This window comes from Podarcis cretensis, assembly GCF_951804945.1.
Source record: "Podarcis cretensis genome assembly, chromosome: 1".
NCBI classification, from domain to species: Eukaryota; Metazoa; Chordata; class Lepidosauria; order Squamata; family Lacertidae; genus Podarcis; species Podarcis cretensis.
This window is the reverse complement of record NC_137170.1, coordinates 93,513,473-93,657,651: the sequence shown is the minus strand read 5'-3', so window position 1 is coordinate 93,657,651 and position 144,179 is coordinate 93,513,473. Positions and strand designations below refer to the sequence as shown.

At 42.9% G+C, this 144,179-nt stretch overlaps 2 protein-coding genes and 3 long non-coding RNA genes across 9 annotated transcripts in view; 2 read left to right on the top strand and 3 right to left on the bottom strand.

Annotated features, from left to right (window-relative positions):
• The window catches only part of LOC307226612, a 21,034-nt gene extending 17,010 nt beyond the window's left edge, over positions 1–4,024 (bottom strand). Inside the window, exons 1-3 of the long non-coding RNA XR_013843522.1 lie at positions 3,950–4,024; positions 2,770–2,842; positions 62–120 (exon numbers count right to left, since the gene is read on the bottom strand). This is a non-coding gene — a long non-coding RNA (uncharacterized lncRNA). The remainder of the gene's footprint in view (positions 1–61; positions 121–2,769; positions 2,843–3,949) is intronic.
• A 25,177-nt stretch (positions 4,025–29,201) lies between these two features.
• On the top strand, positions 29,202–49,572 carry LOC307203198. The gene is made up of 4 exons (XR_013833146.1): positions 29,202–29,848; positions 30,321–30,504; positions 46,927–47,035; positions 49,160–49,572. It is a non-coding gene; the product is annotated as an uncharacterized lncRNA (long non-coding RNA).
• SLC15A2 (solute carrier family 15 member 2) lies at positions 36,444–109,672 on the bottom strand. 3 transcript variants are annotated; one of them, XM_079953811.1, is made up of 23 exons: positions 109,337–109,672; positions 100,908–100,954; positions 96,320–96,407; positions 94,264–94,405; positions 92,393–92,485; positions 88,552–88,651; positions 77,941–78,031; positions 73,514–73,591; positions 71,548–71,630; positions 69,477–69,563; positions 68,431–68,520; positions 65,800–65,844; positions 64,353–64,385; positions 64,036–64,124; positions 63,089–63,170; positions 60,273–60,398; positions 57,243–57,407; positions 52,668–52,714; positions 48,034–48,144; positions 46,547–46,643; positions 42,686–42,832; positions 40,503–40,607; positions 36,444–37,577 (listed from the first exon to the last, which is right to left on the bottom strand). In XM_079953811.1, exons 1-23 carry the CDS (start codon positions 109,383–109,385, stop codon positions 37,401–37,403), a joined length of 2,172 nt encoding a protein of 723 aa, XP_079809937.1. In that variant the 5' UTR covers positions 109,386–109,672; the 3' UTR covers positions 36,444–37,400. The 3 variants fall into 3 exon arrangements, with proteins under 3 accessions (XP_079809937.1, XP_079809938.1, XP_079809936.1); XM_079953812.1 differs by lacking the exon at positions 109,337–109,672 and adding an exon at positions 101,265–101,337; XM_079953810.1 differs by lacking the exon at positions 109,337–109,672 and having other exon boundaries at positions 100,908–101,258.
• A 6,438-nt stretch (positions 109,673–116,110) lies between these two features.
• Positions 116,111–126,948, bottom strand: LOC307211803 (dnaJ homolog subfamily B member 2-like). Of its 3 annotated transcripts, none has more exons than XM_079968848.1 (9): positions 126,741–126,946; positions 126,375–126,485; positions 125,270–125,413; positions 124,622–124,731; positions 123,022–123,075; positions 121,786–121,869; positions 120,717–120,810; positions 119,715–119,785; positions 116,111–117,912 (listed from the first exon to the last, which is right to left on the bottom strand). In XM_079968848.1, exons 3-9 carry the CDS (start codon positions 125,341–125,343, stop codon positions 116,315–116,317), a joined length of 2,085 nt encoding a protein of 694 aa, XP_079824974.1. In that variant the 5' UTR covers positions 125,344–125,413; positions 126,375–126,485; positions 126,741–126,946; the 3' UTR covers positions 116,111–116,314. The 3 variants fall into 3 exon arrangements, with proteins under 3 accessions (XP_079824974.1, XP_079824975.1, XP_079824976.1); XM_079968849.1 differs by having other exon boundaries at positions 125,270–125,371; XM_079968850.1 differs by having other exon boundaries at positions 117,433–117,912; positions 119,734–119,785; positions 126,741–126,948.
• Positions 126,949–126,975: 27 nt separating this feature from the next.
• On the top strand, positions 126,976–130,420 carry LOC307212449. The gene is made up of 2 exons (XR_013836998.1): positions 126,976–127,065; positions 129,663–130,420. It is a non-coding gene; the product is annotated as an uncharacterized lncRNA (long non-coding RNA).
• The last annotated feature ends 13,759 nt before the right edge of the window (positions 130,421–144,179 follow it).

The window sequence follows — 144,179 nt, the reverse complement described above, 5'->3', positions numbered from 1 at the left end:
AGGAGTGGCTCACTGCAACAGGTCGGTTTTCCCTGAGCTGCAAAGTGATTTTGAGGATTACCTGATGTTGTAGCAGAGCCAACACTGTCTGTGCTTGAAGGAGCCGTGTGTATGTTTAGCCTGGAAAAAGAGGAGACAGAGGAGATATGATAGCCATCTTCAAATATCTAAAGGGCTGTCACATGGAAGATGGCTTCAAATTAGAAGAAAAGATTTCAACTAAACATCAGGAATAACTTTCTGACAGTAAGAGCTATTTGACAGTGGAATGGTCTCCTGGGTCCTGGTTGCTTCAGCTGTGGATCATCCTGGCTCAGATTGGATCTTCTTTATGGGCTTCCCACAGGCATCTGAATGGCCACTGTGAGAACAGAATGATGGACTAAATGGGTCATTGGCTTGATCCAGCAGGCCCTTCTTATATTCTGAACTAGCTAAGTCTCAGTCTGATTTAGGGTGGGTGGTCCTGGGATAAAAAGAGGTGTAGAATTTCACCAACAGTGAGGCTTTAATTGTTAGTTATTGTTGCATTCTAGAGGTTATTTTGTTACAGCATTTGGGAATGCTACAATATGCCTTTGCAATATTAATGTTTTAATGGATTGTTTTACAGGATACTTTAATCTGTATTTTAACAATGCAGTTCAATTGGTTTTATGATTTGCAAACCACTTAGAAGAACATTAAGTGGTAGATGAATAAATAATACTGATATGGATAAAAATCTGAATAAATACATAGATTGTATATTACTACTAGGGCAGTGTACCAGATCCAACCAAATCTCAGAACCTGAACTAAATTGGGCCAATTTGCTTAGATTGGGTTGAGGCAGCCTTGGATCACTTCAGGTTGGATTGGGTCAACCCAGGGCTGTCAGAGGGGGTTAAATCCTGATTAAACATATGATTGGGAACGAGAAAGGGAGAGGCATATGCCATGACTGTACAAGGCTCTAAATAAATTTTGCACTCTGCCAAGACCATCCAGGTTGGATTGGAGCCACTACAAATCGCCATATTTACTCCTGAATTGGATTGCATAGATCTTATAAGATAAGCTGGTTGTGAATGCCCTCTCTGCAATAAAGCATTTAGTCCAAGGATGGGGAATCTCAGGCCTAGGGATGGAATGAGGCTTCCAGGCCTGCCTACCTTGCCCTTGGGGCTCTCCAAACACCACACACCTACCTCCCCACCACATGCTTCACACCTTGAGTGTTTTTGCCTTGCTAGACAGTGTCTGGTAACTCTGGAAAAGTAGCTCTGTGAGGGGAATAAGAATCTCCTAACAACGGGATGTAGGTGGAACTAGGGAAGCGGGTGGTGCTGTGGTCCAAACCACAGAGCCTAGGGCTTGCTGATCAGAAGGTCGGCGGTTCGAATCCCCGTGAGGGAGTGAGCTCCCGTTGCTCAGTCCCAGCTCCTGCCAACCTAGCAGTTCGAAAGCACTCAAAGTGCAAGTGCATAAATAGGTACCGCTCTGGCAGGAAGGTAAACGGTGTTTCCATGTGCTGCTCTGGTTCGCCAGAAGCGGCCTAGTCATGCTGGCCACATGACCCGGAAGCTGCACGCCGGCTCCCTCGGCCAATAAAGCGAGATAAACGCCACAACCCCAGAGTCAGCCACGACTAGACCTAATGGTCAGGGGTACCTTTACCTTTACCTGTTAACAACGCTCAGCACCTTTAGCAAATTACAGTCCCCAGGATTCTTTGGGGAAAGTGGTATGATACTACTTTAAATGTATAGTGCAGATGTGGCCTTACCCATGCCCTTCCCCCACCCACCTCCCACTTCACTGTGTTTGTTTGCTATGGAAGTCTCCTCCATTGAGCATGCTGTCACAGCTCTGATTTTAAGTGCTGGTAAAAGGTCACTGAAATAAGTCCACCCATAACCAAGCGAGCTAAAGGATATAGCCATTAAAACCAATCATCAAATCACTCCTAGTCCACCCCTGACCCAGCAAGGGGAGCTACTGATTTATAGTCGTTTCTGAAATGCTGTGTTATTTTGTGATAGGTGTATATATCATGTTTTTGCTAGTTGTTCCTCCGATGTCAGCAATCCACTTGCAAATCTCACTTTCCAAAGGTTTATTACCTGCTCATAAAAATATTCTTTATGCCACAATGAAATTTGGCAGCCGTGCTAGTGAATTGTATAATTTCTTTTTCAGAATAAACAATTATACAGCCAAGCATTCAGATGAAGCCGATTTCTAACACAGACCAATTTCTTTTATCCATTAAATTCAAAGGCAAACTCTTTAGTGTATGGGAGCGTGTGTGCAGTTATCAAACTGTAGCATTCAAAAAAGGATGCCATTGTTCAAGCTGTTTGTTTTTGCTTTATGAGAAAGGATGGTAGTGGTTGTCAAATCATTTTTATAGTATAATAGAAATGTCTAGCCTCAGTTGTGTTTAAGTGTTGACTGAAGGTCGGCAGGTACCAATTTTCAGAAACTACTAAAATGGCATCTTCTGCCTAATTATTAAAACCTAAGGCAGAGGAGGGCAACCTTTTTCTGTTGAGAGCTACATTCCCTCAAGGATAATTGGGGGGCTGTATACCAGTGACGGGTGGCAATGGAACCAAAAGCAAGGGGGACCAGAGTTGGGTGGGTGGGGTCACCTCTATTTCACTCTTTTTGCCATTCCCCTCTCTTTCCTACCCCTTCTGCTCACCCTTCCCCCTTTTTGTTGTCCCACATGAAGCTCGGCCCTTGTGACCTAAGATATAGGAGCTATATTGTTGAAAGACTGACCATTCCTGTAGAACAGCAGCTGCTCCTTTGTATTCCTCAGGATTCAGAGAGACTCAAAAGAGTGATAGTGACGCTGGAAGATATAGCAGAGAACTCACATAGTAAGAGGATCCCAACAGAATCTGCATGTAGCTGATTGTAAACCATGTTTGCCACACAACCATTCATTTAATCATGGTGTCAAATCTAGAAATGAGGGGAAGGCTTGGAAAGGGAATTTCACCAGTCTGACCCCCCTCTGAATCAGTCCTAGATCCCTCAGAAGTTTGGCTCATAGGTGCTCAATTCTCTGCTACCACTCTTCCCAGCCACTAGTTCTGGATGCATCTTTCCAAATTCAAACCTTATTGAGGGAAGAAGCTTTGCAAGTAACCTAACTTTCAGGCTTAAAGACTATGAGGAATGGAGCTCCAAAGGTGTCCTCAAGCGTGAGCAGCAGTATCCACTGATACTGCTTCCCAGTGCCAACTGGCTATGGCTATGCTTGCTTGTGATGGCATGCAGGAATGCCTAGGGTTGCTGAGAGACTTCCTTGACAGCAGTCCCCTTCAGTAATGTAGTGTGCTTGTTAAGAGTGCCAGACTGGAGACCAGCGTTCAAATCCCCACTAGGTAACATCCAACTAATCACTGTCTCTCAGCCTAATCAGAATCACAGGGGAGAACCATTATTTGTGTGCCACCTTGGGCTCCTTGGAGGGAAGGTGTGATCTAAATGTAATTATTAAGTTAATAATAATAATAAACAAGGCAAGCTGGAAAAGGCGAGGCAGCAGTGGAGAGGGCTGACTTGGTGTGGATTGGTGGCAATGAGGTGATGTGGCTCTAGCTTCAGATAAAAATACATAATAAAAAGACCCAAAATATGAAAATAATACCGTAATGAACTCTAGGAACTTCAGGAAAACTCTAAGAATGCCTTCCAGAGAGAAACAGAATAAATACCACTTTCATGAAACATAATCTATTATAGCTGTGAGTATGCTTTCTCATGTGACTAATCCTTAATTATCATAAACAGATGTTAAAGCAACATAGATAATCCAAGTTTGCTGTTGAGTCCATTAAGACTCAGTGTGAAGATCCAAAATGTCTAATATATCTCTAATGTTCGACTTGGATCTTGCCCTTTATACAGAGGCATGTGTGTCTGTTCCATAGATAAGTAAATAAACAAGCACCTCAGCAGTAGGTTTACATTCTGCAAAATGTGAAGTCTGTGGATGTTCCAAAGCATCGGTATGAATTTTACTCTTATGTACACCAGTAAAAGTTGCTAAAGCTCTTCTGGCTTGTCCTACATACCTTGTGCCCTTGCCGCTTAACATAAATGCACTGTTATGATGTCAGCCTGTGCCAAAGTCTGCACTGATTGACTCAATCCACATCTTCAACTCACCAGTTTGGATGTTCCTAAAGTTGAGATTGAATCAAAATCTCAAAGGAATTCAATTCTTAACCTGGCAGAATCTCTCCTTTCATTTTTTTACTATTACCCCACTTCAGGAAACAGGCCACCTTGCGTGACAATTATTTTACTAACCTATGTCTCCCAGGAGCCTGCCTTGTCTAGACTTTCCTATTTTCCACAGCTCTGTAAGTGAAGACTAGTCCATTAAAAGCATTCAATTTACAACTGTAACACTCAAATTTGGCATTTTGGTGACATATTGGACAAGTCATCTAGGGATGACAAATTAATTTCACTTTAAAATCCAAGCAGAAAGGTCCTGAATTAGTGCTTCTATGCATTACTTTATCCAGCACCATTGACTTGTGAATCTATATGCATGGAGTTATAATATACAATATATAGTAATAGATTTTAATTGCATTGGGCCATGGTGAAAATTGGATTGCTGGCAGATCATCACTGCTGACCTTGTGCAGCTGTGCAGGAGAATGCTAATGCAAGGCCTGCTCATTCAGCAAATCAACAACATGGAGGTTGTATCAAATATCACGAAGCCAGATCAAAATCACATTCTGTGTCCGAATGGCCTTTGTGAGGAACAAAGCCATGTAAATGAAAGCAAGTTCTTAGTTTCTTCATTTTCCTGGTCATGAAGGACCTTTTAGCACATTATGCATTATTCCCCTGTTGTTGTGGTTGCATTTTCAAAAACAGCTCTCCCCTCGCCCCACTACCATAGGAGAAAGTTGCCAACAGGAAGTTAACAAGAGAGCAAGAATATAGTCTCTTTCCCCTACCCTGGGACAAGAGGAATGGCCTGTAAAATATGAAGACAACCTCTGGGTTCAACAGGGCATTGGATTCCAGCTGCTGGGGATAAAGCAGTAAGGAAGGGCAAGGACACTGCTTTCGTTCAGACCACAAAACAACTCAGGCTGTAAACCTATGAACACTGACCCCACTGGGCGCAATGGGACTTGCTTCTAAGCATGCATAAGATCAAGGCAGTGAATATAATTGTGGACTAGTGACTACCCAATTTAAGAATAATGTCTTCAAACTCAAAATCCCCTGGAAGCTGCCATTACCTATAGTGGAATTCTTTGCACAATTTAGCGCTCACAAGTTGTACATCTTTTGGCCACACTCACATGTTACCACCGGGCAATTCTCAGGAACTATGTGCTCCACCCACCTCTGCGTGGCATGGTTTTGCAATTTATTGCTACAGGTTTCTTGACGTTGAAACACATAGTGGAAATATAGATTTACTTGAAGTGCTCTGTTTCCCTGGCACAACACAACACATGCACACACAGTCTTTTAGCAGTAAGGAAAGTAAAGGGGAAATGCATTGAAGAGTGTAGAACAAACAAATGATGGGATGTATAAAAAAACCCCACAAGCAAATCTGCTTGATTGCTCATTGTTGTATAATCTCCTCCTGCAAATAAATCACAATGAATCCTCAAGACCAGACATAGTCTAAACTCCTCAAAAGACTTGTGCAAGCCAACCAATAAAAAGGTCTGGAGGAGCCCCCATTGTCACCTCTCACATTCATACTGCTTTTAACACTGATTCAAGAGATAATTGTGATGGGTCTATCACAATTTACTTAGCCTTTTCTATAGAACACCCTTGATGTGATTCCCCCTCCCACCCACCATACACAGAGTATGGCAAAATATCACTTTAAAAAACAGGCAACGCAGCCATCACAGGGACAAAAATACCCCTACTACTACATGTGCTGCATCTTCATTTTGTCAGCATCCCTCCACAGAGAGATTTGTAGAAGTCTCCATCCGTGCATTGCCATCCATAACTTCTCCATAGTTCATTGGCCTCAAACATTTTATCGACTTTCACCACTATGTGAATCCCTGGATATTTATTCTGTAAGCCCCCAGGGATCCATTGAAAATAAAATTTATTTTATGGAGCTTTATGACAAAGGTACTTCTGCAGATAAAATCTTTCCGTTACTGCTCAGCTTTTGTTCTCTGTATAGTATGCTTTGCCAACTCACCACCTAAAACCCATTTTAGATTAAGACAGTGGCCATAAAGATACCTGCAGGATGTAAGCACTCATGATTAAATAGGAGGGTGTCTGCTTATTGCCTATCATTTGCTCAAGGGGAAATGTTAGGACAAATTGGGACGGTAGGAAAGATAATGTACAGATGTGGACTTGAAGCTTGAACTCTTTTCTGCACAAGGCATTCTAGTTCCAAAACACTCCTCCCAGCTCTCCTTTGTAGACTGCACTAAACACCAGGTTTTTCTGATGTTAAAGCTGTTGTAAATTTATCCTAGACTTCCTTGCAGTCACATCACTTATTCATTTCCTTCAGACATATGTCGAAACTGGTGATCACACATTCAAGGGGAACTTTAAAAAAATGCTTAAAATATCATGTAAAAAAAAAAAATCAGAGGCGTACCTCTTGGGAATTATATCGACTGACATTCCTGCCGCTAGGAAAAAGTTTTCTTATATGCAACCACTGCGGCCAGAATGATTATAGCAAAAAAATGGAAGGGAGAAAAAACCCCCTCAATAAGAGAATGGCAAATAAGATTTTGTGAATATATAGAATCAGCAAGACTTACAGCAGTGGTAAGAGGCCAGTCAGACCCAAAACTGATAGAGGAGTGGAGTTGCGTGAAGGAATACATCAAAAAACATTGTTCTAGTATTAATATATCAATATTCAATGAATGAAACTTATAGAGTAAAAAATTAAGAAGTATAAGGGTATAAGATGAGAAAGTCAAAAATGATACTGATAACACAGTGAAAAGAAGAAAAGAAACAAAGGAAGCCACATATAGGTGGAGGGAAGTCAAAATTTATGTTTAGTTTATATGTTTGTTTTCTTTTTTTGCAATCTAAGTTGAGAGGTGTATGTATCTATGTATAATAAGTTTGTTTAGTGTTCTGCTTTGTGTTTGTAAGTACAATGGTACCTCAGGTTAAGTACTTAATTTGTTCCGGAGGTCTGTTCTTAACCTGAAACTGTTCTTAACCTGAAGCACCATTTTAGCTAATGGGGCCTCCTGCTGCTGCCGCGCCCCCAGAGCACAATTTCTGTTCTCATCCTGAAGCAAAGTTCTTAACCTGAAGCACTATTTCTGGGTTAGTGGTGTCTGTAACCTGAAGCGTATGTAACCCGAGGTACCACTGTATTGCATTTATCAATAAAAGTTTAAAAACAAACAAACTGGTGATCACAAGCAAAACGAGAATACCATACAGAGTGAACATTTGCTAACTGTCCACACACTGTAGCTTCTGGGCTGGAGGGTAAGGGAGAGGGGAACTCAGCAGATAGTTACCACCTTCATGTGCTCTGGTTATATGTTAATGCCACAGTAAGAGACAGGGAGGCATTTCCTCTCCAGCTCATGGCGGCTGGCAGCTGTGGAAGCTCAGGCTCGGTGACCCGGGTCTTCACGAAGAGACAACACACCATAATCTTTTCAGTGCATAGGGCCTCTAAAGGTCTTAATCCAGCCCTGGAAGGAAAACTTCCACCAAGGTGAGGTGGGCAGTAGGACAGCTGGCATATCCTATTCCAGCATTCCCTTCTGGCACATTGTACTTCCCTTTCCTTTGTGACGGCTATGACAGTTTCCAGTCAGAGCAGAGAATTATACCTATTGGTACCACTGGTGATATTAACAGTCAGGAAGCCTGCTTAAGCTTGAAGAAAATTAGTAATATTAAGAACAAATTAATCAAGAGGGCAGACAGGTATGTCACTGGAGCCATTTATCTGCTGGTCTCTTTGCTCCGAAAGCCCATAATTCATGTCCTCCTGACTTATTACTTGGGCAAGTTTCTAGACGCTGGCACTCTGTGGCTATTTGCTTTAGGGGAGACAAGAGGCTGAGTAAAAAGACAGTGATGAGAAAACCACTTTAGGAACCTGCCATTTGCCAGAAAAGAAGAATTGTCCACAAAGATCCTCTGTGATTTGTCGGAAGAGCTAGGCAACCAGAGGGACTCGGCAGTCATTGATCAAGTCTGCTTTTAACAGTTCCTAGTGTATTTATGGCCCACAGCAAGACATCGGAGTGGATGGGGGAGACTCTTCCAACTGCATGCAATTGCTGCCGCTGGGCACAACATATGTTTCAAAGGGTGAACAGACAATCTGTACTGAGGTTCATTTTTGGTACAGTGTACTGAGGAATGGAGCAAAACCTCCTGATCTGAGCAGGGTCGGCTCAAGACATTTTGCTGCCTGAGGTTAAGGACAAGATGGCACCTCACTTCCATTGCATGAAGAGATAGATAAATAGATAGATAAATTTTTTATTGTCATTGTCCGTATATACACAGTATACACAACAACGAAAATCAAACACCCAAGACCGGATTCACATACACATTTGCACGTATCTCCAACACTCTCATCCTATTCAGACATAATCTATTAAAACATACATAATCCAGAATATAACACAACCTATTAGAAGCATAGCATAACCTAAAACCTATCTCATTCCTTACTACTCACTGCTTGCTATTTCTTACAACTGGCCCTGAGATCATTGTTTAGTGCAATCAGAGCTCTTGGATAGAAACTATTCAGAAGGCATGTGGTTCGTGTTTTCATTGTCCTATATCTTCTGCCCGAAGGCAACAATTCAAAGAGGTTGTGAGCAGGATGAGTGGGATCTCTCAGGATATTGTGTGCCTTCTTCAAGCTGCGAGACGTGAAGATCTCATCCAGGGTTGGTAGTTGGAGCCCAATAACATTCTGGGCAATTTTAATTATTCTCTGTAAGGCTTTTTTATCCATTCCAGAGCTGCTCCCATACCACGATAATATACTATAGGTTAAGACACTCTCAATGGTACTATGATAATAGGACAGAAGTAGGTGCTGAGATAGATTCAATCCTCTGAGCATTCTCAGGAAATACAACCTCCCCTGTACCTTCCTCACAACCATATTAATATTTGCAGTCCATGAGAGGTCCTCAGAGATGTAAGTGCCCAGGTATTTAAAACTACCAACCCTCTCCACCTCCTCGCCATTTATGTGCAATGGTAAAAATACACTTTTCTTTCGCCTAAAATCAATTATGAGTTCTTTGGTTTTTTTGGTGTTAAGCATAAGATTATTTTCTTTACACCATTGAATTAACCCCTGTACTTCTTTCCTATAAGCAGCCTCATCATTCTCACTAATGAGCCCCACCACTGTTGTATCATCCGCAAATTTGATGATTTTGTTGGACTTATACAGTGGGGTGCAGTCAAATGTGTACAGGGAATAGAGGAAGGGGCTTAACACACACCCCTGAGGGGCTCCTGTGCTTAATACTAGAGTAGAAGAGTGGTAAGGTCCCATTCTCACTGTCTGCGGCCTATCGGTCAGGAAATTCCTTACCCACAAGCAGATCTTCTGATGTATACCCAAATTGGTCATTTTAAGGAATAACCTGTCTGGTAGAATTGTATTAAAGGCAGAACTGTAGTCCACAAACAACAGCCTTGCGTAGGTTCCCTGTCGTTCTAGATGACTCAGTACAGTATGGACAGCGATGGAAATAGCATCATCAGTAGATCTATTCCTTCTGTATGCAAACTGGAACGGATCTAGAGTGGATGGAAGACCAGCCTTAATATAATCTAGCACCAATCTCTCAAAGCATTTCATAACGACAGATGTTAGGGCTATTGGTCTGTAGTCATTGAGAGATACCACCACTGACTGTTTAGGGACTGGCACTATAATCAATGTCTTCAGGCAGGTAGGGACAGAACCCTGCAACAGGGATAGATTAAAAATGTCCGTAAATACACCAGCTAATTCTGCAGCACAGTCCCTAATAACTCGTCCCATAATTCCATCCGGTCCAGCTGCCTTCCTAATATTAATGCTCCGAAAAGCACGTTGTACGTCGGAGGTCTGTAATAAAAGTGGTTTTGCCCTGTAATTTGTCGCAGGCCTTGCCATACACGACGAGGGTCGGAGCTCTCAAAATGCTTTTCGATCCTCCGGCAGTACATGGCTTACCATCCCTGATGCCCTTTTTCAGTTTGGCTCTAGCTTCTCTATACTGTTGCGCATCGCCAGAGTGAAAGAGACTGGCAGCTGAAAACCTGACTTGAATTCTGGCCAGGTAGCAGCTTCTTCCATCACACCTGAGCAGGAGGGGGAGGGAAGGAATTTGACTCAGTTCACCTTTAAAGGCAAACCTACCTAAATTGCACTTTCTGAAACTACTTGCAAACTGAAACACAACCATCCTTTGAAATTCTCATGTCCTTGACTTTGTCAGTGTAGTTCTCTAGCCATGTAATATGCACAAAATGCATATACTAGGTGAAATATACTCAGAGTCGCAAAGTGATTTCATGCTCTTTATTCAGCTCATAGTGGTGAGGAGGAATGAATGAAAGTCCCCTCACAGTATCTGCTTTATATACATTATTTACACAATGGGCTGCACATGATTGGCTAATTCCAGAATTCTACTGTAAGCCAATCAGGTTGTGGATTAACTTCTATCTGGAGCACGATTGGGTGGTTCCTGCCAACTAATCATACTGCTGCATTGTTCTAGGACCAATCATACTGCTGCATTCCGAATCCTATTTTTCTTGGACCAATCAGACTGCTGCATTTTGGATCCTATTGTTCTAGGACCAATCAGACTGCTGCAGTTTGGATCCTATTCAACTCAGTACATAACACCCCTCCCCTCTAAGTTCCAGTCCTGCCTGGTAGGTCGCATTCATAGTCCTCAAGGTACGCCGGCGGCCTACGTGTGCGTTGCAGCCTGGGGTGTTCCCTGGTCCGGGGTTCAGGTTCTGGCTCATGTTCCAAGGATGCTGGCTGTGATGGGGCTGTTTGGTCTGGTGCAACCAGCTCGCTCAGTCGTGGTTCTGGTTCCAGTGTCCTTTCGGCCTCGCGGGTCCTCTCTGTATTTACTGATTCTGCCTCTCCTGCTGGCCCCTCCTGCTCTATGGGCCTCACTGCCCCACTGTTCCCTTGGGACTCCTCTAACCTGTCGTCCTCCTGGTTTTCTCCCGGGAATCGTCGCCGTATCCGGAATTCTACTGTAAGCCAATCAGGTTGTGGATTCACTTCTATCTGGAGCATGATTGGGTGGTTCCTGCCAACCAATCATACTGCTGCATTGTTCTAGGACCAATCATACTGCTGCATTCTGAATCCTATTGTTCTAGGACCAATCAGACTGCTGCAGTTTGGATCCTATTCAACTCAGTACATAACACTAGGATAAACTCTGTGTGTGTGTGTGTGTGTGTGTGTGTGTGTGTGTGTGTGTAAAGAGAGAGAGGGGTGGGGAATTAACTAATGCATTGGCAGAAAATTGCTTTGCCAAAAAAGTGTATATAGGGCAATATTTCATGCAAACACGTGCATAAGAAGAAATTGGCATGAAAATGCTGGCAAATTTTAATTAGGTTTTTAAAATTGTAAACTGATATGGAGAACTGAACTTAAGAATGAAGAAAAAGAGAATCTGAGAGAAACCCTAACAGAGAGGTTTGCCCACCCCTACCTGAGTGCAGCAAGTTTCCTTGAAGAACAAAGGGCAGCCTGCAAGGCAGCCTGGCAGCAGTGCTGCCCCCCCCCCCACCTCCCAGCATCCACTGCCTGAGGTAGCTGACACATGCTGCCTAATCATTAGGCCACCCCTGCATCCATACCACACGCCAAGCAGAGGGTGCTGCTGATTATATCCATGGAGCAAATTCATGGTTCATGGAAGCCAATGTGATCCACTAGTCATTAGGCAAAGTCATTGGAAGAGAAGTAGGGAGACATGCTTAGGGAGGGCCTAAACCTATGCCTGTTGAACATGGAGAGAAATGACTGAGCTAGTTAGGTTATTGGTCTGAACCAATATAACTAGTCTGGAGTAATTTTGAGATGGAGCTTAGAAAGAAAGAAAGAAAGAAAGAAAGAAAGAAAGAAAGAAAGAAAGAAATTGTACTAGTGTGAACTCACACGTTTTAGTAACACGGTGCAGGTATTCCTGAATGGAGAAAAGGGGTCAATAATACATTGCACTCTTCTGCCTAATTGATTTCCCAATGCTATGCAGTGCAACATGGCTATCAGTTGATTATGCCATTAAAAAATATGATCAAAAGCTAACTAATATTATAGCCCCTAAATATGCTTTAGAACGATACAATATCTTCTCAAAGCAGAGGATTAAGCAGTGTAAGTAGGCAATTTAAATTGACTAGAACTAAAAATTGGGTCCATTTACATTTACAGTTTCAGTAATTAAATGATAACGCAAACCATTACTGCCTTTGATATGAAAAGGGAACTCAATTTCTCCCCTCTCCCTGCAAAGTGCCCATTTAGAACTGCATTCCATGGAGGGCTGCTACTCGGAAACCATACGAAGCTATCTCAAAGCCCTGATGCCTTTACGAAGATTTCCCTCTCACAGTGGTTTTCTGAAAACTGGGCCTCGAGTAATGCTGAGTAAATCCACGGGAAATGTGCTCCACTCTCACACATCTGGATGCCTCTATGAGGCAATGATGCTTTTTCGCTTGGTCTCTCTGACAGGAGCTGTTTGAGGCAAGCTGCAAGGCACATTAACCAGAAGGCGTTATTGAGTGGAGGCAAGGAGTGAACTGGGGCAGCCCAGTGTAGCTGCTGTACCTGGAGAATACAGTATATGGTGCCATTGGTTTGTGTGGCAGGCATTCTCTAGATATGGCACCTGTTCAGGCACAGCACACACACCTACTGTCTTCACTGCTACCAAGGTATGCACACTGGGCCCCTTCCCTCCATCTCAGCCACCAGCCAACAGCATCAGTGCTGCTACCAGCATCAGCATCCACCCCTCCACATGAACACATTCGATATCTCAGAGGCAACATAGCTCTGAAATGTCAGACACAGATAAAATCTGTCAGACAGAGATAGAGGACCTCAGGGATGGGGGCCAAATGTGGCTCTCCAGGTCTCTCTATCTGGCCCTTGGGACTTTCCCCCATACTCGTCCCCAGCCACATCCTCTGCCCCCCAGGCCACACACATTACCAGCCCTACTTTGTACCCTGCCAGCCAGTTGAGTGTTTTCACTTGGCTTGACTGTGCCGATAATGACCGCTCCCCACTTAAAACGGGGGGCGCCCTTTGCGGGGACGCGTGCAGCCCTGGATCTGGAGTGGCCCCATCAGCATAGGCTTTGCCTTCCCTCAGGTGGGATACCTGGAGGTCCCCGCCTACCCCAGTGAGTTGTCCAATCCCACCTGGGGGAAGCGTTGCCAGGGAAACCAGGCCAGGTAGGGGGAGGGATTACCTGCCCACACAATAGAGGGTGGATCTTAATTGTTAATCCTCACTTGGCTCCAGAGCTTCTCCCACCCTACCCACCCTCAGTTAATGCCTTCTTTTGCAGGTTATCTTTTCTTCATAGGTTTTGCAGGTTAACCTTTCTCCACAGGTATGCGGGCGCTGCTACGATAAGGTCGCTGTTAAAGGGCCGGAAAGGAATTTCCCTGCATTGGCAGGTTTCGCCTTTCCCGTAGCAAAACGTCACAACTTTGGCGGTATCAGGCCTTGGGCGGAATCCTTTAGTCCATCTTCCTCTTTGCGGCGGCGATACCAGGGTTCCCCGTTAAAGGGGTTTTTGAAGGGAGGCTTTGGCCGTACGCCGAAAGGTCGTCATTGCTCTCCCCTGCGGCGGCGTAACGGGGGCGGCTATCTCTGCTTGAACATATGTTCTCCAGAGCCGGCCCATCCCCCCCCCACACACTGGATAACCCTGATGCTCCCTAGGTCCCCGGCTGGGGACTAGGGAGGGAGAACGCCCAATGCCTGAGCCAAGGTCTACCCACATTTGAAATTTAATAAAGTTGTGGCCAATTTAATCCCATAGCGCGTTGTCTAGAGTCGTTATTCCACATGACGGGGGGGACCACTCGGGATCTGGGGACTCTGCCTGTCCACGCAAACTCTGACGGCACTTCTTGTTTGCCCAGACAGAGGATAAATGGATGGAGGTCTGCACATGCACATAGAAGGCAACCTACAGTACCAAAGGTGAATTTCTCATTTGTTGCTCTGTCCACTTTGCCTTTGGTTCTGCCCATCACTAGCATTTGGCCCCTGGAAGAATATCCAGAAGGAAACATGGCCCTTGGGTTGAAAAAGCTTCTCCCACCCCATATTTGATAACAACAGAAGAGCCTGTGCAAAAGTTTCAAATGTCAGTTTCATGACCCTATTTGATTTCATTAGGAAAAGAAGTTCAGTCTTGAAAGACCGTCAAAGTCATAGTTTTGAATGCGGTCCAGGAAACAAATGGCTGTGCGTTTCTGCAAATCCTGGTGGAGGTAACTTTAGCTTGAGTAACAGCGCCGAGCAAATCAGAGACAGTGGGATGGAACTACAAAAACAGCAGAAGGGTCAGAGGGAAACTGGCTGAGGAAGATGACTCGTTTTTCAAGCAGGAATATTGAAATGCATGAAAATGATTGAGAAGGCAAGGGCAGCGGTTTGCAATCCCCCTAGCTATTCAATAAAACATTGGCTAAGCCCCTTCTTTTTTTCTTCTTTTTGTTGTTGAGGGTGATAAAAGAAAATCATTATGACTTTGTTCATGATGAACACTGAAGGGTTTTCTGTGGTGCTTGGAGTGCCATGGAAGCTGTCGGATGGGGCATCTCCATCCAGAACTGAAAAGTGGTGATTCAAGGCAGCTGGATTAGAATGGTGTGTCTTTTCTCTTTATCTGGATTGCATACTCCAGCAGCTTTCCAAAGCCTTAGGCAGAGGTGTTTTCATAAACTGCTACTTGATCCTTTTAACTGCTGTTAGCAGCTAAACTAAGGACTCTCTTTTTTAAGGCCTATAGCAGGAGTCAGAAACCTATGATCCTCTAGATGCTGTTGGACTAAGGTTACCAGATTTTTTTCAATGAATCCGGGGACACTTTTCAACTTCAATGGATTTTGTATGGGGACTGATGTGTAAATCTGGGGACTGTCCCTGGAAAACGGGGACATCTGGTAACCTTATATTGGACCCAACTCCCATCAGCCCAAGCCAACGTGGTGGAAACAATGGCAACAATACCTGGAGAGCCACAGGTTCCCGATCCCTGGCCTTTGCTACCTTAGTGCCTGAAGGGTTATTAATAATTATGCATTCTTGAATGATTCAACATCAGGGAGTGTGAGAGCCTTCTGATATAATATTACAGATCTGCATGTGAAGGGATGTGGATGCCAAAATAACCTTTAGAGCAGGATGCCAAACAATCTAGATCTAAATATGAAATACAGTCGGTTTACGGGCAGGTCCTTTTTTTCCAGCAGGTTCTTGAGGGAACTCAGTTCTGGCACCTCTCAAGTGGGTGCTATTGCTATTCTAAGAGAATGAGGGAGGTGTTCATGGTGAGTTCCGGCAGCTCTTTTTTTAGGAAAATAGCACTGACTACAGGGATTAAGACCTAAACACTGGCATTCTTTCTTTTAAACATTTATTAAACTGGCCAAAATGAGCCTGCATTGCAACTTTATTATAAAAGGAAACCATTTTTGCAACACAGAAATTGATGTCGTAGCTCCATTACTTCTCTGTATATGCTGTCAATCAGTTTGTCAATCTTGGCCATCTCCAATGCCTTATTCAGCTATTCCTTAACAGACAGAATGGAAACAGCATTCCAGTGTATAGCTAAGAAACAATGGTGGGTGGTGCCCATTGGGACTGGTAGGGCAGAATTTAGGGAGACCCACAGCAGGTGGAGCTACAGCCAATGACAGGCAGAGCCAACTAATTCCAGTTTTATCCCCATCCTTCTCCCTGTTGAGTTCTACATGAGCAACACTGGTCTCATCCACAGTCCCTTTATCCAGACACTTCCCCTGGGAAAATCTGTTGAATCGCAACAAACATCAGTTCGGTTACTTTGCTGATTTATTTCAGCAATAAACAGTAGGCTTTCCCAAGGAAAGCGGTGGGATGAAAGAAAAACCTCTCAGACCTGTGCCCAGAAATCGTGGGACAAACAGAAGAAATTATAGGACTAATGGAAGTATAGATGAGCCCACTGAGGTCAAGGAGGAAGAAGCTGACAGGCAGTTCCACCCCGTAAACTGATTGTAATTAAGAGGACAGGCAAGTGGGGGCTGGCTGAGGGCAGACTAGAGCTGGTGGGACAGTGCCCCACTTCCCCCAATGGACCACCCTCAAAAGGCCAAGGCAGTCTTCGCTGCAGCCAAGAGACAGTAGTTTTATAGAAATCTAAAACCCCACATTAAAAAATAAAATACTGCAAGAGGCCAAATGTAATATTAATTCAAACAAATTACCAAAGGGCACAACCATTTGTTTCAACCGCTGACCCCAAAATACATCTGGTGAAAGTGGCTGCCCATACATACGAAGCAATCCTGCAGGAGTCAAGAGCACCATATTAAAACAAAGTGAAAATAAGGAAAGGGGATGGCAGAAATAATGTTGCCACCAAATTCGCTTTTGCAAACATCAATGCAAAAGATGAAAAATATTTATAGAAGAAGCAATTAACTTCCAAATGAAGGGGAAAATAGAAACAAACAAGGAGTGTTTGCCTGTTGGCCTACTGTGGAAATCTGCGCTTTGCTAACAAGGAGACGCCAGTGTTTGCGTTCTGATTAGGAGCATGGATTGAGAGCAAGCCAAGAAGATGGAAAGTAAACAGTCCATAAAAGCTGACCTCCCATGTTGCATGCAGCCTGTAATTTGTTTCAGTCACTATGGGAAAACAGATGTGCCTTCATTAGCATGCCCCCCCCACCTCCACAAGTTCTTTGTATTGATTGCAAATAGGAGAACAGATTGGTGGGATTTGGGAACTGTTCTAGACAAACAAAGGACCCCTAGTCCAACTGGATAAGGTGGAGAGAAAAGAAAGGTAGAAAGCAAACGTAACACGTTTATTTGAACTAATAATAAGACACATCAGCGTATTTTTCTGCACCAGTCAGAGGAGAGAAGAAATGGAAATGAATGCAGAATGTGACATTTTTTTAAACCCCAGAATTCAGAAGCTTTAGACCTTGGAATTAAGAATTGTGATTCAGCTCACAATTGCACGTGCTCAAGACCCCCAAAAAGCATCGCCATAAATTAAGTGTGTCTAACTGCACAATGAATAGCAGCTATTATGTTTATTTTAAGTAATAAAGCACCATTTTCCTGTGGCATACCTCCAAAGGTGGGTGGCCTTGGTTAAGTTCAGACAAACTGGGGAAATGAGGATAATACACCAATACTACTGAACAGACCACACATGCGCACAGAGAAAGAGAAAAAGTGTGCAGTAGTTCCCAACTGAAGACAAATTGCCTCTATACAGTGGTTACTTTTACTTAGACCCAAGGCTATGTCCTGAACCCCTGACCTACCTTGCAGCAAGTCAGTACGCCAAGTCTCCAGTCCTGGCTCAATCCACATGTCGAGCGTCCAAAGCCCCTCAGAGATCCTGGAGCATCCAAGCTGCAGTCCATCAACATGGGCAGTTGAGCAGACACAGCACCTCAGCTCTGATGCTGATTGCAGCATCTGGGCTTGATGAGGCATGTGATCCTCACCTGTTCCAATCCTACTCTACCTCCTCCCAGAGCTAGCAAGCCCCACCTGGCTAGCTAGGGAGCTCAGTTATGGGCCCTTGCCTGCTTCAGCTTCCTAGAGCGCCACTCCCACTGCTCCCTACACCTCAGAACCCGCCATTTTTGTGGAGACAGGGGCCCCTCTGGCTCTGGTGATGGGTCTTGCTGCTCTGGTTCCTGTGCACTGACCCCCTTCCCCTCATCATTTTCCATCAACGCATGAGTACTTCCTACACCAACCTCTCCTTCCCCATCTCCAGCTTGTCCTGGTGTGACTCAGTCCTGGCTACAACCCTTGCCCGGATCCTCTTCCTCCTCCCCATTGTCCTGCCAGTTCATGACAGGCTCCTTCTGCTTCAGAGAACAGCTAGAAAGATTGACTTGCAGTGCAATCCTGGGGAAGGGTCAAAGCTCATTAAAGAGCATCTGCTTAGCCACTAGATGGTCCCAGATTCAATCCCTGACATCTCCAGGTAGGGCTGGAAGAGAATCCTGTCTGAGAACCAGTAACAGCTGCTGCCAGCCAGTGTAGACAATACCAAGCTAGGTGGACTAATGGTCTGACTTGGCATAAGGCAGCTTCCTATGTTCCTATAGTTGTTTTCTCATAAGACCCACTGGGACTACTCACTAGCAAGTGTGCTTAGGATTGCACCCTTAACATGATTGCAACCAGTTTTAAGATGCTGGCCACTTGCCACTGTGCAAGACAATAATGGATTAGTGTGTCCCAAGCAGTGGATAGAGGCAAAGGTGCCCACCCCTGCAAATATGGGAACAGCATTTGAGTGGCACGCGGGCCACTTCTGAGAGTGCAGCAGTGTAGTGCTCTGTTGGCTTCATCACCTGGCAAAATCCTGATTTTGCAACATGGCCTTTTTGCCATCTCCCTACAAAGGGAACGAAACAATGAACAAGCATGTCCATGAAATGTTTTCTGTTTTTGGGCATATATTCCCAAATATGAGCAAACAAGTGGCTATTCTACCCTACTCACTACCAGATTTGACTGGATTTCTTTCTAAACAACAAATAACCACAACCCTAGAAGTAAGTCCCTTTGTGTCAAATGGGGCTTACTCCCAAGTAAACGCACACAGGATTGCAGCCTATGCAAAGCAAACCCCTTATTTCTGTTATTTTGCCTATTGGATCAGTTTGCATGCACAGTTAAACATCTGCTAAGAATTTCATCCCTAGTGGCAGTACAGATGCCATTTATATCCCTAAGTCTGCCCAGTCTCCTTTAATGCCATTAATCACATTATTTCAATTAATGGAGCTGAACTAGCTGGCCTGGGCTAATGGGTTATTAATGAGATCATGTTAGATTTGGACGATCCCAAGCATCAGCTATATGAGTCTTCATCATTTCTGCACTGTGCCTCTTTCATTCCTTGAATCTCCTCAAGAATCGCAAAGGTTCCATTATGCCTTCCCATCACACCAGTCCTCTCAGTGATGCGCAGCTGTGCCTGGTATCAATTACAGACGGACTGGAGTCATATTTTATTTGTGATACTGTATGTTCTAAAGCAGGGGAGGGAATCAATGGTTGTTTATATTGCCATTCCTCAATCCCCTGCTTTAAAGTAATTCATGACAAGGCTGAAGCCATTCATTTTATTAAGCTGTTATTAGTGGCCAGAAATTATTCTGCTTCATTGATCCTGAGGTGAATGAATTGCTACTCATTAATTTAGGGCCATATGTTTCAGATTTCAATTTTCCTTTGGAGACCAAATCCTTGTTGCTGTTGTTTCCTTAAAAAATAAGTACTGGAACAGACATTTTGCTTTGCTAAGGATTGGGTCCATTGTTATTTTCTTTCCTTTCATTTTAAAGATAACATGGTTGAGAAATTGAGAAAGAAGGGATTTTTCTAAATATAGAACAGGTTTGCCTGTTCTGGCAAATCTGAACATTCTGCTATTGCAAAAGTTTGCGTTGGTAGCAATTTTCTCTTTTACTTGCATCAGGCCTGGTTGCTTTTTGTTGTTGTCTTTGGTTTTCAACAATTATTTACAGTGATCCCTTTTAAAAGAATTCAAGATACAAAATTCTTTGAAACGTCATAGCAGGGTGTGATGATGATCAAAGTGGCTGGATCGTCTTGGGGCAGTGAATTCTATAGTCTTGGACCCTTATTTCCAATATTAGCACTCTGGTGCTTAGTGGGATCTGTAAAGAGCACCTGGGGTGGGGAGGGTTTGCTCTCCTATTTTAGCACAAAATTCCAGCACTGGAGTGATGCGGGGGCTGGGAATGCTGCCTTCTACTCTTAAAGAGCAAGCAGGTGGCTTTACCACCAGTATAAGATGCTTATGTGCTATGATGCCTTCTACTTAGAGAGGATCTATCTCTGATTGGGAGAGATAGTGCTCTGCCAGTTCTTTAGATCTCTCACTAAAGAGCAGGCAGGATGCTTTATTTTTTGGGTGGCTAACTAAAGCTAATAAAGAAGTGTTAAGCTAAAGCTTTGGGGCAGGTGGGCCACTTCCTGGGGCTTAGTGGGCTGGATTCAGTTTGGGGAGGCACAGGTTAGCCCAATCTGAGATCACAGAATTGTTGAGTCGGAAGAGATCCCAAGAGCCATCTAGTCCAACCCCCTATGATTCAGGAATCACAGCTGAAGAATATCTGATAGATGGCCATCCAAACCCTGTTTAAAAACTTCCAATGAAGGAGAGTCTGCCACTTTCCAAGGTAGCTCATTCCACTGTCAAACAGCTTTTACCATCAGAAGGTTATTCCTAATGTTTAGTCGGAATTCTCTTCCTTGAATTTGAATCCATTGGTTCTGGTTCTACCCTCTGGAGCAGCAGGAAACAAGTTTGCTCCAACTTCTTTGTGACAGCCGTTCAGATATTTGAAGATGGCTATCATATCATCTTTCAGTCTTCTCTTCTCCAGGGTAAACATATTCAACTCCCTCAACTGTTCCTCATAAGACTTTAATTTTCACATCTATCATCTTGGTTGCCCTCCTCTGCACACATTCTAGCTTCTCAATATCCCATGATGCCTTAACTGGACAAATCTTAAACTGTGATGCCAAGAACTGGACAAAGTACTCCAGGTGGGGTCTGACCAAGGTAGAATAGAGTGGTACTATTACTTCTTTTGATATGGACACTTTATGATACTATATATCTGAAGTGCTTTGAACAATCGAGCTGTATAAATGCTAAACATTATTACTGACCAGGACTGCTTTAGATCTCTTTTTAATTTTGCAAAGTTTAAAAGGCAGTAGCACAAAACTTTATTTCATGGGATAGTGACTTAGTAAACCTTAAAAAACCCTACAGGAGTGACAAAAATAAAAAATGTAGCACATTTGTATAAGCTATACATCATGCAGTGCAACAAATACATTGCACAATAAATTTAATACATTTTGTATTCAAAATGATTCATCGCCTTCCAAATCAAATTTATCACCCCTTCAATTTCACTTCATGTGCTGAATCAGAGTCGCCACCTACTTAATTAAAATCTTCACCTGTGGTTTGGTATCATGCTATAAATCAGGTCAAACCGAAATTAAACATGTTGCATATTAGAACCCATTCATCAGCTCATAAGTTAATTATAAAGCAAAATAAACCTTTATGAAGATGTTCCAAAAGAAAACTAGGCACACTTCCACATGGACAGAATGAGGGCCAAGTGCCCATATCTGCTGAACATGGTGCCATTGAAAAGCTGGATTCATGTTGTGTGTGTGATGCTATAAACACACAGCAAAGACTATTATTGTGTTGGCAGTCACCTGGACTTGTGCAGATTATGACCACCAGCTTTTGACAAGCAAAAGTCCACCTAGAAGTTCTGTTTTGCGTGCCCCACAGAAATGAATGGGTGTTGTGCCAGGACCACAATACTGTAGTGTTTTTGCACAGCAACCTGTGCTCATTTCAACAGGGTTTGCATGGGACCTTCTGGCTGAAGTGTGCTTCTTAAATTTGCTGGTTGATGTGCTTTAGGTATGACTAGTGTCATACATGCCTGTTGTAAACATGCTTCCTCTAGTGAAGCGATGGGGAACCTGTGGCTCTCCAGTTGTTGCTGGACTACAGTTCCCATTGTCCCTGAACATGGATCATGCTTGTTGGGGCTGATGGGAGCTGGAGTTCAACAACAAAAACAGGAGGGGTACAGATTCCCTATCTCTGATCTAGTGTCCCCTTTGACAAAATTCCATCCTCCTAAGGCAGCAGGTCTGGCATTCCCAAGGGCAGCATGTGAAATGGGAACCACTGCTGTGCTGTCAGCCCAGCTGCAGAGGCACTGCTGCTTGGAGGGGCCAGGATAGGAAAGGGCAGAGTGGTGTTAAGGATGGGGGAGCACTGGGTTGGTGGCAGAAGTGAGTGAAGATGTGTGTCCCCCCATCCCTCCTTGTGCTTCCCCCCTCCTTTCCTTCCATTCTGCCCCACCTCATCCCTGTGAGCAGAAATGCTGCTGCAGCCAGGAGAATGGTGCAGCAATGGTGCCTCATCTCATACGCTCTGAGTGAGCATTCCTGAGCACACTCAAGTAGATAGCCTGCTGTTAGGTAGAATGAGGAAGGTGCTGCAGGCTGCTGGTTTTGGGTTGTCATGGAACAGTAGCAAGTTGTTAGCTATTTAGTTAGGTGTCATTGCCCCCCCCCCCATTATTTTTATTATTGCCCGGAGAGGAAGAGACTGTTTTGTGCTTTTCTGCCTCAGGTCTCAAAATAACTTGACCAACCACGACTGGTGTATGTGTCGTATGCTGATTTGCCTCAGATAGCAAAAACACCTTGGGCTGGCTCTGACAATGTACTTGCCAGTTTCTCTCAGTTTCCTCATTTTTTTCATTCTTAAGTTCAATTCTCCACTTTGAGACTGTTTGTTTGCTTGTTTTAAAGTCCTTATGGAAATTCACCAGCATTTTAGCATGATTTTTTTCCTAATATACCCATGCTTATATGCAATTTTGCCTAATCTACACATTTTTGAAAAGCAGTCTTCCCTAATCTGATGAGTTTTTAAAAATGTTATTTTTATGGGATATATTCAGTCTCAAATAGCCAACATGCTTAACTCTAATTCATGCATGAAGAGGTTAAGACCATATAGTAAGATGTCCTGCTAGGCTTAGCTTCTCTCACCTTGGAGAAATGGTTACCAAACTCTTTGTTCTAAGTTTTTCCACCATGTGAACCAGTAAGGATGTCTAAGTTGGATGCTCCAAACTTAGACTGCGTGGCTTTAGCAAGCCATCTAATTTAGAAACATTTACCATTTTGAAACTAAGTTAAACTGCTTGTCTTTTTTTGCTGCTGTATGGAAAAGCATATTAATCTGACCTTTGAATAATTTGTAAGTAAACCATTTATGGTTCTATGCTAAGGGAAGTGGGAATTTTTGAAAGCAACTTAGAAGGGGATGTTTTAAAGGTCTAACAGCCTATATTTCCATGCTTTATATTGCTGCTTGTTTTGTGATTTTAAATCTCTACCGAGGCTCTTTCACCAAAAAATACTTGCCCCAAACCTGGATCTAGGCACCCAGGGATTTTTTTCCTTTTATTATACCACTACTATTTCCCTTTTACCAAAACCAAACATTTTCACAAATATATGCATTTTTATGCACCCTTTCCATCAAGTTATGTAGTTTTGCACACATTACTTGGCTGGGTAACTGTGTTCCAAATTTGGAATGATGGCCGTGTTTTGTTTCTGAAAGTGCAGATTAGCTAGGTTCACCTTGAAATGCAAACTGAATTGAATTTCTCCTCCATCCCTACGTCAGTTTGCATCTGTATGCCAAATTATTATGGGGCCTGGTTTTCCTTCACAAGCCTCTTCCCTTGCTGCACATCTTACAGGGCTTTTAGACTGAATCTGTCAAGTGAGAGGGCATTCACTCTCCTATTCCAAAGAAGAACTTAGAAATAGGATTTTGTAAGCTCTCGCTCTCTCTTTACCTAGCCAAGCCATGCTGCTTTTGTATTATCTGCCTTTTAATCTCACCTCCTCAATTCTAATTCAATTAGATCCTGACAGCTAGCAGATGACATAACTTCTATTTAATTAGCACTCCACCCCACAATGTCCTGTTCATCAATATTTCTCTCACACAGACATGGCTTCTTACAGTTTTCCCTGATGATTCTTTCCATGGTTAGATACAAAGAGCATCCTTCTGACACCACATCCATCAGGGAGGAAAACAGAGACAACAAGAAGAGCCAAAATGAGATCTCACACAAATGGGATTGCAATTTTGTGATTTGATGGAGTGAGGGAAAATCTGGTACAGGTCAGGAGACAGGGACACAGGGGGAAGTATGGGTGAGAGCCAAGGCCCACAGTTGCCAATTGCCACATCACCACACTGCTCTACTACTGTCACCCACATTGTACCAGTGGTACAAGAGGCTTGTTTCTACACACCCTCACACACCCCTCTGCACCATTTATCCAGAGGCATTACCGGAGGACACATTCCAGCCAGGCAAAAACACTCCGGATGTGAAGCAGGGGGCCATGCAGCAGCAGCATAACATCAACAGCCCTGTGCCCCAGTACAGTGGGTATCTATGTAGCAACAGTGGTATATATGTAGGCCCACTGGGCTGGTAAGAAATTGCCCAGAGGCTTAGTTGCTAGTTGTGAGGGGGGTGGATGGAGAAGGAAAGATGCCTTTTCTCCCCTTTCACATGTGTGAATCGCACACTCACGTGAAACTGGCAGAAGTTGTTTATGGAAATTATGCATGTGCCTCGTTTAAAGGACCTAAATTGCTTTTGCTGAGGTACCAAAGTGCACATCAAGCGGTGAGAAGTTACAAGGAGCGGGTGAGGGGATGGCCAGGCACTGTGGTAGGCCACAAAGGCATGGCTAGTGGGTTACATTTAGCTTCGGAGGACACAAATGGGGGAGGCCTGATTTTTTTAGAAAGTATGAACATAGAGCAGTGCTCTTTTTCTAGGAAAAGAGGTGCCAGAACTCACCATGAACGCCTCCCTTGTTCTCTTAGAATGGCAATGGTGCTCACCTGAGAGGTGCCGAAACTGAGTTCCCCCAAGTTCCTGGGCGGAAGAGAGCCCTGACATAGAGACACTGGAAGGTACAGAGCTGTCTAGCCAGTTCTAAGCTGCAGCTTCTGCTCATGGTAAATGAGTTGGGCAAATCCACTGATTACAAGCAGGGAGTGAAGATCAGTGGTTTAGGCGGCGAGTCTGTGTGCAAAGTGCCAAATTCAGTGGCTTTTTATACACCTAAGTCAGGGGAGATTACTGAGGGAAGGGAAGTGGGGACAGAATTTTGCTCTTGCTTTTTGGCAACTGTCTCATAAGCAAGCAAGCAATTAGACAAAAAACCTTAGCCAAATGGAATCTTCCTCCCAGGTTGTTGTTATTGTTATTAATGACCTCCCCTTCACCCTAAGATCCCAGGGCAGGTTACAACCTTAAAACACAATACTGAAAACAGTAATAAGCTGGCTCCTGAAAATATACACCTCAAGTGTCAGAAGTCAGGGTAAATACGTGTGTCTTCCGTAACCAGAAGCTGTATAATTAAGGTGGTAGATGCACGTCTATGATATCTGCAACCTTAGGCCCAACATCATAGCAGTCCAGCACAGCTGTGGGGAACCTTTGGTCCTCCAGATACTGCTCAACTACAATTCCCATCAGCCCCAGCAAGTATCCAGTGATCAGGGCTGATGGGAGTTATAGTTCAGCAACACCCGAAGGGCCAAAGGTTCCACACACCTAGTTTAGTGCTTAGAAGTCTGCTCCAGTAATCCCAGTTCTATATTTTGCATTAGTCTTCAAACTACAAGAAATATTCCAACCTGAGTTTTGCTGTCGCACAGAAAGTCTCCTGACCGGCTTGACCTGGCTGGCAGCCGTGAGAGTTTTCTTGTAGGCATAAATCTGCATTTCTGCTATACTGTTTTCAGTAAAACTAGCCTTTTTACAATGTTTATCTGTGCCTATGAAGCACACCACAGTCGCTTGGTCAGTAGCTATGGCCTGGCTGCCCTTATACTCACTCTTTGTAGCAACTGGAGCATGTTGTCAATTGATATATGACTGAAGACTGACCTCTGCAGACCTAGGAGGAGGCAGCTGTCCTGTTTCTAAGGCTGAAAGTAGCCTGGGCTGATTGGAGGCATTGCTAGTTGTCCCCCTAAGTGAGTTATTTTGCAAGCATTGTTTGCAGTCCTGCCATTAAAATTCATCGAACTACAAAAATCAATTACTCTGGGACATTTCATAGATTATAAACATGAATGATGATATCTTCATAATTAATGATTATAAGAGAGCAGCTTTAATAGTTTTCTTCCTTGTGGTTGGCTTGATTCCTAATCTACAATGGTTGCTGCTGGTGAACTGCAAAAGGTAAATTGGGTTGTTTTACTACAACCCTTGGGGCATCTAGCTGGGGACTGCAATTTCAATCCTCTAATATTGTTTTTCACTTTTTGTGCCCATTTTCCCAGTAAGGCAGGGATAGGGAATCTCTGGCCCTCTAGATGTTGCTGGACTACAACTCCTGTCAGCTCTATCCAGCATGGTCAATGGTCAGGGATGATAGAATAATCCAATAATATCTGGAGGACCTCAGGTTCCCTATCCCTGCAGTAAGGATATGAAATGCATATGCTGCAATGTTCATGGGTCAAAGACATTGAAAGAAAATGGAGGTCCCATTAGGGTAGAATACAGTATGTGTTTTGTGCCAGAAAGTCCCAAACATTTATTGTTTTGTTGTTTAGTTGTTTAGTCGTGTCCGACTCTTCGTGACCCCATGGACCAGAGCATGCCAGGCACTCCTGTCTTCCACTGCCTCCCGCAGTTTGGTCAAACTCATGCTAGTAGCTTCGAGAACACTGTCCAACCATCTCATCCTCTGTCATCCCCTTCTCCTTGTGCCATCAGTCTTTTCCAACATCAGGGTCTTTTCCAGGGAGTCTTCTCTTCTCTTCTCATGATGTGGCCAGAGCTTCAGGATCTGTCCTTCCAGTGAGCACTCAGGGCTGATTTCCTTAAGAATGGATAGGTTTGTTCTTCTTGCAGTCCATGGGACTGCATCATAATTCAAAAGTATCAATTCTTCGGCGATCAGCCTTCTTTATGGTCCAGCTCTCACTTCCATACATCACTACTAGGAAAACCATAGCTTTAACTATACGGACCTTTGTCTGCAAGGTGATGTCTCTGCTTTTTAAGATGCTGTCTAGGTTTGTCACTGCTTTTCTCTCAAGAAGCAGGCGTCTTTTAATTTTGTGACTGCTGTCACCATCTGCAGTGATCATGGAGCCCAAGAAAGTAAAATCTCTCACTGCCTCCATTTCTTCCCCTTCTATTTGCCAGGAAGTGACGGGACCAGTGGCCACGATCTTAATTTTTTTGATGTTGAGCTTCAGACCATATTTTGTGCTCTTCTCTTTCACCCTCATTAAAAGGTTCTTTTATATATATATAAATATTTATTAGATTTTTCCAAATTAATACAAAAAACAAAAATGCACAAAAAGTAACAAAAATACAAAGAAACAAAACAAATGTAGTTTCCATTACTTATTTCCATTAACTTATTTCCCGGACCTCCTCTCACCTCCCCCTTTTGTATTCCAGTTCGAGTTCTTAACTCAGCAAATCCTTATTGTAACTTGTTATAACTTATTTTAACTTATTACTCAACCTTTACATTACAGCTGGTAACCACTTAGTTTCTGTCCAACATCAATCTAACATTAATTAATTTTACAATATTTCTGCAAATAGTCTTTAAATTTCTTCCAATCTTCTTCCGTCGACTCTTTTGCCTGGTCTCGGATTCTGCCGGTCATTTCTGCCAGTCCCATATAGTCGATCATCTTCATCTGCCATTCTTCCAGAGTGGGTAGATCTTGTGTCTTCCAATATTTTGCAATATATCTTCCAATATTTTGCAATCAGTATTCTTGCTGCTGTTGTAGCACATTAAAAGGTTCTTTAATTCCTCCTCACTTTCTGCCATCAAGGTTGTGTCATCTGCATATCTGAGGTTGTTGATATTTCTTCCAGCAATCCTTCATGGATCACTGCCTTGTCGTGACGTAGGGGCTTGAATAACTTAGAGAAGTCATGAGCTATGCCATGCAGGGCCACCCAAGATGGACAGGTCATAGTGGAGAGTTTTGACCAAACGTGATCAACCTGGAGCAGGAACCGGTAAGCCACTCCAGTATCCCTGCCAAGAAAACTCCATGGACAAAGACAACAGGCATATAGAACATTTATACTGGACCTCTAAAGCCCCACACAGACATTTAGGCTTGTAACAAGAAGTTAATACTTCCAAGGCAAAGGCTATAGCTTAGGAGCATGGAAGCCTAGATTTTTGCAGATGACATCTTCAAATCTCACACATGATGCAGTGGGAGAAGTAGACAGATGCAGAAGAAACATGCAGATTGGGCAAATCACACACTCACCTGTATGCAATATTGCTGCTGCCCCACAATATAGTGTTTGAATCATGCTGTTGGTGCTCTGAATCAAAATGTCTGAACCGGTGAATGTGAGTGAATGTCATAAAGTTTTTCAGTGGTGCTCCATACCTATTCTTCCTCTATCCACCTTCACAGCTGCCCCCTCCTGTTAAGTAACAGTCATATCAGTGGGTTGAACATTATTTTCAGCAGAAGGGGGAAATAATAGATGCTGGCATTTTTAATAGAAAGGATTACTTTTTGGTTTTGGAGAGCCACTGGAATTTCATGACTCTGCTGTGTGCAAAACCATAGCTCAGTGCACACGTAGTGCATGTTTTCTGTGCAGAAGATGCAATGTTAAATCCATGGCAGCTCTGGTTAAAAGGTTCAATCTGCACTTAATGGGAAAGATCACTGCCTGGGGCTTTAGAAAATCGCTGCTAATCATTAGACACTACAGCACTCAATACACAAATAATTTAGACCTGGTATAAGGATTGCCATGTTCCAAAACCAAGATGTCTTCCTTAACTTGAGCATGTTCATATATTTGGGCTAGGCATTAACTAGTAAATGTTCCCTGAGGCTCTGAGTGGAGCCCTCTACCTAAACTATGCCTTTTAAAAATTATTTATCATTTGTGTTGCACTCTTCACTGAATATATTTTTTAATCTTCTTTGTTTAGCCTTGCAATAGCTCTGTGAAAAAGGTTAAGAGATAATACTTTGCCCAAGGCACAAGGCCAAAGAGTGAACTGCATAACTGATTGAGTAGAGTTCTGCATTTACCCCTCTCAACTCTATAGCTCTCAAAGAAGCCAGCTTTTCCAAAGAAATAGCAGCTCAGAAAGGGAATTGGAGATTTTTTCCAAAATGGACGTGCTATCTTGGCTATGTCCTGAGGAGGTGTTGGGTGTCCACAGAATGTCACATTTTATTTCCATCGCCTGTCCACAGAGTGTCACTTTGCAACTAGACATGCAGGACTTGACTGCCTATGACAAAATGACATTTTAAGTGAGATCATTGCTAATTGCAGCTGTAGCCGTCAATAAGATTAAAATCCCAAACTCAGGGAGAAGAAAAGGCGAGCCCGTTAATTCATTTTGTACAATGTTTGCAAACTGTCACATCAATAATGCATAATAAGAAAAGCCTGCCCTGAAGTAGTAGGCTCAGTGCACACACAACACAATGAGCCACTATATGGCCCCCTTGCCATTACCAGTGGCACATTTATTATCATAAAGAGCAGAAAAACAAACTTCCTGGCTGAAAAACAAGATCAATTTGTACTCAAGCCACTATGTTGGATTCTAAGTGTTGTAATTAAAATGAAGGGCAGATGTTCCACAAAAGCAACAGCAGACGTATAGCCTTGTCATAATGAGGATGTTCTTGCAAGGCTGGCTGTGCAGCCCAACAGCATTGCCATCACTTCTTACTCATGTGCTGTTTGGACTCTTGGTTCCCCTTTAGGCAGTGAGACAAAGGAGCCAGGTGGCAGATGCTGCTGCAGGGGATTAACAAGTGTGCTTCATCCAGCACCAGCCCACCCATGAGGCAAAGTGAGGTGACTGCCTCAGGCAGCAGGATCCACAGGGGCAGCAGATCTGTTCTGTACTCCCAATCTCTTTTCTTTGTTTGTAATCTCAATCTTGATTCCCCCTTCTCTCTGCAGCTGTTATTGGTGTGTGTATGTGAGGGGGTGGATGAGGAGAACAGGACAATGCACATTATGCTTAGTCATCCATTTAATGTCATGTTAAATTTGACCCTAAGCAAAATCTTACTTGTATGGTTAGGGGAAAGGGGGGGGGGATTAATAAAAGCTTGTGCAGAAGTTTAACTCAGTGGGGGCTTTCTTTTTTTTTAATCCCAATCTTTTTGGAATTGTATAAATACCTTATGTACCAGCCAAATTGGCTCATCAAATCAATTTATCAGGGGAACCTAATTTAATCCTGCTATTCGATGAAAAGGGTGTCTTTGCAGAGCAGCAAGGCTTTTAATGATTTACTCAGCTTATCCTGTTTAAAGCACCATGAATGTAGTTCAACAGAACTCGAGGGAGCCATAATGGAAAACCATGACGGAGAAGATGGAGGTGTCAGCCCGTTGACAGCTTTATCTGGGAGAAGCTGCAGGAGGAGCCCAGAACAACCGAGGAGAGTGGAGAAATGAAATAAACATGGGGGCCAATATCACCATTGGTAACAGACAGGTGAAACTAGCAAATCTACAATACAAACTTTTGTGTAACATGAATACTCAACCAGCAAAACAGTGATTCTAAGTGCTTCTATGTGGTATTAGAGGAATGCAACACAGTACACCTAATGCAACTGTACCAGAGAGACTGACAGGATGCTGTGTGTTCTTTATATTGCAAAGGAGGAATGAAGAAGGATTTGATGAACTGAAGATAAGGATAGGCATGATGCAAACAGCTGTACTAGCACATAGTTCCAAACTGATAGAGAGGGTTGTGTGTGTGTGTTGGTAATATCTAAAGTCTTCCAGTATTTAATTATATTCTCAGCTTTACAATCTCATTTTCTCTCAGTTTGATGCGCCACAGTGAATTTGACCTGCTAACAGCTGGTATACCTCCATTTTCCAGGTCAAGCTGCTCTTCCAAAAATGGAGGTGTATTTGGTGGTTTTCAGCTCATTTCTTTTGTGTTTGTGATCTAAATCCCCCCACACACACACTTCCAACTTATTTCTGCACCTTTAAAGAGCAGCATTCAATGAAAAACTTTTCATTTCTGCACACCTGATCACTAGCAAAGTTGCTTTTAAAAGGCAGACTGACTAGAAACAAAGATGGAACTACTATGTTTATTATATGGTGGTGATGTGTAAAAAAGGACCTTCTCTGTGGCAGTGCCCCTATTATGGAATGTGTCACCTCTCTGAAGTATGGTTGGTGCTGACTTTTTAATTTTTAGTATCAGATTAAAATGCACCTGTTTACTCAGGTATTCATGGAATGTTAGCGGCACATTTATTTTGAAGAATGAAACCTTTCAAACAGACCTACAACCTTCCTTTCAACTTGTTTTACTTGGAATAACAATTGTGCATAAAGAACTTTTAACATTCTTCCTTAGGGTGGCATGTACGGAAATAGCCGTGTGATGGCACACTGCCTTGGGCTTGAACACTGAAGCTTGGTACTCAAAGCATGGACAATAGCCCTGGCTGTAAAGCTGATGTGCCAGATTCATGTGACCAAAGGGAATTCTAACCCCCCACCCCACCCCAATCTTTTCCATAATGTGTGGCAACCATTTTGGGACTATGTATGTCCAAAAGATTTTGTTTATAACCCCTGAGATCTCATGGAAATATGTGGAAAGATTTTTTGAAGTGAACTATAATAATTTGATTTGATATTTTTAAGCAATGTGGCTGATGTCTTTTGAGTTAGGTTGTTTTATGTGTGATGTGAAAAATGTAAATCAATGAAATCTTTTTATTTATTTTAAGAATGAAGCCTGTCTATTCTTTTGAAGTTATTTACTGTGGTTTTTTAAAATCCCTGCTGCTATATACGATGGTTTGGAATTTGATGTATTAATGGTTTGAAGTTCAGCATTTCATTTTGCTCTACCCCTCCCTGGGATAATTCTTTGATGAAAGGTGGGTGGGAAGTATTGAAAAATAAATAAATATTGTGTGGAATAAATGTAAACTGAATCAGATTTCTTCCCCACTCCCACTGAGGCTTTAATCAATGAGTGAATGTGGGGAAAGGATCTGTAAGCTGCAGGTGTTTATTTGCAGGCAGAGTCTGCTTATATTTACTGGATGGAAAGGGAAGAGTAGAAGCCACAGCAATTCTGATTTGAAGTCCCCTGGGGAGACCAAGGGTGGGATTTGCCTAAGGAGTCTGGTCAGTGTGAGCCCTGCATATGAGGGCTTCTGCTTGCAAAATGGAACTGTCCCTTTCATCTCTCCGTGCCTTCTGGCGCCCTGAAATTGGCTCTGGGGGAGGGAGGTCAGGAGAACCCCCAGAACGGTGAATGGAGGGAGAAAAGGGGGGATTGTTGTTCTGTCTGGCAAATTGCAATGCTTGTGTTGTTGGGATGCTCACCACTGAACGACACTGAATTCCACTAATGCTCTAATGCTAACAGGTCTTGCAGGATCTCTAATCCAGATCTTTGACATTTTTGAAGGCGGGGTGGCAGATGACCTCTGACCTTACAAACGTTGCTGGACTCCCATCATCCCTGACCAGTGACTGACCATGCTGGTTGGAGCTGATGGGAATTGGAGTCCAGGAACATTCAGAAGGCCACAGGTTCCTCACTTCTGTATAGCTAACCCTGATGACTTTGAAACAGGGAACATACAGCGATTCGTGGCAGCGATCATGCTGCCTTGTGAAACTGGGCTTTTTAAGGGTTTTGAATTTCATCAATGAGCAGGATAAGATGTTGAGTTGTTGTTTTTAAACCTCTCATTGTCTCTTCTACCACTTTTTGCAGATATCTATTGGCAAAATCTGAGACAGGGGGTATATTTGGCAATATGAATGGAAAATAAAGAGTCATGTTGCATGTAAAATGGCTCTTTTATGATATTGGAACTGGATTACTTTAATTAAAGCTCTGCGTGTGCGACAATCTGTGCTCCCTGACTGATTCTGGCTCCCTCTCCCCCCCCCCCCCCCCGTAATTTGATTGTTGTTGTTGCTTTTAGCAAAGGAAGAGCTTTTGGAAATTATGTGGTTTTAAAGAATATCTCATTGGGCAGTGGCATTGCCTTCTGCAGATAAACCTTTTATTTTACAACAAAATAAAAGTTCCCAATAATTTTCATTCATCAGGTTTCATGTGTGTTCCAAAAGCCAAGTACCCAAATTGAAGGCTTATAAAAATTTAAATGCTCCAGTAATTTAAAATCATGTCTACTAGTGCTAACCAGTGCTGGAATTCATCTGTTCCTTCAGGCATGGGATTTGGAATGAGTGGGTAAGAGGCCTATTTTCTATGTGTGCTTCAATTTGGAAGCAGCTCATGGAAGCATCACACTTGTGCAGTTCAGCTGTTGCAGAGCTAATTTGCAATGTGTCATAAAACAGAATTAGGAAAAGCAAACAAATTTCTTGAAGAGCAAAGAATGTGCTCCAGTAATCCCCAAACATAATGGGCATAAACAGAGAAAATGGAAAACAAGTGAAACTTCACTTGTGGGTAGCCAGAAGCAAACAAGAGCACAGGGCTCCTGAACATTTAATAGTCATGTTGAAAAGGAAATCTCAGCATGTGTAGTTTTCAGTGTGCAATTTATGGGCTAATTCTGTTGGTGTTAAAAGTCAACTTGCCAAGAGGGGGATGCAAGCAAGCAGGTGGAGTGGCATGATCCTTCAGTGAGATAGCATGTATGTTTATTGGCTATATAGTTGTGAGGGAGTTTTCCTCTTAATGCTGTGTTGAATGTCTCTGTTTTGTACACATGAAGTAAGGGAGGACTTGTCCATACTTCCATTTGTCATGTGCCTAGAAAGCAGAGGGTTGCTGTTGCTTTCTAGGCATGGTTTTCTGTTTGCCCCACCACATTCCCTGGGGAAGCCCATTCTGTTGTTGTTGTTATTAAAATTTGCATACCATCCTTCATCTGAAGATCACAGGGCAGTTCACAACACAAAAACATAAAATGAGAACCCAAAATACATAATAAAACAGAAACAGACCAACAAAGGCCTAGTCCTAGAGAAATGTTTTCGCCTGGTGCCTAAGGATATGTCATGAAGGCACCAGGTGAGTCTGCCTGAGAAGAACATTCTGCAAACAGGAAACCAGCATAGGCCCACATTTAAAAGCCCTTTGAGCATTTGGGGTCCCCCCTCAGAGTTTTCCCCATGAAAACCCACTCTTTATTGCACAGTTGGAGCAAACATCAACTCAGGCTTTAAGTGGATTGCCATTTAAAGAAGAAGAAGCTCCGGATTGACCTTAAAGAGAATGGTTTGTTTGTTTGTTTGTTTGTTTGTTTGTTTGTTTGTTTGTTTCAGCCGAAACTCATCAGAACTGAGTTCCGGCACCTCTCTGGTGGGCGCCATTGCCTTTATAAGGGAAAAAGGGAGGTGTTCACGGTGAGTTCCAGCACCTCTATTTCTAGAAAAATAGAGCTAAGAACTTCCATCAGCTGAACTTAACCTCTAGCTGAACAAACTGACTCCTTCTCTTAAGATTCTATTCATCTCAAAGATACAGTCACATACATCATCATGTGGTGTGTGTGAAAAGGGGGCTGAAGAATAGGATTGAGGCAGTGGCATGGAGATGGGGCTGGTCTGGATGCAAGGGAGAGTTGAAAAAAGGAAGGAGGAGGCAGGGAAAAGGGCTGATGGTGAAAATTAGAATTGCAAAAAAGAGGGAGTAGGAAGCATGGAAATAAGGGTGAAGATGAAAGCAAGGGTACAAAAGGGAGTGCTGAATAGGAAGGAATGGTGGTTTCATAGTTGAGTAGGAGATGAAAAGGGTGCTGAGTAGTTGCAATGCATGGGAAGAGGAAGATGCAGGGGGTTTCCATGGTGGTGGTCTGTCTGTAAGTGGGTATTGCACAAAAGAAGGGAGAAGGGTAGGCACGGATACAAGGGTGAAGGTGTAAATGGTGGTGCTGTAGAATAGAAAAGTAGCTTAAAATATATTGGGAAGGTGAAAGGGTGTTTAGTAGTTGCATGGGGTAGGAAGGGGAAGCACTGGGTGGTTAATGTGGGGGGAGTAGTGATGGGGTTAGCAAGTAAAGAGAAGCCAGCAGAGCCCTACCCGCCACCAGTATTTTTCAAAAGGTAGCAGGGAGAGAGCAATTCCTATCCATCTAGGATAGGCATAAGAGCTGGGCCAATAATTATGAGGCTATAACTTTCAAGCACCAAAATATCTCATACTTGTACAAGCTGAGAAATTGGACAATTATATTACAAGCCTCTTGGAAGTTGCACTTCTCGACATTGCAAAGAAATAGATGCATCTCTGATTAATTCTCTTACAAGAGCCAAAAGCATCATTTATGCTCTTATCTGCCTTCCTCTGAGCCTGAAGAACAGTAAGAGATAAGAAGATACATATTTTTTCTTATTTTTTTGCACAAACATGTAAACCTTGGTGCTCTTGTGCCCCAACTTTTAACATATCCTGATCCAGCAATAGTTTATGGGTTTTGAAGCTTGTTAGAGATGCATCCTCCAGATACTTTCATCCTCAATAACTTCTCAATTTAGATCTGTTGTGCACGCTGATCATGTTCCTTCAGTGAAGTGAATGGGGAAGCTTGCAAATGCAAAAGCTTTGTGTATACATCAGAGCAGAAGTGGAATTCTGGAGAGGCTATGCAAGTGTTTCTACTGAAAGCAATTACTATTACTCAACTTCCACATAACCACTACGATCCATATATTTGTGTTGATGGATCTTCATAGCATTATTTGTTATTTGTTTCCTGCCGTGTCTCATAAGACAGCTTACTTGGGGCTTATCACAGCAACCCTATGCGGTAGGATAGACTGAGAGTTTGTGTCTGACCCAAATCTAGCCAATATACTTCACTGACTCACTAGGGATCTGAATTCAGGTCTCTCTAGTCCAAGAGTCACTGTGTGAGTGACAATTTGCTGTAATAAAAGGAACAGATGGATAAAAAGTTACACACGGCTTGCATGCCATTCTCTATGTGGAAATGTTTTCTGCTCAGAAAAATTGTCACATTTTAAAGAGCTTATTACTTGAATAGCGATATTCTTAAGCAACAGTCTATGATCAGTTGATCCACGTACAGTAAAACATACAAAATCAAAGCACTCTTCTGGCCAAGTCATTAGAGCTTAGTGAGCAGAGCATACAAATATCTCAATCCACAGTCTTAGACTATCTGGAAAGTCTTACAGGCATATGCTCCATGAGTGGATAATTCGAAGAAACACAGCTTTGCAAAATGTTGGATTATGAAACAAACCAAACATTACTTTAATATTGTGATAAGGAACCAGATTTGTTTTAACAGCACTAACACCAACACTGAGGTGTAGCGCTTTTTTCTGGGGCTGCTCAAGGGTATGATGTACCAGCACCATTTTTCTCCAGATGTTAAAAGTGTGGCACATACTGTAACAACTTCGTTGTGAGTAATGGCACCTTTTTTTCTTAAAAAAAAAAAAGCACAGCTGAGGTGTATGTGCTGATTTTCATTGGAACTACAGCACTCAGAGTGGTGAGACTCAGTTTAGCATCGTGCCTGGTAGTTAGTATTAGGTGGAGAAAAACAACTTCCCCTTAATGCCAGTTGCCACATTTTGGGGTGGTGTTCTACTGTGTTGTACTCAGAGTAGACCTACTGAAAATAATGAACCTAACTTAGTCATGCACATTAATTTCAGTGGGACTACACACTGAGCAAAACTTAGTTGAAAACCATTCCAGGTCCCAACAGAAACAGCAGTGCCAACACCTCCCACATTAGTGTTAGAACTTTGTTTTGTTTTAAAGATCAGGTTGAAGATTCCATGAGGAGAGCTGCTGAAAGAGGGGCTCTTAGGGGTAGAGTGGGGTTCAGTCAGGGATACATAGGTAAGCAAGCTTCATAAACCACTCTGGATTGTGACCTATTGCTTTTGTCTGCCTGTAATAGCATGTTGGCACAGAAATGGAACTGAGCAGGAAGGGTGAATCATAACATACTTGATCACACACACCCCTTAGATTTTATCCATTGATGCATTTCTTGAATATTTTTTTATGCATTACTTGTGTGCTCTCCAGGTTGTTTTACTCATTCATTTCTTCAGAACTTTGCAAATAAACACGACCTATTGTTTGAGATGATGGTCACTCACCACATTGTGTACATTTGAGAATAACTACTCCAACTGCTTGGTGGGGCTGGAAGGAATGGGCAGATTTGAAACCGCTTTGCATCTATTTTTAATGCTTCGTGTCCAAGGAGTTTGTTCACATTTATTCAGCCGACTTTAAAAGAGCCTATTTTGCCCTTTCCCCTGAATATAATATATTTTGTGAGATGCCATCATGAAAAATAAATCCATTTCCTCCACATCTTGTTAAAAGAGAAAGGCCACAAAATCCCATGCCAGTGTCCACAGCCGCCTTTATAGCTCTGTTTTCTTGGTAACAAGCCCAATCATATTTTTACTGTTTGACGTCCCTTGTTGGTCCTCTCTGGCAAGGAGTTCTTCTGGGTCCATGCTGGTGTAAAAATATCCCATGATGGAGAAAATAATAAACACGATAAAGAGCAGTGCAGCAAAGAGGACAAACTCGAGCCACTGGAGAAAGAAGAGGGTTTTGGAAAAAAACAGAAAATTAATATTTATTTGCCAACAACACTTACATATTGATCTTCTTCCAACTGTACAGAAGCTTAGTCAAACTATTTCACTTCTAGTTACCAGCTGCATATGGCACCTGGAAGTGATAGAGGAGCAGAACTTTGCAAATCACTCTGACAGGGCCAAACTAGATGCAATTTATAGGACACAATTTGGTCTTTTTGCTTTAACCAATAGCTGGTGTGCCTCCTTCCCCCAAACACCAAGCTTCAATGGGACTGTGACATGGGTGATAGGGATGGCGTCATCCCTTTGCATGCGGCCCCATTGCAGTACTGATCTGGATTAGGGGTCCTGCACTGAATACTTACATTGGAGGAAAGCTCCAGTTTGTTCCGGTTTCCAAAATGGCTCAGGAATGTGAGCATGGAAATCCTTTGGAAGACCATATAGCTAAACTGCTGCTCTTTTCAGTGCATGTGTGGCATGGGGGAAAAAACCTGTGTGATAACCCAATTTTTCAAAATCCACATTGTGTTTTATTTGGGGAATATTTAGGGAGGCTAAAAACAGGGATATGCTATCCTGAAGGGCAGAATTTTGGCATTTTGGCCTCTGGGGGGAGTTACTGGAATTACGATAAGTTCACCGGTTCTCATGACCACAGCAAAATGTCGCTGTGTGTATGTGTGTTTGGGAAAGGACTGAGATAACATGAACAGCTGTAGTTGCAGATGTACCATAAGGGGCAGAAGTCCAGGTTCCCACTCAGCAGAATGAGCTGGATGGCCACAAAATGCAGTAGAGCTGGCTCAGCATATTTTGCACTAAGTGCAGTAATACACATTACCAACTAAGTAGCCCCACCCCCAACCCACCATTATGTCCAAAGTTTAAAAACACTTAATTGCACACAGGAGTTCTTCTGTGCAATAAAAGACAGTCATATGCTGGAAAATGAGACTAAATACACACATTTAAAGCATACACACACCACTAAAGGATCCTTGGAACTGTGGTTTCTTAAGGGTGCTGGGAATTATAGCTCTGTGAGGAGTGAACTACAATTCACAGGACTTTTGGGGTGGGGCAAGTGCTTTAAATGAATGGTTTGTAGCCTTAGCGTGCATGAACTTGATATTGTCATATAGAAGCAAGGTCATGCATCATGTGAGCTGACAGGTAGAGTCAAATGAATCTAGTTTAATTAGTTTTCTTATTCCCCCCAATGTCCTTCCTGTGAACATTTTCCAGCAATATACATCTATTGTTACTGGTACAGATTGGAACAACACATGTGCTCAGCTAAATGCCCTGGCATTAATTTTTTTTTGTGTGTGTATGTTATTAATTTGTGAGGGAGGACACTAAATTGGATGGCACACTAATTGCATTCTATTCTCCTTGTTGTGTCAGCTCTATTGCTTTATTAGTTAATTGCTCATTTGCTCAGTGGCCTTTCTCTCCATTATGTAGGTTAATCAGTTATCTTTTGTGATGTATCTCTTCCCCTTTGTACAAGTTACTTATTTCCGCATTCATTACTTCTGGGCTATATACTGGGGCCATTGGTAGGCAAGTGTCCTAATCATACACATTAAACTGTCGGTAACAATCTAGGTTATAAGTCTCTCTGAGCATTTTAGATTAGCACTTGGAAGGAGGATTTGGTTTCCACTGGTTGTACCCAGTGCTTTCTTTGGTTTTTTAAAAACAGTATTGCTGGTAGTCATATCTTGATCATCATGGTTGCAGCACAAAATGCCTATCATGGCAGCCAAAAAAGAAAAAAAGAGATAGTACTCTGTACTGGTGAATATCATCCATTAAGGTACTCCATACCAGGGAGTGCCATCACAAAAAAGAGCACTAGCTGTGCCTATTCTTTTGGATATGCCTGAATCCACACCTTCTCCTGTCCACTGACATATGTGCCACACTAACAGAGAAAATGTTGTCCGTCATACTAAGATGCTGTGTCCTTTACAGAAGTTGAAGTGATAGTTAGGAAGGATGGTCCATTTTAGTACATTCCTCTTCAACACAACATGCATTCTTGCCTCAACGGAAGGATGTCTTTCTTTGCGTGAAGAAAGTCCTGCGTCTTTGGGTATGCATTCATGTTTCACGGATGGAGAATCTGTGGCCCTCCAGATGCTGCTGGAATACAACTCCCATAATACCTGATTGTTCACCGTGGTTGCTAGGCCAAATGGGAACTGGATTCCAATGACATTTGGAGGGACACTGATCCCCATCCCTGGTGTAAACAAATGTAATGTGTGAACTGGACAATCAGGTGCAACTGTCATTAAGCGGATTTCTTCTCACTATATTGGGGATTGCCAGGTTAATCACCAGTAAAACCAAGTCTAGGAAATAAATAGGTGAGTGACTGCCATTTCCATCTTACCCTGTACTCTCTTCTTTAACTCCCTAGGGTCTAATGCAGTGGCGTAGCGTGGGGGGTGCAGGGGGGGCCGGGCGCAACATCTGGGGGTTAGGGAAATCCACGGGTTAGGGGGCGCATATCCACGGGTTAGGGGGCGCAAATCCATGGGTTAGGGGGCGCAAATTACTTGCCTTGCCCCGGGTGCTGATAACCCACGCTATGCCACTGGTCTAATGCAAAGAAAATGCCTTTCCCATCACCCCCTACCTAATCCTTTTTACTGGACAGGACAGGGATTGCTCCTGAGCATAGAAAACATACCTGAGAACTCCAATCATCCCTGCCAATTCACCATGTTGACTGAGGCTGATGGGATTTGGAGTCCCAACAACATATGAAAAGCCACTAGTTTCTCCACCCTTGTTCTGCAAGAATGGCTGCCAAATGTACTGAAAGCAGATCAGAATGTCCTGTGGAGTGTTACTCACAACTCCAGCCTAGTGCCATGGTTAATTTATTCTATCCCATACCTGTTCCATTGGTGCAGCCTGGGCAACAACAAGCACAATCGCATTTCCAAAGGCCACGGTTAACAGCCAGCCAGCCTGCAGCACTGACTTCATGCTGGCAGGAGCCTGAAAAGAAAGGAAGAAAACCAGGAAGATTAGTCCATTCCCAAACACTGAGAAATTTCCTCAGCATCCTCACTGAGTACTATGCTGCAGACTGCACTCAACCACTTTCCTGTTTTGCGATGGAGTAAGCAAATCACCTCATGGCTTTGTGGGCCAGTTATAGATCAGTATGTATTCCTTAGTTACTTGGTTCAACACCTGATGATTCACCAGGACCGGCCTCTACCATCAGGCAGAATGAGGTGGCCGCTTCCAGCAGAAGATGCAGAAAGGGAATGGTGGTGAGGCATTGGAGGACAGGGCTGTGTCCACCATGTGGCCTGACCTTCAGCCCTTAAGTTAGTTTGCTGCCCTCATGTGAAGTAAAGGACATTTAAAGTTAAAGTTAAATTCCCTTAATAATAAATGGTGGTGGTGGTGGTGATATGCCACTCCAATCAGCATCTGTACATGTAATGGTAGAGGGTGGGGATGGCAGCACACCATTTACCTCAGGTACCAAAATGCTTTTGAGTGGCCCAGTGACTTGCAGACAGATGTGTGAACTGACTCAGTTGAATAACACTATATCATTCTGAGGTAATGTGAAGTGATCTGGAAGTCTTTGCTGAGGTGTCTGATATGTAATGGCTCATTCACATCTGACCATCACAATCTGATGCTGCGGCCATCGAGCGATGAGCATTTATGTGTGTATAAATCAATCAACCCTGAGGCATGGCAGAAAATGGCACTCAGGTATATCAAGGGGATTCTGAGAACCAGCACATACTTCCTCTGCCCTCCAGCAGCTCTCATGTAAGCGTCATCCTACCTGCCTGTGTCATGTGTGGGTTATCTCTGTATTCTCCCAGGGGCCCCAAGAAGAGACTTCAGGAATATAGGAGAGTGGAGAAATACCACATAGCCTTTGAAATCAATGTGGCTGTTGAAATGCCCTGTGGTTTTCTTGGATGTTTGAGGGAAGCAGCATAGGACCAGCCTTATACCAGGTTTGCTTATCTTAGAGTTTTTGCTCTGACTGATAGAATCTCTCCAGGGTGTCAGGCAGGGATTTTCCCTTATCACCAGCAATCTGATCCTTTAAAAAAAAATATTGGATAGACCAGGAGGCCTTCTGCATGCAAGGCATGTGCTCTGCTACTGAACAATGGCCCCTCCTCATTGCACACAAATAAGAACTAATCTGTCAGCACAATACAAAAGAAACAAGAGAGAGAGAGAGAGAGAGCACATGACTCAAGCTAACACTGCTCCCAATTATATTCTGTCCCATATTGCTATAAACCTAATATGTTTCTAGACCTTAAGTTTTAAAAGGATTACTCAGGATTACTTTATATACTAGTTTCCCCCCATCACCTAATAAATTTTAAAACACCAATAGTATATTGTGATAGCCAAAGCGAATGTTTCCATTTACTCCTGGAACCTTTAATACAGGAGGGTAATTGCTTCCATAGAATTTGTGTGGGCTGTGGTTTCTACCCACTTGACCTAGTTTATAATAGAATTATGAAATTTGTTATGACGGGATGTAGTGATGGAAACCCACTTGGATGCCTGTTATATGGGACAAGTTCATATGGCTATAGTCAAAATGGCTATATACTACCTTCAGTCTTTGGGGCAGTGTGCCGCTGTATACCAGTGGATGAGGATAATGATCTGTAAAGGGCTATTATGCTCATGTCATGCTTGTGGGCTTCCCACAGACCACTGTGAGAACAGGATGCTGAACTCGATGCACCTTTGGACTAATCCAGCAGGGCACATCTTATGTTCTTATTGTGCCAGATCTTCTGGTCACTGCATTCAATCATCATGTCCACACAAGGAGATGGAGAGCAGAGAGATGTACATATTAATAGATCAGGACTGATGGCACACTTTAGTTGTAAGTAAATTCACAGTAAATTTGGTCAGGATTGTGGTGCAAGTCTACACCAAACTTGCAACTTGTTCTCTGTTCTCTCAGCCTTTGGAAGACCTGGCAAAGTACAGCTTTCTACCCTGCCCTTCTCCTCATTAAGCACATCAGATTTCTGATTTTCTTCTTTGTGCTCTACATACATTACCTGGGAGTAAGAGAAGGCAATGCCTGTAATGGAAAACATCACTTCTCCAGCTGATATTAACAGGTACTGTGGAATCTGCCATGAAATATGGACATTATTGGCTGAGATGTCTTCTGTCTTCCATGCTTGGAGGGACTTTGCAGAAGTCTAAGTTAGGAGGGGGGAAAAGGCACGATGATTAGGTGATGTTAATGCAGAATCTATGTTGGTGTGTGTGTGGAGAGGAAAGGTTTTCTTTTGAAGACTGAAGCAGCATTCTCCTCCTGGGCCCACTAAACAACTGTGAACTCTGCCAGTGGACTGAAATAAAGTCACATTAAAAGCATCGGCAAACTCTGCTTTTACCGGGAAGGTGCTGGAATTGTTTATGAGATGCATTTAATCACCATAAAGGGAAAGACAACAAGAAGGCCTGTTTTAGAAGGCTAAAAGGGGTGAGCAATAATTGTGTGCATTACTCATTGGACTATGGAGAAATGTCACAAACACCTTCAAAAGAAGTTTGATGTTGACAAAAGATTGGGCATAGAAGATAATGATCCTAGCTATTTACATACTGCAGTTCAGCCATATTGCAGCACCATATGCATAATTTAGCTTCTTTATGCATATGCCACAAAGCATAATAGATCTGGAAGCTGAACAAAGCATACTGTTAATTGCAACAGCCAGATTGGAGAAGATCAGTCACTTGGTCAATAATAAGAAGAATAGGTATATAATGAGAAGACATACAGCCAGCAGAAAATTCAAAACAGGCCAGATTGACTTGAGTGCTATCAGTGGCAGTTCTTTACCATCCTGATGCATACTGCTAAACTCTTGATTGTTCATACTGTTATAAATCTAGATCCCACATTATTCTGACTGCAATACATAAATTCACAATACATACTCCTCAGTATAATACAATTACATTTACTTCAGGTCTTTCACATTTACCAACTCTACCAATCCAGAACATAACTACTTGCAGATAAAGACTAATTCACACAATAGAAATGATGAATACATATGTGTATACTTCATTGCTTGGAATGAGTGATAAATTTTACTTGTCTATTTTTGTTCACAGTAGAGATGAAAGAAAGCATTGCTTTCTGTTCCTCTCTGTATTCAAGGCATGCAGCACTGTTTCCATTCTGCTGCAGTTCAACTTCTGTCAAAAACTGTCATTTGTCTCACTCTCTGCTGCAGTAAAATTACATAACCAACGTAATTTACATAATTAAGTTGTATAAGTTATGTTGTCACTATCTTATTCCACCCCATTCTTTTCAATGCGAATAAAATAATAATAATAATAATAATAATAATAATAATAATAATAATAAATTTTATTTATATCCCACCCTCCCCAGCCGAAGCCGGGCTCAGGGCGGCTAACAATAATCAAATAATCAATCAAATAATCACACATTCTAAAAATATTTCATTATAAAAATTAATTAAAATCAAATTAATGGCAACCGATTAAGCAAAATTCTGTGCAGGTTGCCAGAGGAGGGAGTCAGGCTGCGCCCTGACCAAAGGCCTGGTGGAACAACTCTGTCTTGCAGGCCCTGCGGAAAGATGTCGGGTCCCGCAGGGCCCTAGTCTCTTGTGACAGAGTGTTCCACCAGATTGGAGCCGCAGCCGAGAAGGCCCTGGCTCTAGTTGAGGCCAGCCTAACCTCTCTGAGGCCTGGGACCTTGAGGATGTTATTATTTGCAGACCGTAGGTTTCTCTGTGGGGCATACCAGGAGAGGCGGTCCCGTAGGTACGAGGGTCCTAGGCCGTATAGGGCTTTAAAGGTTAAAACCAACACCTTAAACCTGATCCTGTACTCCACCGGGAGCCAGTGCAGCTGGTATAGTACCGGATGAATGTGATCTCGCAGCGAAGACCCCATAAGGAGTCTCACCGCGGCATTCTGCACCCGCTGGAGTTTCTGGGTCAGTCTCAAGGGCAGCCCCACGTAGAGCGAGTTACAATAATCCAGTCTGGAGGTGACCGTCGCATGGATCACAGTGGCTAGGTCAGGGCGAGAGAGATAAGGGGCCAACTGCTTAGCTTGGCAGAGATGAAAAAATGGCGCCTTTGTTATAGCTGTAATCTGCGCCTCCATAGAAAGGGAGGTATCGAAGATTACACCCAAACTCTTAACGGACGGTGCTGGCACTAATTGCACCCCTGCAAGAGATGGGAGTTGCCCCCTCAATCCCATATCGTCCCGCCCCAGCCAGAGGACCTCTGTCTTCGAAGGATTTAACTTCAACCGGCTCCCACGTAACCATCCAGCCACAGCTTCCAGACATCTCGCCAGTGTGTCTGGGGCCGAGTCAGGATGGCCATCCATCAACAGATAGAGTTGGGTGTCATCAGCATACTGATGGCAACCCAGCCCAAAACTCCGGACAAGCTGGGCGAGGGGGCGCATAAAGATGTTAAAAAGCATCGGGGAGAGAATCGCACCCTGAGGCACTCCACACACCAAGGAGTGGCGCGATGACAATTCCCCCCCAAGCGCCACCCTCTGTCCCCGACCAGAGAGAAACGAGCGCAGCCATTGAAGGACTGTGCCCTTGATCCCCACGTCGGCAAGGCGGTGGTCCAGGAGTTCGTGATCGACCATGTCGAAGGCTGCTGACAGATCTAGAAGAATCAGCAGCCCCGACCCGCCTCGATCCAGCTGCCTGCAATCCAATGCAAATGCATGTGTGTGTGTGTGTGTGTGTGTGTGCGTGTTAATCAATAAATCATTTTTGAAATGAAAGCAAGAACAATAGTGGATAAAAATTGTATTTTGCTGGATTGATTTCCATTGTGGACATGGGATGAATAAATGAGTATTGGAAATTCCTGCTCCTGATTGGCCAGTCTCATATTGTGTCCCAAGAAACAGTTGATAGAGCTATGATAACAAACAGTGAAGTATTAAATATTCAGTAACAAAACAAAAACAAAAAACTGGACAATCTATGTCAGACCCTCAAGAATTAAGAGCAAAAATTTAATTTCTGCTGGGCTGTGTCTATCCATTCATATGTCTGTTCATTCATCCATCAGTTCATCAGTGTGTTTATCACAAATTCTATGCATATTTATTCAGAAGGAAGTAACAAAGAGTTCAATGGGGCTTGTTTCTGGGTAGACAAAAGATAATTCTTCTACACTGAGGCAGCTGCCACCATCTTAATTTTCCCAGAATGCCTCTGGGTCCTATGTCATGATCCAGAGGTGTCTGAGGAAATTAAGTAGAGGCTGCAGCTGCCTGATGTGCACAGGGCCTTTTTAAAAAAGTTTTGTTATTGGCATCTGTGGGCAGCATTTGCCAGACCTGCAATTTGCCAGACCTGCCAGACCTGCAACCCATGCATGTCTACTCAGAAGTAAATCTCACTCTGTTCAGTAGGGATTAAAAAGGTAAAGTTAAAGGACCCCTGACAGTTAAGTCCAGTCGGACTCTGGGGTTGCAGCACTCATCTCGCTTTACTGGCTGAGGGAGCCAGCATTTGTCCACAGACAGCTTCCGGATCATGTGGCTAGCATGACTAAGCCGCTTCTGGCAAAACCAGAACAGCACACGGTACCTATTTATCTATTCACACTTTGATGTGCTTTCGAACTGCTAGGTTGGCAGGAGCTGGGACCGAACAATGGGAGCTCACTCCGTCGTGGGGATTCGAACCGCTGACCTTCTGATCGGCAAGCCCTAGGCTCTGTGGTTTAGACCACAGCGCCACCCGCATCCCTAATAAATCCACATAGGATTTCAGCCAGACATCCACTGAGGCCAATGTGGGAGACAAGTACATGGCCTTGACTTCAGTGGCTGAACATTGGCTGGGAATGGCATGCAAGAGTCAACGGGCAACTTACGTTTGTTATAACAACTGTATATGCTGCTCCAAAATCAAGAAGGCCCAGGTGCAGGATGAATTCTTCTGCTCCCACTCTGCATTTGACATTGTTGTATCTTGATATGACAAAGAGGGAACACAATAGTTCCTGGTTAGCCACTCATGACTGAAAAGCACAGGGTGTACCCATTAATAAGATCCTTCAAGCTGATTGAGGGCATTGTATAACCCATGTTTCTGGTTCTGTTAAGTACAGTGTGTTATTAGCATTTTAATATTCACAGCTATTGTTTTAGGGACAGCTGAAGAAGGGCACTGATCAAAAACAATTGTGCATTTATTTTGCATTGTACAGTAAATTGCCAGAATTGTTGAAACTTTTATTTCTTTATTTTCCAGCTCTGGTTTTCTTTAAAGACAGGGAAGAAGAAGAAGAAGAAGAAGAAGAAGAAGAAGAAGAAGAAGAAGAAGAAGAAGATACATCTTAGACCCTGTTCTGCATGTGCAGGTAGGCAAAATTGCAGAGAAGCAGTATGGATTTGCCAGATGCCTGGTTTGGTTTTACTAATTTCAGCAAGGCTTACCAACCATAAGGACTGGAAGAAGAATAACTTTTTGTACTCATACTAATTTACTCAGGAGCAAGATGAGATGCACAATGAACATGCCTTTCTTGAAAAGAGACCACTGCTTAGTGGAAGAGCATCTGTCTTGTAGGCAAAAGGTCACAGGTTCAATCCTGGGAACCTCCTGTTAAAAGATCTCTGAGAGCAAAGCTGTTAAAGACCTGCGTGAGAGCTTGGAGGACTCCTGCTAGCCACACTAGAAGGATTAATACACATCATTTGTTTATCAGGCCCAGTATTGTTCACTCTGACTGGCAATGGCTTTCTATGGTTTCAGGCAGAGGTCCTTCACATTACCTGTTACCTGAACTTCTAAACTGCAAATGCCAGGAGTTGAACCTTGGACTTTCTGCCTGCAGAGCATGAGCTGTACCACATGGTCCTTCCTTGCTGTCAAGAGAGGATCAGAGCTGTCAGTTCTAACAATGCTGAATTTCCTTGTTATGGACTATGTAGGAAACTGTGATGCCTGCCTTGGACTGGTAGTGCTTAATCCCATCATACATCTACATGATCACTTATGGATATTCCATGCAGTCATTTCAGGCTGGGAAAGCTCATTCTTAAACTCAGTGGAGCTTTGTTGTTGTTGTTGTTGTTGTTGTTGTTGTTGTTGTTCTTGTTCTTGTTTGCTTCTTGGAGTGTAGGCTATCCACTGAGTTGCCTAGCCCAGAACATCCCCACTGTGTACTTCTCTTCATCTGATTAACTGGATGGGAAGGTATTTGGAAGATATACATGGGGAAACTAGACCAGAACCATACCTTATAATAACAAGAAAGAGCCAAATTTCTAGTGAACCGACCCAGAGATATCACAGAGAGCCCCCAAAGAGAAATGGGTGCTAGCTCAGAGCATGGAAATGTTGACAGCATCTCACCTTCCCCTTGCTAGGGTCCTGTAGCTTGAAACACCGTAACTTTTGTTAATACTGACAAAATCCTCATTGCCAAGAGTGATGTTGACATCCAGGTCCAAAGAATTAATGAATCTGAAAGGAAACTTGATTTCATCATGACAGAAAGTGAATAAAGCGAAAGAAAGCACCAGATATTTCACTGGAGGCATGCAATCTCTTTTTAAAGGGGGCTTCATCTATCTCTTAATTTTTATGATAGTCTTGCCACCAGAAATACTACCAATTAATCACAGATTACAGTATCCCTATACATTTAACCCCTTGAGACAATGCAATGATGCCCTTTTCCTTTCTAGGAGAAATAAAATGATTTGTGTGGGTAATTCTATCTAAGAAACTCAGTGGGGTGGGATGGCTGAGGGGGGATGGAAACCTTAGTCAAGGGTGCTAAACATTACTCTCCTTCATGATACTACTCCAGAAAGAACAATTTCCTACTGGCTATATTAGGCAAACACTGTTTTTCAGAAGGCACTGGGTAAGTTCCAGAGTTGTATGATTACTTATTTCAGAATGAAAAATAACAAAATCTCAGAGTTCAGGGGCATCACTATGGCTCCATGCAGAGGATGTACAGCAGGGGGTGGGTGGCTAGTAAGCTCTGATGCTTGTGATTCTCAGCAAGGCATCTGCCCAAACATCTGTCCAAAACTGGATGCTGAACAACAATTGTTATGCAACTGTTATGCAACTGTTATGCAACTATATCAGACCTGCACAACTCATGACTGACCAAGCTGAGCATAGCCCACCAGGTCCTTGACAAATCTACTCTGTTTTGCAGTCAACAGAGGTGAACGGGACCTTGAAGGTCACCTGGTGCAACTCCTGCTCAATACAGAACCTTCAGAGCATCTGTGGCAGTGGGCTACCTCCTGCTTAAATACATCCAGTGAAGGGCAGCCTTTTGCATGGTTTGCACAACTCTTACAATTAGCAGAGTTTTCCTAACAGCCAAGAGTGTTGTTTCCCTGCACAATGCCACCCACTGGTTCTAGTGGGGCAATGAGAATATCTTCTGCCTGACATCCCTTCACATTTCTGGAGAGACTGCTACCATATCTTCCCTTAATCTTTTCTTATATAGGCAGGCAGCAGAACAGGAGGTTTGCTGTGACCCTAGTGAGCCACCATACATGGCTGCATTTGGCTTGAGTTACTAACTGTGCAAGCCTGACATCTGCTGATTTGAAAGAGACCTTCCTTCAACAAATCAGAATGGAATTTCTAACATTGGTAGGAAACACAAACCTGCATTATGATTTCCAGTGTCCTCCCTCCTGAAATTCTATCTATTCCTTCTTGTGCTGGCTTAATTTTGCTAGCAATTTAAATAGAATGCTCTATGAACAAGACAGGGTGAATATGTCTTTGGGAGGGTGAAATGGATCCCATTATATCTTAAATATTTCATCTGGGAGGGTAAAGAAACTGTAGGAACATTTTGGATAAATCCCAGCTCAGCACAGTTTATGAACATTTGCTGGTTCCATGGCACAGCACATAAAGGTAAAGGTAAAGGTACCCCTGCCCGTACGGGCCAGTCTTGACAGACTCTGGGGTTGTGCGCCCATCTCACTTAAGAGGCCAGGGGCCAGCGCTGTCCGGAGACACTTCCGGGTCACGTGGCCAGCGTGACATCGCTGCTCTGGCGAGCCAGAGCCGCACACGGAAACGCCGTTTACCTTCCCGCTGGTAAGCGGTCCCTATTTATCTACTTGCACCTGGAGGTGCTTTCGAACTGCTAGGTTGGCAGGCGCTGGGACCGAGCAGCGGGAGCGCACCCCGCCGCAGGGATTCGAACCGCTGACCTTTCGATCGGCAAGTCCTAGGCGCTGAGGCTTTAACCCACAGCGCCACCTGCGTCCCGGCACAGCACATACTTGTATGCTAAAGTTCCCAGGTTTGGTCTCGCTTTGTCAATTAAAGGACTGTGTAGGGTTCCCAACTGTGGGGAGGATTTCCTCTAAACATGGAAATGTTGAGGGTGAAGCCAACAGGGACATTGTGGGTGAGGGTAGCACACCCTCAGCCTCCTCATATTATTCACCCAAACTTTAACAGAACGCCTGAATGGCATATTGTAATTCCTTACATCCTCCTGACCTGGAATCCATTGGTTGTATCCAATCCAGTCCAGTCAAATCCAACTGCACAGCCCCTTTTCCTCCCCTCCTTCTGCACCCCCAAAATCTACTCCACAAGGTTCCCCAGCCCTCTAAAGCAGATTCTGAAGTTGCACAGGTGAGAGGAGGGGAAAGTTTTGAAGTGCAAGTCGAAGTCTGCTATGTGGCTGGAACACCAGCACTGGGTACAGTGCCAGATCTCCAAAGTGGGGTTAAACTCAACAATGAAGATTTAGTTTTCCCATAAACTTTACAGTGTTCCAAGTCCTAAATAAGTTGAATAGATCTGTCCAGTCTCATGCAAAATGGTAAGCTTCTTTCCATATATTTCCCATTTTCCTTGCAGCTAAGGACTAGAACCGAATGAGCATCAGCAACCATGTAAATCAAGTGAGTTGTTCCCTGCTCCTTTTAGGTAATCACAGTGTAGACTGTTTCTACTCCTTGCACAATGCAAAGAAAGAAAAAAACATTACGGTCTAATGGCTACAGATCTGAACTATCCGGGATTCCACCCACCCCACCCACCGCTTTCTGCAGAATGATGGAGGCTCTGATCCCTAGAGGTGGGCAGTGGACTGCAACACAACAATAATTAGGATAAGAGAAAAAAATGGAATTAATTATTGCAATTGATTAATTCATTAATCACAGGCTTTAACAGAGGTTGTAATTTAAAAGACGTATTTTCCCTTCCAAAGAGTGTTCAACAGAAACAACATTTGTAATAAGCAAACTGTGTAGAAGTCTCCACTCAAGTAAGGTTTTACAGATGACTTTCCCAATGAATTATGTGAATTCTTATTCAGATGGAAGGGGTCTCTTTCCTTTATTAATACTCTCAGAATTATCTTCAGTTAATCAGTTTAAAAGCAAGACACATTGCAGGAATAAGAATAAAATAAGGAACGTGCATAAGCAATATGGCAAGCTTGCATTTCCTTCTTTAGAACATTATTTTGGTGGGGTAAGGCAGGGTAAGGCGGGGTGGGGCTGGCTTTCAGATGTTGTTGGAGACTCCAACTCCCACTAGCCCCAACCAAGTTGTCAGGGATGATTGGAGTTAAAACCCAGTAACTTCTGTGTGGAGAGACACAGGTTCCCCTCCCCTGTCAACTCTCATGAGCCTCAGCCAACATGGCCAAAAGTCAAGGATTATGGGAGTTGCAGTTCACTGATACCGAAATGGTTTCCCATCCTTCACATAAGGTCACTCCCCTTCACCCACATTTCAATCTTGGGCCACTCTGAAGGAAGCATTTCTAATGCCATTCAGGCTTGCATGGTGGATTCATGAACTGTATTACTGCTATACTACTACTACTACTACTACTACTACTACTAGTACTACTGATACCCCGCCCATCTGGCTGGGTTTCCCCAGCCACTCTGGGTAGCTTACAAGACTGAACCAGAATACCTGACTAGCGCAGCTGTCTCTCTGAGCCTCTTCACAGTTTGCATGGCAATCATGTTTGCTGCAGCAACATCAAAACTGTGTGTGCCACATGAAACAGGGGGAATCTGGCATGGGAAACATGAATTGCTAAACACTAAACACTTGCTAAACACTTAAGGATGTACCTGACTGGTGGCAGATCTCCATCCCTGAATATTTAGAAATGCATGCATTCTCCCTTTACATATCTGCTATGCGGAACGCTTGTGTAGCCAATTATGGCCAATGACATACTGCAATAGGTAGGAAGGGCTAGGGAAAGGCTTCTACCCCCGAGCAACAACCAAGACATACACCCATGCAGGGACATATTCTGGGGTTGTCATGACTGGGGGCACTTGCCAAGGTTTACACCTCAGCAAGGAGCCCACTGCCAGTCCTCTGGTCCTGCTCCACTTCCCTGTTGATGTCTCTGCCTGTTCACATCTACTCTTCCAAGTTTACACACAGATTGTCAAGAGCTGCAGACTCCCTCTCCTTCTGGACAGCACAATGGATCGGGACCAGAGGGAAATGGCAATTGACTGACCCACTTGGGAAGGTGACCCACTGAAGGCATCTTGTCCAAATGCTTTGCAAAACGTGGAGAAAACACAGCACTCTTTCCCTGGGTGGAGAGAAGCAGCTGCAAGGAGCCAACTGAATTCAGCGTTGTATAGATGTGTGTGATGTGGCTGCTTCAGAGTGCTCAGTGGGAACTGCTGCAGTGGTTCAGCAGATGCATATCTGTACCATTTGACTTCCCTGCCTCCACCATCACCTTGCATTTCCTACTGCTAAAGTTCTCCTCTTCTTTGGTCACTGCTTAGTGGTAATAGACTCTTCCTACTACTTCCTACCTTTACACTCTCACTGGGTGCAGCCATAGCAAGCATAATTGCCATATAGTACAGCTTTCATTTGAAACACACTGATGAGGCCCAAGCTCTGGCTGAGCCTGTGTTAACGGCTTCTGTCAAAGCATGGAATTAGAGCAGCAAAGAAACAGGTCACCCAAATCCAGTTCACACCTCACAGCAGACATGCCTTCTGATGGCTTTTCCCCCATATCTTTAATCTGAAACCAAAGGAAAACAAAATCAGTACATGATTTCTGCATACATGCAGGCTTTCCAACGAGCAAAGAATTTGTAAATAAAAATTTAAAAAACCCATGGGTTCTGAATGTGAACTTATTAAATGGAAGGAGATGTTTGAAATGCTCTTTTTATCAGATCCTAAACGGCTTGATTTCTGGTAGGAAGGTTCCTATCCAATTCATAACCTACCAGGCTTGCACTGGTGCAAATGACAGGCAAGGCAACTTTCTCATCTCGCTAAAGCTAAAGGCTAAAATGGGACCCTGTTTTGCCCAGGCATGCATTGATCTGCTTTGTGACGAAAGGAGGTGCTTCACCAGCTGCACTTAGGGCTCATCCAGATGTTCTTTTGTGCCCAGCGCTTCCCCCCGAAAATCCGTCTCTTTACCGCTGAATTGGAGCAAACAGCAATCAGCAGAAAACCCAAATTACTGTTTGTTACGATTTAGCATTAAACGGTGGATTTTCCTGGGGCAGGGGGCAAAAAATGAAAAAGTGAAACCAAACAGTTGGACACTGAGCTTTAAAGTGCAGGGCAAAAGGTAAGTGTGAACAAGCCCTTAGTTTCCACAAATCATGGAGGAGTGGAGAAGATCACCAGGGTCTGGATCAGCACTGAGTTGAGAAAGAAGTGGTGGAGAAGTACACACTGAAGCATTGCAGTGAGTCCATGTGATACCACATGTCTGGAGGGCCTCTGGAGCAGGACTCTTCAACCTTTCCACCCACCTTTAACCCAAACATGCACTCGGATACCCAGTTCTTAATTTTTAAGCATGCATTTTTTTGGTGGAAGTGCTGCCATTGTGACCCACCTTAGATCAGGCTGTGACCTTGAAGTGGGTGTCCCGACCTACCAGTGAAAACCAGAGGTCTAGACAAGTACGTAGCACCTTATATACATTTCTCAATTCTAAATTGCAGATGAATATTTAATGGACTGTCTGTGACCTTTCTTTCCTACAGAATGGTTAAGGTCTAAGCTTTATCACCGCAGCATAGCAGATCATGTTGCTTAAGAAATTGAATGCATAAAGTTTTTTAACTGTGGGTTAGGGGATGAAAGCTGCAGGAGGGGAATGGTGTGAAATCTCACACAAATCTGAAGAATGGAAGATACTATCCAATTACATCCTTCCACTATTGGAAGTTTTCCATCAGCAGAGGGATACAACTGGATACAAACCACAGTTACTTCTCATTAACAGGGCTGAGAAGAGATATGCATTGCTGAATTTTCACATATTCATCCAAAATAGCATTTTAAAAATCTGAACAATTTTTTTAACCTGCAAGTTTCTAGATAATGGTTGTAATCTCTGTAATATCACTCCATAAACTGAGTGTGCTACACAGAACTTTCTCAGGGCACATAAACAGGACTAGTGAGAGGACCCTTTTTGTCAGTAACAATTCCAACAGCTGGGCAGTCCTTTACACTTAACTGTAATGACTTTTGGAAGAGGGTTTCTTCCCAACCTTTTCACTTCCATGTCTATAAAAGGCCTTTAAGTGCTGCGTCGCTTATATTTGGTAAACAGACAATAAATTGTAAAAGGAATAGTAGATAAACATGATTAATAATGAACAGCTAGTTTGCAAACAGTCCACAGCAGCATTTCCCTTGATAATGAATTCAAGCTGATTAGCATCTCACTAGCGGATCCAGCCAGTTATTGGTGCTAACCAACAATGATTAATTTTTCAGCCAGTGACTGTGATGCCATCAAATATATGGAGATGCTGCAGCAATCATTCTCTTCCTGAATCCCACCAAACAAACAAAACAAATATCCAGTCTTGCAAAAGCAACAGGGCTTAAACTGAAAACAAGCCCCATGCATATCTCCTAAGAAACAGATCCGCTGAGTTCAATGGACCTTATTCCCAGGTAAGTGTTAGTTGACTTCTGTGATGTCTTGCTAATGAACAGGGGATGCAAAGGCAAAGGCAGAAAAAATTATGTGCACATCCTGATGTCTAGTGGCAGCTTTTGCAAGAGCCTGAGAATAGAAGCACTGAGGGGCAAATGTCTGTTTCATAAGAACATGGGAAATAAAATGAAAAGAGAGGCATAGGTCCAGGGGCAGCTGCAGACAGTGAGAGAAAGTTGGGAGTCATAGGGAGAGGAAATAAATTCTATTGCAGAAATAAGACCTCTGACCTTAAACTCCTGTCAGAACTAGCTCTATCATTAGACTCAGCCACAGAGGATACTACCTGAGCCGCTTGTTGAAATAAATGACTGCCAGCCCAGTCAGCTTCTGTACTACAAAGAAAGAGGGAATGGCATCTGGTTGTTCCTTGCCTCATGAATCAAAATGTCCTGCACCAGACCGGATACTTGTAAACATGTTTAAGACTGCATGCATGGTAAAGGTAAAGGGACCCCTGACCATTAGGTCCAGTCACGGACGACTCTGGGGTTGTGGTGCTCATCTCGCTTTATTGGCCGAGGAATCCGGCGTTTGTCCACAGAGAGCTTCTGGGTCATGTGGCCAGCATGACTAAGCTACTTCTGGCAAACCAGAGCAGCGCACTGAAACGCCTTTTACCTTCCTGCCAGAGTGATGCCTATTTATCTACTAGCACTTTGATGTGCTTTTGAAAGTTCACCCTGTCAAGGGGATTTATTTTTGTGTTGCTAATAAACAAAGGCAAGTTTTCCACGGGGAGGATTTCAACATTGTGCTAAGGTGATAGTTCTGAAAGGGCAAATATTTCAGCTTGCCAGGCAGAATGATCCTCTCTCCCCCCACAGCACAACCCCCCACCCCTGAGCCAATTTTGGGGGCAACACAGGGGGAGTAGCTGGGAGCAGGGAGCCCCACTGCAAAGTGGAAGTGTTTATGCAGGGATCCTGCTAATAGGTCTCATTCACTGAAACTCGCCCACAGTATGGCACTTACATCTTTAAAGAGTATTACTATTATAGAATGTTTAGGTCAAACATCAACATCATATAGTTCAATCCCTTTATTTTGGCCCGATTCCCTTGCCCATCATCTCTTTATAGAAAACATTAGCCTATCATCATGCAAATTATATTGTGCAAGAAGCAGAGAATAGCAAAAGCTGCCTCATCATTAAGTCTTTGGCTCTGGTTTTGCTGCTTCTATGTAGATTTCTGCAGAAAGAGAGATGTTTGCTTAATCATGTGGCCTATTCTGTCAGCTTAATGGCTGTTCTGTTCATTTGCAAAGAGCCTAGAGTCTAGAGAATTTGTGTCTGTCGTGAAAACAAGGAGAAATTTAAATCACAAACACAGGGTTCATTGTCAATTCAAAAACTTATATTTTTTAAAATAAAAAATGTAAAAGTGATTTATTGTAAGTGCTTTAGTACTTCCAAATGGCCACTGTAACTCTAATGATTCTGATGACTTTTGGTACGGTCATTTTGGTGGCTTCTATTCCAAATTACTATGGTGTCGTGTTAGAGCAGTGATTAAACATATCTCATCACCTAATTGATTTATCCAATTTGCCATTCTACAGCCTCATTGCAAACTTTATTTTATGTGAAAGACTTTTGGAAAAAAGTTTCTTCTTGTCCTCTACTCTTTTTATAGGGCTTTGCCATCCACTAGGTCTTATTCTGATCTCCCATTGCAGTGTTTGGCAGCTTAAATTGGGTCTAGCAGCTCAAAAGCTATAAAACCACCTAGCAGAAGTGATAGCAGAGGCAGTACCACTTGTTAAAACATCTAAATTAATCATAAGTCCCTCATGAATAAGTAGATGAGATAATGAACTAGTTATCTCTTACTAATTGCATTGTGATATCCGCTCAATAGATGCTATACTTTTCATTCTAGGATGAGAATTGCTTCCTATTTAGAATCTGTGAGGCAATTTGCTACCATGCCTACCAAAATCAAATCATAGCTTTGGATTCCAAGGAACATGGATAAACTTTTTGGAAGATAGCCCTTAGTCTGGGAGTAGAACTAAGCCAATTTATTTTCAAAAGACATTTTTTCTGAGAATTTTTTTCCTTATCACCACCCACCTAGGGGGAAAAGCCACTTTGACATATTTTTCTCCAAATATTATTCACCATTTTTATGGCCCACCCCACCAATGCTTCAGAATGACACACAGACCAGGGCATTGTTTGAGACAATGGAAATGGTAGCTAGGCTAAAAGAAATCCTCTTGGGGTGGGGGGAAGCTAGAAGCTGTGCTAGTGCTACCTTTAAAGCAGATCACCAGTCCCAATATTTTTTTGGAGAACTTTTCACCCCGGAGAAATTTGGTGAAATGGTTTCTCAAGCTATTTCCCCATGGATACAGGGAAGAATTTTGAGAGGCTATTTGCATGCATCTCTAGTCTGGAGGTACAAAACTTAAAATGCAAAAAAATTAGAAAATGGGATGATATCCGGTCCAGCACATTAATGTTCTCTGCTTGTTGTCTGCAAACTGGAATCTTCCTTACAGGATTATGTAGGTTGTTGGATTTTCTGAAGTATCTGACATTGCCCTACTCGATTTCCTCACTTACTAAATGGCTTGTTAGGCTTCTTTCCACCTTGTAGACAATTAAGCTGTACACTGACTTTTCGTGGGCGGTAGAATTAAACATGAAAGATGATCCTTGATACTGTATCTTCAAATGAAGGTTTTGTTGGCCATCTCTCAGAATCAATTTGGTGTACTCAGCAGGATCCTGAGCAAAATGAAAGAAAGAAAACAATATAATAATAATAATAATAATAATAATAATAATTTATTATTTGTACCCCGCCCATCTGGCTGGGTCTCCCCAGCCACTCTGGGCGGCTTCCATAAAAAACCAAAAATACACTAAAATATCACAGATTAAAAACTTCCCTGAACAGGGCTGCCTTAAGATGTCTTCTGAATGTCAGGTAGTTATTTATTGCTTTGACATCTGATGGGAGGGCGTTCCACAGGGCAGGCGCCACGACCGAGAAGGCCCTCTGCCTGGTTCCCTGTAGCTTTGCTTCTCGCAATGAGGGAACCGCCAGAAGGCCCTCGGCACTGGACCTCAGCGTCCGGGCAGAACGATGGAGGTGGAGACGCTCCTTCAGGTATACTGGGCCGAGGCCGTTTAGGGCTTTAAAGGTCAACACCAGCACTTTGAATTGTGCTCGGAAACGTACTGGGAGCCAATGTAGGTCTTTCAAGACCGGTGTTATGTGGTCTCGGCGGCCGCCCCCAGTCACCAGTCTAGCTGCCGCATTCTGGATTAGTTGTAGTTTCCGAGTCACCTTCAAAGGTAGCCCCACGTAGAGCGCATTGCAGTAGTCCAAGCGGGAGATAACTAGAGCATGCACCACTCTGGCGAGACAGTCCGCAGGCAGGTAGGGTCTCAGCCTGCGTACCAGGTGGAGTTGGTAGACAGCTGCCCTGGATACAGAATTGACCTGCGCCTCCATGGACAGCTGTGAGTCCAAAATGACTCCCAGGCTGCGCACCTGGTCCTTCAGGGGCACAGTTACCCCATTCAGGACCAGGGAGTCCTCCACACCAGCCCGCCCCCTGTCCCCCAAAAACAGTACTTCTGTCTTGTCAGGATTCAACCTCAATCCATTAGCCGCCATCCATCCATATATTCATTGTGCATGGAAAAAAAATATTTCAGTTTATTTTTATCTAAAATTTCTTAATAAGCTGTGAACTTGCACCTTCGCAGCTGTGCACATGTGCACATCCCAAAGATTTTATGCAATTTGGCAGAAAAAGACTCATGAGATGGTTCAAGGGGTAGGTAGCCTGAATGAATGATTATTAGCATTTATGTAATACTAGACTGTACAAAGCATTTTGTCAATGACCCATCATTCCCATTGAACAGGCCAATATTTTTGGGCAGTAGCCAACACTCCCATTCTGCTAGAGCAATGGATATGGCTAGCAGAACAGAACTTGGCTCCCCTCTCCCCTGCAGCCCCCCCCCAGCACCCTCAAAACTAGCTCGAAAGGGTTGGAGGACTCAACCCTTGGTGCTGCCTTGGATACAACCCATTGTCCCCATACTGCAGGTATGAATCTATCTGCAGGTTATGCCTGTTTTACTATACAGGTGGGAGATTAGTAAATAGGCTGTTGAATCTTTTAAGTGATCCTGTGCTCTTAATTTAAGTTTTTGCCCTTTTGTGGCTTTCCTTTAATTTCTGCTGGAAGAATAGTGATGACTTGCCCCTCGACTGCCCCTGGAATGGTTTCTTTAACTTCTTCCTTGTTGTCAGTTCCTGCTCCAGCAGTGGAACAGGGATGTTAGTTACTAATGGTCTCTCTCTTTTTCATTTTTATATAGCAAAATAATGTAATTTCACTATGTAAAAAGAAAAAAATAATGGAAAAATTGGGACCTAAAACCATCCCATGGGAACAAGAGCAACTTGTTCATGCTGGACAGATTACCCCTGCAATTTACAGCACACACACATCACATCACACCACAACAATTCAGGTTTAACCAAAATGGGAGGACAATACAGAAAATGGAATACAATACTCTGCCAATGATGTCATCTGTTTTCTCTGGAAAGGTGAGTTAACTAAGGATGGCAATTTCAGACTGAACTGTTAGTGTAGAAGAAACCTAAGTTTCAAGCCGCTCTGCTCCACTAGCTCTCACATCTAGATGAATGAGGTGGGCAGGAAGTTCAACTTCAAAAGGGAAGCCAAAAAATATAAAAGGTGGACATGACCAAGCTCCAGCCCAGACTTCTTCAATGAATTCCAAGCTTCTGCATGAACAAATCAAAGGAAGAGGAGCATAAATGATAACACTCCCTCCTTAACTGAGTTTCAGTGGCAAATCATGCAGAAAGCCTGCCAGCTGGATACACTGCATGCTTGAACTTACTTCTGATAATCCTAGAATTATGAAAAAGGGGAGGGAACCACACTTTCAGCGCTTTTGGTTAACCACCCCATTCTTTATATTACTCCTGTGCACTTCTTTTAATTTTTCCTGTTCTAGCATGTTCCTTTCAGATCTAAACTGACTGTGACCTATGGGAAACACAGATCATATAAAGAGGCTTTTTGGGGAACATATTCATCCCAGAAGATTTAACCTTTTTTCCCTAATTATAAGTAAATATAGTCAGCCATCTGTGCCTTTTTTGTTGAAATACGCTGGGGAGGATGGGGATTGCTGTCAAAGGCACAGTGCCCTGTAGAAACGTGTCACCGCTCCATATGGTAGGACAGACACAGGGGAAGGAAGGTCAAATCTTCTTGTTCTTCTGAATATATGAGGAAATGGAAGCTTTCTTTGTCATACAGAAGCCATTATCATAATGACTGAAAAAGGATCCATACAATAATAAATACATATGGAATGTAAAACACAGAACCAATAATTATCACGGTGTGTGATAACAACAACAACAACAACAACAACAAAACAACAACAATATTGTATACTGCCCTTCATCCATAGATCTCAGGGCAGTTCACAGCATCTTTCTGTGGTATCTGTCTGTGGTAACTTGGAAAGTTAAGTCTTAACTTTAAAAAGGAATGATCTTGCCAAGGAAATAACCAATAAGCTCACCTGAAATGGTTTGCTCAGCTGTCGAAATAGGTCATAATCTTGGATTGCCACTTCAATATCACTGTCTGCCAAATTCAGGACCTGAATGTAGCTTTCTTTTGAAACTGGCTTGGGCACAGCATTTTCCTAATGGAAATAAAGTGCATAGCTATAATACTACAGTAGGTAACTGTAAAATTAAGCACTCGGTTAGTCAAAACCCCTTTCCCTCCTTTACTGAAGCTGTACAATAGCAACAGAACATACCTCTTAGTTATAGATATCTTGATGTTTGGTAGTTATTATAAAAGAGGCATAAAAGACTTAGAAACCTTAGAAACCGCAGGCGCGGAAGCCTGCGGACCTGGTGACTCGGCGGGCACCTCAAGCGCCCCCCCCCGACCCACGAAGAGCCTTTTTAAAGGCTGCGGAGAGGGTACGGGGAGTGGCGTGGTGCTGTGAGTAGACCGCTACTGCAGTGGAGCGAAGCCGCGAGCCATGGCCGGAGACCGCTGACTTTCTTCCCTGAAATTTGGACTTTAATTAATCCGTGAGTAGATTGGAATTTGGACTCTAAAAAGCTTATCCTTGAATTCGGCACGATCGGGGGATGTGCTAAAGGGAAGTCCGCACCCCCCTGCCTACAGAAAATTTAAAGCAAAGATCGGAGAACTAAGGTGGAGAGTTCTTTCCTTGGTGTTCTGTAAAAGATAATATTTGCATGAATTTGACAGAAGAAGATGTGTGCTGGAGAGTAAGAGTGGTTCTTTTTTAGAAGTTTTCGTTTGAACCCCCCCAGACCCGGGGGTGTCCTTTATGTGAGCTGGAGAATAAGGAATGAGGAGTTTGACAGCTGTCAAAGGAGCTGTCAAACGGGCAGCGAAAGTTAAAAACTCTATTATTTAACACTTTTTGGACTTAATTTGTTACAGTTGAACTAAAGTGGTTGGAAACAAAGTAGGGAAATAACAAAGTAAAGGACTATTGGAAAAGACTATTAAGTAACTAGAATCCCCCTAGGGGAAACATTGAAACACTGCAATGGCTGCAGATGGAAAACTACAGGCAGAGCTAGAAAGAATGTTTTTTCTTGTGGGAAAACTGGAGGAGCAGACTACGGTCATGAGTAAACAACTCACAACCTTGAACTCTAAAATAAATGACTCTGCTGAAGCTACAATGGATTTGACTGGGGAAAAATCTGCAGCTGAATCAGAAGAGATAGCTTTGGAACAGGGGGAGAGTGAGCAAGGGCTAACACAGATGGAGACTACCAACCACAAGCCTACATTGTTAGAATACAAAGAAGAAGACCCTTGGATTACAAATCTGCGAAAGACGCGAAAGAGGAGGGAGGAAGCCCCTGGAACATTTGGAATACCTGATTTTAAAAGAAATAAGAAATATGACTGGGGCCTCCTATTTGAGTATGGACTGGTTGATCTTCTGCAGCAGCTGGTGTCAAGTACTTTGGATGGAAGAAATTCTTATGAGACTGAGCTGAAATTTCCCCGAAACCTGAGGACCAATGAGGAGGGTTACCAACAAGATCGGCAAAGAGGGACTGACAAGGACTTAAAGGCCTCAGATGTGAGGAACCCAGGCTAAAAACTGTTGTTATGGATGTGGGGACATTTGGAAGGGACAGTAACCGGGGCTGGGGGGGGGGGAAGGAGAACTTGTTTTTAAATCTTTATGATTTTTCTGTTTGATTATTATGACCTATTTTTAAGATTAAAGGGAAATTCGTGGAAGGAACTCGAGTCGACCTTAGAAAAGGCTTTAATGTTTTATAAGAAAATTGGATAAGTAAAATCTGGCCAAGTAAATGGTTTTTTTTTAAAAAAAACAACATATATATATATATATATATAATAATAACATGCAAAGGATGAGAGATTTGAATTTGCTGAGTTAATGTAATTGAACTAGGATGTATGAAGGGGGGGTGGGGGGAGGTCAAGAACTGGGGTTAGGAAAGTAAGGTTATGAAATTTTATACGTGTTGTCTTTGTGTGTGTATGTTTGTTTTTATAAAATGTGAAAACTTAATAAAAATATTTAAAAAATAAAAAAATAAAAGACTTTTTAAAAAATGTTGCTGTAAAAGATGTGTGTTCCACACATACACAGAGCTTGTCTCTACTTGATAATACATACAAGAATATACATACAGGTGGGTTTCTTTCTAACTTTAGGGCTGATGTTACCTTTTGTGATGTGATCATCACATCTTTGTGGCCATGTGTCACATTGCACCATTCATGTTTGGAACAGGAAGTGTGTGTGTCCAGGAAGACATCCTACTCATCTGAGATGAACCAGAAACATCTGCCCATCTCACGTGGTCTTCCTGTTCCACGTATTAGCAGATTGGCATGGGACCCAAGCATGAAGAACCAGCAGCTGCACCACAAAGGACAAGAACTGGACCTGGGCACTAAGTCTCAGGCAACATGTGCTTGTTATGAGTTCCAGCGTGCTATTGCTAGGATTATGTCTGTCAAATATGTGGTCTGAAGGCAATATTCTTTTGGAATTGGCTTCAACATAGCCTTTCCTAATTAAAAGAGTATGCCACAATATAATCACAATGATTCCCTGAATTCTGGTTATTAATGATCCAGATCAGATCCAGATCACTTTCTGATCTACAGATTCATGACATTCAATCTCTGTTCCAAAATAAGGACCTGAAACCTTAGAGTATTTTAAAATTGTGTATTCAGGAGCCAATACCATAAAACAAGTCAAGGAGGGAGGATGGGTAGTGCAATTGTACATATAGGTAGGAAGCATGTATACCTCTTTGCTTTATACAGCTGCTCAGCGCTTACCTCTATCCTGAGTTCTACAACAGCTGCAATTGCAAATGCCAGGCCCGCAAGGATCATGCCAGTTGCCATCTTTTTAATGGGTCTGATAGTAAATAAACACAACTTAATTACAAAAAATGTATAATTTAAGATGAATCATGCAATTCCTCTGAGTCCAAGATCATTGCACATTAAGCCATATGAACAGACAGAGGCTGTTCTTTTAACATAAAACCTCTATATTATATTATTATGAGGCTATAACCAAGGCCCATTCAAATTGATAAGCTATTTAAAAAATGCTCTGTGCTAGCAAGTTTCATATTATCTTCCCCTTAGCTCTTCTAGGAAGGAACGTTGTTTGGCATTTAGTTAATGTGTGAAGTGGAGGAAAGCACCACTGATGATCTATCTCCAACTCCCTTCTAGGGCAGCAGACAGAAAAATTGCCTTGGGTTATTGAACTACAAGTGCTGAAGGCATGTAAGAAATAAATTGCTCATCTCCCAGAGCACCTATCATGACCAACATTTTCAAAATGTGATATCTGTGCTTGTGTGGATATCCCTTGGGCCTAAAAGAAGTGAAGCACAAGTTAGGAGAGTGTTTCAATACGTAAAGATGCTCTACTTTGACAGAAAAATATTGGAAGGTTGTAAAAATACTGGTGCCTCCCACCACAAACCACTAAAACTAGAAGATGCTGGTGTTTGCATGGAGTCCCTCTGCTTTGAGGGGATATCTAAAAGCTGCAGAAAAGTCCATCTTTTTTTAACTAGTAGGCCACATTTTCCTAGAACTCACAGGCTATAGAGATTGAAGGAGATTCTCCCTTCTGTTACCTCTCCTTCATAAAACTATCCATGCTTGACTAATAATCTTAGACATTTTCAACCTACAAGAGTATGTGAATCCATGAATCTGTACTGCATTTTCTAAATAAAAGGGGGGAAAGTTCAGGTACTTACGTGAAATTAAATTTGCACAGGTTCACCAAGGGGTACAGCCCGAAGTCAAAAACTGGGATGAAGACAAGGATCAAGAGAGGATTTAAGAACTGAAAAACCAAATGATGCATTATATTAGCCATTTATGGTAACTTAGGCTGCAGTCCTAAATACACCATAGGGAGTAATTCACAACTGGTGCTGATGGAATGCCAGGATACAGTCTGTAGTTATATAGATGAAGTGGTTAAACAACGAATCGCTGGTGCTATGCCAGTGCCATCAATACGAGTTCCGACACAGTAGCAACGTGCCCTAGCTGACAACCATTGCCTTACCTGCATCTGGTCAGGTTGAAGGACAAATCCTCCCTGAAATTAAAGGATTGAAACTGGTTAGCAAACAAAATAAGGGAACTGTGGCAGAACTGACATCAGTGAAGCAGACAGCTAACACATGCGGGAGGATGAAAGGAACAATGCTTTAGAAGCAAGCCATCTGCCGAACATAACAGAGATCCCATAGCAGAAAACTTCATTGCATTTCAGACCAAACTGTATTTAGACAACATCTCTAAACAGACGTGGGACTAGCCACAGGGACACACTGTTTGTTTAAGAACAGGACTGTATCTATTTATGAATTTCATAATGTATTTGTCTGATTCCTCAGTCTGATTCCTGAGCATTTGTCTGATTCCTGAGCATTTGTCTGATTACTCAGTCATGCTCTACTGGAACTATGTTCTCAGCCCTGCCTTGCTCAATCGCCTGGTCATGTGTCATGATCCCTGACCTCTGAGACCTTGTAGTGCACAGCAGTGGACACCAATGGTGACAAGATTCAGACCACTTCCTCATGGAGATAACTGTCAGTATCTTATTTGGGGCCCTCCCAGTGCAATGACACAGCCCTGCCACCATTCTTGGACTCAGATGATGAGACCCTTGCAGGACCTCCATCCTCTCAGAAGTCAAAGACTGCAAAATCAGGCAAGGGCTCTTCCATAATTCAGCCACCTTTCCCAAGAGGCAGAACCAACCACACTATAGGCCATGGTTGCATCCATAAGGCTTCAGTAGACTTTAGCTCTCTGCTGAGACATCATCTTCCTATAATAACCTTAGTCAAAGAGAGTTTCAGCCAGAAGTCCAAGATCCTATTTTGTCCACCTACTGCATGAAAACACTTTTGAGCTGGCTTTGCCTACCTTGACTGAACATTACTGTTGTTGCTGATGGTAATAATACAAAGTAGGTTGAAAATCATGACAATACTATGATAAAGTAAGTGGAAGACCATGAAGATGATCGTAATGTGTTTTATCTATTTTTAGCTACTGTTTAATCTAATAATATTTTGAAAGCTTTTAAATATCTGGTTTTACTGAAAAGTTTGATGTTGTATTTTATATATCTGTAAATTGCTTACAGGGTCTTTTTATTATCAAGCAGTACACAATTTTTGTTAAATAAATGATATGACACAGTAGGCTAAAGAGCAAATGGGAATTTGCTTAGGGACTCTCAGAATCTCACTGAGCCAAAATATATTAATTGCTGGAGGATACTCTCCATATCTCTTCTATTCCATATTAAATTGTTCTCCCGTCCTGCCCCCCACCAGTCATTAAGTCTATAATTATTGTTCCGTTAGAGATGCACTTATTTTAAAATCAATAGAAGTGTGACCCTTTATTACACTGCCAGCTCATAACTTAAACTACTGACTTGAATTTGTTTAATGAAGAAATATAATTATCGTGAATGGACCCTATCTACTTACAAAGTCAGCATTCATTTTAGTGGCTTGCAGTGTCCACCTAGAACCCTAAGGAGAAAACAGATCAAAATGAATACCATGGAGTACTGCATGCATGACCAACATTGGAAAGAAAAGCAATAGCAAATTACCAAAAAGGGCCATGAAATATTGTTAAGGTTCAGAACATGAAAATGCATTCATCATATATTCTTAACATATATAATAATTGCAGTTAAATGAAAGCATGTGCATTTTCTCCTTATCTGTTATCAGAAACAGAACCTTGCCAATTCTTTTCCTAAATGCCTACCCTTTGAAGAGGGAGAAAATCCACAGAAGCACATTTAGCAAACCAAGAAAAGGCTAAAGAAACAGGTAGAATTATGCACACAACCAAGGTAGGAAGGCTGTTCTTAAAAATGGAATCAAATGTAAGATTTTCTAAGCAATACCCAGTTCTTGACATGTATATTTCCCACACAAGGAAGTATCTTATTCATACCTTTTCTGTTAGTCAAATGCTGTAAGAAACCCGGAAACAATGTTTCTCAATGAAAAGGAAAATAAGTCGTTAGGGATAGATTCATCTTCAAGGGCTTATCTGTGCAATGCACCACATGTCTATTGAGAAGCAAGTCCCATTGAGTTCAATTGAACTTATTCTCATGTAAGTGTGTGTAGGATCTCATCACCTATCTTGATTGTGACAATTGGTATAAATAAATTTGATATAGGCTTGTAGTGTATATGTGCCCCAGTATCTCTTAAGAGGAATGGAGGTGGGGCAAATATATGCCCACTACATCACTGGACTTAAATATCCACATGCGTAGGGATTGTCATTGAAAATTTAAACAGAATGATATGTTCTACAGTGTCTGGCACATTCAAAGAACATCCGCAATGTCTATCATTTCTGGGGATGTTTGATTATTTGCTCTTGACGAAAGCTGATGGACCAATGCATTTTTGTACATTGTTCTCACTAGAGGCATTTTATTGCATACTTTACCCTAGCATATGCTGTAGAACTGCATTGCAAAATTTGGAGAAGTGAAAATTTCCAACAGTGGTTGTGTTTTGGTTTGCATAGTGTTGTGAAAAGTGCAGGTTAGGTAAGGTAAAGGTAAAGGTACCCCTGCCCGTACAGGCCAGTCTTGACAGACTCTGGGGTTGTGCGCCCATCTCACTTAAGAGGCCAGGGGCCAGCGCTGTCCGGAGACACTTCCGGGTCACGTGGCCAGCGTGACATCGCTGCTCTGGCCAGAGCCAGAGCCAGAGCCAGAGCCGCACACGGAAACGCCGTTTACCTTCCCACTGGTAAGCGGTCCCTATTTATCTACTTGCACCCGGAGGTGCTTTCAAACTGCTAGGTTGGCAGGCGCTGGGACCGAGCAGCGGGAGCGCACCCCGCCGCAGGGATTCGAACCGCCGACCTTTCGATCGGCAAGCCCTAGGCGCTGAGGCTTTAACCCACAGCGCCACCTGCGTCCCGCAGGTTAGGTAGGTTCACCTTTAAATACAAGCTGAATTTAATTTGGTCTCTAATAATATCAGAGGATTTTTTCTTCTGTTTAATTGCTTGAATGTGTGCATTACAGGAAACTTTTCTACTGTCCATTGTACAACCAGCTACACAAACGTGTGCTATCCCCTTTTTTGGGTAGTCTAATATCATGGCACAGTGAAAATATTAGTTTCTATCTGTCTGACCTATCTGTCTGACATTAACCTGGAAGTAACTGCAAGGGTGGCTAAGTTTTTTGTCAACAGTATCTCTTAGATACTACTGGCACTATTTAGTGAGAAGAAATTCCAATGAAAATCCTCGTTATTACATATTTTACGTGGCTGTTTATTTGTATATATTTTAAAATTTTATATATGGATGTTTTATCATGGCCTATACTTGTAATGCCTAATAAAGGTTTGGCGAAGTTAAAAATGCATTAGATTACGGGAAATTGCATCGCACTGATATGTGTTAGGAGGTAAAACTGCATACAAAATTGTGCATGTTTGGAGCAATTTGCTGATGAATTTTCATGACAGCTTTTTTAAAAAAAACAGTTTAGAAAACTAGAGAACCAAACATAAGACTGTGAAAGTCACTGGTGAAGGTCACCTTTTACTTTCACACACAGTGGTGTAGTGGTAAATTCTGAAGTGCAGGAGCTAATCAAGGAGTCCTGTGGCACCATAAAGTCTAAGGTTTTTTTGCACCCTATCTGTATCCCTATACCTAGTTATTTGAGAGTAAGTTCCATTGATCACAGTGGTGTTTACTTCTGGCTGCATAGGTTTAAACTTGCAAAGCACACTGAAATTTAAGAAAAGATCTTCAGCCCAGCTGAAATGTAGCCTTAAGCTTTTTATTAGAAATGAAAACAAGCTTGCAGAGATGTACTACTGCCATTTAAATTGCTAACCTAACCTACTGTAATGCAGAAACCCCATTAAAGGAAAGGACCTGAAAGCCTTATTACTAGCTCAATCACTTGCCAGAACAAAGTGTGTCTGCCAATTACCCTGGTGCTTTACCCAATGATGTCATTGCTCCTGTTCTGAAAAAAAGTCCTGCAGCTGCATTATCTTGATACTGGGGCTGAGGGGTACAGTGAAGCCACCACACTAGATAGTACCGCACATTACCTGTTGATCAAATAGAGCCCAAAACATTGGCAGTGGTATGAAGAGAAACAGGACCCGTGTCACCATTTTAACTTCAGTTATCAGTTGGTTCTGTGAAGGGAAACACAAAGCAAAAGGCAATAATGATTAGTAGGAAAGAAAGGTCTACAAGCAACAGTCTCAGACAATATAATTTTGCTGCATGGAGGTGAACTCTGTGTAGAAAAATATGTGTGTTTTCCCTAATATCAACTTTTATGCTTTAACTACACCAGTTCTGCAGTTGATGTGTTCAGGTGCTTCTCAATCTGTTCAGCTCCGTTGTGGAAGATTTTAGATGCAATGACTTTGGAGGCTAATGCAAAGAGAGCTATGCCTATGTATATTTGGGGTGACCCAGTTACTGCAGAATAATCACACATGGCAGATCTGGTTATGGATATTTGAGCAAATGAACTGTAAACAATGTGAGCTAATATAGCAAGCACAAGGGAGGAACAAAGAAAACGGGTAGGCAGACGTGCACTGCACCAAATCAATGTATCTCAGTATCAGGGAACACACTACTTTTTCAGGTATACACTAAAATCATAAGGTGTGATTGTGACAAACACATGCCTATAATAGAGGCACACTAACCACAGAGGTGGAATTGGATGCACCTTCCTGAACAGTGTGCTCATGGTGGCAAACTTGGGTTGGTTTAGATCTAAACTCCTCTGTTCTTGGGTGCTTTGTTTTGGGAGAGGGACAGTTTACAAACAAATGTCCACTATGGCTGATGTTGAGAGCTTCAGTTTCCTTGTATTCAAACTACGATTCCCAGGCAGTGTTGCAAAAATGTTCCATATGAACAAAAAAACTGAAGTCAATTTAAGGGGGGGGGATGTATTTTTTGTATATTCTCTGAAGACACTTACAGTGGTCTTTAGGAGACACTTGCAGTGATTTTGAATGAAGATGAGGAGAGTTGATCCATTTCTACATTCTAGCTGTTATACTCTGATAGCTCACATCTTATTGGAGGAATATATATTAAAATACTTCAGATCCAAATATTGACTTACTGAGTATTTTTCTGAGGCCCAGTCCAGCCAGTGCTCCCTTTTAGGAATGTGCCGGGATCGATTTTTGATCCGGTTTGTAACAGCAAACTAGAGGGGAATAAAAACAATTGAGAGATGTGTAGGTTATGGAGTTTCTCCTACATTTGTTTGACTTAGTCCACTGCATAAAGCCCATTACAATTAATTACATCATTTCTTACACAATCTTCTATTGTTTTATTGACCCTACTCTCATGCCATATATCATGAGTGGAGAACCTGTGGCCCTTCAGATACCATTGGACACTAACTCCCATCAACCCCAGCAAGCATATTCTGTGGTCAGGGACGATGGGAATTGCAGTCTAGCAACATCTGGAAGGCCACGAGTTCCTCATCCCTGTCTTAAATAAGGTTTCATCCTTTCCGTTGATTCATTGGATGACTTCCACAAGACACAAAGGATATTATTTTCTGGGTAATGGCATTTGTTGTATGAATAAGGCCTTGGGTTCTATACCCCTTTGTCCAGCAAAGCAAATCATGGCATGCGTGGCATGCTTGATATTGTTCCTGCAATTCTTGGTCTTTTTCTTTTCACAAGAAAAAAGGGGCAACATTTAACAGCTGCTGGTAAGCTCCATATCTGTAGTTGACCGCATATCTGCAGTGTCCTTTATTTTGGAAATGTTGATATGGAAAATCTAGATGATAGAGAAAAGTTTCCTGTCCTTGAAAAGTAAGACCAAGTTTCATTCACCCCAACATTTTGTCAGTGGCCCAATGCCAACTCCAAGTGGGCCCCATCCCTGAGAGAGTCCACCTCCTCCTTGCTGCTGTTGTCATTGGCCATTATTTTCCCTCTCCTTCAAGACCCAGATGGAGAATTCAAGGCAAGTGAAGGATGCTGTTTTTTCCTCCTCCCTCTCCTCACTCCTTGCATGTCCAGAGGAGGCAGATGAACAATGACAGCAGAGATAAGGTACAGAAGTGTCAGGAGGCCCAGAGGATCAACAGTAGATCCCCAGAGAGCCCTACTCACTGCAGTGGCAACCCTATGTTAATGAGGAGGGTGTGATGATTATTGAGGCAGCCATACCCAGCACCTCATCATCTATTGCACTTCCTTTGGACAGAGAATTTCCATTTATCTGTAATGGCTAATAGCCACTGAGCAACCCATTCCCTAGCAAGCTATTTAATCCATTTTAAGAAACCACCTTAAGCTAGTGGCCCTCACCACACCTTCTGGTGATGAATTTCATATGATAATTATGTACTAATGATTGTATGGGAAACAACTTATTTTGACTGCAGTTAATACAGTGCCAATCAATTTCACTCGTTAACCCTGAATTCTAATATGCTAGGAAGGGGAGAATGAGAAAGTGATGTAATATAACCCTTGATACCATTCACAATTCTTCACATGTCCATTGCATCACACCCCTGAGTTATATTTTTCCTAATCTTTTTTTTTTGTTTAAGCCTCAAATGTCCTGTTGTGCAAATTGTCACAGTGACCTCAGTGCTGGAGTAAAGTAATACTAATCAGGATGATGGATGGTAGGGAGCCATTCTGGATGTTGAGCAGCAGAGCCAATGAACGTTTTTGGCCCCAAGCCCTCTGGTTTAGATCCAACATGCAGTTATGCTTTGAGAGAAGTTGGACAAAATATTCCCATGTATTACCTTTGAGTCTGAATGGCTACTTGGCTAAAGTCCCTTCTCCAGTCTGAAGCTGGCTCTTGGAATCATTGACATAAAAGCCCTACGCAGATGACTGAAAGAGTGGAGATAATCAGTATATCCAGCAGGGAGCAGGATAATGTTGGCTGCCTGCCCCTCCTCTGCTTCATTGTGCTGATCAGGTATTCTGCCCAGGGCCTGTTTGTGTGCAACATAGAGGCCAGAAGCAGCAGCAGTAGGCATTATTCCACTGCAGTGGAATTTATTTCTAAGCAAATCTATATAGGATTGCACTGTAAAACTCATATGGCTAATCAATTAACATCAGGGTCAGACATGTGGAAAATATGATTTTACAATCTCAGAGTCATGCATGAAAAGGATATCTAAGAAACACACTTACCCCAATGCACTTGCAAATTTCAAGTAAGATATTTCCTTCTGGTGGAGTCTTTTTGTACATTCCATTTCCAGCAATAAACACAACTATAAAAGAAGTGTGGTATGAATGTAGGCAAAAGGAGTTACTGTACATCCAATGTAGCTAGGCATCTGCATGAAGAAACTTTCATAGTTGGTCCTGGGTGTACAGGGACCTTTCAGAATAGCACGGAAAGTGGCACAGAGGGATTCAGTAGGCAGGATGCACAGTCAAAAATCAGGTGCCTCGCCTTGACCAAGCAGAAGCACTTTCCACTGTTTTAGAAATCTTACGAAGAGTGTGTCCATTGAGACAAAGAATGCATTTTTTTAAAAAAAATCTAAGTGTCCCCAAACATTGATTGCTATAAACTTTATTTAGGTGTTCAAATAATGCATGGGGCAGAGGGATAAAGTGTGGAGGAGGTGCTGGCGCATACAGCTGCACATCCACTCCATAATTCAACTTACAAAAAGCCCTGCAGGGCCAGGCCAAAGGCCCATCTAGTCCAGCATCCTGTTTTGGGAGTGGCTAAATTGGAAGCCCAGCAGAAGCCCTTGAGAAGAATCTGAGCACAACAGCAAGATTCCCAGCAATTGGTATTCAGATGCATGCTGCCTCTGACAGATGAGGGAGAATGTATCCATTATGGCAAGTTGCCATTGACAGCTTTATCCGCCATGAATTCATCTGCTGCTCTTTCAAATGCATCCAAGTTGGTGGCCGTTAATACATCTAGCAGGAGCAAATTCCATAGTTTGACTATGTGCTGTGTGAAGAAGCATTTTCTTTTGTCTGCCCTGAAACTTCCAACACTTAGCTTTGTCGGATGTCCCCACTATCTACGTTGTGCTTAATTGCTCATGGAGAAGAGAACGATGTGGGATGGAGGGAGGCACCTGTGGTGCGATTGAGCATTCTGGACAAAGTTGTTTAAGTTTTGCCTAACCCAACACAAGCAAGAGCAGATTTGAAAACCATCATGCATAAAAAAATACTCAAAATCTGATTATTATTTTTTTCATTTGTCACTGTAACAAATGAAATACTGGACTAAATGGTCCAGTCATCTGATTTGTTCTGGCATTTAATTTTGTTGCTATCACAGGCATGTGTTGGCATGCACACAGTATACATGTAAAGAAACACACAAGTAAAATGGAAGCATGCTTTGAATTGGCATTTAATCTGGGCTTCTGTGTGTGTGTGCGCGCACACATGTGTGTGTGCGTACCTTGAGCCATAATTATTAATAACCCAATTTGGAGGGGGAAGGGAACTAACTAAAATCTTAGCTTTGGTCCATTCCAATATATGCTCTGAAACTTAGTTGTGCCCACCTCATATCACTGAAGGATCTGCAGCCATATCAACAAATAGCAGGAACAGCAACAAATCCATTTTGGGTAGAATTTTAAAAAAAAAAAAAAGTGAAAGAAAAGAACTGCAGCATTTGCTGGCATGTTTTCCCTTGACTGCTTCTGTGATGTACTTTTTAAACAGTAATGTCAGATGATATCCAACAAGCACAGTACACGAATACAAAGGAACCATGTGGTAAACAGGAGGCTTCTAGGATTCTGCTGGCATGTTGTTGGGCTTTGTTTGGTGTGTGTGAAGGGGGACCATTCCTGCAACATCAGCTGCTGTCTAGTGGCATCTCCTAGTCTTTGCTGGGAAGACTTCTATTCCAGAGGGCATTAAAGCAGCTAGACAAATAGAAGCTGGGGGTGGTGGTGGGTGGTGGTAGGAAACACTGCCTTTTTCGTTGCACAGATTGTTCTCTCCAAAGCAAAAGGCAGCATTTCTCCGGGCCTCTGGGTGGACACTGATTCTCTGCTGTGAGCGACTGTACATCCAGTTGCTCTGCTTCAAGCAATACAGTATTGCAAAGGGGTAGATAAGATGTTAGCACTGCCGCTGCTCTGTTACAGCACCACCTACTTACTGAGAGCGATGACCATGAGAGCAGCAGGAACACCAAAAGCCAAGGCATAGCAGTCTCCACCAAAGCACTCCACATCACCTAAGAGAAGCAGAAACAGAACTCCCTTTCATCATGTTTCAATTCAGATTCCCATCCTTCCTTCCAATGCCATAATAAAAAGAGATGCCCATTACCACCTTTTTCTTTGCTTGAAGTCAACACAGGACAAGTTTTCCTTAGTATACCTGCATGCACTGAATCAGTTTTGTGAGTGGCTCAGAATGTATGCAGATCAGGAAATAGCGTGCCTAGGGCTCTGCTCACTTTCTAAGACTTCTTAGGATGTGGCATTCTGAGGGCAATTCCTGTGACTGTAATTTGTTCTAACTATTTTTAATGTTGAATTTTAAAATTGTCGTAACCTGCCCCAGAGCCAGCTGGTGAAGGGTGGGTAATGAATAATATTTTAAAAATTGTATGAACTGGTGCTTAAAGTCAAGGGCACCTGTAGGCTCACATGTGCCCACAGAACCTTTCCCTGGTGCCTGCAGGGTCCCCTACATTCATTGAAATTAAACTCAAAAGAAGCATTTTATTGTAGCCTATAGGCTAGGTTATGCTATGTGCTAGGTTGTGGTGTGTGTGTGGTGCAAATGACTTTAAAAAGTGCATCTCATGCACATTTAAAACACAAAACTCTCCCTGCAATAATCCTGGGAAATTTGGTTTGTTATGGGTGCTGGGAATTGCTGTATCTGGGAAGGGCCAAGTTTCTTGGTTTGGAATTGTGTGCTTCAAATGTGCATTGGATGTACTTTAAATGTGTGCCCATTTATCCAATCTGCAAACTTGCCCCAAAATGGTTGATGACTACTCCTGCCTTAATTAATCTTCCATACACAAAACATTAACATTGCACTGACTCCAAAAGCCACAACATTACTTTGTTGATAAGAACACTTCCCAACAGTGTGTGCCTGGATATATGTAGTAGGTGTGAAAGTGATGGGGAGGGAGCAGTTACCCAGGCATCCAGACTGGAGTCCCAGGCTCTCCTGGCTGGGTACTCAAGCCAGAACACAGTGAAAGTCAGAGAGAAACCTCTAGATTCATGAACGTGGCCCAACTTCTGAATCAAGGGTTACATACACCCAGCTGCAAATATTCCAGGAGAAGTGGTTGCAGAGATGCTGTTTGTTCTGCACCGGAACAAATGAAAACAAAACAATTTCACAGCTGAACACCAACAGGATTAAAAAAAATACTGGCTATTATTAATGTGTGACATATTTATCTAAAGTTTATAATGCTGCCTTTGTGTTTGTGCCTAAAGTTGGGTTATTTACAGTATTTTGCTTTCAGAGGCATAAGCTGAAATTTGATAGTCCAGAACTGCCCATGTTATTTCTGTTTTTCACCAGAGGACGTTTTTAGCTGTTTGGGACTTAATATAGCTTTCTTAATATAGTAGCCACAGAGACCACACAAAACAGCCAAATTTTAAAGGGAATGTGCTTCTTTTTTCTCTTCAAGGAAGACTCTTAAGAACCAAACATTCCACTCTGCACCATGCCACAATATTTATTTGTCCTGGCATTGACCTATGTTGATATAAGATGCAGAGCCTAAAAGAAGCTTCCTTTTCAATCAGCTACAAAATGTTCTGAGCAGCACCTACTTACCCGTGTTGACACAGGTAAATAGCTTTGCTTTCTGCCTTGTACTTTAGATTAAATATAGAAGGCAAGCAAGTTCCCAATCCAACCCCAGACACTAAATAGGTTTCAAAAACAACACACAAGACACACAAGACACACAAGACACACAAGACACACAAGACACACAAATGGTCCTCTCTTTGCTCCTGTGGATGTGATTGTTTTTCTCCTGAGAGCTGCTCTGTGCAATGTTAAAGATAACCTCTTGTTCTGTCTGCTTTCACTCGTTGCATCTCAGGACATGGGCTGAAAACACAGAACACAACAATTTTGCTGAAGCTCAACAGGTCTATCTGGTCAGTGTATGGGTGGGAGACTGGCCGGGGAACTTTAGGGCAGTGTTTTCTGGCATAGGTCTCACTGGATGATTGTGGATAGGTGGCCATGCAAAGTCAATGACAATGTGATTTACAAAGGTCTGCAAACTTGTGATCCCACTAGATTATGCTCACCAGGTGATGTCATGCTGCGTTCCACCAGCTCTCAAGAAAGAACATATACAGTATGGGGAAGGGTCATAATGAAGTTGTAGAGCATCTGTTTTTCAGGAAGAAGGTCCCAGTTTCAATCCAGTTTCCAGGTAAGGGAAGGAATATCCCAGTCTCAAATCCTGGAGACCTGTTGGCGGCCAGTGTAGACAGTTCTGATCTACACGGTCTGACATGCTGTATGGCAGATTTCTATATTCTTTAATGCAGAGCAAGCTGCATAATTCTGCCTCTACTGCTGTTCTGAAGATCCCAGAATGATCGTGGCCTGGCCCTAACAACATCTCAACTGTTCTCAATACGTTGCTATCATACTCCTGCTACCAAATAGAGCAGTCAAAACATGAAGCAAGAAATGGGAAGCATTTAGTCTAACTTGGACATGTTAAATATCAGGGTGGTAGTGATGTTTTGATTGAAATGGGCTTTTGCAACTTGGTGGTCAGGAGAGAACTTTACTCAGTTTGGCACATTAACTAAAAACCTTTGCAAATCTATAATGCTCCTGAAAGTTGTGATGTAGAAGAGAAATTGGTATTATGTTATTATCTTAAATTATTTCTCTGGGCACACTCCAGAATGTATAATTCTGGGCAGCTTCCTCCTGGCGCGGAGTGGAGCCTGCTGCTCACTACGGCGGCGGCAGCAGCTTTGGCAGCTTCCGAAATAGCAGTGGGCATCGGGCTCCGTGCTGGGAGGAAGCCGCCCAGCGAAGCCAGCTTAGCATCGCTGGGCAGCTTCACCCGGCAGCTTTCTCCCAGCGTGGAGTGGAGCCTGCCGCCCACTGCAGCCATACCCGACATATAAGACAACCCCTGACTTTTTAACCTCTTTTCCGGGGTTAAAAAGTCATCTTATATGCCGGAATCTACGGTATTTGTCATGTCTTCTCTATGGGAGAAGATGAGACCAGGAGGGAAAACTCCTTTATCTGACTACCTGTAAGATATTTCCTCCTTCCTATATTGTTCCCTTCAGTGATACAATATAGGACAAGCAAAAGAGCATGGCATCTCTGGCAGGCTGGCATTATCTTGTAATGACTACCATTTTGTTTGTCCCAGATCTGTTGGTCATAGCCCAATATACAATTATCTGTGCTTTTAACTCAATGGGATTTAGAGTACTGAACTCTGTGCTGGTCTGAGGGTAGCAGCCCTTCTGTTTGGAAATGGAATGAAGATCACGAGCAGCAGCTGGGGAAATGCAAGTTGGATCCTGCTGCAATGTATAGTGTTGCTAGGTTAGCATAGCAGTGCTCCAGAGTCATAGGAGGATGACCTGTGCCATAAATCAGTTATAGTGAACATATCAGAGTTCTCTTTAAATAATAGTTAAAGCCTTTATATATCAACCTTTTGTGTTCTTCCACACCCGTCCAATGTTCCTGACCCTTCTTTTGAATTCTTTTAGTTTCTTTAAAAATCACATCTTCTCTTCAATGTTTATATCACATAAAGTCTTATGGTACTTAAAACAAACAAACAAACAAACAAACACGACACAATCCTTTGCAACATGGGTACAGCACCTGCACATGAAGGAATCCCCCTACCAGATAAAAGAGCATTGTTTCCTCCTTTTCTATCCCCAAACCCCACTATAGTGCATAGGCATAGGCACAGGCATTCAGCTTGCCATGCTGTTCTGGTGAACAGGAGGTCCATGTGCAACTCTGAGATCTCCACTTTGTCCTCTAATCTCTGATCCACTCACTCAAGGAACATGAACTCCACGTTTGCAATCCTTCCCCAAGTAGAGAAGGCTGGTTAGGTGGACCTCCTGCTTCCATGTCTCCCATTCCCCAGACTGCCCTGGCACTGTTTCTAAAGAGTCATCCATATGTTTCCACCTCCTAAGGGGGAATGGGGTTCTGTTGTGTTCTTTGTGGAGCCCTCCAAGTTCCAGTGCTGTACATATAAACTGTATCCCGTTTTAAAAACAACTCCTCTCCATTCTTTAAGCAGAATCACAGTGGTCTAGTCACTCCAAACAGACATATGATTTTATTCACATGGAAGTCAGTAAAACCCAATTAGCTAAGGGAGTGGGATAGTCATGCTGCATCTAATTCCCACCTTCATTCTAAATCAGTGCTGGGAAACTGGTGGCCTTTCAGATGTTCTTGGACTCCAGCTCCTATTGCCGCACCATGCATGGCTAATGGTCAAGTATGATGGGAGTTGTAGCCCAACAATATCTGGGGGAATATCATCCATCCATGTTGTTAATCAACACTGACCTCTCAGCACAGGGGTAAGGAAAGTAGAGATCAGACTTCCTGCATTAATGGACAGGTAGAAGACAGAGAAGAACTTGCTTCTTTCCTGGCCCTGAAATGAGAGAAGATCAAATCAACATCAGAGATTTTTTAAAACACTGCTTAGAAACATAAAAATGGTTTTGTCAACGGGGCTCCATCAATTCCACTCCAGTATGAATTATACATTTGTATTGACCTAAAATAAAATGCAAGGTTAAAATCAAGGCAAGATATAGATTCTCTCTCTTTCTTCACACTTCTATATAAATACACAAGTAGAAGGAAAGATTCTCTTCTCTTTGCATGATGGAGGGAGGGGGATTTACAGAGAGAGTAGCAGTTACTTATTCAGAAGGAGCATTTTAATTGAGTCCCAATATAGCCTCATTCAATCCAACTTGGCAGTGCTTGACAGCTCATCATGTCTAGGCAATATTCTCCCAAAAAACATAAACAGGAAAAGAAACATATTCATTATAAAAAGCATACACCAACAGCTCAGATAAGGAAAAGGGTGGAAGAAGTTGGCAACGTGAAGCCATAGTTAGGCAAGAAATAATTGGGATTATATAAATTACATTTCAGCCTTATGTACATTTGCTTCGTAGTATTAGCTCATTTATTTCAACGGAACCTACTTCTGTAGGCTAAAAATATCCTTGCTAGACAAATTCAAGGGGCTATTAACTTTTGCTTATGCTAACCAGGAGCACAGAAGAAGAACTGATATTACTAATATGCATTACATGCAGATACAGGTGGAATTTACAACAAAATGCTACAGTGTGGATTCCAGCCAGCCAGCCAGCCAGCCATGCCTTATGCCAGGGCAATCTAAAAAAGCTAGCAAAGCCATGCAGAATCTTATGGCTGCTCCTTTTCATTAATCAGAACACAACTAAAAATAAGCCATAGAAATCAAAAGTGTTCCAGTTGCCCAGCTCAGGAAGTTAGAACCAGGCAAGAGCAACAAGTTTCCAGGTAATAGGCCAAAGATTCAGGTTTCACAATCACTTATTTAATTGTGGATGACAGAGCAGAGCAAAGAGCCTCCAGCGAAATAAAAAAACTCAGACTCAATATGTGCTCAGAAGCCTTGGCCAATTTACAGCTATTCAGCTATACTCTAATGTGAGTAGCACAGTTAGATGATTTTGATTCTGGACTTAGAGAAGGGACTCTTTAAGATGGTAATGTGCATTACTTCACGTACTTTAAAGTGTGGGAAGCCAGCCCTGCTGTGTTTGTAGCTCCTCCTGCTGAGTGGGGCCCCTCTCTGTTTGCCCAAAGTGCTGCTCTAATGGCACCTCTCACTATTATTGACTCTGAAGTTGGCAAAAATAATAGGCAGTTCTCTTTGTACTGGCACAGGCTGATTCCGACGTGAGAAAATGGCAGGAGGGAGAGCAATATATGTAAATGTCTGCTCCTCTTTTTACATGAACTCCTGCGGTTATTTAATTTATAAAAAGGTTCAAAATCGTTATACAGTAATGAGAAATTGCCCCATATAGATTTTTTATGTGCAGAGCTACCTTCCAGTGCTCAAGGTTGTGGAGTTTCACAGGCAGACTATGATAATGAATGGGTGGAATCCAAATATTATTTTCTTAATAATATTTAAGAGGTGCAACAGCGAACCTTTGTTTATTTTTCGCCAGTTTGTAAACCACCCTTCCTTGTGCCAATTTACTACCCCAAAATACTTTCATATTTAGGTAAAGCTCCTTCATGAGCCCGCACAACCTTTAATATCTTCTTTGGAGGACCTGATCAGAGTGCCTCCATCTTCTGAGGGGAGGTGAACAGCAAGAAGAGATGGGACTCAATCATGGTGCTTTGTCTCTGGAACATCCTCCCCCTGCTCATCTATTAGGCTTTCTCTCTGATTATTTTTATAATGAAATTGAAAGGGCCTTTGTTGATTTTAGCTTTTCATATCTCAGCTTGCTCACTGAGCTCACACAGAGAAATGCTGTTTGTTGTCCCTCATGTTACAGAGGACCAGCTGGCTTCAACAACAAGTTGGGGTCCACAGCATACTGGTCCCATGCTGTGGCAGACTCTTATGGCGGAGATCTGGCGAGCGCCCTCACTTTGAACTTTCAATTGTATCCAAAGACCTTTTTATGCTGACAGTGAAGTATTCTGTGGGTTTGGGCAGGGTATTCATTGTGTGAGGAAATCTTGCAATGGGTATGTCCAGGAAACAGCCGGAGTCAGGAGAACTTCAAGACAGTGGTACCTCGGGTTAAGTACTTAATTCGTTCCGGAGGTCCGTACTTAACCTGAAACTGTACTTAACCTGAAGCACCACTTTAGCTAATGGGGCCTCCTGCTGCTGCCGCGCCGCCAGAGCACGATTTCTGTTCTCAGCCTGAAGCAAAGTACTTAACCTGAAGCATTATTTCTGGGTTAGCAGAGTCTGTAACCTGAAGCGTATGTAACCTGAGGTACCACTGTAGTTGCATTTATTCATGAACAACAACATGTAGATGAAAGGCTCTATCTATCTAGGTTCTCCCAGTTTCTCATTTTTCCAATCTTAAAATCAGTTCTCCAGATTTTGCAGCTATTTAAGAATTCTTTTTTAAATGCATCAGCATTTTAGTGCCAATTCCTCCTATTAAACGTATTTTAATATGCAGTTTTGACTAAGGTACAAATGTTTGCAAGCATCTTCCCCAAATACAATGCACTTTTGTATGTTATTTCCACAAATAGCTTTATTTTTATGCACACTTTCCCCTAATATATGCATTTTTGTAACTGTTTTGTGCTTGGAGAACTGTATCACAAAATTCTGATAAGTGTGAATCTATGATTGCTTCCAGACTGTCACTATGTAGGGGTGGGATTAAATCACATGCTGGCAAATTATGATTGTCTAATTACAGGTGCTTGGAAGGTCCTGCACAACAAACCCCACCCCATGAACTTTTTATGACAAAGAAAGTCACAGGGAACATGCAGCATTGTTTAACCTCACCACATTCAATGTTCAGTGAATAGCTGACATCATCTAGCCTCCCTATAAACAAATCAGGATGAACTGGGGTCATCTGGAAACAGCTGAATTTAATTTTGAGTGAATACAGTAATATTGAAAGGGAAGTATGGCTTAGCCACATTTTCTATAAACAGAAAATAAAAAAGTCCAAGCTTACCCTATAGCTTAATTATAGAAATCAAGAGCTGTTGACCATAATTAGTATGCACAGAAACCTTTTTGCTCACACTAAGTATAGCAAATGTAATTTTCTGCAGCTGAATTTGGTTTCCGGATTACTAATTATATATACAGAAATACAAGTAACGAAAATAAATATTAAGATTTTGCAAACGACTTTTCACCAGAACTCTTTAACTTGCTTGTTAAGGGACAAATTGTGCTACTGTTTCATCCACTTACCTATTAGCCCCTTGAGCTAAATAATCCCCACTACCATCTATCGGACCATAGCCCTGCTATGTGAAGGCAACACTGGTTCCTTACAGCCTATCCATCAAACCCAAGACCGAGCAAGGTTTGCTAACTGCTGTTAGACAAGGGTTATCCAAGGTGAGTCCCGACAGATGTGGACTACACCTTCCATCATCCCTAACTCTTCACCACATTGACTATGATGAGAATTATAGTCCCAAACATCTGGAGGACACCACCTTGGCTGTCCCTGTGTAATACCATTTTTGGTGCTTTTCCTGGTGACTGTGACTAGGGATAGTAGGGTCTGTCAGTTTTGATCCCTTCTTAAAATCAATTCTCAGCATTTCAGCAGCATTTTGTGGATTTTCTGTTTTCTTTTAAATCCTCATGAAATTCTTCTGCATGTGTGAATTTCTCCAAATAAACACATTTTTGCAAGCTATTTCTCCTAATATAATGAATTATTGAATGTTATTTTCACTAATATATTCATGCTTATGCATACTGTTACCCTAATATATGCCTTTTTTGGGTATACATTAGGTGGTTAGAGAACTGCATCACAAAATTTAGAAAAATGTGAATTCTAAAGGATGTCTGTTTCAGATCTCGTAGTGTTTCAGAAAATGCAAATTTGCTAAATTTGGCTTTAAATGCAAACTGAATCCAATTTCTCCCCTATCTCTAGCCTGCGCCTATACAGACTGATGTAAATGATGCACCACCTCCACTTGCTTTAGCATATTGCTATCCATTTGGTGCTTTCCAGTATTCAAGACGGACTCTGAAATTATGAAGGCACTTGGGATTCTTGGCATGTAGCTTGTTTGAAGTTATTTATTTTGCTTGAGGTCCATGCTGCATGAAGGACCTTATAGCCTTAAAGCTCTGTCAGCAGTCATTCTCAAGCTTTTGAAAGCATGATTTCAGCATTCGCATGGACTTTCAAAGCTGTACTGTGGATATCATGGGCTGGTGACTTTTTTAGAGATCTCATTAGGATTCGAGGGAAGGTGAAAGGATCACCAGGCTCAAAATCCCTAAAGCATCTTATGCCTGAATTAACCAGTTTTGATGACTTCACTGGTTTCCACCTCCCACAGACCATGCACAGGCACCTGCTGAGCAACTGCATCTGTCAACACTTAGCAGTTGCAGAAGAAAACTTCAAAGATCAATCCCCACTTTGTTACTTCCCAGCAGCAGCATCCATAAAGTGAGGTGTGAATTTCCAAATAGGCAGTGCATGAGCCTTAGCCCCTTGACATATTTATTTTGATTCTGGCTTTTCCACACCTAAATGCCTCCCCAACTTGGGAGTCCACAATTAAGATGTAAATGTATGTCTCATTATGAGCAATCACATCTGGTACATCTCTTGAATAATCTTGATGCCACGGAGGGGAAAGAAAGCGAATCCTGAGTCAGTCAATCCAAGTGTGAAGCCTACAGAAGAGATCCCATTGTCAGTGCCATTTTCTTGGTTCCAAGAATTGGATTCCGGTGTAATTGGATTTTGGTGGATTTCTGTTGGTTGCTTTGAAATCCCTTCAGTTCCTGATGTACTTCCATGCTGCTTTCTCAATTATTTGCTTTAATTCAAAACTCTGGATATTTGTGCACATGCATTTTCACTCTCTACCACACTGTATTTTGAAAGCTGTAGTCATTCTTGCAGATGCATATTTTGCTTGAGGTCACCCTGCAGCACAGAGCTTGTAAAGCTGCATGCGTAGTCATTCTTGTGCATGCAGGAGTGTCATAAAGCCACTGTCATATCCCAAAGACAGTGGGTTGCAGACAGTTCACCACTTGCATGGAGCAAGAGAGCTCACAGGACTCACAACATTTGGGGGAGTCTGTTTTCTCTTTCATCCATAATGGCGTTGCAAATAGTTCAAAGCTGCAAAAAGTCTTGACAGAACTGCAGGAGAGATGGTTTGTCATGAAAGTGTTAAAATATCCCAAGAACACAGGTGTCATGTGAAAACAGAATGTGGAGAAGAGGTGAGGGATCCATCGTGAACATGTGGTAGATTTCTGAAATGCATTCAAATTGATTTCAATGTCCTTGTCATAATTTCTGGAGCAGGATTCAAAATGACCAGCACTACAACAATTCAACACAATTTCCATCTATCTTGAAGTGAATTTCGTAGGCTAGGTAGCAGTTGACAACAGTCTGCAAATATTTTAAGCACAACTCCCCACCGTGTGTAAATGAATTATATTGTTAAGTGGCAGTAGTGAGGGTGAGGAAATGACATGCCATCTTGCAGTGGTAGTGAAATTCTTATTTGTACATGTTGTTTTGCAGAGTAAGGGCAGTTCTACACCTTATGATTTTGGAGGGAGTCATAGGTGGTATGATGGTGCAGTCTTTGCCAGATGTTTCAGACTATAACTCCCACAACAGCTGACTGGGGCTGGTGGGAGTTATAATCCAAAGTATCTGAAGTACCTGATTAAACAACAGTATACATACATTTGGGAACCCTTAACTAGTCAGTACTGCCTTCTGCTGCCCATGAGTACCTAAAGAGGTCCATACAGGCATTTGATACAATGTTTGATGCAAAGAACAGCAATGCAATGTCTTGTGTATGTACACAACCTTCTCAATCACAATTTTTTGCACATAATCCTACCTTCCTTGCCACAGAATATATACTCCAGCTTGCCATAATGCACCCATTACTTTAAAGCATAATGGGAGAAGTGATCCTAAGACACAGGGGCAGGAACTTACATTGCAATACACTGAATAGTTTGGGGTGGCTCATTTTAAACAGTATGTCAAGAAATTGGCATAAAGCTGAGTGACAAAAAGAAGGGAAGTCAAGGATTTTGCCTGCCAGATAAAAACACATTGACTTAAGCCCATAAAGGTAAAGGTACCCCTGCCCGTACGGGCCAGTCTTGACAGACTCTGGGGTTGTGCGCCCATCTCACTTAAGAGGCCAGGGGCCAGCGCTGTCCGGAGACACTTCCGGGTCACGTGGCCAGCGTGACATCGCTGCTCTGGCCAGAGCCAGAGCCGCACACGGAAACGCCGTTTACCTTCCCGCTGGTAAGCGGTCCCTATTTATCTACTTGCACCTGGAGGTGCTTTCGAACTGCTAGGTTGGCAGGCGCTGGGACCGAGCAGCAGGAGCGCACCCCGCCGCAGGGATTCGAACTGCCGACCTTTCGATCGGCAAGTCCTAGGCGCTGAGGCTTTAACCCACAGCACCACCTGCGTCCCCTGACTTAAGCCCATAGTAAGCCTTAAATCTGTGGCCTGCAGCAGGTAGGCATCCCGTGAGTTCTAACAAGCTCCAGCCTGAGGAGAACTACAAGGAAAAGAGTCACATCAGACAGCAAGTAATTCTCTTCACAGCAGTAGGCTAGAATAGACCATGTGGTGCTGCCTGTATAAAAGCTGCCAGGTCACCCTTGCTCTGTAGGCTGAACACCAAGGTCCCAGTCCCTGCGAAAGATACTCTACCCTGCCTTCTTTGCAGAAGTCAAGTGTGACAAGTGTTATTCCCCTTCTCAGTGTGCATCTGGAACCTATGCACATTAAATTGAAGCACAGCAACCTGCAGGGTAAATGCATGCGCTTGCTCTTTTTTGCAGGCCAAATAACCCGCGGAAAGCAGAAACATGAGTCTGCTCACATGCCTGCTTTTCGCAGGGATGTTGGAGAATTCTAATGGAAATGGAAACAGGAAGGGAAATTAATGACATTTGCTTATTTAGTGCATGTCCAGAATGGAAATCAATCCAGCGAATAGGATTGGTATTCATTGTGGTTGTTTTCAGCCTGCAAATGATTGCATAATTGTTGCTGGGGTTCCCTTCCATTTGCACTGTGCTTCCTTTGCACTGCAATAAATGGCCTTTGCACTGGAAGGAATGTTGTCGAATAATGCAACAAGAATGTAATTAATTATGTAAAATTCCACCACAGTGGACAGCAAGACGAATAATGTAGTTTTTGTTGGATGCTGACATGCAGCAGAGCAGAAACAATACTGCGTACGATGAACACAGAACACAAATCAATGCCTGCTTACATTCCTACATATGAAGTGAACCTTAGTACATCCTCCTTAAGGAATACACCGCTGAAGCAGAGTGCACATGATAATGATCTTCCAAAAGAAAACATCTGTTTCTTCACTCAGAGTTTGGAATTTTGGGGTGAAACATTCAAAGGTCTCCTAGTCTCCATTAACGATTAGCTTTTAACAACTTCTAAAGATCAACTTAACCCAGGAAGGTAATACTTAACCTCTCAGACAAGAGCACAGTGATTAATTTGGAGGGAATCTGCAAAGCATTTTGAAAACAAGTGCTGTGTGTTCTTGTTATAATCACATACTAATTAGTTGTTAATTAGAAGTTGATTACAAAATATTACTAATTATTATTAGTCATAGATGTTGCACTTCTGGGAATGATATAACCCTCAGGAGCTGCTACTTTGAGATAAGCAGAGGAAGATTCCTAATGTCAATTACAATTACTTTTTCTAAACTCAAACAAATCTTTTATGTGTCTTTCCCTTCCCCAGCCAAATTACATGATTTGTGTGATTCTTATGTTGTCAGCTCTCTGCCTAATAACGATACTTCCCCATACCTTAAATCTATGATTATCTGTGTTGTAATATTATTTTCTGACATAGGCCCAGATGCTAACTACATGATTCCCCCCCCCCAACAACAGGCAAACATAAACAACCAAAATGCAATAAAATAACTCAGTACATCCATCCGCAGCTACAGAGATGATATGCAGGGCTGTGAAAATATGCAATCTCATGTTTGATCAAAAATATTGCCTGCCTGATCATTAACAAACAGGCTTTCGGGGGATGCTAGGAACTTTCAATATCCTGAAGGTATCCTATTGTTTAGGTTTCATGAGCTATGTGAGAAAGTGAATGCAGTTGGTGCTAGGATGGGGAACACTACAGTAACGTAAACTGCTAGTAACGTAATAGATAGAATTCCTTGCTGAAATCTTATTTTAAATACACATTTACCTTGTGCTGGTAAGCCATGCACAGTAGAAAAAACTCCCCATGCTCTGGGCTTGGGGGTATGAAACTACAAACAGAGAAAGAGAGGAAAAGAAGATTAGGACGCAGAGGTATGCAAGGTTAGTGGAAAGTAAGGGAGAGTTGTTCTTTAAACCAGCATGAAATACAAGGTGTATTTGCACTGACCAGCTTTGCACATGATTTTTATTGGAAACACAGACACCATTAATGTTCCCAACACTGACTTTAATAGTGAACTTTGTGACAAGTGCCAACAGCAATGGACTCAAAATGGGGCAACTGAGAGAAAAGAGGGAAGTATCAGCATGCTTGGGGGAACAGCAGGTTCAGCATAAATACACACACACACACACACACACACACACACATATTATGGGGGGCAGGACTCACTCAAAACAGTACAATGAGAACTGAATATGCTCAGTAGCCATATCATCCTGAGCATTGGTTGGAAAAAGAAAATGGGGAAGGAGGGCAAATGAAGTGGCCTGAACTCTTAAGAGGAGACATATTGCACCATTTTGTTGCATAGGTTCAACTTGTTTCCTTAATTGTTAATGCCAGAGTTTCCTTCTCAGTTTGGACAGTGGTCCATTTAGCCCTATTTGGCATCTCCATGTAGCCACGGTGGGTAGTAGGTAATGGGAACGTCCAAGAGCTCAGAGAGTTGTTTTCAGCCTAGCTTCCGTGATGGCATAAGAGAGTATCCTTAGGGTAAGTGGTGGCAAAGAAATGGAAAAACAGGTTCCAAGGAAACAGATTCTGCCTTGTGTGCACAAAGTTTTGGCAAAGGAATGCAGGAACTCCATTTGCTGCTTCTTCAGTTCCAACCACCGCAGCTCACAGTCACCTGTGCCGTCGATGATGCTTTCTGAGATATGGAGGGAGGGACTAAATGGAAGTAAGCAACTTCAGGTGGCGCTTGTCCAATGACATCCCATTTTGTTTCCACAGATGTCCATGTTTTACGAGACCTCAAGCCATAGTTGGCAGCAGTGACCAAATCCTGCATATTTTCCTGTTTGTTCCTCAGAGGCTTCAGAGAAGTGTGGGAGGAAAGGTTTAGCTCAGAGGCAGAGCTCATGCTTTGAAGGCAGAAGGCACCAGGTTCAGCCACTGGCATTTCCAGCAAAATGAATCAGGTAGCAGGTGGTGAGAAATACCTTGCTCTGTTTGAGACCTTGGAGCACTGCTACCAGACAGAGTTTAACTATGCTTGGTTACATTAGACAAGGCCTATGACATGGCATAAGGCAACTTACTAGGCTCCCTAGATGTGGACAGAGGATGAGCAAGTTGCACACTTCTCATGGACAGAGCTTCTGAGTAATACCCAAAGCTACCCTTTATATAGGCAACCTTGCTATTGTCTCTTTTGCATGGATAGTCAAGAATGAATGTTCATTACATTGCATTTGACTGTTTATTAAAAATGATGAGCCAGGGGTGAGTAACCCTTTGAGGGGGCTTGATAGTCACATTGAGAGTTTGACCACCATTCCAAGGGCTGCATTGCAGTACACACACTCACACACTCAGAACAGGCAGCGTACATATACAGGCACACACTCAGCAGATGAAGGGAGACAAGCTGGCATGAGAGGGCCTGCTCCTGCTCCATTGTTGCCGTGGGGAGCAGAAACACAGCTTCTTTTTTATCTTTTGCAAAGGAGCTCCTTCTCCCTCTGGTAAGGCAACACTGACAGGAAGTCTTAGAAAGGAAACAGGAAAGAGTATTCCTTCCTGTTTCCCAAACCTCTCTGAGACTATCTAACAATATCACCAACATTCAAAGAATGATGCCAGGTCAGATGTAGAAGGGACCCTTTGGAAGGTGAAAAGAAGCAACAGCACCTCCCCCCTCCCCGCTGTATAACAGATCAATGGAGGAACGGTGGGACTTAATAATGTCAACTGCTGGACAATGTTTTTTTATAAGGGTTGTTTTTTTCTAAGAAAGAAGGCAAATTGTTGGAATGGTAGTTTGGGACCACCATGAATTGCTTCAGGAGTCCAGATACAGCCCATAGGTCAGGGAATAACCATCCCTGCTAAGTGCTATGTTTAAAAAAGCATTAAGAAACCACATGGATAAAAGAAACAAAACTCTTACATGCTCCTCTTCAAACTGGTCTCCACCAAACGCCGCCACACAGGGCTTGATACCTCCTGTTCCAAGAGCAATCAGAGTCAGGCCAGTCATCGACAGAACCCTTCAAACAGGAATGGAGACATTTCAGCACCACAGAAGGGTGTGTGTGTGTGTGTGTAGGGAGAATAGCAGCACTTCCCAACTACATTGCATACCCGAATCCTTTTCTCCCCAATAAAATTTTATTAAGACATTTCATGATCTGTTACAACAAAAAATAAACTAATCTAAACAGAAAAAAGAGAAAAAGGAGACTGCAAAGTCCTCTCTTACAGGTAGATCTTAACTTGCCCCACACAGAAAGAGGTGAACTCTCCCAGCCTCACAGTCTGGGAGATCTTTCCTTCCCTGCTCCTCACACAGGGTCCTTCCCCAACCATCCATCACCTTCATCTGCATGCAAACCCCTGATTAACCCTGAGTGGAGGACCAGAATACTTTGAAGCATGTTACTGAAGGCCCATTCACACTTGGTGTGTGACAGCTATTTTTCTGCAAGAAGGGGCTGCATACGGGGGGGGGGGGGGGTATGTGAGGCCAGTTGCATGAGTCAAACAGCTTCCTAACTAGGAAAGAGAGTAGTAACCAGGTGGGATCTCTATTCAGAATCCCCCAAAGTGTGCTACCAGAGAGATTGGTATGCCACAAGGGAGGAAGCAATCAAACCATCATGTTGGATTTGGCAGAAACCACCCTCTCACTTTCTCTATCACTTCCCAGGCAGCAATAACTGTCCTGAGGGTGCACTGGAAGTCTCTGAAGCAGTGCTTGCTATGGCTGATTAGTGCAGGCAAATCACAGAAGCATCACCATTCAAGCCTGGTTTCAGATTTTACAGGGCTCTTCCCTCAGCAGACTACCCCTTAGTGCTGACTGACCCCCCCTCAGAGCCGTCTCCTCTGAGCGTCAGCACTACTGCAGCTGCCAGCCTCACCTTCCCAATACATTTCCGAACACAATTCAAAGTGTTGGTGTTGATCTTTAAAGCCCTAAACAGCCTCGGTCCAGTATATCTGAAGGAGCGTCTCCACCCCTATCGTTCTGCCCGGACACTGAGGTCCAGTGCCGAGGGCCTTCTGACGGTTCCCTTGCTGCAAGAAGCCAAGTTACAGGGAACCAGGCAGAGGGCCTTCTTGGTAGTGGCACCTGCCCTGTGGAACACCCTCTGACCAGATGTCAAAGAGAAAAACAACTATCAGACTTTTAGAAGACATCTGAAGGCAGCCCTGTTTAGGGAAGCTTTTAATGTTTAATAGACTATTGTATTTTAATATTCTGTTGGAAGCCGCCCAGAGTGGCTGGGGAAACCCAGCCAGATGGGTGGGGTATAAATAATAAATTATTATAATATTATTATTATTCCCTTTGCACTCACTCTGTGAACTCACTGGTAGCCATGGCACTGCCACCAGCTAAGCCCACTCATGAGTGTAAAGTGAAGCAGATGAGACAGCCAGTTCCACCCTTGTATAGCGAGTGGATTTACTTGGCACCAGACACTGGGAACCAACCTGTCAGTTTGTCCCTGACCACCACTTTCAGGTAGTAGGTATTGGGTAGTGACAGAATGTGCTAGAAGAGCAAACCAGGCATCAGCCCCAGTGGGTTCCATGCTGATGCTGGGCCTGTCACCATGGCAGGCAAACACACTGCTGTCTGCTTCTGGGAAGGGCTGTAGCTCAGTGGAAGAGCACAAGCTTTCCATGCAGAAGGTTCCATTTTCACTCGCTGGAATTTCCAGGCAGGACTGTGAAAGATTCCCTATTGGAAACCCTTGAGGGCCACTGCCCAGTCAGCATAGATAGATAATTCAGAGCTAGCTGAACCAATGGTCTGACCAAGACAGGTCCTGCTCCTATGAGCTGATCCCAAGTACACTGGTACCTTGGGTTAAGTACTTAATTCATTCTGGAGGTCCGTTCTTAACCTGAAACTGTTCTTAACCTGAAGCACCACTTTAGCTAATGCGGCCTCCTGCTGCCGCCATGCCGCCAGAGCACGATTTCTGTTCTCATCCTGAAGCAAAGTTCTTAACCTGAGGTACTATTTCTGGGTTAGCGGAGTCTGTAACCTTAAGTGTATGTAACCTGAAGCATATGTAACCCGAGGTACCACTGTATTCTGGTAACACTGTATTTTTTTATAAATAAAACAACAACATTGGAATATTATAGTACCCATGTGCCTCCCATTTTCAGCCATGGCAGGGAAACAGTTTCAGTCCAGGAAAAAAAAATATTATCTATGTCATAGCCAGCCAAAGTTTGGGGAAACCCTGCTTTATTTATATGCATGCTGCACTTGCCTGGGATTTGGCAAGAAAGTTGCTAGCACACCACTAGCTTGAAGTGGGAATGATGCCTAAGGCCTGATTCAAACATTCAGAAAAATTACATCATACAGTTCTGGAATGAGCTGCCAAAGGAAGTCTGCTAATGCGCTCCTTTAGTGTGGTTTTGGGAGCTTTGACAAACTTATTTATTTAGGCAAGCTGTTGAAAAGTTAAGCCATTCCAAGTGATTAACTGGGGTTATCTGTTGGATGGCATTTGGATTTGTGCTGTTGCGGGTGTATTTTTTACTCTGCTGTTAATACGTAATACTTTTTCATGTGATAAGGATGTTTTATGGTGGCTTTATAAGCCTCCTTGAACAATGTGGGCCAAAAGAGTGCAGTTTTAAAAACAACAACAGCAAAAGTCTGGAATGCAAAGAACTATGCATGATGTTCTGTATGCTCTTTTCTGGTGTCATAACAGAGAAGGGGCTGTAGCTCAGTGGATAAGGGTCTTCCTTGCATGCAAAAGTTCAACCTGCAGCATCTCCAAGTAGCGCTTGGGGAAACTCCCTGTCCCGAAGCCTGGAGAACTGCTGCCAGCCAGTGTAAGAAGAATTTGCTTTACATGTGTAGAGAGCTTTTGACATGAGGGGAGCATCTGAATTTGTGATTCCACACCTGCATTCTGAACTGGCACAATTTCAAAGCAGGATCAGAGGCACACTCCATTTTCCATGCTGGGTAACCCTTCCTCAGCTGGTTAAATGTTCCCTCCCCTGCAAATCCCAGGATTGTCGTTAAATAAGCTCCCAGTTTGAATGGGAGCCACCACCACCCCCAATGGCTTTCCCTCCCTCTGTGGCAAATGCAGCTGAAGTGGGCATGAAAATGCCCTACCTGGTTTCCGTAGGTCATTCCATACAACCAGCTGTGATGGTCATATTACAAGACTTCTGCAGGATTCTAAGATGGACTCTGTCCTTGCCTGCCTATATCGTTCACCTCTGAGAAAACCAAACATACACTTTCTAAAACAGTGGTTTGCTTCCCCCCGCCCCGCCCCACTCCAGGTTTGGGCTTTAGATCTAAACAAAATGAAAAACCTTAGAGTGCTAAAAAAATAAGTAACAGCTGAAGTTAATGAGCTTCTGAAGCATGTGGCTCTGGACAGAGGTTTGCCTGCAGCTCATGCGTAAAGCGCTTTCTAAGGGCTCATTGCTTGAAGCAGTGCTCACCCTTGCCATGGAAATGTACGGAGGCTATGCCAGTACAGTACAAGATTTGATGCATTGCCCCCCGAGACGCAAGACTGGTGGGTTGCCTAGCACAAGGTGCTAGCAGCTTTCAAGGCTACGATGTCCGGACACGATTTGGGATGGAGGACACGGTGCCAGCGTTAACAAAAGGCCTGAAATAACCACACAACCACTTATTGCAAGGTGCACGTGAATGATCTATACCTTAATACAAGCCAATTAATAATAATGTTATCAAAACATAGCAGGCCCGTCTTTTCATTACTTACACATGAACAATTTGGTTTCCCACACTTGGTATCGCCCCAACGGACTTGATCACATGCCCAATAACGTAAACAATGGAGAGATAAATGATTGTTCTGTGGAGAGAAAGAGGGAAAAAAGTAAGGAAATGCTATCAGCCCAAGGCAGTGGCATGATTTATAATCTGAAAACAGAACGTGTGTCTGTATTTCCTGATAGGGAAGGCACAAGGATTTTCTCTGTTAGCCTTTTCCCTCTACCAGAACTGAAACTCCTCTTTCTCCATCATGCTTCAAAGCATTGAGAAAAAGCTGCAGATGAACAGAAAGTTGGGACAAGTGCACTGACAGGCACAGCTGCTCTGTTTCCCACCACTTGTGGTGGCAGGGCCAGCCCAAGACACTCACTGCCTGAGGGACAGAACAGCAAATGGTGTCCCCAAACTCCACTTCCCAAGCCCACAGAACCCAAGCAGACCAATTTTATTCTCTTCATTTACAATAACAACAACAAAAAAGTTCTCTGAGCAGCCCATAGTAAAAATTAATATGGTAAAGTACACAAATAAATTACCACCATATAAACAAAAACAGACTAAAAACAGCAGCAAAATAAAACCAAAGTGGAGGGGGGGGGACAGTAACAAGATGTAATGGTGCAAAAGCTCTAAAATCCTACAAACACCTTTCCCCTGGAGTAATAAATTGAATTAAACAACAGATTGATTTGCTAGCTTTTCATCACCCCCATGGCCCGCTTCATTCTGCCTAATGATGGTGCCGGCCCTCAACCATCCCTAGCAATAATTTGGAGGTGCCACACCAAACACACTGAACACAGATCCTGAGCAATATATAGAGCAGCGCTTGGTGTCCTACACCCTAAATTATTGTCTTTCAGTGCAATCCAGAGAAATTAAGCTGAACATAAATGCCACTGGAAGCTAGAATACTTAGATGTGCAAGTAGACAGAGCCAGCATTAACCCTTATTGAAGTCAGTGGAGCCCAGTTAAAAATGACAAGGCCGTTGTGTGGATACCTGTTTGCATACTTTCCTGTATAGAGTGAGTCTTCTATTTACAAGAGTCTACTCTGTACATGAGAAAGACGAAAGACTATATAAGCGATGGAAGCAAACACCCCACCCACCCAAACCTCAGTTGCATTTCACCGCTTTAAGCACTTTTCTCCCAGTCTACCTCCAGTGCTAGATATGAGGTGGACAAGCAGGAGATTTCTTAAACCAGGATATAATTGTGCAAAGACCAATCAAAGTGCAAACAAAAATCTCATTGCATAGGCAAGTTCATAAGGCACGCTAAAATTCAATGGCAAACAAAGCTGGCAATCTGTGATAACGTATATCAAAAGTTTCTAAAAATAGTACTATTAATCAGCTAAAAAATGCCCCATTTGCTCCATTAATTAATGGGGGGGGGGTCATTTATGTACCTGAAGTACAGATGGACAAATTTGTGAATTTTGGTTTCTATCAGGTTTCTTACTTCTCCAAATGCAAATTCAGATCTCCACATTTCTGAATCTATTTTTGCTTTTGTTATAAAATTCATTCCTGTTGAAAAGTCAGCAGAGTTCTCCTAATATCCACCCATTTGTATGCAATTTTGCCTAATATACATATTTTGGCAAGCATATTTCCGCTGATATATGAAACATTTTTGTACGTTATTTTCACTAATATGCACATTGTTATGCATGCATTTCCCTAACATACCCATTTTTGTACACATCATTTGGTTGGAGAACAGCATTGCAAAATTCAGAGAACCACAAATTTCACCAATTTGCATTAAACAAGGTTGAATTAAAATGTAAGCTGAAAAAAATCCTCTCCCATCTTCCACTTGAAGACGTAATATATTTTATCCTTACTTGTATTTTCCCAGCCAAGAGTCAGCCATGAGGGCACCAATGACAGGTGTAAAGTAACACAGACTTGAGAAGGCATGGTAGACGGAGGTGGATGTATTCTCATCCCAGTGAAGGAAGTAGAGGAAATACAAAGTCAGAACAGCTGAGGGATAAAAACAAAGACAAAAGCAATGAGTTTCATAAACAATGTGTGAGCCCCAGAGTGTGACAATAATTGCCATTTTCTTTTCCCGAAAGAGGCTCTGTGCTTTTACCAGTGGTGTGACAGAAAGAAATCCAATGAGGCTCAGCTTTCACTACCATGAAAACTCTACAGCCATAGCAGGCTCTGTAACTCTCCAACGGTTTGACTTTACCCCTGAAGGCGCAACTTCTCCATTGTCTCCTGAGGCAGGCCGATGCCAACAATGACCAAAAGAAACCCAAGGAGGCTCAGCTTTCACTACCATGAAAACACAGTGATGAGCAAATTGCCCTTTCTCAGTCTCTAGCTATCATCCCACTGATACAAGCATACAGCCTCCAATAGAGGAAAAGCAAGCAATCCTGGATGTCAGACCAATAGACCTTTCCTGTCACTCTTCCTTTCTCTCCCCTATATGCTCCTGGTCATTCTCCAGAGATTGTAGCCCTTGCTGACCAGCTTCCAGTTCTGCTTCCATATTACTGTACCCAAAGAGAAGAGACAGGAGAGAGCTTCCATAGCAGGGGGCGAGATCCAACATAACTTTAGTGCAAGCAGTTTGAGAGTTGATGTCCGAGCAGTAGCACAAATAGTAATGCATAAGCTTAACTGTCACCAAGTATAATAATAACATTCAGTTGGGGGGTTATGAAACTTTTTATTCAAGCACAAAACACTCGTTGAATTTGGCTATTGCACTATGGCTTAGGAATATGGCTTCTACTAGTGGACAAGCAGTTGCGCAAGTGGGCTGTCACAATGGGTGCTTGATGTGGAATTGATGCTTCATTTGCACACTTTTCATGAGACATCCACACAATGCTTTCATCCTTTATTGCTCCTGTGGCTCTTCCCACCTTTTCTCAGAAGGCAGAAAGTCAGACATTTTTCAGAAGAACAGAAGAGTGATGCAATCTCCACAGGTGTAGATTAGCATTAGTATTCTATCTTTTTAAAAGTATGGGGATTTGATTCTCTCTCTCTGTGTGTGTGTATTAATGTTATTAAAAAGCACTGAAACTCCTACCAGTAACCTATGTTTGACATGTCGCTAAAATAGCAGTGATCAGAAAGGTTATTTTTTAAATCTTTTGTTTAAAATGTAGTATTATGGCACTTAAAAAAATGAATGAGAGTTACAGCACTGTAACACCAAATTTGTTATATAATGCTCTTTCTGACCGAAGCAAATTTAGCAAAATGTAGATGGCTCCCATTTTATGTAGTCGAGAGGGGATTTTTTTGGTATGCATGTATTCCTAAAATAGTTTTTTTAAAAAAACAAACAAAACAAACAAATCAGCATTATAGTGTTATAGCACTATACCTTTCATTCATTAACAAAGGCAAGAAAAAATATTAGAGCTTATTAAAAGACAAAGTTTAAAAAACGGGGCCATACAAAATGGCTGCTGCAAGGGTTTTAGTGGATGTGTGCTGAGCTTCAGTTGGCCTTACCCACAGCAGTTATGTCATGAGCACTTGTGTACAGAACACAGCATCATGCAGACACAGAAAAAGTTTAGAACTCCCAATAATGTGGAAAGTCAAGTGCAACTTCACTTGTAGCTTGCAGCAGAAGTGCAATTATTCGGCAGTACTAGGAGCCACCCACCTGGAAGCAGCCTCTGGCACCATGTTTATAACCTTTCAGTCTATCCTGTTAGTGTGTACACGTATCAGAGACAGCTGAGGTATCTGAGGCAATTTAAGATCTGAAGGCAAGGAATCTTTTCAGATAATTCCTACTATTAATTCTCTGCTCCCACCCACAGGCCCCCTTTTATCATCCTAAAGGCAAAACAAATTGCAAAGAGAGCCAAACTATTCTCTGAGAAGCTGTGGAGAAATGATGAAAGATATAACACACACCTTTCATGCCATAGTAGGAGAAGCGCTCGCAAAACTCATTCACCACAATGAAGGCGATGCTGAGAGGGTAATTGGTACCACATACTTTCTAAAGAAGCAAACCAGAAAAAAGGTAGTGTCATACAAAACTTGTCCTTCGGTCATATGTACAGTTGAAATAATGACGCACAGCACACAGAATCCCAGAATCAAATGTACAAACCTATAATTCAATGCTGAATTGGCAGATGTCCCCAGAGAAGGGATTCGAAGGAAATACAGAGCTTATAATAAATAAAGCCTTGCCCAAAGGCTGACAATCAGCACAGTGAACGACTGTCAAATGGAGGTGAATACGTTTGAAATATATATTTCTCCCTCTGTATAAATTTTCTAGCTATAGCAGGCATAATTGTGGCTTTGCAAGTTAGATAAACAGGAACCACAAATGTGTGTTCATGATTTTCTTCAAACTCATCCCTTGTATTCCCAGTCACTGCACTCTACAGGAAAGGGCCTCCTGCAGACACCCTCTCATCAGGAGTCCTCTTCCATATGATGGAAAACCAGGCCTTTCACGAGGCAGCACCTACCCTTGGAACGCCAATCACATATCAGACATACCTTATCCATTACCTTTTCAGCACACCTGGAAGACCTTCCTTCACCAACAACCCCTTTAAGTGTGGATTTTTTTAAAAAATCCCTGTCCTTATCTGCCTTGGACTTGAAATTGTTCTTATTGCTGTTTTTATATTATTGATATTTTTCACTGTTAAATTGCTTTGGGATGTTTTATGGGAAGCGATCCATAAACGAAACGAAACGAATAATTACATGATCACCTGGTCTAAGGGACAGCTTATGTGAGGGAAAACAGCTGTTGGCAAAAAAAAAAAAAGGAAAGAAAGAAAGAAAAGAGGAGGAAGAATTTTTGTGGATCAGAAGTGATCAGGGCAGATGTCAACTGCTTTTCTAGAAAGTTCCATTTGTTCCATTTAGTGATTAATTCTAACCACGAAGCAAATCCCAGCATGCTTGGGTTCCATCTATCAAGTAGTTTGTAATGAGATCTATCCAGTAGTTTATGTCATCAACAGGAAAATAAACAAAAAGGGGGAAGAAAATGATAATGCCAGTGTCAGTAAGACACAGGTCTCCAGACATCACACGCGAAAGGATTACTATGTGACTGGAAGCAACGTGACACTCGTATTGCATTCAGAGCCAAGCCCTCACTTTGTCCTCAACTTTGTGAGGCTTCGCTGTAAAACAAGGAAACAATGTTAGCTGGCATTTTCCCCAGAGTGCTGTTGCATCATTTTGTGGTGTTATCTCAGGACATAAAAGAGACAGCATAGCCTATGGAGAAACATAAACCCATCTGATAGTGGGGGAAATAAACAGCCTATCCAGTGCTGGTGACATGGTTCTGACAGCAACTAGCTGGTTAGGTGAATTTGAAGGCCCAAATCTAGAAATTTGAAATTTATATTTAGGCACCGCAGATATGAATAAAACAATTAAACTTGCACTTCCTCAGCAGGCTCTATCCCAACCAACAAGCATTCATGTGAATATGCGCAGTGAGCTCCTGCATGAACTCCTTGGAAATCAGAAGCTGCTGAACACATAGAAAAAGCTCTCCACACGTACAGTTCTACATGGAGGGATTATCTATACATGCTCATAAAATGCTGAGTCTGCAGCAGCAATCCTGCTCCATCCAGCACATGTTCACTGGAACTTCTGTTAAGGGGAATTTTTGCTCTCCTATCAGGAGTGTTCACTAATCAGGTAAGTGTCATCATGCTGTCAAAAACCTGGATGAATTCAAAATGAGGATTAGTACATTAGGCATGCCAAGGATGCTCCTGAGCACTAACCCCTATTTTGTACTCTGTTTGAATTCATTCAAACATCTGTCATTATCCAATGAGCAATTATTTTCTTTCAAAGTAAAAATAGCATCTACCTAGCATCATTTCATGCATCTTAGCAGAGCAACACACATCAATGCCAGAAGAAGAGGGAAACCCTTCTCCTTCTAAGTTAATGTATGATGTGAACCAGAAAGCACATATATCAGGATCACTGTGGAATTTAAAGAGGATTGAGACACATCTCGTTAGGGATGGGTGAATCTGTCCACTTCAGTTTCCCAGTTTTCCAATCTTAAATTCAGCTTTCCATATCAGTTAGTTAGTTATTTATTTTTTTAAAAAATAACAATAATAACAGTCCTTACTGGGATAACTGCACTGCAGAATTCAGAGAAAGACGAATTTTGCAAGATGGCTGCATTTTGGTATTGTGCATGGTTTCAGAAAGTATGGATTAGGCAAGCTCACCTTTAAATGTGAACTGAATCAAATTTCTCTCTCATCCCTGCATCTCATTAATGAGAATAGAACTGAAAATCTAAGTAAGTTGCTCCTAACCAAGTGTGTGTTTACATTTCAGCCGAGGGCAGAACTACCTATTCCAGCTCCAGTGCCTCCAAACCTAGACACGATCGCTTCTTGCAAAGAAGTTCTGGGCGGGTGCAACTTGCAGCAGATAAGTGATAGGCAGAAAGAGAATGCTTAAACCTTCCCTTGCCCATCACTTTCCCCCTTGAAGTTTCCTTCTACTAGCAGCTCAGGTTCATTTGTGTTACTAGATGAAACAAAGGTCTGGAAGCCCTGGTTCTAATATCTGAAAATAACTTTTATTAACCCAGAACACTTTATTCTGGAACCTTTGATTTTCTCTGTTTATTAATCTGCAACAATTACCTCCCAAGTTCTGAGGAGATTTATGTGGCCTTGCTAAACTTCTTCCACCACTGCTTTCAATCCTGCATATCACTCCTTCCCACCTTGTCTATTTGGGAAACCTGTACTGTCAGGCATCCGAGTGTGACATAATGTTTGAATAGAGTACACACAAATAAACATAAACCAACTTGTATGTGTGAGAACAAGCAATTTGGTCAATTCCCAGAATGAATGAGGGAACTTGACTGTTTTTCAGGCCTACACACATTGCATTTTGTACAGATGTGACCTTTTCAGACACTATATTCACTGTAACAGGTATGCCTGATGGGCATGGTGGAATGTTGTGAGCTTGCTTCCCTATAATACTTAAAGGGGGGGGTGAGTATGATCACATAATCTAGGTCCAAACACCAGTTTTGCAGGGCTTAATAAAAAAATTTAAACCATTAAAGGTAAAGGTAAAGGTACCCCTGACCAGAAGGTCCAGTCACGGACGACTCTGGGCTTGCGCGCTCATCTCGCTCTATAGGCTGAGGGAGCCGGTGTTTGTCCGCAGACAGCTTCCGGGTCATGTGGCCAGTATGACTAAGCCGCTTTTGGCAAATCAGAGCAGTACACGGAAATGCCGTTTACCTTCCCACCGGAGTGGTACCTATTTATCTACTTGCACTTTGACTTGTTTTTAGCCCATAGTTTCTTCCAGTGGATATTGACATTAAGGGGAACAACACAAAATTGTGTTGGCTCATTCCTTAAGGTAATTACAGCATTAACTTATGAATCTGCACAGGTGTCAATGCTAATGCATTCCTGTATCCATCCTTGAATCTGTACAAATGGCAAAACTGTATATAGTGAAATAAATTCATCTGATCAAAACCTCAATCAGAACACTTTTCCAGATTATCACTAGTCATGCTGCTGAGTGACCCAATTAGACCCTGTCCCCATGACTACTCGTTTTTATTAACACTATTAATTTTTTTAATTGATTGAGAGGACATTCCAACACATGAGCACTCACCAAGCCACCCCTTGTTTTACTAAAAACCAGCAAGGTTTCCCCTCTCCACCTGTATCATCATGTATGTTCCTCTTCATTAGCCTTTTGACTTTTACAAATATACATAGCACAATCTTGTTCTTTGATGGTTATGTACTTCCTACTCCAGTTTTTGACTGCATATCTACGGTACCTTAATTTCTTCCTTAATTCACCATTACATATCTATTCCTTTTGCAGCAATCTTTAAACTAGCTCTCTACAAATACAGTCTGGAGAATAAAATGTGTGCTTTTAAATAAGCTAGAAAGGCTCAGGAGCACTTATCCTCAGAGAGGAGAAAGAAGAAAAAATCTAGTGGAAATTCTGACAATAGAACTAACCCATATCAAAATATTGCCGCTGAATTGGAAGCTGCCTCCACTTTTGAAATCCAGCAAGCAAAGCTGCAGGCTCACCTCCCCCTCTATGTATATCATTCTTGCTTCCTTCAAAAGAGTGTTGTTTTTGCCTGGGAAATGCATTCCAAGAAGTGGTAATTCCCAAAGAAGCCATTGGCTCGGGTTTGTTCCTCTGTTGTCTGAGCTGCCTTTCTAGTACATTAATCAGGTTAGCAAGAAAGAATTTCGTTTCGAATCTCTAATGCTAATACCAACCCTAGGCAAGAAATGGTGCTTGTCTGTCTGAGGCCAAAGCACAACAGGCTAAGGCAAGAGCAGCAAGCTCTCGAGAATTGTTCCAGGGAAGTTGAAAGAAACAGCAAAATAAACTCGCCCCAAAATAAAAACAACCCTCCACGACAACCCTTCCACCACACCCCAACCAAGTCAGATCAAATACTTACCGGGGACTTTCTCTCAGGAGGGCAAACTCCTTCTGAAGGATTATCTCCTGCAGAAATAAAAGTGAACAGAGTCTCCTTAGATTCTTTTCTCCCTGAGAGGTCCATCCTATGCTTTTCCTTTTTCCCTCCCCAGTTTGCCTCACACAACTCTCTGCTGTCGTGGTGAGTTGGTTGGGAAGACTTCCAAATGAGTGGAGTTTAGTTCAGATTTAAGTTAACCCTGATTGTGCACATTTTTCTCTCTGCCAGGCTGAGGCAGGAGGAGAGCTTCACGAGGAAGGAGACGAGCAAAGTTAATCTGGGCTGGTGAAACTGTCACTAAATCACAACGGTGACAGGGCTGTCCTCAGCACCTGCAGGCAGGGCTGTGTGCCGTTTGCTCTGAGCACACTTCAGGTACTCTGAGTAACCCTTGTGTTGAGTCAAGCGAAATGCATACTGAATGATAATCCCTATTCCAAATGTTGAAACTCATAATTAGTGGCAAGGTTTGTGGCTTTGGGCCATCTCTGCTATAATAGCAGGCTTATTCTGCAGGAACCACAGGCATCCCCGCCTATTTGAAACTAGCTGGCTGAAGCAAAATGATGCATTGAGAGCTCAGAGCAAATGAGCTCTGTGTGGCTTACACTTAGATTTCTGCTGCTCATTTGCTATTTAGGCACTGCTTGGCTTTAAAAGACTCTGATATCTCACTAATAAAATGCTCCCCAATAAGCTTGCCGCAGGAAGAGCAAGATATAAGAGCAATAAATAAATGCATACATAAAATAAATAACTGTGAAGAGCTCCTCACATTTCTTTTGATTGACCCTCTTTTTAATAGTCTCTTATCTGTGCAGCCACCGTAGGTAATAAATGGATTCCTCATGCACCCCTCTGCAGAGATAAGGGCAGGGCTTGTATGTAACTGTTTTTGTGTTTTGTGAGATGCTTCCTCCAGGGTTGTTTATAGCTTACCCTGCTCCAAGGGAGGAGATTAGCTAGCAACCCTAGTACCTCACAAAGGACTTACCATTTTTGAACAAAGAGGTGGGAGAGAACAGGAAGCTTAGAACTACTGTGTATAATTAAAAGTGTGTAAGATGCCCAGCCCCTCAAAATCCACTCCCTCCAGATTTATTTGACCATATTGGCCTCTGCCCAGTTTTTGCTCATATTGTAAAAATAAAAACCCATCAATTTATATCTCCTCATCTCCCACTGTGAGAACATGCAGGACAAAAGGAAAAGAGTCACAGCCATTGCTCCACTCACTTTTGCCTTGGGCTCTGCCTACCACTGGTAAGTAACCCTTGAAAGATCATCCATGAGGAAATGTGGCTCTTGGGCTGAATAAGGTTCCCTACCCCGAGGGCTTTTAAAAATCTTGCTGTACCATTCAGGCATCAGTTCCTCTTTTTATCGCAGTGGCAGACTTTGGGCTCTCAAGTTTCAGCAGTGCCCTGTGCAACAGCAACATTTGGCCCCACACCGCCTCTTGGGCTCCATGCTACAGCACTGTTGTGGCAGCTGCACCAGTTGTGCTACCTTAAAACCACCTCTGCTCATGGTGCTGCCTGAAGCAGGATCACTTCTTTCTAGGCTGCGCACGAGGGTCTATCCTGACTGTGATCAAAGTTTCTGCGGCTGCATGTGTGCAGGAGATTCTACTGCCTGGGCAAAGGAGGACTAGGATATAAATCTATCTTTCCAGTTGTCCTACTTAGGCTAAGTTGTGACTCTCCAGATGTTGCTGGCAAGTGTGCCAGCTTGCCCCCATGACTGAGAGGGCCTTGGCCGTGCAACATACTGATGTCACTCGCGCATGCTGGGTAGTGTGCTGATGTGTCATACGCACGCTGCACGGCTTGTGAGAGTGATGTCAACATACCTCACGGTGTACAAGCATGGCCACCATGGGATTTTGAGGGGGCCAGGCCCCCATTCCTTGAAAAATTGGAAGGCCCTTGGCCCCCAAATGCCCCTAGCTGCTGGACTCCCACTTCCATCAACCCAAGCCAGCAGAACCACTGGTCAGGAATGATGGGAGTTGTAGTGTAGCAACATCTGGAGGGCCAAAAGTTCCCCCTCCCCTGTTCTAGACAAATGTATTACAAGCACAAACCATGCCAGAACCAAATTACAACCTGAAGTTCACAGTCTCTCATTTCTTATCAGGCCCAAGATCAAATTGCATGCTACCTCTGCAATCAATACAGAAACAGCAAACATTATTTCCACTGCATCGCTCCCTTCAGGGACAACCACGGCCAGGGCTCCTATGTTATATCTGCTCCTGGCTTTGTTATTGTAATGTAGGACCCTTCTTTCCTTGCTGCTGTTCGTTGCTTCGCATTTTAAGGTGAACGACATTATAGGAACGCACACACCTATTATTTTTTCCGCTGTTCAAGTCTTGGCAAAAATCTCTGTCATTTTTGTTGCTGCTGCTGTCTGTCATACAAGTGCTGAGCGACTTGCTAAAGGGCATGTCTATAGCCACAAGATGACCTGGAAGGGCAAAGGCCTTACCCCCGTGCCATTCCTGGCCCTCCTGCAAATTCTTCACCGGCTGTTTTACGTCCAACAATAAAAAGCAACATCATTCGTACTAAAAAGGCAATTCACACTGCCCCTGTCTCTGGACAGAGCAATGCATTGGGGGGACAGCTGTAGCTCAGTGGTAGAGCATCTGCTCTGCATGCAGAAGAACAGAGATTCAATCCTCATCATCTGCAAGCAGAGCTGGGGATGTCCCCAGTCTGAAACTCTAGAGAGCTGCTACTAGTCTGTGAGGACAATACTGAGCTTGGTGGACCAGTGGTCTGAATCAGTATAAGGCAGCTTCTTCTGTTCATATCTGACGCAAGGCTTCTGCTAAAAATGGCAGCTGCTTGTCTAGTTCTCCCTCTTCTCCCATGTAGTTTTTAGCCATACTTGCAACATGCATTGCAAGGTGGTTGGGATGTGAACTTTTCTGCCATCACTCCATATTTGGCTCCTGATGGCAGCAGTGGGGAAACACCAAATGTTATCATATATAGGAGCCTACTCCTTCGGCCTCCCGCCAAAGATGATGAGCATTGGTATTCAAAAGGTGTCTGCATGCCACATCTTGTGATCAGTTAAGCAGTGTGGGGCTTACCTGGGCCCCTCCCAATATTTTATTCAAGTTGGCACCCCTGTGATGATACCACACAACAGGAGAAGACGTGCCTAAATGAGCATGGCGTTGAGATGGAATAACTCAACATTGGGCAACATTTTTAGAGGCAGCCCTGTGTGTTCAGCATAACATATAGTGTTGCTCCCATTTAGAGAAAGTGCAAGGATGGGGTTTTGTGGATTATTGCTTAAGTATATGCATTGGTGAAGGACAAATTGTGAAGTTGAGGCTCCAGTACTTTGGCCACCTCATGAGAAGAGAAGACTCCCTGGAGAAGACCCTGATGTTGGGAAAGATGGAGGGCACAAGGAGAAGGGGACGACAGAGGACGAGATGGTTGGATAGTGTTTTCGAGGTTACCAGCATGAGTCTGACCAAGCTGCGGGGGGCAGTGGAGGACAGGAGTGCCTGGCGTTCTCTGGTCCATGGGGTCACGAAGAGTCGGACACGACTAAACGACTAAACAACAACAACAACATATGCATTGGTGTTCACTTCTCTCATTAGCTAGCTATGAGTAAGATCTGAAGTGAGGCACCATTAATTAACAAATGACCTCAGCAGCACCAATCTGATGCCCCACCCTGCTTTACCTTTAGGCCGTCATCTTTCTACACCGCAAAAGCCTCACCAATTTATTCTTTTTCTGAAACTCTTTCCAAGGCTGTCTGTCAGATTAAACCTACTGTGCTGATTTTCGTGTTGTTTTTACGGAGTCCCTGAGAAGTGATCTTAATGCTTAGCAAGAACCAGAGGGACAGAATGTAGATGGTAAAAACCCATTTATTTTGTGCTAGGGGGGTAATAAAACCCTAGGAAGAGTGCTTAATATGTTAACACTGCAATACTAACCCCATTACGTGGGAATAACCCCGCTGAATTCAGTAGGAGGTGTTTCTGTGTAGACATGGTTAGGAATGTATTGAATTCTGTTCATATCTTATTCACATTACATTTTATTGAAATTCTTTAAGAAATGAAGTCTGGTGCAATCCTGTACATATTTACCTAGGAGAAATTCCCTCTGAACTCCCTGGGGCTTACTTCTGTGCAGATTATGTGTAGGACTGCACAATATAATGTTTGAATAATGGGCAAGATCTATTGCTTCCTCATGCATTGCTCCACACTCATAAATCTGCACTTGTGGAAGTGCTTCCCCACAAGGAATACTGAGTCCTTTCTGTCTCTCCCACCAGCCTTCAACTACTGCTGCATGCATTGCAAGGTATTTCATCATTACCAAGAACGTGAGGGCTATGCACACATCTCCTTAATATATAGTGGCCTGTTCCTTGCTAGGCCCAAGAAGAAGAAGAAGAAGAAGAAGAAGAAGAAGAAGAAGAAGAAGAAGAAGAAGAAGAAGAAGAGTTTGGATTTGATATTCCGCTTTATCACTACCCAAAGGAGTCTCAAAGTGGTTAACAATCTCCTTTCCCTTCCTCCCCCACAACAAACACTCTGTGAGGTGAGTGAGGCTGAGAGACTTCAGAGAAGTGTGACTAGCCCAAGGTCACCCAGCAGCTGCATGTGGAGGAGCGGAGACGCGAACCCGGTTCCCTGGATTACAAGTCTACCACTCTTAACCACTACACCACACTGCAGTATGCAAGATATATTATTTGCTCACCTGGAGCCCAGGAAAGGAAGGGCCACTGCATTAGGGATGCTTCCTTTTTTTCATTATTAATTTTTATTAGGTTTTTTAAAAAAATAATAACACATTTACTTAACATACAATGTATATATTTTTCTTTTTGATTGCCCACCCTTTCCACACTGATGTTTTTATTCTTATCCTTCATTGCTGCATTATACTTGGCAAATCCCTGATTCCTATTCCACATGTGGTTCAGACTGTTCTCTTTTGTCCTGTCCCACATGAGAAAGGAGGATTTTCTATCCCCCCTTTTTTCCTGCACAGCTGTTTTTCCCCCATATTGATTTTTATTTTGTTGCATGAGGACTTAACATCCAGCATCCAGTTTCTTTTGCTAAACAGATAGCCTGGCACATTCCTGTTTGTTAGGAGAATGAGCCTTTGCAAAACTAAAGAGCAGGCCAAGTATAGGTAATTTGTTGCCATAGTAGTTAATGGTCAGAGATGTCATGTGGGAGCAGTAATGTCAGCATAATAATGTACGCTATGGCATCATATGATGAATAAAAATCCCTTTTTTTGGCTGTGCCAGAAAGCACGCAGCAATGCACCACGAAAATTTACAGAACACATGAATTGGGGGGGGGGGGTTCAGTTCTGGAGTGGACTTTGGGGTGCTGGAACATCCCAAACCATTGTAACTTCTAAAATGGCCTTGCATTTTCCGTAATGGCAAGGATGCTTTGCAGTGCACCTTCATGAGTGTCAGAGGAGAAGGATGTGAAAGGGCTCCATCAGTTGCCTGAGGGGAAAGGCCCTCCCACAATATCTCCACCGGCTGATTCATATTTTACAGTGAAAGCAGCAGTCTTCAAAGTTTTGAAAACACAATTCACAATTAGTTTAAAACCGAAAAAGAACAGCTGAACCTTTCACAGGTTGGAACTATACTTATCCTCAACACAATTCTGCAACAAAGACACATGCTGTTCCCGAGTTCTCCTTGGCGTCTCCTGTAACTTTCATTTATTTATTTCATGAGCGATGTTTATATGCCCCTTGACTGTAAAAAACAAAAAAACAAAACTCCCTCTAACTAGCGTATCACAAAATGAAATAAAAAATAAAAATTGTGGATTTAAAACACAGTGGTGCCTCGCAAGACGAAATTAATCCGTTCCGTGAGGCTCTTCGTATAGCGGTTTTTTCGTCTTGCGAAGCAAGCCCATTGACAGCTTAGCGGATTAGCGCTATTAGCAGTTTAGTGGCTTTTAGCGATCAGCTGTTAAGCGGCTTATCAGCGGATCAGCTGATAAGCGGCTTAGCGGCTTAGGAAAAGGGGGGCAAAGGGGAAAAAACCCGCAGGAAGTAGAAAACTACTCTGGAAGAATGGCAAACAAAGGTGATGGACTTTATGGGACTGGCTGAGATGACGGGCAGAATCCGTGACCAGGAGAAGGAGACAGTGGAAGAGGACTGGAAGAAATTTAAAATATACCTTAAAAACTGTTGTAAAATTGAGGAATGCTAAGATGTCAAGGGGTAAGAAACAGAGAATTACAGCTGTAACTAAAAAACTAAAGGAAATTTAATGAAAGGGAATCAGGATAAATTGACCAAAGGGTTGCTAAAGAATCATAAAACAAGGATGCAGGGATGGGGAGGTATGGGGAAGTCGAAGGAAAGAAGGTGTATGAAAATACAATTTTGAAGTTATATTTGTTTAAATGTTTTGTATGTTTTTGTTTTGTGTTTTGACTTTCTGTTTTGTGCTTTGTTTTTATTATGTGTTTGAAAAATGAATAAAAATTATTAAAAAAAAAGAAAAAGAAAGAAAAAACCCGCAGGAACTCGCAAGACATTTTCATCTTGTGAAGCAAGCCCATAGGGAAATTCGTTTTGCGAAGCGCCTTCAAAACAGAAAACCCTTTCGTCTAGCGGGTTTTCCGTCTTGCGAGGCGTTCGTCTTGTGGGGCACCACTGCATTTAAAAACAAGTTCAAACTGGGCATTGTATGGCACCCATAACTGTGCCACTGCCACAAATTGAACCACTGGAGTGAGAATATACAGTGGTACCTCGGAAGTCGAACGGAATCCGTTCCAGAAGTCCATTCGACTTCCAAAATGTTCAGAAACCAAGGTGTGGCTTCCAATTGGCTGCAGGAAGCTCCTGCAGCCAATTGGAAGCCGCGGAAGCCGTGGCGGATGTTCAGGTTCAAAAAAAGGATCACTCACTTTTGGATTTGCGGAGCCAAAATGTTCAACTCACAAGGCATTCGGGATCCAAGGTGCGATTGTATTGGGTATGGTAATCCCAAACTGTGAAGGGCTTTATATATGAATACAGTGGTACCTTGGTTCTTGAATTTCATCCATTCTGGGAGTCTATTCAACTCCCGAAAAGGTTTGAAAACGAAGGCATGGCTTCCGATTGGCTGCAGGAGCTTCCTGCTCTCAGTCGGAAGCCACATCAGATGTTCAGCTTTTGAAAAATGTTTGCAAACCGGAATACTCACTTCCAGGAGCCATTTTGTTCAGGAGCCAAGCCGTTCGACAACCAAGGTACCACTGTAGTAACACCTTGAACTTGGTCCTATACCAAGCAGGCAGCCACTGCTAACCTCTGAGCTCAGGTGTTATATGCTGACAGGGTCTCACTCCTGTTAGCAATTGTGTTTTAGCATCCTGCAGTAACTACTGTTTCCAGGTCAAGGACAAGGGAAGACAATTCTGATGTTACCAATGCCTGAACTATTGTGGTCAAGCTCTGCTGATAAATTTTTAAACTAACTTACCCTTGTCATGGCGTTATCATGGGATGCATTCTTTGCCCCACATCACTGGCTGTTGTTAGTAAGTGTTGGAGAACTCGGAAAGGAGACTGGGAGTGCCATATGTTTTGCATATTATATTAATTCAATTTTTTTACTGTTCTATCTATTCAATTGAGTTCCTTCAATTTATTTTTTTCATCTTTCTGTTTCATTTCATTACTCTGCTGTGAGCTGCCCTGGAGGGTTTTACTGAACAGCAACATAATGAAAATATTTTCAATGAATAGAACAGAAATTTATTAACATCACTCCATGCATCTACTAACTTAAAATAAATTTAGGTTTCTTTCAGCTTTGCTCTTCCTGATCCCTTAGGATCCTCCACCACCAAACCTTTGATAAGGGCCCTGCCAAAGGACAATTATCAGACAAGCGGCAGAGTCAAGAAAAGACCTGAGGAACACTGAGCACTAGACACCATCCCTGGCCAGCAGGTTACGTGGTAAATGACCAATATGGAAATCCCAGTGAAGTTACTGGCCCTCCTTCATTCCACCAAGATTCTCCACATATGTACTTCATTGTATCTGTAAGAGCTCTGATCCTTTGCAGACAGAGAAGTTCTAGTGGAAAAGGGCAGCTCTCCTAGAGATGGCTTAGAGTAGAAGAGGACAACTCTACTAGGGTAGCAAAAGAGGACAGAGCTCCCGTGCCTTTAGTAGCGGTGCAGAAAAGGGCATTTCAGCAGCTGTGTAACTGCTCAGTCTTTCAGAGTCTGTGAGCAAGCTTCTTTGCACTGAAGCACCATCTGTACCCCCCAAAGTGTACAAGAAGCTCTGGATGATGGGCAGAGTCACTTTCCTTTAGAAGGACTAGGGGTGGGGAAGCATCAAATAGCCACTGACCTCTTTGCTTCTCTTTTCCTCCTTTTGCGCCGCTTTCCTCCTCAGCCATTTCTGCCTTTTCCTCTGCACTCTGCAAATCCAGCTGTGCGCTGGCAGAGGAAGACTTTCTCTAAGACGTCCTGAGCGACTCTGTGCCAAGTCTTGTTAATATTTCACTTTACTGTCTTAGCTCCCTTAGCCACCTCTAAAATACAAGCAAACTTCCTCCCCGCAGCTAAACTGTTTTTTTGGTCAACAAGATTAACTTGTTAACTTAAAGTTACTTATTCCCAGTCTGGCCAAATTAAAAAGCTTGCATAGACAGTCCGCATTTGTGTGTAAATGTAGCCCATTGATTTAAAAAGCGGCTTGACATACTTTTGAGGGTTGCATTTCAGAAATCGCCATTTGTTACAGCAGTAGTGGTTTTTAAAGGGGTTTTTTGTGTATGTATGTTATTGTGGAAACAGGATGCTCGCTCCAGATGCATTAGGCCCAACTCACTGCCTGGCATAAATTGACACAGTCTCCTTGGCTTGGACAGGGTTATGCCATTTTACACCAGCTTAGATTCAAAACACTTAATGGCTCCATGTGAAGTTCTTAACTTCAGAAGAAGAGACAAGCTTCTTTCAGTCTAAACAGGCTGGCTTTTATTCCTGTTTCTGCACCCTAGATAGGCTTGCCATTGTTCATAATTGTTGTAGACTATTCATATTTCAGGACCTTTGTCCATAGCAAGTAGAAAACATGTTTCATAATATAAGCGGCGTGTTTTGAGCCCATATGCCGGATGGCTGAGAGACTGCAGTTGGTCTAAGGCCCTTTTTTGAGGTTTGGGGTGAGGGAAATGAAATTTGAATCAATACCTCTATGATGCTTTCTTATGCTGAGGAAGACTCTTGGTCCATCGAACCCAGTGCTATCTATACTACAGTAAATGCCAGGAAATCTCCAGGCAAGGGCAGGAGGTAGAGAACCTGTCTTGCTGATGTGGCAAGTGGCTAAAACTTCCCATAATTCACAGGGTTAAATGGTGATTACAACCTTTAAACCAGATGTTTTGGAAAGCCCTTTCCGAGCATGGAGAGGAGAGGACGTTGCGAGCAGGACCCTCCCACATTCGCGGGGGCTTCCCTTGCCCCCGCGAGAGTTGGGGAATCCCTGGGCGTGCCTGCAACCCAGCCCGCCAATCGGTGGGCGAGGGGAGGCGCGGCCTGGGCTACTTAAGGCCAGGCACGCCCAGGGACCGCCCTCTTTTCCCCTCGCCCCAACAGCTGAGCGGGATTAGGGGTTGGTTACGGGCCTGAAGGTATTGGCGGCGAGCCTTGCTCTTGTGGCGGTTAGGCATTGGCATGGGGCAAATTATAGGAAAAAGGAGGGGGGAAGGGAGCGCCATCACCTTCCCCCAATGAGAAGGGGTAGTCCGGTAGAGGACTCCCAGGGGGGGCGTGGCCTTGTCCGAAGCCTGGAGAGGTAGGGCCTCCGGCACGCCCCCGAGCGGTGACACCCGTGGGACCCTAGTTGGCGTACTTCAACAGGACTCCTGCGGTGTGTTCAACCCTTCCCGGTCACCATGCCGGGTAGTCGATAGAAGCCAATGCCTAAGGCCAATACCTTCAATTCCGTAATCAATAAAGTTGTGGCCTTTCACGCCCATTAACCTTAAAGCAACGTGTCCGTGTCTTCATTTCAACTGGGGGAGGAAACTTGCCACGCAAAGCCCTTTCCGAGCATGGAGAGGAGAGGACGTTGCGAGCAGGACCCTCCCACATTCGCGGGGGCTTCCCTTGCCCCCGCGAGAGTTGGGGAATCCCTGGGCGTGCCTGCAACCCAGCCCGCCAATCGGTGGGCGAGGGGAGGCGCGGCCTGGGCTACTTAAGGCCAGGCACGCCCAGGGACCGCCCTCTTTTCCCCTCGCCCCAACAGCTGAGCGGTTTTCCCATCCCACCCACCCTTAGGCTTAGCTAGAATTGGCCTTGCTATGGACTTCGGTTGGTCGCCGCAAGGGGCCTGGTAGGAATTTTTCCAAATTGGCGCACTTCCTGCCAGTTGGTTTTTTCGCCTACCTCGTAGCAATCGTCACAACTTTCACGGTGTTGGCGGTTAGGCATTGGCATGGGGCAAATTATAGGAAAAAGGAGGGGGGAAGGGAGCGCCATCACCTTCCCCCAATGAGAAGGGGTAGTCCGGTAGAGGACTCCCAGGGGGGGGCGTGGCCTTGTCCGAAGCCTGGAGAGGTAGGGCCTCCGGCACGCCCCCGAGCGGTGACACCCGTGGGACCCTAGTTGGCGTACTTCAACAGGACTCCTGCGGTGTGTTCAACCCTTCCCGGTCACCATGCCGGGTAGTCGATAGAAGCCAATGCCTAAGGCCAATACCTTCAATTCCGTAATCAATAAAGTTGTGGCCTTTCACGCCCATTAACCTTAAAGCAACGTGTCCGTGTCTTCATTTCAACTGGGGGAGGAAACTTGCCACGCAAAAAGATTATTTGCTCACAAGCCATTGAGATCTAATTTTAATTTAATGCATCTACAGGGAAAATACCAGCTTCTTACAACTTCTTTAATAATTGCCAAGGTCAATCACTCTAATTCTGTAATGGGTTTTCCACTATTTGGGTGGATACACACAATCATTTCTGTCAGGAAAAGGCCACTTTTTGTGGTTACTATTCTGTTCAATAGTCTAGCAGCAGAGTGGTCCTTAAGGTATTGAGAGCCTTACATACAAATATCTTGAATCTGGCCTGGTAACAAATTGGCAGCCTGTGCAGATCTCTTGAGCAGGGTTGTGATATATGTATGGACAGAGTCTCACTTCTGTGAACATTCATGCTGCATTGCTCTGCACTGTATTTTCCAGACCAATCACAAGCAGTGCATCATAGTAACTACATAGAGTGCATTGAAGTAACCCAGTTTTGAAGTTGTCAGTACAGTGGTGCCTCGCAAGACGAAAAGAATCTGTTCCGCGATTCTCTTCATCTAGCGGTTTTGTCGTCTTGCGAAGCAAGCCCATTGACGGCTTAGCGGATTAGCGCTATTAGCGGTTTAGCGGCTTTTAGCGGCTTTTAGCGGCTTATCGGATAAGCGGCTTAGCGGCTTAGAAAAAGGGGGGGGAGGGAAAAAAACCCCGCAGGAACTCGCAAGACATTTTCGTCTTGCGAAGCAAGCCCATAGGAAATTCGTTTTGCGAAGCACCTCCAAAACGGAAAACTATTTCGTCTAGCGAGTTTTCCGTCTTGCGAGGCATTTGTCTTGCGGGGCACCACTGTACCTGGAGTATTGCAGTCAAGCTATCCTGGTCCCAGAACAGTTGCAGCTAGCACAAAAGCCAAGAATGATAAAAGGTGGTCCTAGCCACTGAGGCCATCTGAGCCTCTGGTGACAAAGCTGGATCCCAAAGCATGCCCAAAATGTGAATCTGCTCCTTCAGAGAGTATATCTCCATCCAAGGCATGCAAGTGACCAATTTATTGCATACAGGAACCACTCTCCCATAACAATTCCATCAGGGCCCCAACTCCAGAAGGCCTAGTTTTGCCGCCACTCCTTTTTTGCGGGGGGGGGGGAGCCCGCCATGTTCCCCTACAGTTAGGGGATGGGACCACACATCTAGGCCTCTGGCCCAAATTATTGCTAGCCCTTTCACTCATGCTCTACTTTCCCCTACCCAGAACCAGCAACACTGAAGCACCATCGCTGTAGCTCCCTGTCACATGCCCACACAGACAAATCTTGACAGCATCAACTAATAACACCGCATAAAGCATGAAGGTTAGGGTTTCAGATGTTAAACTAAGGGTCTGTAATAATCATAGACAGAAGATACTAAACCTTTAACTGCACTGGGGTTTGTATTCAGCTAAGTTATAGAGCAGACCCATTGAAATCAATGCAATTAAGTAGGACATGCCAGTGCGTTTCCACTGAGTCTGACTTAAGGTAAAGGTAAAGGTACCCCTGCCCGTACGGGCCAGTCTTGACAGACTCTGGGGTTGTGCGCCCATCTCACTTAAGAGGCCAGGGGCCAGCGCTGTCCGGAGACACTTCCGGGTCACGTGGCCAGTGTGACATCACTGCTCTGGCGAGCCAGAGCCGCACACGGAAACGCCGTTTACCTTCCCGCTGGTAAGCGGTCCCTATTTATCTACTTGCACCCGGAGGTGCTTTCGAACTGCTAGGTTGGCAGGCGCTGGGACCGAGCAGCGGGAGCGCACCCCGCTGCAGGGATTCGAACCGCCGACCTTTCGATCGGCAAGTCCTAGGCACTGAGGCTTTAACCCACAGCGCCACCTGCGTCCCCTGAGTCTGACTTAGCTGGATACAATCCATTATCATTATTATGGTCATAACATTCCTTTCCTATTGGTAAACATGCTCCCCACCCCCGGGGGAAAAAATCAATAAAACTGTAAGTTCAAAAAGACTCCCCCACAAGCCATGTGATTTACAAAACAGTCAGGCCTGCTTCTGACCTTAAAACACAAAATCAATTTGGAGTGCTCAAACTATTGTCCTTTGAATATTTCTTGAAAGTTCACGTATTAGAACAGCACATGTTTCCATCTTCTCAATTTGTTTTCCCTTTTATCTGCTCTTTGATTTAGTAATACTGCACACATTTTAAACCATTTTGGAGTGCAAGGCATTTTAAAATAAAACCACACCTTGGTACAATCAATAAACAACTGCACCATGATGATTTACATTTCCAAGGAAGGTCAATAACACTATTCATGAAGAATTTCACCATCCATTAAAAAAAATGAGAACTGCAATTTTTAAGAGGTTACAGTATGAACAAAGGCTGCAATAATATGCACACTTATCTGCCCTATTGAAGTAAAAGACATGTACTGTATGGGATTGCAATGAAAGACTGCACTCCACAACACACTGGGAAGAAAGTCCTACTGAACAAAATGAGGCTCCCTTCTGAATAAACTAGATCAGTTGTTTGATCCATGCATGCATGTGCACACATTTTAAAGTTACAAAATGGTGCAGTCACTGCACATAGAAAGGAAGTTATACTGTTTGTCACAGTACTATAATAGTCATGAAGTCAAGCCTATCCTTTGTCTTGACATTTGTACAACTAGTCCAGACTATGCAAACTATCGTGGTAAGGGTACTACCCACAGGAGAAATTACCATGTTTGCAGAGACAAAATATTGTAATTTTGGTGCTGTGGAATGAAAATGTATCCACAGTGTAAGTGCTCTTGAGGGATGATATTTAGATTCCCCGCAACAATAGCCCAGTTACTGTTCAAAGTGATGCTGCAGATGCTGAAGCCCAGAATCACTTCATAATTGACAGCGTAAAAATACATTTTCAGCTTCATCCAGAACCTGAGTTTTGTCCATCTCCTAATTTCATGCCCAATAGCTCAGTTGGTGGCATGTTACTTATCTAATAAGGACCTTTGAAGAGTGATGTGTTAATCATTTCAGAGGAGATAAACAAATCATTAAAAGATGCTTGTGAACTGCCTCAAAATAAATTATAGAACATGATAGGATTGCTACGGTGTATCTTATCACCGGAAGATGGGAATTAATGTTTTAAGGATCTGTGCCATGTCAAATTTAATATAACATGACATGGGAACAACAACACCAGAGGAATCACATTCACATTTGCCTAACACAAATGTCACAGGGAAATTGTTACAATGGCTACCTTTGTATATTTCCCCTGAGATGCTAATATTCCATCAGGTAAAGGCAGCATCTATGGCTGTACTGAGATGTGGGGTTTATTGTGTTAGTTTTACTGGTTATAATGCTAGCACTGCTGTCTCATGTGTTGCTGAAAGCCATGGAGCATTGTGGGGCCCAGAGAAAGCAAAGAAGGGCAGGGAGAAGGGAGAAGAAAATTACAGAGAGTCAAAAGGGATGAAGCAATGGAAGGGAAGAAACCATTTACAAGCAATCCGTTCTGGCCTGTTAATGGAGAGAGAGAGAGATTTGGTTCTTCCTTTGCCCACTTTCTTCATTTTGTTTCTTTTTCTTCCTCCACCACCCTTCTTCTTTCATGGAACCCAACCTAGGCAGCATACATGCACACTTTGGGCTCTGCCTAATACAAATGTAGCAGATAAATTGTTACAATGGCTCCCTTTGACAATGGTCCAGCCCACTGGCTGCATGTGGCCTCCAATGGATTATACCTGAGGGAACACGGCCCTCAAAATAATTAATAGCACTACTAGTAGTAGTACTTATATGCTGGCCATCTAACTGGGTTGCCCCAGCCACTCTGGGCGGCTTCTAGCAAAATATAAAAACACAATAAAACATCAAACATTAAAAAAACTTCCCCATAGAGGACTGCCTTCGGACGTATTCTAAATGTCATATAGTTATTTATCTTTTTGACATCTGGTGAGAGGGCGGACACCGCTACTGAGAAGGCCCTGTGCCTTCTCAGTGAGGGATCCACTAGAAGGCCCTTGTAGCTGGACCTCAGCCTCAACCCTACTTTATGGGTTAGGGCTGGAAATGCTGTGTGTTTCCTCCATGGTTAAGAAAGCCTAGGCAATATCAGGTCCCATATTGCAACTTGCAAGGCCCTTCTGTGTGTACTTGCCTATCCTGTAATCTACAAACATAGATGGAAACACACTGGTGAATTAAAAGTGAGCAGATGCTCAGCAAACCCAAATCTATCCTGATTATGGGGAAAATCAGGTTCATGTGGAATGTAGAAAGCGAGAGCTAGCTCACCATCTCCTGTATATATGTCCTGTTTCTTACCGATTAATAAGCACATACCAATAAATTGTGAGAGTTACATTACTGCCTTTATTGAAAAACACACCTCCCTTGCCGACCACAATCTCTGGAAACTCTCCTTCCTATTGCAGCCCAGCAAATGTGGGGTCCTGCACTGCCTGGTGTGAACACAGAAGTCAGAGGTGATCACAAATCACTGAGCAAGACGGTGAGCTTAAATGTGAGCCAGCTAGCTTGAACATACCCCTGGTCAATGAGTCACATTTGGGAACTGATTCGCTCCAAGTTTCTGGCCTTCAATACTTGGAAGCTGTGTACCAGACTGAGGGAGTTTGGTCAGTCTCCTTCTCCGTTGGTCATTCATGCTGATGAACTGGCTCGTTTCAGATACGTACTGATGTTTTTCACCCTGGACTTCAGATAAGAGGCGAGATTGTGTTGTTCTTCTGAGCAGTCTGTGTTTTGTTGGGAGAGAAATGTCACCCCCCAGGAGAGCTGATAGAGGTCCCTTTTTCCGACCTTGCAGTGCACCCTTAGAATCTGCCTGTGTCTGCTTCCCCTCAGGTGGCACCTCCCTGCTTCCATTAGCTGAGCCATTCCCCTCAGGCTCTCCTAAACTGCGTCCTTCAACTGAGTCGTTCCTCTCAGGCTTTCCTTCACCGGGGTCTTTAGCTAAGTCATTCCCCTCAGGCTGTTCTTCATCGAGTCCTTTAGATGAGCTGCTCCCCGCAGGCTCTGTCTTACTTTGCCCATCAGGCACCCTATTCTTCCCTGCCCGGGACTTGCTCCTACCACCGTGCGACGACCTCCTTCCAGCTTGAGACTTGCTCCTCTTGCCATACAGCTTTCTTACCCGAATCTGGGGCTCTTTCCTTTTCAGTGGCAGCACTTTGCCACCAGAGGAAGTCAGATGTGTTTGAGGAGCCACTTTAGTATCAACGCAAGCCTTTCCCTTCATACCATTGAATTCTGTTCCCTTCCCAGGTTCAGACTCTAAAGTAAGCCTGTTCTTCTCACCTTTGGACTCCGGCTTGTCATCCTTCGGCTCATTCTTTCTGAGCAGTTTTTCGCTTTTCACAGCACGTGGGTTGCTTCTTTCTGCCGGTTGCTTCTGTTTCCCAGCATGAGGCTCCCTATTCCAAGCCTGATGGTTGTGTTCAGAAACCACCTTGGGCTTCATAGCTGATTCATTACACACAGGGTCTGGTTTCTTGTAACTGAGGGACCCCTTATCTAGCCTGGGCTGCCCCTCATCCTGCCTAGGCTGCTCTTTTTTCCTTGTGGCATGCCCCTTGTCCTGATCTGTATGTCCCCCCCCCAGCCTAACAACTCCTGAGTTGTTCTTATCTGATGGGGAATGCCCCTCGTCCACTCTTTGTTGCCTCTTGTTTGCCTTGAGATGCCCTTCGTCTGGTCCAGAATTCTCACCTGGCTTGGGAAACACAAAATACCCTTTATCTGACTTGGAGTGTTCCACTTCTGGGCGAGATAGTCCCTTATTAGTCTTATGTCCTTCTTTCAGATCACATTTCCCTTCCCCTGGCCTAGGACAACCCCTGTCTGACCTGAGATGTTCCTCACTAGCCTTTGGACCCTGTGTTGCTTTTGCCCAGTGATGACCAGCATTAGCCCCAGAAAAGCACTTGTCTTTCTCATGTTGCTTTCCTTCAGCCCAGTCTCGACACTCTTCTGCCCAGTCTCGCCATTGGCTTGCCCAGCGCCGCCAGTCTTCTGCCCACCGACGCCTTTCACATGTCCAAAACCGATTCTTTTCTGGATAATAGTAGCCCCTGTCCAACCTGTAATCCCAGTTGTTTGCGTTAATTTCTCTATCGTAAACAGGTATGCCTGCAAGAGCCAGAATATATTGGTCAACTGGAGGTCTGTTCCAGTGATGGAGCTACAGAAATAAGCCTAGGATCTGCATTTACACACTCTTTCCATGTCCAGCATGATTAAAAATTATCACACAATTTCAGGACATGGTTTATGTTTCTCCCATAGAATGAAATTTGTAGAGCATGTAAACATCCAGAATTCTTATGACTCGCTGACAATAATGTTAACTATTCTGTTGCATTCAGACTTAGTCATGCTTAGAGTAGACCCACAGAAATCAATGCAACTTAAGATAGTCACAATCAACAAGATTTCTGTGGGTCTGCTCTAAGCATAACTAAGTCTAGATCCAATCCTTTTTGTCACCCTTATATCCTATTTGCACTAAGGGTATGCTGAATTCAGCCACACATGTTCTCTCTCAGACCCTATGGTCCCCATATGATCTCTAAGTCCCTATGTTGTCTGAGGCAACAGCAAGGGATCTTGAGTATCCCACCATCCACCAGATGGCCCACCAGAATTTGGTCAGTGGTCTGCATTTGGTGGCTTTAGTAAGAACGCTAATCATACTCACACAAAGGAAACACCCAAGAAAAAGAGTAAACAGCTTGGGTTGTATTCAATGCTGTGTAAGCAAAATTCCATTCATGCAACAGGACTTTCCAGAGATTCCCTGGGGCAAATTGTAAGGGTGTGTAAAAGCTATACAGGGGAGGAAGTTCCTTTGTGCCAAGCAGAAGCATGTTATGTGAATGAAACAGAGGCACTGCATGCCACTCATTATCATGTCCCATGGAAGTTAGGATAATAATGCACCACACACATTCAACAGGGGAGAGAGAAGCAGACATTGAAGGAGATGTAAGACAGGTAATGGAGAACAGTGCCTGGATTGACTAAGGTGCATAATTTTGCCAAGTAAATGAGAACAATACTAGAATAAACCAGAGAAGGTTCATTTTTTGCAACCAGCATCCCCTGGTTTATGCTGGTTGTGCTGATTATAATTCTTTTATCAGCTGTGTCTTGTGCTGCTTTGGGGATGGCATTGCTGGGCTTTTATTTTTTGGTTTTTAGGTTTAGGTGTTTTGTTTTGTTTTGTTTTGTTCTGTTTTTGTATTTTATTGTCTTTGTAAAGTGCCCAGAGGACTTGGTCAGATGGGCAACATATAAATGCTGCTGTCATCATCATCATGACCTAATGGGTTTTATTCAGTGTCAGTCATACTCAGAGTAGACACATTGAAATTATTGAAAATGCATAACTTAGGCTCATTAATTTCAATAGGTCTACTCTACGTAGAACTTCGTTGGCAATAGCTGGATGTTACCCTCTTCCCCCTGCCTGCCATTCCAGGCCTTAATATATTGTGAATATTGTAGATTCCCTAGATTACACCAATACAACATATGCTAATCAATGAAATTGTTCTGTCTTTTCCATTCTTTATTCCAGATTTGAGTGTATTTGGCATATATCCTGAACCTTTATTCATTCATTCATTTGTTCAGTCATTTGTTTGCTTGCAAAGCTAATCATCCTTACCTACAATTTACAGGGCAAAGAACATGTTTTCTTATTGGGTTGTTGTTTTGTTTTTTGCTTGCCTAATGAGCTGTGAGAGAATAAGGTGGTTTTCAAGCAAAAGGAAACAAAAAACCCTCTGAGTCAGAATTTTCTGGGTGTCTCAATTTTCAAGAGAGAAAGCATGCTTTCTGAAAATCAGGCTCCTCGGAGGTGCCCTATACACACTGAGGTAAGCATTTAACACCTGTCACAAGGCATAATACAGCCCACTCAAATTTACCATTAACATGGATAGATACCGTCTTCCCGTCCTCTTCTACTTCCAAGTACTTGCTTTCATTCTCGAGATGTCTGAAAGAGAAGATTTCACATAGTTACCTGACCAAACAAGGGACAGATGCTTTAGGAACAAGAGAAGCCTCCATATTATAGCCTCCTTGTTCAAACACTCATTTGGATAGATCCCTATGTGCATGTGAGAACTTTATTTGCTCCTACAATGGTACCTTGGGTTAAGAACTTAATTCGTTCTGGAGGTCTGTTCTTAACCTGAAACTGTTCTTAACCTGAAGCACCACTTTAGCTAATGGGGCCTCCTGCTGCCACTGTGCCGCCGCTGCACGATTTCTGTTCTCATCCTGAAGCAAAGTTCTTAACCCAAGGTAATATTTCTGGGCTAGCGGAGTTTGTAACCTGAAGCGTATGTAACCTGAAGCGTATGTAACCTGAAGCGTATGTAACCTGAGGTACCACTGTATATGTGTGTAGGAATCTGCCCATCAAGTCACTGTTGTCTCAAATATTCATCTAATAAAAGTTTCCTCACAAATTCTGTAAGGCAGACATATGACTGTTAAACTCACTCACGTACCTCTTTCCTCTAAAGACGTACAGATACCCTCTCACATCCTGTACACCTGAGAGAGTTAGACACATTACTTGCTTGCTACCCTCCGGACTCCAAGCAACATACAAAGTATAAACACAGATACTTTACATTATCCTGGACCCAGGAGTTAGGAACATAAAACAAGCCTGCTGGATCAGGCCAATCGCCCATCTTGTCCAGCATCCTGTTCTCACAGTGGTCAAACAAATGTCCATGTGACATGGGAAGCCTGCAAGCTGGACATGAGTGCACACCTGTAATTCCCAGCAACTGGTATTTCAGAGACATTTTGCTTTTGGACATGCTTGCACATTGCAAACACACAGAGTTATGCAGCCAGGAGAATCAAGACTTAAGGAGAAGATTCCTACAAAGATGTCCCCCGCACCTTACCTTTTGGTTGTGATTTTTTTGCCATTCATGAAGGCAGTCATGATGGAAAAGTGATGGAACCTTTTAGGAGCACTGAAGAAGGATACAGAAAAATCTGAAACACACAGGTTGCCACATACTCATTATGAAGTGCATCCAGGCCACAAATTACACAAGCACACACAAAACAAGCACACTGTCATTCATCTTTCATCCTCTCTTGTAAGATGCTCTGGTCAGGGGTAGCTAACTCAGTGCCCTCCAGAAGTTGCTGCCTGGGTGTGATGCAGGTTTGATTCCCAAAACATCAGGAGGTCATAATATTGGCTACACTTGTCTCGTCAGTTACCTCAGCGATACTAGTTATAAGACTGAAACGGACCTCTGGAGCTATTGAACTTGCTCCCTAAGGATCAAATCACCTCCACAGCAGCTTCCGCCCCAGCAGATTTTTACATCAGCTTTAGTGATTTTTCTGATAACACTGGCAATGGGAGGAAGGGTTGCTGGTAACAACAGCAGAAGTCTTATGCTGCTGTTTAGTCACCACTTTGGCACAAAGCACCAGAAGGACAAGTGGGACTGAAATATTGAAACCAGAAATAGGCCGAGGGACAGAGAGAAAGAGATAGAGATGATGATGATCAACACACCCTTCCAAATAATCTTTTCCTTAGGATACATATGGGCATTGCTCTTCTGCTCTCTTTCCACAGCATAGTTTATGCCTGGCCTGTATGTATTCTCAGTTTGGTTAAATCCTTAAAACCTGGCTATTACTTTCTCTCTCACAGTATCAGAATACTGTGCCACAAACAGAAGCCTCACCACAGGTATGTAATATAGGTACCTGCAGTGCTATTTCTCAAGAAAAAGAGGTGCCGGAACTCACCATGATCGCCTCCCTTGTTCTCTTATCATGGTAATGGAGCCCACCTGAGATGTGCCGGAACTGAGTTCCAGCGAGTTCCGGTAAGTTCTGGCTGGAAAAAAAGCCCTGGGTACTTGAATTAGCAGTCCTAAGCTAACAGCTGTGGCAACCAACAGGCTTCACAGCAGAGCAGTTTTCCAGAAAGGATGTAAAGATTACCTGAAGAAGAACGTTGTTTTGTGAAGAATATTTTGATGCCATCGTGATCAAACACAGACAGGTGCTTCTCATCCTCAGATCTCTCTAAGGAGAGAGAAAGGGAAACAATTCCAAATGCTGTGCTGTTTGAAAGGGATATGTAAATAGCATGGTTTTGAAAAATAAAAATGAGCTGTTACAACATCACCAAAGTTGTTGCATCTTCTCCTACAGGATGTATAGGAGGATTAAGGAAAGGAGGCAAAATAATCTCTTCTTGGAGGCAGAACTAGCTATTTGCTCCAAGTTGCTTTCCAATCTACCAGGCTGCAGCAGTCATGAAACCCCTAGACACAGTCAACCTACATGTATTATAGTAGCTATTTTCAATGGGCGGCATGCTTCTTTGTGCGTAAGGAAATAGAATTAGATTCTGGATCTCTTTAAACACATACGGGTGAAGAAGACTTTTGAAAACCATTCATAGCTCTTGAGGTATGTGTACAATAGGGGTGGGGAACATTTTGGGCTCTGCAGGTGGTGAGATGATCCATCTGGCAGTCACAACACCACTATGGCATCACATGTTTGACAGGTGGGTTGATCCACACACCCACTGAAATCCTTTGTGGTCCCCACAATCCTGTCTAAGCACAGGATAGGGCTGAATGCTCTTTGCAGCAGTTTCTCCCACCCTTTTAAAGATTGCTGGAGCAATCCTTTTAAAAAGTGGGTGAAAGAGCTGCAAAGAGTGTTCAGTTGCTTTCCTGAGCCCAGTGCTAAACAGAACCATTAATGTCCTGTTAGGAACGGAGGGAGAAATTTGTTTGCCTAGCATTTTAATGCAAACCTACCCGATTCGCATATCCAATACACAAAGCAAAACACAGCTATCTTTCAAAAGTCAGACCTCTCGGAATTTTGCAACAACATTTGTGTACAAAAAAGTGTACATATATTCATGAAAATCATGTTCCAAAATGCATCATACTAGAGGAAATTGCTTGAAAAACTGGATAGAGTGGATGCAATGTCACATGCAAAAATCATGCACTTTAGGAAAAATGAACGCAAAAATATGTGGGCTTCAAGAAAAAAATGCAAACTGATGTGGAAATGTGGTGAAAGGCTGGAAAAATATGAATGCAAGAGGAACTGAAGCGGACAGGTTGGTAAGTCCCACTAAGCCTTAGAGATGTTACTAGGCTTAATCAGAGGTTGGGACGAGGCCCTTGGCCTCTTCTCTAGACTACTCACTTGTTTCTTTGAATGTCTCTGTGCTGCTCCCATCATACTGGTTACGTGTGCTTCCTGGAAAAAGTGGTAAAAGTGGAAGGAAATTTCAAGCTGCCTCTTCATCTCTAGCTTTGAGTTTTCCAGTTTTATTGCTGCTGTTCTGCATCATGTTAAAGAAACCAAGAAGCCCCTGATTCAAACCACACCACATCCATAAATCCAACTCAGTGACTATTAGACAAGCCGCTGTCTCTGGACCTCAGTTCTCTCCATTCCTATGCCACCCTTCTTCCGAGGCTCACAGGGCAGTTTACATTATAAAAACACAAAAATACATAACACAGTAAGAAACAAAAACAGTTTAAAAGGCCATAACTGGCTAATTAAACAAAGACCTGAGAGAAGAGGAATGTTTTTGCCTGTTGCCAAAAGATACGATGAAGGCGCCAGGTGAACCTCCCTGGGGGAAGCATGGCTGGGAAGTGGATGTGAAGAATGTAATATCAGTTTGACAGTGGGGAGATGCACAGCGCATGATGGGGTGTGGTATCTTTTCCAACTGCTGGGCCAGAACATGACTTCCACTGCCACCTCCAGGCCACTTTGACAGGTGGGCAGAGCCGCCCAATTGTTAATTGTCTTATGATGTCAGGCGACAACTTCAGAGGGGCCTGCTGTTAGTGCTGATCAACTGATTTATATTGACAGTGAGCCCCGCTTTGGCCTTTTGTAGGCATGGTTTGGATGCAAACCATGCCTGCAAAAGGATATTGTTTCTCTGCAGCTCTTTGCAAAGCTGGTCTACAAAATAAAAATGTCCAGTTACAAGTGCAGTTTGACTCCTAACCACACCAGCTTCCAAAGGCCTTGCTGTTAGTGAGCTCTGCTTGCAAAGGAACAATCAAGAGTGTGCTTAAAACTCCTTATTGTTTCTTTGCAACCACGTATTTACGTGCCCCACACCTTATGTTCCAAATGATGTCGGGTGCAGAGCAGGTGGGTATTGTTTGGGGTAAACAACCTTGCAGCCAAAGTGAGACTCCTGCTGAGTCTAATTTGACCCACAGTCCAAACTGTGCTATATTTTACTAGAAATTGGAGATAAAGGACAGAGTGGTGGCAAATCCATATTTCTTGTAAAGTTTAGCTCCAATCATAGTTAGTTTAGCTCCATATTCAAGCCTTTGTAAAGAAAAAAATATCATTCTGTCAGCAAGGTAGAAGGTTGAACTTCCATCCTTCCAAAGATAATTGTAAATGGAGATTAGATTAATCAGCTTAAACTGGAGTGGAAGAAAACAAAGGTCAAATGTAGGAATGGTCTCGTATGTGCATTGAAGGATTGGGAAAAAATATGTTAACAATTCCGACTGTGCAAACAAAAAGATGAATGAAGTTTGGAATTACTTATGCAACCTTGTGTCGCTGCCTAAAGAATGGAGTGTTACTATTTTTATTTGTTCATTTATTTGCATTCTAGAGCAGTTGACAAAGTTTAATCCATGTTCATTATGTTTTTATTTGGGATTAATCAGTCAAAAATAAATTAGCTGTTGTGACTGTGAATGTTCTATTGGAGAGAGGAAGAAAAGGAGCACTGAAGAGAAACTGGGTGCCTTACTGTCTGAAAGGACTTTGTAGGCTTCCACAACCTCCTTGAACTTCTGTTCAGCTTCTGCCCTGTTATCTGGATTTTTATCTGGGTGCCATCTGAGCACTTTACTCCTGTACCTGAACAGTTCACAAGATGCAACAAACATTAGTGGCTATCCATCCTAGAACTATCCACCTATGCTCTCCACCATGATAATGGTGAGAACCACCCAAATAGGCTAGTGACCATCTTCCAGTACCATTATTCTGGACAGTTTCTCAGACCATGACTTATCATGGTGATGATGAGGCAATAGCTTGCAACTGGATTTCTGCCTCAGTTGTCCACGGAGGAAGCCAAGTTAACAACATAGGAACCTGCCTTATACTGAGTCAGATCATTGGTCCATCTGGCTCAGTATTTATCTCCAGAAACTCTTGAGGGTTTCAGACCAAGTTCTTGCCCAGTCCTACCTGGAGATGCCAGGAATTAAACATGGGGCCTTCTAAATGCAAGGCAGGTACTCTACTTCTGAACTATGGCACTTTTCCTGATATTAAGTCACTTACTAATATCAAGCCCTGCTGGTAAATGCTGACAGAGAAGCAACATGAGGAAAGGTTAAGATTACAGGGTTGTAGGAAAAGGGGCACTCCAAGGAAAGATTTCTCTTACGCTCTTTTAATATCACTCATAGAGGCACTTTGGGGAACATCCAGGATTTTGTAGTAATCCACCATGATGTCCATCCATCCAATGCAAAGGCCAGCTGGGAAGCTGAGGAAGAAAAGCAGCCAGATGTGAGGGTGATTTCTCTTTCTGAAAATACAATGGGAGTACAGAAGCCTTGGGTTGCCTTGAGGTAAGCAGAGGCAGAATGTGTTCAGGGGCTGAAGATCTCACATTCCAATTTGGTGTTGATGCCACGACTCCCAGTTCCACCAGCTCTCCCAGTTGCGCTTCCCCATCCTTCATGAATTGTGACTCCACACCACTGCACAACATGGCGTCATTATGCAGCCCCCAATCAGAGAGCAGCTCCCTCTCCCTTTTTTAAAAAAGTAACCGTGTTGATGTGTTTTGCTTTGAATGCATATGTCCATCTGTCTTTCAGTGCATTGAGTAGGAGCTGTAAATATAGGTGCTCCTAAGACGTAATCACATTTTATCTGAAACATTGTGAGTGGGGGTTCCCACTCCACAATGAAACTCCTGCTACAGCCTCAAATCCCCACAAAAACAATGCCATATCCTGCAGGTAATCAATCATGTTTAATTAAGAAAAGAAATGTCAGCTAATCTGCAACTATCGCCTGCATATTAGGTTTAGGTGAATGTAATTCCAGCTGAGCTTAATAGTACTAATTCTTAAGTAAAGCATGCTTAAATTTATTATAATCTGTCCAGTTGATTCAATATGTTTACTATTTCATTTTCCTGGTCACATAATCTGTCCATCATAGCAAAATTCCAGGCCTAATTCCCTCTGCTTCTATCATTAACATAGCAAGAATGATGCTTAATTAGACTTCTTATTTCCTGTTGCTCCTGTCATGGGCTTCTTCCCACCCCCCTCACAGCCTACAAAGAAGATCCAGAATGTAACATTTTATTTTTCACTTCTAAAGCTTTTATAATGAACCTTCATTTTTCTAAAGCTCAGCTCAGCTCACAGCCATTCTGTTGACATGGTACAATATGTTCCTGTTTGTGGATTCCTTTCTTTTTTTAAAAAAAAGAAGAAGAAATCTGACCTTTTAGCATTTTATATGTCACTTACTTTTTCTTCTCCCACTAGATGGTTGGTCTTGGATCAGTTATTGCTCTGTTATATCACTGTAGCCAATTCTTAAGTGATTTTTCTTGAGGTTCAGTTCATTCTTCTGCTTGCCTAACGAGTGATAAAAATTTACACCTATTGTAAAATTGTGAATAAAACGCTGATTGCAGAAAGTAAAGACAATCATGTGCTATAACATTAACTAGCTCCATCATGCTGCGTCACTGTTTAAGGGATTTGTCTCGGCATCAACAGAGTAGTCTGTTCAGTTTCTTGTTAAAGCCGAATACCATTGAATAACAACAACAACAATACGTTTTTATTACATGGGTACCATTATCCATATAGTCTGACCATGGTCGTTACCTTTGCTGCCAAGAGTGATCAATCTATTAATTATTAAGCCAAATTGTTCTGCTGAGAGATGCGAGGGGCAGGGGTGGGAATCTCTTTCTCCAAAACCAAACCAATGTTTTTTAAAGGTATATTAGCTTGCTGGGTGTCAGAGGAGGGCACAGAAGTTGGAGGCAGTGGAGGTTATTGTTCTCCAACAGTCCGTGGAACGAAAGCTTCTGCTAAGGTAGTTCAGAATTCCACCTGAAGAACAAGAGAAGTGATGTCACACACAGGCAATGGAACCACACTCCTTCAAACCAATCCCTTGCAGGCAGTGTTCTAAGAGCGACAAAAGGTAGACCCACCTTCTCAACCTAATCTCTAATGTGCAAATCCAGGTATTCAGGGAAGATGCAGGCCTGGAAACTGCTCACTACTAAGCAACATGGGGGGTAGAGTAACTTGCAAGAGACAATGGTCAAGCGGCAGTTTTCCCCTGCAGCCTGTTGCTTGTTGCAAACACACATCAGTGCATCCCATCTAGGGGGCAACAGCTGGAGGAAGCTGGAAGAGAAATGGGGGGGGGTTAAACAACCCCTTGCCCCTTCATGGTACCCTCCTTGCTCTTTTTTTTAAAGCTAGCCCAGCACTTGCCCAGCTAGCTTGATCCTTGCTGCCTTGACAGCATGGGATTATCCAGTTTGCCTTATCACTAGGTAAAAAAGGTAAAGGGCCCCTGAATGGTTAAGTCCAGTCAAAGGCAACTATGGGGTTGCAGTGTTCATCTCGCTTCAGGCCGAGGGAGCCGGCGTTTGTCCACAGACAGCTTTCCAGGTCATGTGGCCAGCATGACTAAACTGCTTCTGGCACAATGGGACACCGTGACGGAAGCCAGAGTGCGCGGAAACACCATTTACCTTCCTGCTGCAGTGGTACCTATTTATCTACTTGCACTGGCATGCTTTCAAACTGCTAGGTTGTCAGGAGTTGGGAGAGAGCAACAGGAGCTCACCTTGTTGTGGGGATTCAAACTGCCGACCTTCTGATCGGCAAGCCCAAGAGGCTCAGTTGTTTAGACCACAGCACCACCTGTGTTCCCATCCTTATCACAAGGCCAGGCAGCAGTGAGGTAAACAACCTGCCAGCGGAAGTGCCAAACAGCTAAGGAGGGGTATTGGTGAGATCTGTGGATCTGCAATTTCATAGGTGTGCTTCCGCAATCAAAGGCTGGTGGAAGCTAACAAATGGAGCACCATACACCGAAAAGATTTAAAAAGGCAAGTGCAACTGATTTATGATGAGAAGATCAGGAGAGATAAATATTGCTGTAGAGCTCATCAGGGAGATTATTAGATTGGGAGAAGATAGCAGCCCACACAGTGCTGAGATATAAATACCCAAGGAGGGAACAGAATTATCTTGCAAAGTGAAGGAGTGTAAACAAAATGTAAAGGGCAGAATGAAAAAATAAAGATTCACAGTCCTGGATTTGAAATCATAACAGCTCTGTCAGGCTGCCCTATCGGCTAGCATGATTCACTGCCATTCTAATCGGCTGTGTTGTGGAAATGAGTTTGCCTCAGAAATGTCAGTCTTAAGGCTCTTTCTCACTATAAGGTATACAGAGGTACTTAAGCTGAATGGTGAGCTCATTTTGCAGTCCCCACTTTCTGTGCAGATGCATAACCTTTCCCAGACCAAGCGCAGGGGAAACTGGCTTTGTGCGCTTGCAACAGAAGCTAGGTGTGAATAAGGATGGGAGAGAATTTTGTTCAACTGGCATTTAAAGGCAAACCTCCCTGATTTGCACTTTCTGAAACAACACACAGCCACCCATTGAAATCCCCGCTTTTCAAAATTTGGCAATTCAGTTCTCCAGTCAAATATTGTGTACAAAAATGCACATACTGCAGTAAAACATACATTAAAAATTCATATATCTATGCAAGTAACATACAGAAATGCATTATATTGGGGGAAATTGCTTTGCAAAGATGTGTATATTGTGGAAAATTGCATACAAACGTGTGTATAAAATGAGAAATGCACACTAAAACTGAAACTGACATTGACAGGTTCACCCATCCTGACCCGCAGAGCATGTGCTGTCTTGATTGGAGAGGTTCATTCTTGGATGTCATGGGGCTGCAATCCTCAGCATGACACAGCATCCTAAACGGACCAGAATGTGCTTATCTGCCCCATTCCCTGTCTCATCTCATCTCATGGGCCTCATCTAGAATTGCTACATTGATACAATTACTAGAAATATACGTGCATTTTTGTACACATTACTTGGCTGGAGAACAGCATCGCAAAATTTGGAGACGTGTGAATGTCGAAGGATAGCTGTGTTCCAGTTCATGCATTGTTTCAGAAATTAAGTCAGTTCACCTTTAAATGCAAACTGAATTTAATTCCCCCCCAACCACCATCCCTACCTGCAGAAGAAGCACTGTTTCTCATGCAGAATTCAGCTTCATTGCTGAATTAGAAGTAGGATGAACAAGTCCATCTGTCTTCAGGCTCCCTAAAATGCTAAAGCAAAGAGAAAGAACTTTGGAATGGATCCAGGTTTTACATTTTACAGCCCAATGGCATGATAAGGAAGTATCAATCCAATTCATGAGGCAGGAACAATGTATCTCTTTTCTTTGGGTGCATCAGATTTGGAAGGAGACTGGGCTTAAAAGGCAGGAGTTACTTCAGTGTAAGTTCTATGCAAGGAAAATGTTGCTCCTTAAATTCTTTGGGGTCGTTCTAGCTATACTTCCTCCTGTTCCTCAGCCACATGCGAAAGGGTCACGAGGAAAAACTCCTGGGGACAGAAAATGCAGGTGGTCTGTGACATAATAATGTGCCATTTTGAAGAGGACTTGTCTTGAAAAGGGGTATTTGGCAGTCTCACAGAAGCCGTGTTCTCATTTTGCAACGTGCCTCGTTTGCACCCAGCCTCCTTCAACTGCCCAGCAGAGAATGCCTGCCTCATGCATCATTTGACTGCTGATACGGTAACAGCCAAGAGAGGGTCAGTGACATTGGATCAATTGTGACAGTTCTTCTCATCCATGCAAGCAGGAATAAGACAGCAAGACCATATTCTTTCTTCGCTTCTCGTTCCTAGACGTACATTTGAACGAACAGGAATTAAGCATCCACAATTCTTAACCTTCTCGATCTGTCCCACACACGTACAAGTCACCTCCAGCAGAGCTATTAAGTTATTACATTGCGTTTTTATATGAACATCATTCCCTTTTTCAGAGAGAAGATAAGCTTTCAATTAATGGCAGATTTAAGCCAGCTTTATTGGGAGGGAGGCCAGCCTCATTTCCCACACAAGGAGGGAGAGAGCTTTCTTCCTTTTCTCTCTGTGCTGTAAAATAATGATGGAAAGGAACATCTCTGTCCATTATGAGAACAACTTTGATTAGATCAAGAGGGCTAACCTCCAATTCTGGCTTGTTAGAATGGATTTTCAGCTATGTAGGAAAGCAATGTGGGGTCCTGGGTTTGTGGCACGCCTGGCCAATTTTAATGCAGAGATACGAGAATACTAAAAGTATTCCCGCACTGCTGTGGAAAAGTTAAACCTATCATGCAAGGGCACTGTGCAGATTTAATTACAGATTTTCCCCAGAAATCCATAGAAACTGTGATTAAATTCCTAATTGCTTTTGAAGAAGTGAATAAACAGTCAATAAGACTAAGAGAAGTTTCTGTCTTTTCTTCCTTCTGAAGAGATTTAGTGCATGCAAGAAGGGCCAAATATGATCACTGATCAGCACCAGCCTTCTCACAGATTCAGCAACACCAGTAGTGGGCAAGACATTGGTCTTGGACCAGGGAGACCTGAATTCAAATCCTCATCTAGCCAATGAAACTCCTTGAAAAAACATCTCTCTACCAGCCCAACCTACCACACCACATTGATCTGAAGACAGAATGGGGATAACCTCTGACATCCTTGGTGTACAAATGTGATAAATACATTCTTAAGCCCTTAAATCCATTCTATGCAGCCTGAAGCATTAGACTACAAGTGGCCTATTGAATTAAGTACTAACTGAAGTGACAAAAAAACAAAGTGCTGATAAGACAAAATTAGACTGTTCTGCACAAAAAGTTTTTAAACGCAAGTAGAATGCCAATTCATTTGGTGCAGATCATGGAGGTTACAACATTGCTGTGGCTGTTCAGCTCTAAAATGCATTATTATTATTATTATTATTATTATTATTATTATTATTAGAATTATATACCACCCTGTACCCGGAGGTCTCATCACAACCATTTTCATCCCAATAAGGAGGGGAAAGTGCTGGAGAGGAGGAAGGTATAAATACATCTGGATATTCCAACATCAAGTTCAACAGACTGTAGCTGCTGAGAAGTGAGAAAAAGAGCCAGTTCACCTTACCATTTTCTTGCCTAGTCTTTTGAGAGGCAGCTCACCTGGAGGAAACATATGCAGAATGTGATAGCAGTATAGCATTGTGGTGCTATACCTATATTAGAAGACAGGTGAAAAATAAAGAAGACAGATAGATATAAATATTAATTAGGTATACTGCTATACCCGCTGCTTTTTTCCTAAAAATAAAATAAAAATGTTTAGGGGTACTCTCAATTTGACTCAAGAAAATCACCATTTTCTAGTTCAAATCCGGGAAAATAAATACAGTAAATGGACAAAGGTACCAAGATTCACAAAATGTTTAGGAGTATGCGTCCCCCTGCATCCCCCCAGGCTATACCTAATTAATAGACATTTTAAAAAATAAGTAAACAGGGTCCTAAGATGGCACCCAAGACAAAGCAGGGTTGGCCTACCCATGAGGTGGGCTGAGGCAGCTGCCTCAGGTGGCAGAAACCTAAGAGGTGGGCCCCCACTGACACCTTGCCTGCTGCCCCTGCTAGTGGTGGAGGAGCAATGGCAGGAGCTTCCAGCAAGATCTTATGAGATCTTGAGAGGTCTTGTATGCTTTACGAGATCTCACCGAAACTTGCCACTGCTTCACAGGTGCTTTTGGGGTCCCTGGACATCTGCCTCAAAGTTGGCACTGCTTCTCTTCCTTAGTCATTTCCTATCCTGCTCTAGGGATCATCAAAGAGCAAAAGCAGGCACCCCTCCATTCAAAACAAAACATGATCAAATCTCCGCAGAACGGCTTCATGAAGCAGCTTTGTTTTCCTTTATTCTGTAAGATTCGAAATTCATATAAAGGTGCTGCCATCTAGAGGATATTGTAGTTTAATTACAAATATTGTGCAAATGAGGATTGGAATCTTGCACCGTTAAAGAAATGTTTTGGAAAACCAGATGTTTTAAAAACTATGACAATCTTATTAATTTAATTTATACCCCAGCTGCCCAAGAACTGGCAATCTCCTCAAGGTGGCTAAAACAAGTTCCCAAACTACAAAATGACACTGTATTGAAACAAATATTACTAAAGATTGTCCAAAAGAAAAACTTATATTCAATAAATAGAGCCATTAACATAAGTTAAACACCTACCTACCAGAAGTTTTACTTTTCTTTCAGAAAACATGGAGACTTAGACTGAAGTAAACCTTTCTGAGCAGGGTGATCCAGTAAATTTAATACTCATAGTAGAAGGAATCTGAAGTATTTATTTGCTCACAACAACAACAAAATACAACGTGGAAGATCAATAATACAAAAATTAGAAATCCTTCAAATCTTCTGAAAGAACAAGACCAATAAAACATATTCAATCACATCAAACAGGAAAAAACCCACAGCAAAACTATGTAATAACCACAGTCCAGGCAATAAAGACATCAGCTCTGGAAAGCCAGTTGGATCAGATGTTTCTTTAAGGCCTTTTGGAGACCTTGAAGCATAGTATCTTATAATATGGGCAGGAATTCCAAAGCTTCAGGGCCACCATGGAAAAGGCCCCGTCCCCCAGACCTTAATGGCTATGTGGGCTTATATGGGGAAAGACACTAACTAAAGCTGCAGTCCTAAGCCTAATTACCTATACCCTCCAACATTTCGAAGTAAAAACCAGGATGTGCGTCCTATGGGGCTACACTCTCATGCGAGTCACATGATGCATACAAGATCATGGCCATGAAAAAAAGCATCTTTTGGGGGTTGTGCCTTCACAGCACCCAAGAATGTGTGGCTTTGGGTGTCGTGCTCTTGTGTGAAAAAAATGGGATGTCCCGATTTCCACTGGTGGGACTCATTATTTGATTCCCACCCTATCACTGTTGTCTGGAGTTCATATCTGTGTGAATCAAAAAGTCAACCATACATTTACATTCATTAATGAAACTTTTGGAAAGTTGTTCTAGGCGGTGGATCAAAAACAATGAGCAATTAGAGCAATCAGCTTTTAGAAAGTACCTTCTTTTCCTCTCATTTCTCCCCTCCGCCCCTTTTTTTGGTCCTCATCAGATTGAGCAAATAATGGATCCAGGTTAGCTGAGCATTAATTTAAAATAATAATTTTGGGTTTGTGAATCAAGATCTGTGTTTGCACACTGGTTGATGGTGCTGTGTGAAACAAAAGGGAGAAGGCACACCAGGGAGAGAACAGGGAAGGAAGAACTTGTTCCCATCTGATATGTAAAATAGCTATAACTTTGGGCCGCTTCTGTTCAGTCAGCATTAGCGAGACTGTGGAAGTTTAAATTACCTCATAAAATGGAAGCCGAGTGAAAGCACGGTATTACTTAAACAATCAAAAAAGTATAATTTGCAGCTGTAGATCAATGTAGAACCTTATTAAATAGAGAGAACATTACACCACAGCGTTTATGAGTTATTATTTATTAATGTAGCTTCGCCACTTTAGCTGCAGTGCTCGGCACTATGGATTCTAATGGCATTATACTTTTTGGATAATAGTTGTCTGTCTAGTCTTCAGCTAGATATATTTATTTTCAAACTTAGCGTAGTCAGGGTCCTCTCCCCCCCCTTCAAATCCCACAGCTAGCCTGCTGAGATTAAATACTAGAGACTTGGATTTAGCATCATATTCAAATTCAAAATTCTAGAATTCCCTGTAGGTAACACGGGAGAAATAATCACCTTCCTCATAGGGCTGTTGTGTGGATAATGAGCTATGACTTGTAAAAATGTGGCTTGTAAAGTGGATTGCTGTGCAGGTTTTACATGCAATCTGCGCCTTAAAAGGCTATTCCAGTGTGCGTACTATATAGAGGATGGAGAACAATAAAGGTTTTGTCATTATCAGCCCAAAGGAGCTTTGAAGCTTAAATCAGCTTTCTGTTGAATCAGCTCCTGACACGAATGAACTCCTGACACGAATGCAAAACCGACATGGATGGCAATGTGCATTCAGTCTTATTTCTGGTCGCTGTCCCATGTTGATAGCATTCATACGTGTCAGAAAATGCATGCAGGTGTGGTACAAGTGCATTTTTTGTGGGGGGGGATACACTTCAGCTTATATATTGGCTTAAATTCATGTTCTAATGTATTTCAGAAGCTGACTCTTGTGTGGAATATTATGTGTCTTTTTCAGAGCTATGCTGAATAGTCTCCAGTAGGTTGGAAAGACCGATTTTGGTAGGGTAGAAATATTTATCCCCCCAAAAACCTTTGCATGAATATTCACTCTTTTGACCCACATCAGACCCATAGTTTCATCTAGTTGCTGCTGTTTAGGTACCATCCCCAGATCAGCAGTTGCTTTGCCCCTCCTTCCTGGATCAGTCATACTGGTGACTTATATAATGGATAGGATGACATCATGAAGCAAGTAGCCAATCAGATTTGGCTCAATGAGGTCAAATCAGAAAACTGAGAGTGGGGGCAGTGCTTCCTAGATGAGCCAACATTTTCCAGATGAACCACATAGTAGTAGTAGTAATAATAATAAACTTTTATTTATATCCCGCCCTCCCCAGCCAAAGCCAAGCTCAGCCAATGATAGACCACATGATTAGAGAGATGGTGTTAAATTGTTAGTGTTAATAAATTCTTAGTGTTAATAAAACACCCAATCCTTAGTGTTAATAAATGGAAGGTACCAATCCAAAGAGCAGAGAGTGATAATAATAATAATAATAATAATAATAATAATAATAATAATAATTTATTATTTATACCCCGCCCATCTGGCTGAGTTTCCCCAGCCACTCTGGGCGGCTCCCAATCAGTGTTAAAAACAGTACAGCATTACATATTAAAAACTTCCCTGATATTTCTGCAACTTTTTCCATGATGTAACAAAGCATCAAAGCCATCTTTGGTTCTTGGCTTTTCAAAGTACAGCAACAAAGCACAGTAGTTTTCCATGCACCAATCAAAACAACACTTTCTAGGACATCTGTATCTTTCTAGTACTGCAAAGCAAATGGATTACGGATGCATCCCTATTTGTCATCCCTGGGGATTTATATGGAGCCCAGATATAAATAAAGAAATAGAGGCAGGGTCACTTCCCCAGGAGTTCAGATTTTTCAGATCCATATTATACCTACCTTAGCCATCTCAGTACCTCTGTAGTCTTCGGAGAAAATTTAATCAGACCGACTTGTAACTTTTATCACCAGGACTAATGAAGCTACAAGAAATGAAATTGGATTACAGTTCAAACATCCTGCTCTAAAGTTTGCTTTTACTTCATAAGCATGAGCAAGATGGAGTACTGAGTTTTCATCTTTAAGGCTGTTAGATGATCCGGTTGTGCAGCAACCCCCCTCGGCTAGTGCCGAATTTAATTGCATTATGCAGCACGGCAAGGAACATGCCGGATGGTGGGGGGGCAGGTAAAGATGAGAATGCAGGCTCACTGTTGTAGAAGCTGTGCACCTTGAACAAAAAAATAATAATTCATCGTTTTTCTGAGCTCCTCTCCGAAGTGGCTATGGATACCGCACTGGAGGAGAGGCAGGGGCTCAATGGTAGAGGACATGCTTTCAGTGCAGAAGATCTCAGGTTTAATCTCCAGCATCTCCAAGCAACGCTGGGAAAGATCTCTGGTCCAAAAATCTTGAGAGCGCTGCTGTGAGTGTGTGTAGACAATACTGACCTAAATAGGCCAATGGTCTGACTCAGGAAAAGACAGTGTCACCTATTCATCTCTATTCTATTTCCATAGGACTAGGCTGCTATTGCACAACAATTAGCCCTGTGTTAATTTAAGGGATTATGCAGAATTTATATAGATTAGCACAGGCAGTTGAACAGTAACTTCTTCTGGCTGGGTCTTCCCTCCCTGTCTTCCACAAGTAAACAAGCACTGGTGGAGGAAGAGGGGTGCGGGGGGGAGCGCACCGCCCCTGGCACTATGATCCCGGTGGGGTGCCATCATGGCTGCCCTTCCACGCTGGGCGCCACACCCCCAGGATGCGTGCCACACCCCCAGGATGCGCATCATGCCCCCAGAACACGTGCCTCACCCCTACAGGTGACGTGACATGCCCCTGGGACACACGCCACGCCCCTGCGGGCAATGCACCATGCCCCCGGGACATGCCCCCACCCCCCCAGGACATGCGCCTGCCAAGCCACCATCTGCTCTCTGCCCCTGGTGCCGGAGCATGAGGCTCCGCCACTGTAAACATGGTATTAGAAAGCACTGGCACCATTTGTTAATGCGATTTTATACTACCCAGTTCCCTGACTGGTACAAACTAAAGGGAAGCTTGCTTCAGGAACAGTTTCCTTGTGAGAAGCGAACACTTGTTCAGTATCTTTTTTTTTTTTTTACAGAGAAAAGTACAGGTTGAGCAGATGGGTAGCAAGCATATCCACTAGAGATGCTACTCAGCAAGCATCACAACACCTAAGAAGCTGCTTTCTCCAGTCAGAAGTCTCTTAGTAGCCTTTTTCACCAAGCACCATACTTGCTCACATTCAAGTTCGAAAAATTGCTCATAGGCCAAATGACATGTGGTGCAGGAAACACATAATCAGATTTCTTGACATTTGTTTCTTTGTTTTTTAAAAAAGCTTTTAGATCTAAAAAGAAATTTTGAGAGCTATAGCGTCATATCCAACATTTGTCATACTTAGGCTATTGAAATCTAGGGACTTGGTTTTTGTGGGTGTCTTCTGGATATGATGAATGGTAGATATCACCCAGTGGCCACAGATCTCCTGTGTAAGTTTGGTCCTCAATCACCAGGCAGATGGAGGTGTCAAAAATGTCGGTAGGTTTAAACAGCCACTACCAGCCATTAAATGTCGTTAATCAGAACCTTACTGTTCACCAGCAAGTGACAGGCTATATAAAACCATGTCATAGAGAGTGGGCCATTTTGCATAGTCATAGATTTTGTTTACAGGAATACATTGTGTAGTTCAGGTTGTGGATTGTACTAGTAATTCAAAAGAGACAAGACTCGCTTCTCTCTCAGGCTCCTAGGAGACTTGGGTTTGAGGAGTGGAAAAAATCTTGGATGCTGGTATGTTAGATTCCCTAATGTACACCTCAGAATTGTCATTTGTTCATCTGCCGTGTATGCTGCCTGGAGCACATTCTTCCATTATATGAGACTCACCAGCCTGGGACTCAAAAACATTCAAAGCTGAGGTGCTTAAGCCAAAAGGTAAGGAGGAATATGAGCAATAAAAGGAATTGCATTAAAAATATAAACCATCCAGAGAGCAGCTTTAGAGATCCATAAAACCAAGAGAAAGTGAATTAGAAATATTATTAAATGGGCAGAAAAAAATATTGAGTATTAGGTTTTAGGAAGGACTTTTAGTTTTTCGAAAACAGCTCTCCGCAATGTGGTTCTCAATAGACAAGAGTGCAAATAAAAAATGTGGCATTAAAATGAAAGAGAAACATCAGCAGCATTTGATGAAATAGCAGAATGTATGAAGTAATGGGACAGGGGAAAAGAAAAAGGCGATTTGGATGCAGGAGGATCTCTTAGATAGCCAAGGCTGTACAAAGCTATATAGGATGAGAATAGACAGATAATGGGAAGAGGTGGAAATGGGAAGGGTTTGGGGGCAAATTAATCATTCATCATTTTGTAACATGAATGCATTTAATGAATAAAAAAAGAGTCCTGCAGTTCCTTTGAAAGATGAAAGGGAAGGAAATAAGAAGCCTATCTAGGAAGCGAAACTAATAGGGTTGCTAGAAATTCAACAAGTGTGGCTTATTGTAGAGGCAGCAGTGGGGGAAACTGCACCTGTTGAATTTTCAGCTACTGATAAAATACTTCCAGGGATACAGTGGCACCCTAAAATCAAATAATGCCCATAGTCTCTTAGAATTGTAGAGTTGGAAGGGATGTGTGTGTGCGTGTGTGTGTGTGTTTTAAAGGGCAAGTGAGGTAGTCTGGCTGCTGAGATCTGTGATCTAGCAGCAAGAAGACAACAACAGTGGTACCTTGGGTTACAGACGCTTCAGGTTACAGACTCTGCTAACCCAGAAATAGTACCTCGGGTTAAGAACTTTGCTTCAGGATGAGAACAGAAATCACACAGCGGCAGCGGGAGGCCCCATTAGCTAAAGTGGTACCTCAAGTTAAGAACAGTTTTAGAACGAATTAAGTTCTTAACCCAAGGTACCACTGTATGCTATTCCTTCCAGCAAAAGGAAGGAAGGATGCCTGCTGGGCAAGGATGTCTGGCAAGTATCAAAGGAGTATTGGGGAGAAAGCTTAGTCCTGTATTTTCTGAGGAGTGCTTCATTTCCTCATGTCTGTTTTGCAAATATGTTAGGAAGCAGCCAGAAAATGTGCTGAAATGATCCACTATTGTTTTTGTACCGTAATATATATGTCTTGTGCTTGGTGCTGCACTGCATTTTTGTGTGATTTGATATTCACTGGGGAACCATTTTAGGGAATGTGAAAACGTTCACACAGGCAAAATATACTCTACAGTGGTACCTTGGGTTACATACGCTTCAGGTTACATACACTTCAGGTTACATACTCCGCTAACCCAGAAATAGTGCTTCAGGTTAAGAACTTTGCTTCAGGATGAGAACAGAAATCATGCTCCGGCAGTGCGGCGGCAGCAGGAGGCCCCATTAGCTAAAGTGGTGCTTCAGGTTAAGAACAGTTTCAGGTTAAGTACGGACCTCCAGAACGAATTAAGTACTTAACCCGAGGTACCACTGTACTTTCCACTCTTGCACACAACAGTGCAAATTTTCATGGAAGTGAAATTGTTGTTCTCAGAGAGGCTGCACACAGTGAGGCTTTGTGGGGAGAACCTCAAACCAATGTATTCTTAAAAGCATTCCACACTCAGTGATCACAGAAATTGGCTTTGTGATGTAGCCATCTATGTCTGTTGCTGAGTTCACACAATCAAATTTTATAGAGAACACGCCAACCTTCCATTACAGAACACTATTAACCAGCTTAAGAAAATTTCATTTACAGAGACTTGGCAAGCTGGTCCCTGAAGAAATATTTTTGGCCATGTGGGAACATTTGCAGAATGGAGAAAACCAGAGATGACTACTATGTGCAAAGCTTAGATATGGCAACTGACACATAAGGGGGGAAAAGATGCCAGGCTAACAACAAGCTGCAAACATCTATGTTTACTAAGCTTGATTTTTAGGGTAAATCTGTGTGCTTGGTGAAGGTGATCACCCCAGAACCTGTGGAGTAGAATGGAAGAAGCTCTGGCTCATGACTGAAGCAGGCCTGAATGTTTGTCATGAGTAGGGATGCAAGAAGGCACTGTTTCCATTTCCTCCTGTATTTGTCGCATACAGCACTGTTTCTATTCTACTGCAGTTCATCTTCCACCAAAACTACATTACTCATCTTGCTGTCTGCTGCTTTGACATTATATAATTTACCTAATTACATTGTCTTTATGTTTTTCTACCCCATTCATTTCAGTGCAAAGCGTGTTCTCCTTCATGGAGAGCATGTGTTGCGGTGGGGGCCGCCAGGACACTCCAAAGTTGGGGGGCGGGCTAATTGATCGTTGGCCACTGATGCGATTGGGGCTTCCCTTGTTGTTGGGAAGAAGTTAATGTTGCCATTTCTTGATTGACAGCCAGAAATAGTAAAACGCTAGGGCTTCCTCTTTTTGCCCGTGCATCAGATTGATCACAGCGAAGGGAGACGGTTGTGTTTTTCTTAGGCTTTCCCTGTACCCCAATAATGTCAGCCTCTAAAAAAAATAGAAAACTGTTTCTGCAGGTGTTCTGATACAGAACAAATTTTAGTGATGAGCAAAAGGGGAATTAAAGGAATCAGTCAACAAGAAGGGGGGAGTTTTGAGCATGCTGAAGAACAGAGAGAAGTTTCATTTTCTTCTCTGGACTCTATCTTGGCTTCATCTCTATTTCACACAAACAATCCTTTCTGATGGCTTTTTTGTGCTGTAACTTATCTCTTTTCTCAAACACACAAAAAGTAGAAAGATGTGTTTTTAGATTCCATTCTTACTCTTGATAATAATTTTACACTGGCTTAGGTTTTTCTGTGGTGAATTTTCCACATCTTTTGTGTACAACTCTGACTAATCTTTGCTCCGAGTTTTGGGGAGATTTTACTTTGCCCCTGCCATAGCTATTCCTTATGATAATTGTTCTGAGCTTCAGCCTATAGACAGCTTTGACTAAATTTAGTGTTTTTTTGTCAGATAAGGGTGCTGGATAGCTCAGTCGGTTAGTGAGTGGTGCTGGTAACACCAAGGTTGCAGGTTTGATCCCCATGTGGGACAGCTGCATATTCCTGCTATTGTAGAGGGTTGGACTAGATGATCCTCAGGATCCCTTCCAGCTCCGGGATTCTAAGGTTCATATTTCTTTCTTTTATTTTGAAACATTTTTTCTTTAATTTTTAACTGAACTTATTTTCTCTTTGGATTTTCCTGGATCCTCTACTCTGGACACCAGACTGATCTCTAGCAACATGCATTTGAGTCCACGGGAGCCTATTTGCTGTGATCTCACTTTGTTAGCTATGATGTTCTCTAAAAGGCCATGCAGCCAGAAAAATTAAGGTTATGTAGTAAGCTTTAACTAGAAATCTGGTAAAGTTTAGGTCAGACAATACAGAATTCAGTATTTGATTTTAATCTTGCATGTCATAATCCCTCCATGTAATAACCACATCATTATTTCTTGGATTTCTCATTCCTCATGATTCATACTTTTAATTTCTATTTGATATTATCATGCTTTTATCTTTTGTCATCTGAAAAACATTTACTGGTCTTTTGCTGGTGCATTTAACATAAATCTGGGCAGATGAATTGTAGCCTCTTGAGGCCTGCTTGGTTACCACCACCCTCTCACCCACTGGGGAAATGAAAAGCTTCATTTTCATCTACAGCTACCATCTTTGTCAGGGCCAGTGTGATAAAGTACATAAAGTGATGGACAGAGGAGGCCCGAGTTCAAATCCTTATTCAGCTATGAAGCTCAGTGGATGCCCTTCATGGTAGTCTAAACCTACCATGCAAGGTCATTGTTAGGATAAAATGTGACAAACTCCATGTATCCTACCCAACCTTCTTAGAAGGTATGTGTAATGTAAACTGATCAGTTAATGTGCACAACAGCTGGCAATTGTGTACTTTCACTAGACCTCATGGAGAATGTGCACGTAATCTGTCCACTAAGAAGGATTTGTGCTACTGGAAGAATCCAGCTGGATTCCTTCCCTTTCCACTAGGGAGCAGAGCACAGCTGCTATATTAATTTGAGAAATGATTGCAGAGGAGAACATCTTTAAAGCATAAAGAACTTGCATGGCATCCAGTTCTAACATAATGACAAGAGGTGCTGCTCCAGAAAGCCCAGGAATGATGGACTCCACTTGCCTCAGTCCCTTCAACAGCACAATTAATACAATTCCATTAACTTCCAAAGGTGTTTTAAATAGTAATGCACTGGGCCATTAATCGTAACAATGTCAGCATGCTCTTGCTATGACATTTACCCTAATTAGTAATACAGCCTGTTATTTAGCACCAGCTTTCACCAGAGATAATTTATACCTGGGCTCTGTAATCAAAGAGAAGCACTTCAGACTCCATTGCTGAAGAAGCAAGATCAAGATCCAGGTACTGAAATGGGCTACATTTGTACATTGTGACAATCCACATTTTGTTGTGATGGGAATGAACAAAACCTAGCATTCCTTTGGGCACAAATAACCACCCCACGAAGCAGGCGTCTTTTAATTTCGTGGCTGCTGTCACCATCTGCAGTGATCATGGAGCCCAAGAAAGTAAAATCAGAAATGGAGGCAGTGAGAGATTTTACTTTCTTGGGCTCCATGATCACTGCAGATGGTGACAGCAGCCACGAAATTAAAAGACGCCTGCTTCTTGGGAGAAGGGCAATGACAGGCCTAGACAGCATCTTGAGAAGTAGAGACATCACCTTGCCAACAAAGGTCCGTATAGTTAAAGCTATGGTTTTCCCAGTAGTGATGTATGGAAGTGAGAGCTGGACCATAAAGAAGGCTGATCGCCGAAGAATTGATGCTTTTGAATTATGGTGCTGGAGGAGACTCTTGAGAGTCCCATGGACTGCAAGAAGATCAAACCTCTCCATTCTGAAGGAAATCAGCCCTGAGTGCTCACTGGAAGGACAGATTGTGAAGCTGAGGCTCCAGTACTTTGGCCACCTCATGAGAAGAGAAGACTCCCTGGAGAAGACCCTGATGTTGGGAAAGATGGAGGGCACAAGGAGAAGGGGGCGACAGAGGACGAGATGGTTGGATAGTGTTTTCGAGGTTACCAGCATGAGTCTGACCAAGCTGCGAGGGGCAGTGGAGGACAGGAGTGCCTGGCGTTCTCTGGTCCATGGGGTCACGAAGAGTCGGACACGACTAAACGACTAAACAACAACCACCCCACACTTTCCACACAGCACACCCACTAAGAGGAAATTGGAAGGTTTGTTTTAAGATTTCAATTAAGCATGGTTTAACATTCCTTCTGAATCTTAAACCAAGGTTAATCTTAACTATGGTTTGCTGAAAGAAGAAGCTTCATAAACCAGGGTTTGAATGTGGTTCCTTTCAAACAAACCATTACTACGATAAATTGGTCTATTGGGTTTGGACAAGAAGCTGTGCTTGATAAAGAAGAAGACGCAAAACCTTCTGAATCCCTTTTTGTGGTCATGCCCAGAGGAGTGAGAGAGCACATGAGCCCAGGAGAAGCCTAGGGTTGTTGCCCTCATGATAAACTATGGTTTGATGTGATGTCTGAGTGCAGATAGTTCAAAAGCCAAAGGAAAAATACATAGCAAGAACAATATTCAGAAAGATACCTAACATTTGGTCCTCTCTTTTTATCATTCTTTTCTCTCGAAGAAGTGGCTTGGTGTTTTCTTCTTGTTACTTATGCCAGTGAAGATTTCTAACACCAGTGTTGTATTTGTTTTTTGCAGCCAGCCACAGTTATCAGCATGGCCACCTCTTTTTGTACCCTGTTGTCACTTCCACACACTTTTCAAAGCCAGGCCCGTGTAACGCCAAATTTCATCATTACTAGAAGACAGTCATCACTTTCCAAGAAGGATTGCAGCTGATCTGTCAGCTAAAAACACTAGTGGAAGAAGTTCCATGTTAACAATTGACAAAGGGGGAAAAATAGGGTGCCTGCTCTATAATTTTTGAGCAAGGAGATAACATGGGTATCATGTCACTGAAACTATAACTGTTTGTTTATTAGGAAATGATAAATTGAATTTTAGAATGAAGGTTGCTGTCACTAAGTGGCCCCAGGGTTTTTATAAATAGATATGGCTGGCACATACCACAAAACCCAGATGGACGGTGGTTTTCTTTTGATAGCCAAGCTTGCAAGTGTCGCCACACTGTGCCTGACATAAAGGAAAACTAATTGGATAGGACAGTTACGATGTCCACAAGGTTGTTTTTCTTAATACAGAGATAGCAGCAGCTACTTTGACAATGAATACTCGGGATAGCTGCTAGAGAGAGGTTGGCTGAGTGCAAAGGGTCAATGGTGCCAGCTGACTTTCTTGTCAATCCTAACTTGATGAAGGAGCAGCAGGAAGCTTCACACAGGCAGGGCCATTCATTTCATACCCCAGTGTGATGTTAGTGCAACCACATTCCACAAAGCTCTCATGGAATCACGGAATTCATAGAATCATAGAACTGGAAGGGACTCTGAGGATCATCTAGTCCAGGCTTCCTCAACCTTAGCCCTCCAGATGTTTTGAGACTACAATTCCCATCACCCCTGACCACTAGTCCTGCTAGCTAGGGATCATGGGAGTTGTAGGCCAAAAACATCTGGAGGGCCGAGGTTGAGGAAGCCAGATCTAGTCCAACCTCTTGCAATGCAGACATATGCAACTGCCTCATATAGGGATCGGACCTGCAACCTTGGTGTTATTAGTACCCTGCTCTCATCAACTGAGCTATCATGAATTGCAGAGTTGGAAGGGGCCCTAAGGGTCATCTACTCCAACCCTCTACAATGCAGGAATCCCACTCATAGCCAGCCCTGGATGGGCTCAAACCACCAACCTTCTG

What these genes read in the sequence shown, in the direction of transcription:
- SLC15A2 (XM_079953810.1), bottom strand. Translation starts at nt 101,012, where the DNA reads ATGGACCTCTCAGGGAGAAAAGAATCTAAGGAGACTCTGTTCACTTTT. An exon ending in ACCAGTTTGAAGAGGAGCAT is followed by an intron (nt 78,032 to 88,551) that starts GTAAGAGTTTTG and finishes CTCTCATTTCAG; the next exon opens with GGCCAGGAAAGAAGCAAGTT. An exon ending in GGGCTCTATTTGATCAACAG is followed by an intron (nt 65,845 to 68,430) that starts GTAATGTGCGGT and finishes TTTTCTCCTTAG; the next exon opens with GGTTCTAGGTGGACACTGCA.
- LOC307211803 (XM_079968848.1), bottom strand. Translation starts at nt 125,343, where the DNA reads ATGGACATCATGGTGGATTACTACAAAATCCTGGATGTTCCCCAAAGT. An exon ending in AGAGACATTCAAAGAAACAA is followed by an intron (nt 121,870 to 123,021) that starts GTGAGTAGTCTA and finishes CTCTCTCCTTAG; the next exon opens with AGAGATCTGAGGATGAGAAG. An exon ending in GGTATCTATCCATGTTAATG is followed by an intron (nt 117,913 to 119,714) that starts GTAAATTTGAGT and finishes TGGCTCTTGCAG; the next exon opens with GCATACCTGTTTACGATAGA.